This window comes from Artibeus jamaicensis, unplaced genomic scaffold, assembly GCF_021234435.1.
Source record: "Artibeus jamaicensis isolate MK-2021 breed Jamaican fruit bat unplaced genomic scaffold, CSHL_Jam_final contig_469, whole genome shotgun sequence".
Lineage (NCBI taxonomy): Eukaryota > Metazoa > Chordata > Mammalia > Chiroptera > Phyllostomidae > Artibeus > Artibeus jamaicensis.
In genome coordinates, this window is record NW_026521847.1 from 33,091 (window position 1) to 166,604 (window position 133,514).

The 133,514-nt window shown below is 53.0% G+C and overlaps 12 protein-coding genes and 1 pseudogene across 40 annotated transcripts in view; 9 read left to right on the top strand and 4 right to left on the bottom strand.

Moving 5' to 3' along the window:
* Positions 1–5,497: 5,497 nt before the first annotated feature.
* NOTCH4 (notch receptor 4) lies at positions 5,498–28,341 on the top strand. Its single transcript, XM_053667431.1, is given in 41 exon segments — positions 5,498–5,615; positions 6,315–6,321; positions 6,365–6,496; positions 6,660–6,854; positions 6,856–6,911; positions 8,487–8,768; positions 8,771–8,833; positions 8,921–9,043; positions 9,152–9,258; positions 9,260–9,398; positions 9,491–9,670; positions 9,983–10,027; positions 10,030–10,158; positions 11,530–11,643; positions 12,719–12,832; positions 12,915–13,037; positions 13,808–13,967; positions 14,570–14,715; positions 14,996–15,148; positions 15,351–15,468; positions 15,694–15,772; positions 16,107–16,218; positions 16,221–16,247; positions 16,982–17,178; positions 19,077–19,263; positions 19,266–19,325; positions 19,578–19,690; positions 20,711–21,068; positions 21,071–21,230; positions 21,773–22,159; positions 22,229–22,404; positions 22,907–23,138; positions 23,554–23,626; positions 23,713–23,851; positions 24,799–25,094; positions 25,331–25,478; positions 25,970–26,067; positions 26,272–26,447; positions 26,449–26,528; positions 26,531–26,835; positions 26,837–28,341. Coding segments are annotated over 41 exon segments (5,916 nt in total). The 5' UTR covers positions 5,498–5,581; the 3' UTR covers positions 26,930–28,341.
* A 983-nt stretch (positions 28,342–29,324) lies between these two features.
* On the top strand, positions 29,325–31,446 carry GPSM3 (G protein signaling modulator 3). The gene is made up of 4 exons (XM_037151434.2): positions 29,325–29,699; positions 29,903–30,002; positions 30,227–30,426; positions 30,672–31,446. The coding sequence occupies exons 1-4, from the start codon at positions 29,658–29,660 to the stop codon at positions 30,807–30,809; spliced, it is 480 nt and encodes a 159-aa protein (XP_037007329.2). The 5' UTR covers positions 29,325–29,657; the 3' UTR covers positions 30,810–31,446.
* Positions 30,919–37,029, top strand: PBX2 (PBX homeobox 2). 2 transcript variants are annotated; one of them, XM_037151396.2, is made up of 9 exons: positions 30,919–31,002; positions 33,355–33,428; positions 33,651–33,898; positions 33,991–34,181; positions 34,313–34,448; positions 34,557–34,710; positions 35,089–35,177; positions 35,322–35,408; positions 35,532–37,027. In XM_037151396.2, the coding sequence occupies exons 2-9, from the start codon at positions 33,380–33,382 to the stop codon at positions 35,622–35,624; spliced, it is 1,047 nt and encodes a 348-aa protein (XP_037007291.2). In that variant the 5' UTR covers positions 30,919–31,002; positions 33,355–33,379; the 3' UTR covers positions 35,625–37,027. The 2 variants fall into 2 exon arrangements, with proteins under 2 accessions (XP_037007291.2, XP_037007290.2); XM_037151395.2 differs by lacking the exon at positions 30,919–31,002 and adding an exon at positions 32,254–32,489 and having other exon boundaries at positions 35,532–37,029.
* Positions 37,030–37,176: 147 nt separating this feature from the next.
* Positions 37,177–40,431, top strand: AGER (advanced glycosylation end-product specific receptor). Of its 6 annotated transcripts, XM_037151394.2 has the most exons (11): positions 37,177–37,665; positions 37,822–37,928; positions 38,031–38,223; positions 38,402–38,466; positions 38,574–38,661; positions 38,749–38,943; positions 39,039–39,175; positions 39,372–39,513; positions 39,785–39,811; positions 39,933–40,059; positions 40,166–40,431. In XM_037151394.2, exons 1-11 carry the CDS (start codon positions 37,614–37,616, stop codon positions 40,263–40,265), a joined length of 1,233 nt encoding a protein of 410 aa, XP_037007289.2. In that variant the 5' UTR covers positions 37,177–37,613; the 3' UTR covers positions 40,266–40,431. The 6 variants fall into 6 exon arrangements, with proteins under 6 accessions (XP_037007289.2, XP_037007288.2, XP_053523408.1 ...); XM_037151393.2 differs by having other exon boundaries at positions 39,785–40,059; XM_053667433.1 differs by having other exon boundaries at positions 37,177–37,928; positions 38,574–38,943.
* A 160-nt stretch (positions 40,432–40,591) lies between these two features.
* On the bottom strand, positions 40,592–42,868 carry RNF5 (ring finger protein 5). 2 transcript variants are annotated; one of them, XM_037151397.2, is made up of 6 exons: positions 42,708–42,868; positions 41,834–41,852; positions 41,626–41,738; positions 41,471–41,525; positions 41,277–41,394; positions 40,592–41,170 (listed from the first exon to the last, which is right to left on the bottom strand). In XM_037151397.2, exons 1-6 carry the CDS (start codon positions 42,845–42,847, stop codon positions 41,073–41,075), a joined length of 543 nt encoding a protein of 180 aa, XP_037007292.1. In that variant the 5' UTR covers positions 42,848–42,868; the 3' UTR covers positions 40,592–41,072. The 2 variants fall into 2 exon arrangements, with proteins under 2 accessions (XP_037007292.1, XP_037007293.1); XM_037151398.2 differs by lacking the exon at positions 41,834–41,852 and having other exon boundaries at positions 42,708–42,795.
* Positions 42,869–44,199: 1,331 nt separating this feature from the next.
* AGPAT1 (1-acylglycerol-3-phosphate O-acyltransferase 1) lies at positions 44,200–52,330 on the top strand. Of its 7 annotated transcripts, none has more exons than XM_037151424.2 (9): positions 44,200–44,217; positions 48,406–48,488; positions 48,946–49,023; positions 49,135–49,343; positions 49,563–49,696; positions 49,988–50,163; positions 50,321–50,416; positions 50,547–50,619; positions 51,116–52,330. In XM_037151424.2, exons 4-9 carry the CDS (start codon positions 49,144–49,146, stop codon positions 51,298–51,300), a joined length of 864 nt encoding a protein of 287 aa, XP_037007319.1. In that variant the 5' UTR covers positions 44,200–44,217; positions 48,406–48,488; positions 48,946–49,023; positions 49,135–49,143; the 3' UTR covers positions 51,301–52,330. The 7 variants fall into 7 exon arrangements, with proteins under 7 accessions (XP_037007319.1, XP_037007321.1, XP_037007322.1 ...); XM_037151423.2 differs by lacking the exon at positions 44,200–44,217 and adding an exon at positions 44,797–44,814; XM_037151420.2 differs by lacking the exon at positions 44,200–44,217 and adding an exon at positions 45,199–45,493.
* An 87-nt stretch (positions 52,331–52,417) lies between these two features.
* EGFL8 (EGF like domain multiple 8) lies at positions 52,418–55,818 on the bottom strand. Of its 7 annotated transcripts, XM_053667458.1 has the most exons (9): positions 55,253–55,818; positions 54,248–54,379; positions 53,924–54,046; positions 53,710–53,822; positions 53,521–53,616; positions 53,252–53,422; positions 53,089–53,174; positions 52,854–53,007; positions 52,418–52,582 (listed from the first exon to the last, which is right to left on the bottom strand). In XM_053667458.1, exons 1-9 carry the CDS (start codon positions 55,348–55,350, stop codon positions 52,533–52,535), a joined length of 1,023 nt encoding a protein of 340 aa, XP_053523433.1. In that variant the 5' UTR covers positions 55,351–55,818; the 3' UTR covers positions 52,418–52,532. The 7 variants fall into 7 exon arrangements, with proteins under 7 accessions (XP_053523433.1, XP_053523432.1, XP_053523431.1 ...); XM_053667457.1 differs by having other exon boundaries at positions 52,418–53,007; XM_053667456.1 differs by having other exon boundaries at positions 52,854–53,174.
* A 76-nt stretch (positions 55,819–55,894) lies between these two features.
* PPT2 (palmitoyl-protein thioesterase 2) lies at positions 55,895–62,650 on the bottom strand. 4 transcript variants are annotated; one of them, XM_053667466.1, is made up of 9 exons: positions 62,500–62,639; positions 61,488–61,681; positions 61,081–61,234; positions 60,509–60,604; positions 60,313–60,420; positions 59,463–59,546; positions 59,258–59,342; positions 56,843–56,897; positions 55,895–56,666 (listed from the first exon to the last, which is right to left on the bottom strand). In XM_053667466.1, the coding sequence occupies exons 2-9, from the start codon at positions 61,671–61,673 to the stop codon at positions 56,523–56,525; spliced, it is 912 nt and encodes a 303-aa protein (XP_053523441.1). In that variant the 5' UTR covers positions 61,674–61,681; positions 62,500–62,639; the 3' UTR covers positions 55,895–56,522. The 4 variants fall into 4 exon arrangements, with proteins under 4 accessions (XP_053523441.1, XP_053523439.1, XP_053523440.1 ...); XM_053667464.1 differs by lacking the exon at positions 62,500–62,639 and adding an exon at positions 62,010–62,446; XM_053667465.1 differs by lacking the exons at positions 55,895–56,666; positions 56,843–56,897 and adding exons at positions 56,911–58,740; positions 58,852–58,966 and having other exon boundaries at positions 62,500–62,650.
* Positions 62,651–64,492: 1,842 nt separating this feature from the next.
* LOC119053706 (protein S100-A11-like) lies at positions 64,493–64,975 on the bottom strand (annotated as a pseudogene).
* An 832-nt stretch (positions 64,976–65,807) lies between these two features.
* PRRT1 (proline rich transmembrane protein 1) lies at positions 65,808–69,253 on the top strand. Its single transcript, XM_037151501.2, has 4 exons — positions 65,808–66,099; positions 66,979–67,517; positions 68,118–68,303; positions 68,459–69,253. Exons 1-4 carry the CDS (start codon positions 65,871–65,873, stop codon positions 68,633–68,635), a joined length of 1,131 nt encoding a protein of 376 aa, XP_037007396.2. The 5' UTR covers positions 65,808–65,870; the 3' UTR covers positions 68,636–69,253.
* Positions 69,254–81,248: 11,995 nt separating this feature from the next.
* Positions 81,249–82,980, top strand: FKBPL (FKBP prolyl isomerase like). Of its 4 annotated transcripts, none has more exons than XM_037151459.2 (2): positions 81,249–81,345; positions 81,657–82,980. In XM_037151459.2, the coding sequence occupies exon 2, from the start codon at positions 81,734–81,736 to the stop codon at positions 82,772–82,774; it is 1,041 nt and encodes a 346-aa protein (XP_037007354.2). In that variant the 5' UTR covers positions 81,249–81,345; positions 81,657–81,733; the 3' UTR covers positions 82,775–82,980. The 4 variants fall into 4 exon arrangements, with proteins under 4 accessions (XP_037007354.2, XP_037007352.2, XP_037007355.2 ...); XM_037151457.2 differs by lacking the exon at positions 81,249–81,345 and adding an exon at positions 81,365–81,577; XM_037151460.2 differs by lacking the exon at positions 81,249–81,345 and having other exon boundaries at positions 81,365–82,099; positions 82,307–82,976.
* Positions 82,981–83,490: 510 nt separating this feature from the next.
* ATF6B (activating transcription factor 6 beta) lies at positions 83,491–92,078 on the top strand. 4 transcript variants are annotated; one of them, XM_037151454.2, is made up of 18 exons: positions 83,491–83,623; positions 83,979–84,058; positions 84,202–84,280; positions 84,519–84,610; positions 85,090–85,225; positions 87,122–87,207; positions 87,347–87,482; positions 87,574–87,705; positions 87,849–87,982; positions 88,628–88,813; positions 88,895–88,986; positions 89,415–89,594; positions 89,759–89,869; positions 90,028–90,109; positions 90,278–90,348; positions 90,539–90,650; positions 90,791–90,875; positions 91,392–92,078. In XM_037151454.2, exons 1-18 carry the CDS (start codon positions 83,533–83,535, stop codon positions 91,619–91,621), a joined length of 2,115 nt encoding a protein of 704 aa, XP_037007349.2. In that variant the 5' UTR covers positions 83,491–83,532; the 3' UTR covers positions 91,622–92,078. The 4 variants fall into 4 exon arrangements, with proteins under 4 accessions (XP_037007349.2, XP_037007351.2, XP_037007348.2 ...); XM_037151456.2 differs by having other exon boundaries at positions 83,491–83,614; XM_037151452.2 differs by lacking the exon at positions 83,491–83,623 and adding an exon at positions 83,643–83,863.
* A 5,314-nt stretch (positions 92,079–97,392) lies between these two features.
* The window catches only part of TNXB (tenascin XB), a 64,364-nt gene continuing 28,242 nt past the window's right edge, over positions 97,393–133,514 (top strand). The window contains 12 exon segments of the mRNA XM_053667493.1: positions 97,393–97,622; positions 108,093–108,503; positions 108,875–110,620; positions 111,085–111,200; positions 116,089–116,245; positions 116,417–116,680; positions 119,312–119,680; positions 120,756–121,049; positions 122,675–122,965; positions 125,668–126,000; positions 126,304–126,627; positions 128,616–128,924. Coding sequence (XP_053523468.1) covers positions 108,101–108,503; positions 108,875–110,620; positions 111,085–111,200; positions 116,089–116,245; positions 116,417–116,680; positions 119,312–119,680; positions 120,756–121,049; positions 122,675–122,965; positions 125,668–126,000; positions 126,304–126,627; positions 128,616–128,924 — 4,606 coding nt within the window. The 5' untranslated portion in view covers positions 97,393–97,622; positions 108,093–108,100.

The following is a 133,514-nucleotide window of genomic DNA, read 5'->3' on the forward strand; positions in this document are numbered from 1 at the left end:
GTCAACACCGAGGATAAACGGCTGCAGATGAGATTTTTGTGCATTGGCCCTTTAAGAGGCTCTCTGGGTCTCTAGCCATCTCTCCCTGGCAGACATAAACCCTGCTGCTTTTCACAGCTGGATGTTATCTGGGTTCCCTTCTGGCTGTGATGTGTAGGCTGGGGAGCCCAGCTTGCAGTTTAGACCCCACACTTCTCAGGGGGAACATCAGCTGCTGCTCACAGGGACCCAGCCAGCCCTCTCATGCCTCCTCCACTCTCCCTACCAGAACAATACTGGTGTGGTGTTCTATCTGTCCATGATTATAAGGCTTTCTCCAGCTAGTGTTCAGTTGGTTATTCAGCATGGTTTTTCTACAATTTAGCTGTAATTCCAGATTGGTTCTGGGAGGAGGTAAAGGTAGCTTCCACTCACTCTTCTGCCATCTTGGATCTCCTGCATCTGGCTTTCACTAATGTGGGCTAATGTCTGCCATGTTCCTCAGCTACAGAGTGTCTTTGCTGCTATCTGGCTGCCCATTTTTTCTGAAAGGGGACAGAGTTTGTTTTTTGTTTTTGTTTTTGTTTTTTTAGAGAGAGAGAGGGAGAAAAACATCAATGTGTGATTTCCTCTCGAGCGTTCCCTACTGGAAACCTGGCCTGCAACCCAGGCATGTGCCTGATCAGGAATTGAACCAACCCTTTGGTTCACAGGCTGGCACTCAATCCACTGAGCCACAACAGCCTGGACCTGGGGGAAGGGGTGGAGGGAGTCTTTAGCCATGCACAGAGCTGGTTTAATTAATGTTGGCATTGTTTACTGTTGCCCAGGGGCATGTTAAGTGCTGTCTGCTGTTTCGATCTGCAGCTCTCAGCATTCCTGCAACACCTTCACTTTTGGAAGGACATGCTCACTTCTGACAGGGTTTTGGAGTTTGTCCAGACCCAGCTTTGTTACAGGTACAGGATAGTTAAGTCAACGACTAACATAACAATAGAAGAGGGGATGGTGTGGTTGCTGTGCCCAGAGAGATCTGAAAAAAGTTACCTTGACAGTCAAAATAATATTATTATAGATACAAAAGGACAAGACAGGCTCAGTTAAGGAAAAGATGGAGGGTTTTTTTTAATATATTTTATTGATTATGCCATTACAGTTGTTCTATTTCCCCCCTTCATTCCCTTCCACCCTGCACATTCCCTCCCCCGCCATTCTCCCCCTTTAGTTTATGACCGCGTGTCTCAAGTTCTTTAGATTCTGTATTTCCCCTACTATTCTTGCCCTCCCCCCTCTCTATTTTCTACCTACCATCTATGCTACTTATTCTCTGTACCTTCTCCCCCTTCTCCTCCTCCCAATCCCCTGTTGCTAACCCTCCATGTGATCTTCATTTCTATGGTTCACTCCTGATCTAGCTGTCCTCTTAGTTTGCTTTTGTTTTAGGTGTGGTTGTTAATAACTGAGTTTGCTGTCCTTTCACTGTTCATTTTTTTATCTTCTTTTTCTTAGGTAAGTCCCTTTAACATTTTATATAATAAGGGCTTGGTGATGATGAACTCCTTGAATTTGATCTTATCTGAGAAGCACTTTATGTGCCCTTCCATTCTAAATTAAAGTTTTGCTGGATAAAGCAATCTTGGCTGTAGGTTTTTGGATTTCATGACTTGGAATACTTCTTTCCAACCCCTTCTTGCCTGTAAGGTTTCTTTTGAGAAATCCACTGACAGTCTGATGGGAACTCCTTTGTAGGTGACTGTCCCCTTAGCTTTTGCTGCTTCTAGGATTCTCTCCTTCATTTTAATCTTGGCTAATGTAATGATGATGTGCCTTGGTGTGTTCCTTCTTGGGTCCAACTTCTTTGGGACCATGAGCTTCCTGGATTTCCAGGAAGTCTATTTCCTTTGCCAGGTTAGGAAAGTTCTCCTTTATTATTTGTTCAAATAAGTTTTCCACTTGTTGCTGTTCCTCCTCCCCTTCTGGTACCCCTATAATTCAGATGTTGGAATGTTTAAAGAAGTCCTGGAGGTTCCTAAGCCTCTCCTCACTTTTTTGAATTCTTGTTTCTTCATTCTTTTCTGTTTGGTCATTTTTTTCTTCCTTCTGGTCCACTCCCTTGACTTGAGTCCCAGTTTCCTTTCCATCACTATTGATTTCCTGTGCATTTCCCTTCGTTTTACTTAGTGTAGCCTTCATTTTTTTCATCTAATTTGTGACTAAACTCAACCAGTTCTGTGAGCATCCTGATCACAAGTGTTTTGAACTGTGCATCTGAAAGTTTTACTATTTTTTCGTCGCTTAGAGTTATGGGCTCTGGGGTTCTTCTTGAGCTATAATATTTTGCTCTGTTCATGCCTGTTATGTATGAGGAGTGGAGCCTTAGATGTTCATCAGAGCGGGGCCACCCAGGTCGCTGGTTTGTGATGCTATATGTGGGGGTGGGGTAAGAGGCAGACAATGATGGGTGGTCCCCTCTGCTGCTTCCCGCTGCTGGGGCCTGCACAGTCTTTCTCACTGCTCCCTCCTTCACAGGTTTATCTGCGTGCAAATGTGTGACTGCGGTCAGCCCTCAGTGGGTCTGCCGGCTGCTACTCCACACCTGGGATCTGCCCATGGCTGCCTGCGAGTCTGGGTCGTGTGCCCCGGTCTGTCGGGTGGATCTTTCTTGCCCGACCCCGCTCTGCCGCTGGCTCTGCCCCTCCTACTGGTTTGGCTGAATGGTTCGTTGTTGTCAGACTTCTGTATAGTTCAATTTTCTGTGGTTTGGCTGCATTTTTGTTGCTAAAACTTTGTTGTTTTTAAACTTGGTTGTGCGAGAAGGCAGTGTTTCCACCTATGCCTCTATCTTGGCCGAAGTCTGTAAAGACAAAGAGTTTTTTAGGGAAGAGTCTAGCCTAGGAAATGACCATCCCCCAGTGACCTGCTTTTAGTTAGAAAGGTTTTTTTTTAAGATTTTATTTATTTATTTTAGAGAAATGTGGAAGGAAGAGAGAAAGAGAGGGAGTGAAACATCAATGTGTGGTTGCTTCTAGCATACCCCATACTGGGGATATGGTCTGCAACCCAGGCATGTGCCCTGACTGGGAACCAAACCAGCGATGCTTTGGTTCACAGGCCTGCGCTCAATCCACTGAGCTACACCAGCCAGGGCTAGAAAGTTTTAATTTCAGACCATCCTATAAGGTTACTTTAGGTTACTTTAGAGTTTGTGAGGCCATCACAGAGGCCTCTCCTGAGCTTGTCATATTTAGAATGTGTTCCCGTTTCAACCACACCACCTAGCCATGCTGCTGGGGGTTTAGGCTCCAGATCTCAAGGCTTTTCTTTTTTTTTTTTTTCTACTATCAATGGCCTAATAAACCTTTCTTTAAAAAAAAAATTATTGAGTTGAGAGAGACAGAAAGAAAAATGTGCCGAACCCAGGATCAAACCAGCAACCTTGGTGTACCGGGAGGAAAGACTTTTTGGGTCCTGACCAATGTAGCTTTGTTTGTTGGACATCATTCCAAAGGGCGAGGAGTCTCCAGGGGCCCATGCCTGGGTTTCAGGTTTAGTCCCCTGTCAGGGCACATACAAGAAGGCAACCACTTTGCGGTGGCTAGTGTGGCTGGGTGGATTGAGTGCCGGCCTGTGAACCAAAGGGTCACTGGTTTGACTCCCAGTTAGTATACCTGCTTGGGTTGCAGGCCAGGTCTCCAGTAGGGGGCAGTGGAGAGGCAACCACACATTGATGTTTCTCTCCCTCTCTTTCTCCCTCTCTTCCCCTCTCTCTATAAAATAAATAAATAAATTCTTCAAAAAATAAAAAGACTTCCAGCTATGGACATTAACATTTTTTCTTTAACGCCTTTTTGATGTTGATATTTGTACTTTGGTATGTAAAAGAATGTCATCATGAAATTGTGAATTTACATGAAATTCACACCAATGTGTTTACCAATAGAGGGGCATCTTGTGTGCAACTTACTCTAAATGGTTCAGAAGAAAATTCTAATGTGTATTTAGAGAAATAATGATAAAAACAAATGTGGTTAGATGATATAACTGGTGAATCTGAGTGAAAAATATCCTGGAATTATTTTTAGTATTATTTCCCTTTTTCTTTGAGTTTTAAATTATGTAAAATTGAAAAAAAAATTTAGCCCTGGCTGGTGTGGCCCAGTGGATTGAGCATGGGCTGTGAACCAAAGGGTCACCAGTTTGATTCCCAATCAGGGCACATGCCTGGATTGTGGGCCAGGTCCCCAGTAGGGGACATGCAAGAGGCAACCACACACTGATATTTCTCTCCCTCTCTCTTTCCCTTCCCCTCTCTCCTAAAATAAATTAATTAATTAAAGTCAAAAAAAATTTTAATGGTGCTGGCGCCCTGGCCGAGTGGCTCCGTTGGTTGGAACATCATCTTATACACCAAAAGTCTAAGGGTTCACACTCTGGTCAGGGTACATACCTAGGTTGAAGGTTCAATCCCCCAGTTGGGGTATGTACTACAGGCAACCAATCGATGTTTCTCTTTCATGTTGATCTCTCTCTCTCTCTCTCTCTCTCTCAAATCAATAAACATATCCTCAGGTGATGATTTAAAAAAAATTTTTACTAGTTCTGGCAAAGTATATTCCACGCACAGCAAATCTGCTAAGGGCACGCCGGGCTGCAGGAGGGCTCGTCCTCATAGCTGCTGCCACACCTGCAGCCACCCTGACGCTCAGCCCTGGGCCAGCACAGGAAGTCCAGGTGTGGCAACCCCAAAGTCCAGGGTTACTCAGTAAGATAAGTCAGGGCAATGGATTCTCTTTGGTGATTTTTTTTACTCTGATTTTAAAATCAATGACTGGCATTCCTTGCATCACAGGGACCTCTTCAGCAGAAGTAGGGAGGCATGGGGGAAGGAGAACAACCCAAATGCAGTGTTTGCTTTAAATAATACAGACTGCGAAACTGAGTGTAGAAGATGTCATTTATTATTGATGATGGTGTTATATGTTCCCCTCCAAAGGAAGGCCAGGATTTCCCCCAAAACCAGCTGACATCTTGCCCTTTCCCCAAAAGGAGAGAAGCCCCAGCAAGTGCCAAGGTAAAGCCCAGAAGTCCCCTGGGTTTCCTCTGCCAAGCGTAGTTGTAAGTTATACAAAGTTGCAGAATCTCTGAGAAGCCTCTGTAGTGACCTCCAAAAACAAGCATCTTCCCCTGGGAAGAGGACTAGCAGAGCTCCCGTCACCCCACACATCTGTTTCCAGGTCCTGATTGTCCCAAAGCAGAGGCAGCCACCTCACTACTCCCATCTCTAGAAAGGAAAGAGCACATCAACAGAAGGGCTGAGACTGTGTCCAGGGGCCCCGCAGACCGGTACTCCCCTCCCATCACCTGTGCTCCAGCCACTCTGTCCTATTCCTGGGAGCTGTCAGGGATGGAAGGCCCCTCCCTCATCCCCCCTCAAACTTCCTCCCCCTCCTCCATCACTAGGGTGTCCAGGAGGACATTGTGTGGCTCAGGAAACAGCTCAGTTGTGAGACTTGCAGGCAGGCCAAGGAGGAAGAAGAGGGCCTGTGGGAGCAGAGGAGGTGGCTCCTGACTTAGTGAGGGCTCTGTGGGGCCAGGCTCTGGAATGCAGCCCCCTTCACTGCTGCTGCTGCTGCTCTGTGGTGAAGACAAGAAGAGGTAAGGCACAGGGTGGAAGAGGTAGGGGAACCCATCTCCCTTAGGAGGTGACTGGTGCACTGGGGGCAGAGGACACAGCACCCAGAGGTGACACTGGATGGAAGAGAGTCTCACCCCATTGATCAGGACAGCCTCTGCTGCTGTATCTGCACAGACAGAGGCTGTGGGCCTGATGCCAGGGGGCCACTGTGGGGGGTGGACAACAGGGTGCCCACCCTCAGGAAGAACCCAGTCAGCCCTGGAGCTGGGGGCCAGCAGGGGGGGAAAGGAACAGACTGACCACCTGGTAGGGAAAGAGATGCGAGGGGAGTAGGAGATGGAGACACGGAAAGGTCAAGGGCCTATCAAGTCCCATTCCCCGTCCGGCCACCCCCCACCCCACCCCATGCCTCCATGACTCAATGCTGTGCCCTTCCAGGAGGAAATCCTTTCTCTGTCTCAGCCATTGACCTCCAGGAGTCCCCTCAACCCCGCTTCCTGATCCCTGTTGACTTGCTTCTGAGGACAGAGCGTGAGACTGGAGTTGGGAGACCAAAGAAAAGAACAGGAAAGGGGGGTGAGGATTAGTAAGAGGCCTGAGACCTAGGAGGCTAGGACGGGCACCACATGGGGACTAGGAACAGGGGTGTGGAGGCTGGTGGTGGTTAAGAGCGTACACACACCCACACATGTGAGTGCAGGGCTGCTGCAGGCAGTTCCCCTGGAGAACCTGGAGAACAAACAGGTGGAGCGCCATGCTCCCGGTTCCCGCTCCCAGCTCATCCCTGTCTCCATCCCTAGGGCTGCCTTGCAGGAGTTTCTCAGAACCCTGTGCCAATGGAGGAACCTGCCTGAGCCTATCTCAGGGCTGAAACATCTGCCAGTGAGTGTGTCTGGGAGGGCGGAAAGTGGGAGAGAGAGCACGAGAGAAGGGAAGGAGAGGGGGAAGGAGATAAAAGGAAACAAATGAAGGCAAAAGAGGGAGGGAGGTGGGAGAGACGTCGAAAGCATCCGGTGATGTGAGTGTTCCGCTCCCCCCTGCCCAGGTGTGCTCCTGGCTTCCTGGGTGAGACGTGCCAGTTTCCGGACCCCTGCCAGGATGCCCAGCTCTGCCAGAATGGGGGCAGCTGCCAAGCCCTGCTTCCGGCCCTCTCAGGCTCCCCCGATACCCCCTCTTCTGTAACCACCAGCTTCCTCTGCATCTGCCCCTCTGGCTTCACTGGTGAGAGGTGCCAGGCCCAGCTGCCACATCCAGGCGTCAGGACTCCCACAACGCTCCTGCTTGCCTGGATGGACAGGTGAGCACTGATGGGGATGGGGAAGAGGGGAATGGCAGGAGCAGCAAGCTGGGCTGTGGGGTAGAAAATATGACTGAGCCCCATGAGGACAGAGACGGTGAGAATCAACAAGATGATTCTTGGTGACACATTTACCCAAGATTGACATTCACCAGCATAGTTGTACTGATTATTAAAATGATGAAATATTTCCAAACCAGTTGGTAAACAGCTACTGCCATAGCCCCCTTAGGGTACCACAGTGACCCCTTTCCCAGCCCTCTCAAGCTCCCCCCTACCCAGCAGCTAGAGGATTAATACGGTGCAATGGGGAACCTCTGCATTCTGAGTACCTCCGCAGCCTCCAACCCCCAGTGGGTGCCCATCAGATCACTTGGAAAGACCTCTGTGGGGCAGGTGTGATGGGCAGTGAGGTGGGGCGGAAGTGATCTGACCCAAGAAGAGGTATGAGGCAAGAGAGCAGGACGTGTGATGGGAAGGGCATGCTACTCTGAGGAGACGGTCAGGGGCATAAACAGAGCTGAGGGGCCCGGGAGAGAGGAAGGGCCCACAGCCCATATCAGGGTGGAGGGGCTGGACCGGGCAGCAAAAGGCCACGTAGATAAGAAAGTTCCTGAAATGTGGTGGCTCTGTGTGGGGCAGGCTAGAGGCAAGGCTTCTCAAACTTACTGAGGCACAGCAATCACCTGGAATGTCTTAAAAATACCAGGGCACCATCCCAGAGAGTGATTTAGTGGGTCTGGGGTGGGCCTGTGGCACGAAGATGTTTGAGCTGCCCGGGTAGTGCTGAGGAAACTGGGCCTGAGACTGGGGGTGAGAGACCAGCATGTGTGATGAGGACGGTCACTGGCAACTTGCCGGGCCTGTGTGGGAGTCGGGGCTCTGGAGCAGCGCCTCCCCCAGATCCGCGTCAGCTCTGCCACTGACTAGTCATGTGATCCTGCAAGAGATATTTGAGCTCACTTGTCCTCAGTTGTCCCCTGACATGCACACTTCAAATGGCCGTTCCAAGGGGGACCGGGGTGCTCAGGAGATGCTTACTTAGCCCAGCAGCTGCCACATGGCCAGCGTGCCCTGAGAGGTGGCCACCAGGACTGCTGCCCACTCCACTGGTACACACAGCTGTGAGGGGAGTCTCTTATCACTGACAGATCAATACACCCACCTAAAGATCAAGAAATCCGGCCAGAGAGACCAGACGACTGCCCAGAGGCAGACAGCCAGTTGCGGAGCAGCAAGGCTCCAAGCCTCCCGCCTGCAGAGGCCTGCTACTTTCCACACTCCTCCCCCCGCAAGGTCACCCCTGAAGGGACCCTGTGTCCCAGATCTTCCTGGGCAGGGCTGATTGGCAACACCTCACCAACAACTACATGTCCTGTTTTTAGCTTAGAAAATATAGTCACTCCAGATTTAACCCTCCCAAGAAAAAGGCAAAACTGAGGCAAAGGTGCTAGGACAGGGCAGATAGGGTACAGGGGGAATGGGAAGGAAAATTCGAGAATGCAATGAGAGCTGGCTGCTCTCAGGCCGTGGGATGTGTGCAGTGCCGACTGGCCCCGCTGCCCTCTGCCTTAGGTGAGCAGTGCCAGCTTCGGGACTTCTGCTCGGCCAACCCCTGCACGAATGGAGGGGTGTGTCTGACCACCCACCCCCAGATCCAGTGCCACTGCCTACCTGGCTTTGAGGGCCATGCCTGCGAACACAATGTCAACGAGTGTTTTCAGGACCCAGAACCCTGCCCCAAGGGCACCACCTGCCATAACACCCTGGGGTCCTTCCACTGTCTCTGCCCCGCTGGGCAGGAAGATCTACGCTGTGAGCTGTGGCCAGGATGCTGTCCCCCAACAGGCTGTCCCAATGGGGCACCTGCCAGCTGGTTCCGGGGAGAGACTACACCTTCCACCTCTGCCTCTGCCTCCCAGGTGTGTCCTCACAGGGGGCCTCCTGAAGCCCCATCCCTGGGCAGGCGCATTGTCTCCTGCCCTCAGCTGATCCCATGACCCTATCAGGTCTCACAGGCCCGGGCTGTGAGGTGAATCCAGATGACTGTGTCAGGCACCAGTGTCAGAATGGGGGCACTTGCCAGGATGGGATGGGCACCTACACCTGCCTCTGCTCAGAGGCCTGGACTGGTGAGTCGTTTAAGCCAAGTTCATGGCACCAATGGCCCAGACGGTCAGCCCCTGACCTGCCCTCCCACACGGCCCCCAGCTCCAGCTTGTGCCTCTGTCCTCCTGCAGGCTGGGACTGCTCTGAAGATGTGGATGAATGTGAGCCCCAGCATCCGCCTTGCTACAGAAATGGGGATACCTGCCAGAACTCGGCTGGTGGCTTCCACTGTGTTTGTGGAGTGGCTGTTAAGTGGCTGGGGAGGCACAGGCTGCAAGGAGAGCCTGGATGACTGTGCTGCTGCCAACTGTGCCCCAGGATCCACCTGCGTTGACCACGTGGGCTCCTTCTCCTGCTTCTGCCCACCTGGCCGCACAGGTGAGGGGCACAGGGTCCTAGGAGGTGGAGGGAGTAGAGGGCCTATGAGAGAAGCAGAGGAGTAGCTGGGAGCTTCAAATGGCCCCTGAGAGCCTCACCCGGCCCCCAACCTGTGGGCCTCCTGTGTCACATGGAGGACATGTGCCTGAGCCAGCCATGCCACAAGGAAGCCCAGTGCAGCACCGACCCCCTGACAGGTGCCACACTCTGCCTGTGTCAGCCTGGCTACGCAGGGCCCACCTGCCACCAGGACCTGGATGAGTGCCAGATGGGTGAGGCACCCCATAGTGGATCTTCTCTGAGCCCCCAGACAGCATCTGCACAGGACACATTGTTTTCCAAATTAAAAAACATAAATAACTCTTTTTCCCGAATTTGTCCGCATCTGACATCTCCCCACCACATGGTCTTAGCACTGATGCTCAGTCCTTCAGGCCCCATTTAGTTCTTCTCCATCTTAAAGACACAGGCCTCCCCTGATATGGTCTCATCTGCCACACACAGGCCCCTGTGCCCCACAGGCAGGCTGGCCTTGTGGCCATCCCCCACTGGCCCCTGTGGACCCCGCTCTTCTCTCCTCCCAGCGCCACAAGGCTCTGGACCCCGTGAACACGGGGGCTCCTGCCTCAACACCCTGGCTCCTTTGGCTACACGGGCTCCCGCTGCGAGGCCAGTCACAACAAGTGCCTGTCCCAGCCCTGCCACCCGGGCAGCACCTGCCTGGGCCTGCTTGCCACCTTCCACTGCCTCTGCCCACCAGGTGCCAGCTGGGTGGGGGCCCTTAGTAGAAGAGAGAGAGGACTAGTCCTGCACCCACAGGCCATTGCCCCTCCAGAGCGCAGGGAGCCTCAGGCCAGCTGAGGTCAGTTACCTAAGAATGCTTCCCCTCTTCTCCTCACCCGAGATGAGGAGGCTCCTGGCTCCAGGAGAAGGACCACAGATGGCAGCAAGGTTGTGCGCTGCTCACCTCTGGGCGTGAGTGGGAACACTCACTCCATGGTCTTTGTAGAGTATACAGCCTGGTCCACTGTACACAGAGGCCCATCGAGGGAGAGCAGAACAGCAATTGATAGACTTCATGGCAATCCAGAATGTTCTTCCTAACACAGAAATTCTCCTCTGAGAGTTTCTTGGCAGTAAAGCCCTCGAACCGCAATTGCTTGAATTTGGTGCGACAGGAAAGGGATGCTGCAAGGCTGCACCCACCTCCACACCAGGTGCAAAGAGGAAAGTCTCCCCAAGGAGACAATGACAGAGCCAACAGTATCAGGGAGTGGGATGAAACCAGAACAATAATAGAATAACTTACTTTGTGCTAGGTACCACCTGGGCAGCTTACACGCCTTATCTAATTTTTACAATAAGCCTTCGAGGTCAGCATCGTTACTATATGCACTTTATAAATGAAGAAACTGAAGCACAGACAGCTTAAGTGACCTGTCCAAGGTCACCCGGCTTGTAAGTGGCAGAGCCAGGATTCAAACCCAGGGCTCCAATGGTGTTAGCTAGTCCACAACACTGCCTTTCTAAAGCTGTTCCATAATCCAAGGGACAAGGCTGTGGACATCAAGGAGCTTCAGAGGCAGGCTTCCCAGGCAAGAAGAGGGAGGGTGGCTGTGGTCCAGAGGTCAACCCAGCTTTCTGTCAGGATGAGACAGTGGACACCAGGACAAGCCTGAAGAAACAGCACAAATCTGGGAGTGACACAGCCTCCCCAGTGGCCTCCAAATGCCCCTGTTGAGGAGCCTGGTCTCCCCGGCACAGAGGCCTGCCCAAACAGAACAGGAGCGGGCCACCTCCAAGCAGATGCCTACTTGTCTCATTTGTCTCTTGGAGACCTCCAGGCCGATCAGCCTGCCTTCCGTGCACAGAGGAATGGTACATCCTCGCAGCCCCTCCCACAGGTCCCCGCAGGTGCCCTGCTCTTACAGCTTTCTCACCGGAGAGAGCAGAGCCACACAGCAAAGCAGCAGAGCTGTGTGTTCATCTCTGCAGCCTACATGCACACAGCTCCCCGAGAGGGGCTGCCTGATGGGATGTGTGGCAGGGGGGCAGGCTGGTTCTAGAACCCTGGCCTCTTGGGCAGAAGCCTGACTGAGCCTCAGCCCTCACCACCATTCCCTGTCCTCAGGCATAGAAGGGTGGCTCTGTGAGATGGAGACAGATGAGTGTGCCTCGGCTCCTTGCTTGAACCAGACAGACTGCCGTGACCAGCTCAACGGCTTCCAGTGCACATGCCTGCCCGGTGAGTGCAGACTCCACTGCAGCCTGCTCCCCAGGCCTCTGAGCCTCCACAGTCCAGGCCTGAGGCCTCTTGAAGCTCTCCTGAGACTACCAAGGACTCCCCATTTCTCCAGCTATTTTGCTCTCCAAACTCTCCTCTGCTACATCCCCCAAATCCTCCTTCTCTTGCTTACCCACCCACCTTCATCTCTGTACCCACCCACCTTCATCTCTGTGTTGTCAAATCACCCCAAAACCCTCCTTTCCAGGCCTGTCTCAGAGTCCACTATATGCACCTCTGCACATCAGGGTCTCAGGCTGATCTGGGCACCACCCATCAAGTACTCGGGGAGAGGTGCCGGGCCTGCCCTCACTGCATCGGACACCTGTTCTCTGCTATGCTAATCTCTGGTGTTTATAGAATATTTCCTCTGGGCCACACACTTGGCTCTACTTTTTAGGCATTATTTTGTTTACTCCTTTTAATTGTACCCTGAGGTCAATTCCATTATTTGTCATCTACAGGGGAGGAAACTGGAACCCAGAGGGGCTCCATTTATTAAGGGTCCAGTAGCTTCCCAAAGTCACCCAGCTAGAGGGTGGCTGAGCTTCACCTTCCTACATCACCCTCCCATCATCCCCACCTGCCCCAGGAGTCTTCTCCGGGAAGCCCTCCAGGTTCACCTTCCCTGGCCAAGGGAAGGGCCAGGACTGGTATTTATGGTTTTGAGAAAATATACTTTCAGGATTAATAAATATATCCAGTGATGACTTATTTACATGAAAAATAAAGTCCCAAACTATGCTATGTTACATCCTGAAACTCAAATCACTATTTAAAAAGCTCTCAAATTAGTGTTTTCATTGTACAATGACAAATCGCGACAAAGCCCCACACCAAGCCCTTTGACCTGTGTTAATGTCACCTGTGTATGTAGAAAGGGGCTAAGCATCAGTGTAAACTCTTAGTTTCTTCCTCAAATCCATGAAGTCATGTCTGTAAAGCTCAGTCAAACATTTTAAAGAAACTCTGTAATAAATGCAGAGAAAAATGGAGATGCCCTTCACCATCTGTCCCACCCACGCCGCCCCAGCAGGATTCACGGGTTCCGGATGTGAGGAGGATATCAACGAGTGTGGCAGCTCTCCCTGTGCCAACGGTGGGCAGTGCCAGGACCAGCCTGGGTCCTTCCATTGCAAATGTCTTCCAGGTAAACTGGGGCTCAGACACCGGAAGCAGAGTTGGGGCCAGAGGCAGATTTCCCAGACCCTGAGCCTGCTGCTGTGCCACAGGCTTTGAAAGCCCACACTGCCAGGCGGAGGTAGACGAGTGTTTGAGTGGCCCATGCCCCACGGGCACCAGCTGTCTTGATCTCCCAGGAGCCTTCTTTTGCCTCTGCCCCTCTGGCTTCACAGGTCAGCAAGGGAGGTGTTGGCAAAGACTGGTGGGAATAATTGAGTCCTTTTGGGGTGGGGCAGTGGTCATTTGTGTGTGTTTAAAAGTTGGGATGTGAGACTCAAATGACAACAAAACCTCTTATTCAGTGAAAGACTTGCATGACTATACAACCATGGGCTGAGGGTGGAGTTATTGTAGGGCCCAACATGATGGCTAGCGAGCATTCATTAAGTATTGACTATATCAGGCACAGACACAGCATTGAGTAAGAGAGTTGCCTCAGGTGACTTTAAATCTTGAGCAGAAAGACCAGCAAGTCTCTTGTTCATCATGGCCCTGAGAGGTGCTCTAAGAGTGGAATGCACAGGATGCTAGGAGCACAAAGGACCCACTAACCCACACTAGAGATTAGAAGGTTTCATGAGCTGAGTCTTAAAGAATGAGTGAGTTTGTCAAGATAGAAGGCCAGATAGCATGTTTTAGCTGCAGATACCACACATGCAAAGGTGCAGAGGGAGGAAAAGGACATCCCATTTTAGGAGCTATAGGACACTCAGAGCTTATGATGCAATGGGGCTGAGGAGAGAAACACAGAAGTTGTAGGAAGGACCTGTACTGCAGGATCCTGTGTGCCATTCTGAGGAAGTTAGACAGTATCCTGAGGCAATAGGGAAAAACTGAAGGACAAGTTCATGAGCAGTGAGCATGTTGTGTGTAAGAAGTGGCCTCTGACCCCATCAAGGACATGGAGGGACCCTGCTTTCTCTCTGACCTATCTCCCCACCAGGTCAGCTCTGTGAGGTTCTCCTGTGTGCCCCCAACCTCTGCCAGCCCAAGCAAAAATGCCAGCATCAGGAGGACAAGGGCCACTGCCTCTGCCCCCATGGAAGCCCTGGCTGTGCTCCTGCTGAGGACAACTGCAGCTGCCAGCATCGGCATTGCCAGAGGTAACATCTTCCAGACCCTTTGCATTTGCAATGACCTCTAGATCTTCAACTAGGGCAGGAGAAGACAGCCAACAAAGGGCAAGTCTATGGAAAATGACCAATAAGGAATAGCAAGGAGATGGCAAAGTTCTGACTGAGGTCACAGCCAATGGGAGGGCTGGATTGGTGAGTGTTATCCAGTGAGGGGATAGTTCATAACTAATGGGGGAAACAAAGGAATAGAGGGTCAGAGCAGAAAAAGGAGCATTAAATCCCAGGGTCAATTCATCATTCGTTAGACAAACATTTATTGAGCATCTGCTATATGTGGGTACTGTTCCAGGGTCTGGGAGAGCAGCATAGAACAAAGAAGACAAAGTGCTCTCGAGGAGCTTTCATTCTAATAGGAAAAACTAATGGTAAACAGCACAGAAGGAATATATCTCTCTAGTCGGAAAGAGTGAGCACAGGGGAGGCAAAGTGGGGACAATACTAAGAGCAAAAACACTGAAGAAAAGGGCCAGAGTCTCAGGGACAAAAAAAAAAAAAAATGAAGAGGTCATAGGGGTCTGGCCAATGGGAAAGAAAGAAGAGAAAATTCTCCCCTTTCCCTTAATAACCAGATCCCCATGTGTGTGTGACGTGGGTTGGACAGGACCAGAGTGTGAGGCAGAGCTGGGGGGCTGCATCTCCATGCCCCGCACCCACGGGGGAACCTGCCACCCCCAGCCCTCTGGCCACAACTGCACGTGCCCCACAGGCTACACAGGTGAGGTATTCCCTGAACTATATACACCCTGGGCTGGCCACCCTCTAAATAAAGGGTAAGGCCAGTGAAGATAAGTGACAAAGAGCTCTCGGTCTGTCACCACCAAGAAAAACAGAACAAGCTGCAGGGGACACAGGTGATGTGTGGAGATGGTAAGAAAGGAAAAGCTATTGGGTAGAGGACAGTAGAGGTGGGGATGAATGGAAGGGAAAGAAAAGAGGAATGAGAGGAGAGGAGAAAAGGGGGGTTCCCTTTCTCAGTCCTCACCTGCTTCCTTCAGGGCCCACCTGCACCAAAGAGGTAACAGCTTGTCACTCAGGACCGTGTCTCAATGGTGGCTCCTGCAGCCCCAGCCCTGAGGGCTACTCCTGCACCTGCCCTCCAAACCACACTGGGCCCCACTGCCAGACCAACACTGACCACTGTGCCTCCAGTGAGCACCCACCATGTCCTGGGTTGGGCCTCAATATGGGTAGGGTGTGCTTGTGCTGTATTTAAATAAAAAGAAACCGAACACTGAGCTTGTGTTTGATGAGGGTCTGGGGGTGGAGGCTAATGTCCTGTATGTGATATGACTGAGATTAAGGCCACGTTATAGGCAAGAAATGCAACCCCTCACAGCCTCCTCTCTCCAGCGCCACGCCTCAGTGGTGGTACCTGTGTGAAAAGGCTTGGCACCTCCTCCTGCTTCTGTGCCACTGGCTTCCAGGGCCCACGCTGTGAGGGAAGGATCCATCCCAGCTGTGCAGACAGGTGAACAGGGTGGAAATACCCTTGAAGGAAAGAAGGGAAGGAAGTCCCTCAGCCTTTGTCCCCTCCTTCTCCATCTCCTCTGGGGCCCCAGCTGCCTCCCATCCCACATCCCATGTCCTTTACTTGGCTTCCTTTCAGTTTCCCATCTACCCCGTGGTTGCTTTTCCACCATATCACACTCCCTCCCCTTTATTTCCTGCTCCGTGTCCCATCTCTCTTGTCCAGCCCCTGCAGAAACTGGGCTACCTGCCAAGATGGACCCCAGGGTCCCCGCTGCCTCTGCCCCACAGGAAGCAGCTGTCAGGTGAGGGGCACTGAGCCAGGTGTGCAGAGGGGAGGGGCTGCAGAGCTCTGGCGAGAAGGTCTCGGGTACTAAAAGGTGGGCAGCAGGGAAGTTTGGGCAAGGCACCCACAATGAAGAGAGGTTTGGAAGTCTAGGCACTGTGGTCTGTGTGGAAGAGAAGGACTGAAAGGGTGTCTGAGCCCAGCACTGTGCTGGGCTGTGGGTGTCAAAGGAAACCAGGGAGGGGCGTGATTCAGAGGTAAGAAATTTCAAGGAGCTGCACTTGGCAGAGGACCATCTCTGGGCCTGGGAACCTGATGCTCTGTCCTGCCTCATGCTCTCTCCAAACCCTCAGACTCTGATAGACTTATGTGCTCAGAAGCCCTGTCCACGCAATTCCCACTGCCTCCAGACTGGGCCCTCCTTCCAGTGCCTGCGCCTCCAGGGATGGACTGGGCCTCTCTGCAAAGTCCGCTATCCTCCTGTCAGAAGGCTGCCGAGCCAAGGTACCAACCCAAGGACCGACTGGGGAACAGGTGAAGGGAAAAAATGTGCCCTCCTCTATTCCATTGCTAAGGGAATCCACACATTCAGCCAAAACAACCAACTGAGGGTCCCAACAACACAGACCAACCATAGTGACTGATTCTGCAGCTCAACAACACCCAGGGCATCCTCACACAGCTCAGCTCCCAGCACCACCTTCAGTGCAACCCAGGAGACACAAGCCACCTGAGTCAAGACTGCAGTTTCCCACAATCACTAGGGACCTAACTCAGCATGGAGCAACTCGACTCTGTCCTCATTATCATCTCAGCTAGAGTGGACCACATTTAACCCAACTACACGCAACACATTTTGGTGCACCCCACTGATGCGATGTCAAGAACCAACCCCCTTGTGAAAGAATAGCCCTTTGTTCAAATGGTTTGATGTGAGAAAATGTCGGGAAGGAGATTTGTGGGGTTAGGGGTGGATATGGGAATAACAATGAAAACAATGGTGATACAGAACTCATTCTCTGATAAGCCTGAGAAAAGAGACCTCCATCCTGGCAGAATAGACAGGAGGGGAAACTTGATGTTTTAACCTCTTCTATGTCAGGAGGCACTGACTCCTCAGGTCTCCACCACCCTGAGGAATGCTAGTAAGTCCCCATAGGCCTGTCCGCTCATTGTCTGGGACCTGAGCATCCTTCCACTCCACTTAGCTTTATTGGTCCCTGTTTGTCTCTCTCTGCAGGCACTGAAGTCTCTTTCTTGTGCCAGAATGGAGGCCTCTGCATTAACAGTGGCCCCTCCTATTTCTGTCACTGTCCTGCTGGATTCCAAGGCAATATGTGCCAGGACAGGGTGAACCCATGCCAGTCCAGGCCCTGCCAACATGGGGCCACCTGCCTGGCCCCACCCAATGGGTATCTCTGCCAAGTAAGCAGGCCTAGAAGGGAGTGAATGGGTAAAGGCGACAAAGGTGGGCTGGATATGGGAAAAAGTAGTCAGGGGGCGGGGGGCAGTACTATGTCCATTTCACTTTACTTTACCCCACACACCCAGCCAACCACCCAGCCATTGCCATTTTACCTCCTAAATATTTCTCAGCTCGTATCCTCATCCCTTCACCCTTTGTCCACTGCCTTAGACCAGGCCTTTGTTGCATTCCACCTGGACACCTGCATCAGCCTCCCATTGTCCCTGCCTCCACACGTGTCCTCCTGGAGGCCCAGCCTTTACTCTGCTACCAGCGTGCCCTGTTGGAAGTGTTGAGCTGACTGGTCACTCCCCTGCTTAAAACCCTTCAGTGGCTGCCCACATCTTTCACAGGGAAGTCCAGGACTCTGCAAGACCCAGCCCTGCCTGCCTCTCAGGCCTCATGCATCTTCATCCCACTCTCCTAGTCTCTGCTCCAGCAACACGAAACTGCTGCTGGCTTCCCTGCACAACCCACTCTGGCTTCCTGATGGCCCTCCCCACCCCTCTTCCACTGCACGATGCCCAGGAATTGCCTTCCTCGGGATGATGCCCTGAACTTCCCTCCAGGCCGGGTTCAGGTCTCTCCTTGGGTCAAGTCACTGAGCAAGAGAAGCAAAGCTGAGATCCCAGTCTGAGCTGCCTGATTTCTGTATTCAGAACCACAAGTCCGGGTAAAAGGCCCCATGCACTTAACCTAACCTTAACTTTTTTGTGAGCATTTTCACATACACACAAAGCCAGTGTACTGACTAGTAGAAACCCCCTCACATCTGTTACTCAGCTTTACTTCCTCTTTTATGAAACTCCCTCCAGAAGTTTCCAAAACACTCCCCTCACCTGCTTCTTCCAGCCCTCTGGCCACTTTGTTTTGGGGTTTCTTTTTTAACAATTTAGTAGTTTCTTTTTATTGATTGATTTTTAGAGACAGAGAGAAAAGGAGAGAGAGAAACATCGATTTAGTTGGTTCTTGTATGTGCCTTGACCAGAGATCAAACGCGCAACCTTGGTGTATCGGGACGACACTCTAACCAATCAAGTTTCTAGCCAGGGCTCTGGCCACTTCTTTGTGAATGCCTTTTTCTCCACCTTTCTGAAGCCTTCCTGGTATTTCCTTCTTGCATGCTCACCTTCCTCTTGCAGGAATTCAGCACATAGCATAGACGTCATCAATGACTCCACTCCGGCAGAATGAAATGAAACAGTCAGAAAATGGTTACGGGCTTCAGTTATGGAGTCATAGAGTTGCACTGAACCCCAGCTCTGCCACCTACTAGCTGTGTGACTTGTACACATCACTTAATCTTTCAAGGAGTCAGTTTCCACTTCCGTAAAGTGAGAATCAAATAAGATAATCCAGATAGAGGGTTTTTAGGAGGGCTTTATGGGGTTGTGCATATAAATTATGCAAGAAGTACTAGCTGTCTCTTCTAGTTGCCTGGAAACTTCATGGAAGCAGGGATGAGTTCTGGTTTTCATTGTATTCCTACTGCATAAAATGGTGGATGGCACAAAGTAGGCATTCAATAAATGCCTACCAATCAATAAAGCCTGACACAGCCTGGTGGGTGTGAGGGCGGGGAGAGAAGTTGTCCCAAAATTGGAGCTATGTTTAGTGGCAGTATGTCCTAAAGATTGTTTGGGACTGGGGTGGTAGAAGGTTAAGTTGTGTGTTATTGAACAATTGTGTGTCTTGTGGGGTGGATATGGGTGAAGCTAAACGTGGCTGTGGTGGCTGGTGAGTTGAGTGATGCCATGGCGCCAGAAGGTGAGACCTGGGCAGACTGTCTTGCACTGGGTGCCCTGTAGTGCTGGGATGGGCTCTCTTCCTGGTTCCCCAACTGACTCTTTGCCCACAGTGTGCCCCAGGCTACAGTGGACAGAACTGTTCAAAGGAACCTGACGCTTGTCAACCGCAGCCCTGTCACAACCTTGGGACCTGCACCCTGAAACCTGGGGGCTTCCACTGTGTCTGCCCTCCAGGCTTTGTGGGGCTGCACTGTGAGAGGGTTGTGAATGAGTGTGCGGACCAGCGCTGCCACCCCAAAGTGCAGCCTGCCACTCTCTAGCCAATGCCTTCTACTGCCAGTGTCTGCCTGGTTCCACAGGTGAGGTCTAGGATGGGGCTGAGGTGGGATGCAGGCGTCTCTGTGGCACAGCTGAGCTGACCATGAAAACCCACACAATCCCCTCCTTCAAGTCAGCCTAGTCATCTTGTCCAGCCCCACACCCTAGTCCAGAGAATATGCCCCAGGATCCCTTTGCCTATGCAGTTAGTGCTGGGCCATCTCCCAGGAATGAGCTAGAAAGGAGGCAGTGACCAAAGCAGTGTGTGACATCGAATCCCATCCCCACCACAGGCCAGTGGTGTGAAGCGAAGATAGACCCCCGCCAGAGCCAGCCCTGCTCCCATGGACGGTCTTGTGAAGCCACAGCAGGACCACCCCTGGGTTTCACCTGCCACTGCCACAAGGTGAGTGACTGCAAAGCTGCCTTCTCCATTGCCCCCAACGCTGACACCAGGTACGAAAATCTGAGCTCAGATCCTAGAAGGGAGCCTGAGAGCACTGGTGGGAACTATTGGAGAAACCCATCCCTTGTTCACAGAGGTGAGCGCCTCTCGGAAGCAGACGTGAGAGGAGAGTGGGGGGCGAATCAGGTAGTAGCACAAATGGAATTTTCAGAAATCATGGGCATTGCCCAAGGGAAGCCCCCCCCCAGGTCAAGCTGGGTGACCTTGGATAAGTTCTTAGTTATTTTAACTATTTGCGTGTATACATGTATGTGCACACGTACTATGGACCTCAGATGCATACAATTGGGTTAATTGTTTTTAAGATTTTATTTATTTATTTTTTTTAGAGAGAAAGGGAGGGAAGGAGAAAGAGAGGGAGAGAAACATCAATGTGTGGTTGCCTCTCTCCTAGGCCGCAAGCCAGGTCCCCAGTGCCCTGACTGGGAATCGAATACCAGCCAGGGCCAACTGGGTTAATTTTAGTCTTGGTTCATAATACACTAACATCATTGGTTTTTGCATGACCTTTTCTTATTATTTTTACAATATAACACCCATGAATCAAACCCAAGAATTACAAGATTAATAACTTACATGTACTTAGGTCCTCTGTCCTGTTTTCCTACCAGAGAAAGAATAAGTATATAATTTCATTTCTAAAGATTAAGATAAGATTAGTTCAATTAACATTACTCTATTAACTGCTTAGTGTGCCAGGACTTGCCTTGCGACACTACAGTCTACCCAGGTTGTTGCACACAGCCGTGGCTCACCCACTCTCACCACTACGTGACGTCCCTATGTGACAAAAACATGGGACATGGTTTCAGCATCTATAAAGTGATTAACGTGAAGTTCTCTGAGGCCCCTTCCTGATATGACACTCCAGGTCCGTTAGTTATCTTAACCCAAGAGCTTGCTTGGGGCAAGTAGGAAGAATAATGCAAGGTCCTTCCCCAACATCTTTTCTCTCTGTAGGGTTTTGAAGTCCCCACCTACAGCCACAGAGCCCCCTCCTGTGGCCTCCACCACTGCCACCACGGCCTGTGCCTGCCCTTCCCCAGGTCTGGCACCCCACCCCACTGTGCCTGCCTCAGTGGCTACAGGGGCCCTGACTGCCTGCTTCTGCCTGCTCCAGGCTGCGGCCCTCCTTCTCCTTGCCTCCACAATGGCAGCTGCTCAGAGACCTCCAAGCTGGGGGGCCCAAGCTTTCGATGCTCCTGCCCTTCCAGCTCCCCAGGGCCCCGGTGTCAGACCCCCAGAGCAAAAGGATGTGAAGGCAGAGGTGGAGATGGGGCCTGCGATACTGGCTGCAGTGGCCCAGGAGGAAACTGGGATGGGGGGACTGCTCCCTGGGGGTCCTGGACCCCTGGAAGGGCTGCCCCTCCCACTCCTGCTGCTGGCTGCTCTTCCGGGATGGGCAGTGCCACCCCCAGTGTGACTCTGAAGAATGTTTGTTTGATGGCTATGACTGTGAGACTCCTCCTCCAGCCTGCACGTAAGCCTGAAACCCTAGGTTGGGAGGCACCACAAGGGTGGGAGAGACATAGTTGCCTCTGAGTTACAGTGTGACCACAGCCTCAAGCTCCAGGCAGTTTCCACTCATAATGATTGCTAAGAAGGGACAGAAGGCCCTAGACTCCAACCCCAAGGAGGGACAGGGGCCGGGGAAGCATCAATTTAATGTGGGACCAAGAACAGGCACTACCTCTGCCTGGGCTCCTTGCTGAGAGCTCTGGCTTCAAGCCCCTAAGCCCCACTGCTGTAGAGTATCAACCTGCACACCTGACAGAAAAGGGCCTCAGACTCTCCCCCTTCAAGGAGACAGGAGGGCTTCGGAGGGTAGGAAACCAGGGTGTTAGTAGACATCGGGGTGTCTGGGCTACCTACCATCCAGGTCCTGACTAAGCCCCTTTCTCTGGAGCTGCCCCCACTCAGCAACCAGTGCCCTACAGACTGTGGGATATCAAGAATCCTCTCTGGGATGGAGGGAATCAGGTTGCTCTCGGGGTCCTGAGTCCCCCTCTACTCACCCCACAGTCCAGCCTATGACCAGTTCTGCCATGATCACTTCCACAGTGGGCACTGTGAGAAAGGCTGCAACACTCCAGAATGTGGCTGGGATGGGGGCGACTGCAGGCCCCCTGAAGATGGGAATTCCAAGTGGGGGCCCTCCCTGGCCCTGCTGGTGGTGCTTAGCCCCCCAGCCCTGGACCAGCAGCTGCTTTCCCCGGCCCGGGTACTGTCCCTGACTCTGAGGGTGGGGCTCTGGGTAAGGAAGGATAGTGATGGCAGGGACATGGTGTACCCCTACCCTGGGGCCCAGGCTGAACAGGAGCTAGGAGGAATCCCGGACCCCTCTCATCAGGAGACAGGAACTGCTCAAGCACAACCTGTGGGCAAGGAGACAGACTCCCTCAGTACAGGGTAAGTAGGCAAAGGAAAGGGAAACAGGGAGGGACCAGCACAAGGGTCTCTGAGGTGCATTCCCTGCAGGTTTGTGGTGGTGATGGGTGTGGATTTGTCCCACTGTGGCCCTGACCACCCTGCATCCCGCTGTCCGTGGGACCCTGGGTTTCTGCTCCACTTCCTTGCTGCCATGGCTGCTGTGGAGGCCCTGGAGCCCCTACTGCCAGGACCACTGCTGGCTGCCCACCCTTGTGCAGGCACTGGTAGGTGACCTCATCCCTTCTGACTTTGCTTCCAGGCCAGCTTTCATGCCAGCAACCAGCTATGAAGGTCGAATGAAATGGGACCACTGGGTCTCAGGTGCTCCTTGTGAGGACTTACCCTTGTGAACCTCTCTTTCTCTAACTGGGTCTCCTCATGGCCCATTCCTGGTTTTCCTAAGGACTTTAATCCTATCCTCTATCATAGATCTCCTACAAACCTCAGGCTTTGGTCCATCCTCTCTACTAGATGGAGAGCACCCAGGCAATCCTGTATCTGTTCAGAGCTCATGAAAGAATAAGAACTTTTACAACGCACTCACTATGCCATGCTGTGCTCTAAGTGCTTCACAATACTAACTCCTTTCATCCTCCCAACACCACCACTGAGAAGGTGCTATTGATGTTCCTATTTTACAGATGAGGAAACTGAGGCCCAAAGGTCTCACAGTAGTACCCCAACTCACCTACAATGGCCTTTTTTTGACTATGTCTCTCCCACCAGCGCCCCCTGCCAACCAGCTTCCCTGGCCTGTGCTGTGCTCACTGGGAGCTGGGGTGTTTCTCCTGGCCCTCAGGGCTCTTCTTGTCCTCCAGCTCATCCAGCAGCGGCGGCAGCAGCAGCGGCAAGAGCATGGGCCCCTCTGGCTGCCCCCTGGGTTCATTCAAAGGCCTCGGACTCAGCCAGCTCCTCGCCAACACCGGCCCCCACTGGGCAAGGACAGCATCAGTCTCAAGTGAGAAGAGGAAGAACCGGGGCTCTGGGCGGGGGGCAGGGGGGGGTGGGGCCCTTACCTCTGAAGATATAAGAGATGCCATTACAAGCCCTGGCTGGTGTAGCTCAGTGGATTGAGCATGGGCCTGTGAACCAGACAATCGAGGTTCGATTCCCAGTCAGGGCACATACCAGAGTTGCGGGCCGGTTCCCGCAGGCCAGTTCCCAGCAGGGGACACACAAAAGGCAACCATACATTGATGTTTCTCTCCCTCTCTCCTTCTCTTCCCCTCTAAAGATAAATAAGTAAGATCTTTAAAAAAAAAAAAGAGAGAGATGCCATTACAGAAGTTGAAAACAGGAAGGGGAAAGGTGTAACAAGGCTACTGGAAACCTTGTGGACCCTGAAGGCCCTTTACCCACGCACCCTCTTCCAGGGCACTGAGACCGGAGGCAGAAGTTGATGAGGACGGAGTTGTGAAGTACTCGGGCCCTGAGGAAGGAGAGGAAGTGGGCCTGGTGAAAGCACTGAAGCAGATGGAAGGGTTGAAGGGACAAGTCAACCTTCCTTCGCTGATTGTTTTTCTGATTCCAAGGCTGAAGAAACGGCCGCGCCCTTCAAGTGCCAGCTCTGGCATCTGAGTGGTGACTGTCAGGAGCTCCCCCAGGCAGCCATGCTGACTTCTCCCCAGAAATCTGAGATGGACATACCTGATGTGGATACCCATGGACCTAGTATGTGAGCCAACCCAGACCAAAAAAATCCTTTGACCCTTAGAATCAGAAAATCTTTTGATATCAGACCTGGAGAAGCAAATGTTAGAGTTAGTGCCTTAGAATGGTGATTTTCAAAGTGTGGTTCCAGGACAGAAGAATCAGTATCAACAGGGAAATTGTCAGAAATTCTCAGGCCCCAATCAGTGTGGCTTAATTGGTTGGGCGTCATCCCACAAAGTGAAAGGTCGCCAGTTCAATTCCCAGTCACGGTACTTGCCTGGGTTGTAGGTTCGATCCCCCATTGAGGCAAGAGGCAATTGATCAATGTTTCTCTCACATTGATGTTTCTCTCCCTTCCCCTCTCTCTAAAAATAGATTTTAGGGAGAGAGAGAGGGAGAGACACTTCAATCAGTTGCCTCCCACACATGATCCAATGGGGGACCAGGCCACAACCCAGGAATGTGCCCTGACCAGGAATCAAATCAGCGAGCTCTCATTTTGCAGGATGATGCTCAACCAACTCAGCCACACTAGTAAGGTCAATAAATAAAATCTTTTTTTTTTTAAGGGAAAGAAAGAAGGAAGGAAGGGGGAGAGGGAGAAAGAAAGGAAGAAAAAGAGAAAGGGAAAGAAAAAAAATAAGCATTCTCAGGCTCCATACCAGAGCTCCTGATTCAGATATTGGGCATTCTTTGCACAAAGCCCTCCAGGTGAGTCTAATCAGACTCAAGTTTGAGAACCACTGCCCTAGAATGCTAGAGAATTAAGGCCTGCTGATTCCTTTTAGAAATGAGGAAACTGAGGCCCAAAGACTAGAAGTCACTTGACGAAAGCCACGCAAAATCAAGAGCCAGATTTGGGCTTCCTGACACCTCAGGCTATGATTCTCCCTGAGCCCCCATGTTCTCCATCCCCTTTATGTCGTTTTTATTGATGTCTCCCATTCCCTGTCTCCCACCCACAGATGGAGTGTCACCCCTGATGTCAGCAGTCTACTTTGGGGGAGTAGAGTCCAGGACCTTCCAGGGGGCGTGGCCGGGAAGCTCTGAGTCCTGGGACCCTCCATTAGATAAAGGGGTCTGTCCCCAGGCTCATACTGTGGAGACTGGGGAGACCCCTCTGCACCTGGCTGCCCGTTTTTCCCAGCCAGCTGCTGCTCGCCACCTCCTTGAGACTGGAGCTGACCCCAGCCAGACAGACAGAGCAGGGCGCACCCCCCTTCACACTGCTGTGGCTGCTGATGCTCGGGAGGTCTGCCAGGTCAGTGCACACTGGAGTCACTGAACAGAACGGGGAGCCAATTTGGAATCAAAGCTAGGCAAAAACAATCTCTAGGGCTTGGCAAAGAGGAAGGTGATTAAGAGATGGGGACCTGAAAGAGAAACAAGAACAGATAGCTGAATATGGATTGGGAGGTGGTTAAGAGTGTGAGGGGCCTGATCTAGCAGCCCAGGACATACCAGGGGTCACTGGCCCGGTCTGCCCCCCCCCCCCAGCTTCTACTCCACAGCAGAAAGACCACGCTGGATACAAGGACAGAGGATGGAACCCGGGCGCTGATGCTGGCTGCCAGGCTGGCAGTGGAGGACCTGGTTGAAGAACTGATTGCAGCTCAAGCAGATGTACGAGCCGGAGATAAATGGGGTATGTATCTGGGGGCTGATGAGCTATAGAGAAGTTAAGCAGATGGGATGTGAGGTAAAATGTGAAAAAAAGGGAACAGCAGAGGAGCAAATGGAGGCTGGGGGATTCCCTCCCACGCTGTTGTCAGAGTGGTAAATCTGCGTGGATGCTGTGACAGAATGGAGCACGTGTCTTCCCCCATCACCTCAACAATACACACCATCCTAGCCCACTGTAAACTAGGATGGGGAGACATTGTCGGTGAGAAGAGGGAGGGCTCTCCCTGTCCCCACGACCCCAGAACAATGCCCCATTGTCCAGTCCACACACCGGTGACGTCACCAGGGATAATTCTTGCCGGTCGGGTCACCCGGACAACGCTTCCGCATTTGAGGAACCCCGGACCCCACGGAGCCGAATAGGCCGTCCCCCAAGACCAGAATCTTTGGGAAAAGGGAACCCAGGTGTCTGACCCCACATTCAGGGTGACAACCTCCCATGTCGTTCCCCAGGGAAAACTGCTCTGCACTGGGCAGGCGCCGTGAACAATGCCCAAGCCGCCCGCTCCCTTCTCCAAGCCGGAACCGATAAAGACGCCCAGGACGACAAGGTTAGAGCAAGTGGAAGACTCCCTACAGAAAAAAAAAAAGAAGAAGAAGAAGAAGAAAGGGAGGTGCGGAAGAGGTGGAAAGCTCAGAAACTCCCCCAACCAGAGGGGGAAGAGACCAGCTGTCAAGTAGGTGGAGTCCTGAAGGGCCAGTCCTGTGGGTGTGGCCTTCCCTGACCTAGCTCCTGGCCGTTTCCTCCCACGCAGGAGCAGAAGCCACTGTTTCTGGCGGCGCAAGAAGGGGCGGTGGAGGTAGTCCAGCTGCTGCTAGGGCTGGGGGCGACCAGAGAACAGACGAATCAGACTGGACTAGCGCCCGCGGACATCTCCCGCCAGCGCAACCACTGGGATCTGCTGACACTGCTTCAAGGGGCGGGGCGGGCTGAGAGCCTTCGCGCGTGCGCGGACTGGGTCGGGAAGCGTTCCGTCGCGCTAGGATCCGGCTCTGTTGCGCAGCCGGACGCTGCAGTAGGCCCGCGCGGGCGCAGGGCAAGTCTGCAAAACCGGACTTTGTTGGTAGACTTGGCCGCGCATGAGGGCGGGCCCTACTCGCAGTGCCAAAGCCAATCGAAGCGAGAATCCAGAGGAGGTCCGCCCCGTGGCGGGGTGTTTTCCGTAGGCGTGCCTGGGCCGCAGCCTAACCCTGTAGTTGTGCAAGGAAGATCCTGGAGCGAGGGTGTGGCCTCAGTTGACTGGCCCTGGGACTGGGTAGCCCTGAGAGCCTGCGGTCCCTCTTCCAACACTCCCATTCCACCTTGCCTTACTTCGGCCCCGGGATAGGGGATCTCGAGTTGCCTGGGGATGCCCCATCGCACCGAGTAATAACTTTAAATGCAGTAAGGGAAGGTCAAAAGTAGAAGGCTAATAGCAGGGTGGGATTCTAAAAGTGAGTACCCAGGAAGTGACCGTCTCTAAGATCTTCAGATTTTAAAGTTCTCTGAGACCCTAAAGTAGATAGTTGGAAATATAGCGTCCCTCCCAAAATGAGTGTATGCCCACTCACAACTGTCATCTTCCACGTGGAGAAGATGAAACCCCACAAAGGGTTCAGGTGCTGGGATGATGTAGGCCCAGTCCCTCCCCCAGAAAGTAAGAGTGAGGGGCTACAGGAGGGTGGGGTGGAGTGGGCCAAGTACCCTGAACTGGAACCAAGAACTACAGATAAATACGATGTAAATATTCTTTCCTATCTGTCTTTGGTTCCCAAAGGCAGCCTTTATATCACTCCCACTACCTACAAACAGCTGGCAAATATGTATTAAGTACCTGCTATGTGTCAAGCATTGCAGGTGCTAAGTGAGGGGAGTACCAAGGGCCACTCCAGCCAAAGAATCTTTGCATTCTCACTACCCTGCAACAAATCAGGGATGAAGCACCGCTCTTCTGGCCACTGCTATCTCTATTTAAGAACCCCAAGTCTGCCACCGGATAACACTCATGTAGTGTCACCCACTTGTTAAGGGTTGGGGAGTGCAATGGAAAAATATGGGAGTGACTGCATAGCCTTTTCAGAATTTTGTTTCCCAAGGTCTATTTAATTGTGTGTGTGTGTTGTTTATTTTTTCAGTTTTTCTTTTTTAATATATTTTATTGATTATGCCATTACAGTTGTCTCATTCCCCCCCCTTCATTCCCCTCCACCCTGCACACCCCTTCCCCCATTTTAGTTCCTGTCCATGTGTCGTAAGTTCTTTAGCTTCTACATTTCCCACAGTTGCCCTCCCCCTATTTTCTCCCCACTATCTATGCTACTTATTCTCTGTAGCTTCTCCCCCCTTCTCCTCCTCCCACTTCCCTGTTGCTAACCCTCCATGTGATCTCCATTTCTGTGTCTCCACTCCTGATCTAGCTGTCTGCTTAGTTTGCTTCCAAGTTCTATATAGATGGAGACTTTCGGTATAGTTTAAGAACAAGAATAAGATTTGAAGGTCCTATGTTAATTTAGGGTATCTGAAAGCTAGAGTCTGTAGTAGCCCAAGAAGAAGCCACACACTAGACCCTTTGTCTTCCAACAGCATTTAGTTATAGCCGCTTAGGAGACTCCCATGGGCCCAAATTAGCTAGAGGAAATTAGAACATTTCAAACAACCCACATTTCAGCAACGTAGCTACACCTCTTTCATGGTGGTAATGAACCTGAGACGTGAAGGCTTGAAGCATTTTGAAAGCTAATATTGTACAAGCATATATCACTTTTATTGTGCTTCACTTTGCTGTGCTTCACAGACATCTTTTCATTAACATTGAAATCATATTAAAGTCATTGAAAACAAATACCTAGCAACAAAAAGACTGTGACTCACTGAAGGTTCAAGTGATGGTCAGCATTTCTTAGCAATAAAGTATTTTAATTAAGGTGTGTTCATTTTTTTGTTCACTGTTTTTAAGACAATGCCATTGCACACTTAGTACAGTATAGTTGTGAACACACACACACTGGGAAACCAAAACATGTCACTTTATTGTGATAAGCACTTTATTATGGTCTGAAACCAAACCCACAGTACTTTTATGACATGCTTTGTAATAACTACCATTTATTGAGCATTCACTATGCCGAATGCTTTATCACGTTTCACCCTCACATCAACTTATTAGGTCTACTGAATCTCCATTTTACTCTTAGAAACTGAGGCACAGATTTTTTTTATTTGTTTGAGATTGCAAGGCATTAAGTGGCAGAATCAGAGCTCTTCATCACATTCAGTGTTGGAAGCTGCTCAGCTATAAACACCCTACTATGACATGTGTCTGTGTAGAGATCCCAAATGACTGTTGTGCTTCCCCCTTGGTTCCAGCCAGCCTAATCAGTACAGATCGAAGACCAAGCCAATGAGGTGGTCCTCTCTCTTTTTCATTTCTATATCCCTCGTTCAGGACCAGAGAAAATGTTCCCCTGACCCACACCTCACATTTGGTGCCTATCTTGTCTGCTGAACAGACCAAGCACCTAGAGGGCAGGGTTCACTGCACACTCACTGAGTGTTGGACCCAGTGCTAAGGGTATACGTATACCTTTGATGGTCTGACAACCCTGGATCTGACTCCTGCTTCCCACTGGAACCATGCCTGTCCTAGTCCCAATAAGGCTGGGAAGCAGGGAAGACAGAATCCTAAGGGTCCTGTCTCAAGGAGAGATGGGACCTGGGGGTGAGGGTTCTGAGGAGTGAAACCACTTCCTGTGCAGCTAGTTCCTGTGTTGACAGAGCTGAAGGGGAGGAGGGGACAGATCTAAACAGAGGGGGTAGGGCAGCTACTGAGGCCCTGGAGATGAGAAGGCCAAGAGTTCTTGCCCACCTTGAAACCCCTCCACTACTGGGCTGGAGGAGCTTTTCAAAGTCTCTCTGCTCCCCTGGGGAGACAGAGGTTGAGCAAGCGGTTTGGGTGGGAAAAGAGAACTGGAGGAAGTTGACAGGGATGGGCGGGGCCGTGGGGGGGCTGACCAGGAACTCAGCTTCCTGCTTAGTACCCACACATCCAGCCCCCGGCTCACCCCCACCCCTTCAAGCCCCCACTCCCCTCAGGAACTCCGGGTTCCGGCCCTCCTCCAAATCCTTGCTACCCCTCCCCTGTTGGTTTCTCCCCTCCAGGGGATGGAGGCTGACAGACTCCAGGAAGAAGAGGATGGTGAGCAGGTGAGCTAACACCCGGTGGGGAAGGCTGACCCTGGGAGAAAGGGAGGTGAGTGGATCTGAGCAGAGACCTAGTAATGGTGGACTGAAAGGGCTTGGGCACACTGGGACAGTGACAGAGACACAGGGAGAGAAAAAACAGGCCGCTGGCCTTGCCCCCTGCTCACCCCACCCCTGCTTGAGTGCAATGGATGTCTCGGCATCAGGGCCCCCGTCAGGATGAGCACAACTGGCCCCCTGTGAACACCACCACTCGGCCTTGGCGATCTGCTCCTCCATCCCCTCCTCCGGGGACCCGCCTCACAGGTACCCCCACCCACCCAGGGAGATCCCTGACCCTGGTGCCCAGATCTTTCCTGATCCCATTACCAGAGTCCATTCCATAATGGGCCTTTTCCCCCACCTCCTCTGGACTCCCCACTGTATCCCCTTACCTCTGGGCACCAGTCCCTAATCACCTCACTCTGTCTGTCCCAGTGCCCATCCTTACCCCCTGCCAACTTCTCTGAGCCCTCCCCTTCCTCTCTCAGCCCTGGGACGCCGCTCGGCCTCCCTGCTCTCCCTGCAGACTGAGCTCCTTCTGGACCTGGTGGCTGAGGCTCAGTCCCGTCGCCTAGAGGAGCAGAGGGCCACCTTCCAAGCCCCCCACAATCCCCCAAGACTAGCCCCAGCCCCATCCTGGTCTCTTGAAGACAGAGAACAGCTCTACAGCACCATCCTCAGTCACCAGGTGAGATGCTCCCTGCCATACATACACACACGCACCCAGGAGGCGAGACCCAGGTTTCCTGGTCTCTTGGCCCTATTCTCCTAGGAGCCCTTCTTCCCCTCAGGAAGCTGTATCTGCTCCCTCCCCAGGTCCTAGTACCCCTACCCCTATTCCCATCACATGCCTCTCAAATCAGCCCTGGCTCCTTTCAAGGCCTGCTCCTCTTAGAACCTCACCAGCACCTTTCCCTCCTTACACTCCTCCAGAGCCAGCGGATGGAAGCCCAGCGGTCAGAGCCTCCCCTACCGCCAGGGGGGCAGGAGCTCCTGGAATTGCTGCTGAGAGTTCAGGGTGGGGGTAGAATGGAAGAACAAAGGTCCCAGCCCCCCACACACATGTGCTGAGACTTGAGTCCCTACCAGTCCCTGGGCACTCACTCCTGAGGCTCAAAGCTGGGCAGCCCCCTGCATACCCTCAACCCTGCTTGGCAAGGGCACCAGAGACTGGATCCAGCAGAAACCTCAATATTCATCACCCTATTGACACCCCCTGGGAAGTGGAGGGGGTGAAAGTCCTCAAACCCAGGGAATATTCAAGGTAGGATAGTCATTTAACTCTCTCCCTGAGTACATGGGAGCTTGAGGTAGCGAGAGGATCCCAGCCACCAGAGGACACCCCATCACCACCCTGATCTCAGGGAGCGGCTTGGAGTCTTGGTCCCGAGCTGGGGGACACCCTCAGTAGTGGAACCAATAGGCAGGATCTGAGGGCTCAGGCCTCCAATTCCCAAGAAAAGGCCAGTTTCCTAAGGTTGTGACCTGAGGGACAGTTCCACACTCTCCCAAAAAGAAGAAAGGGAGGGCGGCAGCGCAAAGAGGTAGAGACTAGCCTCCCACTCCCAGGACTAGCACCGCCCAGCCCCAGGGCCAGAAGGCCTACAGGCTGTTGAATGGACACAGCCCTGACCACCGTCCTTCTCCACTGCTGCTCCGCGTCGGTCTGATGTTTCGGTAGCATGAATAAACTTAACTCCCCTCTGGACTGAAGACTGCTATCTGGGGCTGCGGACCGAGGGGAGGGTAGGGCAGCGAAGCCTGAGGCTGCCTCTCTCCCCAGTCTGGCCCGAGGCCAGCTCCCTCCTTGGCTGGTTAATTACTGGCTTATTAAGCAGCGGCTGGAGACCTTCCTAATTATCCCCCACCCCCTCTCCTGATTTTAATTAAGTTGAACAGGGAGGGGAGTCATTAGGACAAGAAATATGAACTCAGCTGTCTGGGAACCCAGGCATTCCAGCAGCCGCAGGCCAGATCACCTAGATCCCTAATTCAGAACCCGGGCAGCAGGACCCCCGCCCCCAACACGCCCCGGGCCCAGGCCACAGAAGTCCAGCCCCGGGGCCTTCCCATATTTTTTCTGATGGGTTAGTATCCTCGTCGCATCCCCTCTTCCCTCTCCCTTCCTCCATTCGTTCTCAGTTCCTCCATGTCTCTCTCCGCCCCCAGCTCCTCCCAGTTTCTCCTCTCTTCTCCCCTCCTCTTCCTCCCCGCCTCCCCTCCCCCAGCTCCCTCCCTCGCTTCCCCCCTTCTCCCTCCTCCCTCCTCCCTCCTCCCTCTCTCTTACACACACCCCCGCTTGGGCCTCCTCTCTCTCTCCGGCTCCATTTTCTCCGCCGCCGGGGGCCGGGGTCTCCTGTGGGGTCCCAGCCGGTACCCTAGGTCTCCCTTCAGGGCCGGGGTGAACCCTCAGGGGAGCCGAGAGACGGGGAGACGGGCGGGGGGAGCAGCGGCCCCAGCGAGTTTAGGGGGGAAGTAACGAGGCGGGGGGAGGGGCAGAGAAGGGAGGGGGCCTCAGGCCCCCCCAACTATGGACGAGCGTCTGCTGGGGCCGCCCCCTCCAGGCGGGGGCCGGGGGGGCCTGGGGTTGGTGGGTGGGGAGCCCGGGGGCCCTGGCGAGCCTCCCGGTGGCGGAGACCCCAGTGGGGGTAGCGGGGGGGTCCCGGGAGGCCGAGGGAAGCAAGACATCGGGGACATTCTGCAGCAGATAATGACCATCACCGACCAGAGCCTGGACGAGGCCCAGGCCAAGTGAGTGCCCCCACCCCGGGACCCCACACAGACCCAGCAGAAGCCCCATTCACAAGCTCTGAGTCTTCTGGGAGCGCCCCCTGCCCGCCCAACTCCAGGACCTCTCCAGGATCCTACAGCTCTCTTCTCTCCTTACTCCCGGAAGCCCCGAGATAGCCTCCCTGCTCCCAGGCCCTGAAACCTTAAAGATGGGGATCCAGGTTGTCTTATCCCCCTCCTAACCCTTGACTGAGCCCCCCACACTCCCCTGGAACATCTTCCATCTCCAGAGTCCCCATTTGGCTCCCGGACTAAGAAACGGCTATGCTGTCGTCTTCCCTAACTCTTCACCCAGCCCACCGTCCTCTGCAGACCTGGGGACCTCCACGTCCCTCCCCAGAGTTCCCACCACTCCTCTCTGCCATGGCCCAGCCTCCAAAGGTCCTCACCCATGCTTCGCCCTGCTCAGTCCCAGGATCCTCCGCGCACATCTCTACTGATCACCCTACTTTAGCTTGGCACCCCTAACCCCCTTCTGGCACCTCAAACTCTGACTCCTCCCCAGTCTCCATCACTTCTGAAGTCTACCTAGTCAGCCTCATGTATGCAGTCACCCCCAAAGTCCCCCCTGCGTCGCTCTAAACCATCTCCTACAGCCTCCGGCCTGCCCACAGGGGCCATTAGCCTGCTGCCTCCACCTTCCCTCTGTGGCCTGAAGCCAAGCAGCTTCCCACATCTCCACACTCTCAGAGCTTCTCTCTTCCCAAGAACCCCCAACTCCATTCCGCCCCAGCCTCTTTTTTACCTTGTTCCCAGGCTTCCCACCCTCATGGTCCCCACTTGCCTGTTTCTATAGCACAACTTTTTCTCTCCCGTCCCTCCCAAGGAAACATGCCCTAAACTGCCACCGAATGAAGCCCGCTCTCTTTAGCGTCCTGTGTGAAATCAAGGAGAAAACTGGTATGTGGGTCCTCCTCAGATTCCTCACCTCCTGGGATGGAGCCCTGTTCAGTACAGACACAGGCCAAGAGTCTGACAACTTGGGCCTTGAGGAAAGTGGGGTCAAGGAGGTTGCCAGGGGGGCTGGGAGGGAACCAAAGAAATTTGGGTCTCCAAGTAGCACCTGGAGGGCTAAGAACTGGGTGTGGGGGTCCCTAAGTCCACTCACCCATGTACTACTAGGCCTCAGCATTCGAAGCTCCCAGGAGGAGGAGCCAGTGGACCCCCAGCTGATGCGTCTGGACAATATGCTTCTAGCGGAGGGTGTGGCTGGGCCTGAGAAAGGCGGGGGCTCAGCCGCAGCAGCTGCAGCCGCTGCAGCTTCTGGGGGTGGCATGTCCCCTGACAACTCCATTGAACACTCGGACTATCGCAGCAAACTTGCTCAGATTCGCCATATCTACCATTCGGAGCTGGAGAAGTATGAGCAGGTGAGGAGAGGAGGCTGGAGTGGGTGGAGGGAGATTCCTTGGGGGGGAATTCCCAAGACCAACTCCTCACAGCCCCCTGGCCCCCAATGCAGGCATGTAACGAGTTCACAACCCATGTCATGAACCTGCTGAGGGAGCAGAGCCGCACGCGACCGGTGGCACCCAAGGAAATGGAGCGGATGGTGAGCATCATCCACCGAAAGTTCAGTGCCATCCAGATGCAGCTCAAGCAGAGCACCTGTGAGGCCGTCATGATCCTGCGTTCCCGCTTCCTGGATGCCAGGTGGGGCCCAGGGGCCTGGGCTCCTTCCCTTTCTTCTCCACGACAATGGCGCCCTCTGGAGTTAGGCAACATGGAGGCCCTGCTGGGACAGCCACGTCCCCCTCACCACCACCCTACTCCCTCCTCTGTAGACGAAAACGCCGTAACTTCAGCAAACAGGCCACTGAGGTCCTAAATGAGTATTTCTACTCCCACCTGAGTAACCCATATCCTAGTGAGGAAGCTAAGGAGGAGCTCGCCAAGAAGTGTGGAATCACTGTCTCTCAGGTATTGGGGAGGAGTTCTCTTGCAAAAACCTCTCTGATCCTGTTGACTGAGGACCATACAGAGGGAAAGGTTTCCAACTGACCCTCTTTTCTGCCCAACGTCTCGTAGGTCTCCAACTGGTTTGGCAACAAGCGGATTCGCTATAAGAAAAATATTGGAAAGTTCCAAGAGGAGGCAAATATCTATGCTGTCAAGACTGCCGTGTCAGTCACCCAGGGAGGCCACAGCCGCACCAGCTCCCCAACACCCCCTTCCTCTGCAGGTACACCCTGCTGCCACCCTGGCTGGCTGTTTTGCACACTTCCTGTTTTTGTTCCAATTTCCTATCCAGGCAGCATCATAGAGTGGGGACATCTGGGGTAAGAGACCAAGCTGAAAAGGGGTGAGGATGTCAGGGTGAGGAGGCCACTCCAGCCAAGATACATCTTTACCTTTCTTCTAGCAAGTGGGCAGGGGAGGCGTGGAAGCAGCCTGATCCTTCTGAGTGTTGCAGTGTTGTCATGTGCATTAATTTGTGCACAGTGGCACGCTCCCACAGAGCTAGTTGAGAGGGCTTTTTGGAAACAGAGTTATGGTATGTCTCCTGTCTGCCATCACAGGCTGCTACACATTTCCCTAATTCCCTCTCTGCTCTCCCAAGGCTCTGGAGGCTCTTTCAGTCTCTCAGGATCCGGAGACATGTTTCTGGGGGTGCCGGGACTCAACGGAGATTCGTACTCTACTTCCCAGGTCAGATGGCCCATCTCCCCTTGAGTACAGTTTCCCCAGACTTGGTTTTCCCTCCCTACAGGATACAAGACTTTTTTCTTTTTTTTTTTTCTTTTTTAATTTTGAGGCCTCTCACTGCACCATACGCCCTTTCAATGCCCACAGGTGGAATCACTCCGACACTCAATGGGGCCAGGGGGCTACGGGGATAACCTCGGGGGAGGCCAGATGTACAGCCCTCGGGAAATGAGGGTGAGTGGATCTCTGAAGCCCCCTCTCCACCTCTCACCTGGACAGGAAGGCCTTCCCCCTGGCAATGTCGTCCCCCACACTAGGTTTCAGAGTCCTACCCCAGCTGTCTCTGTCTTTTTCCAGGCAAATGGCGGCTGGCAAGAGGCTGTGACCCCATCCTCAGTGACATCCCCAACAGAGGAACCAGGGAGCGTTCATTCTGACACTTCCAATTGATCCCACCCCTCAGGGCCACAGGGGTGGGGGCTCACGAGGTGACTCAACGAAGGCATCCGGAGACCCCCGACACAGGAGAAGCACAAGGCAGAGAAGGGCAAATGGGGTCGTCCCCTCCCTCACCAGACTCATTGCTGGGGGTGTTGCTTACGTGGCAAGGAGATGGGAATCCCCTAAGGGGAAAATGCAGTCTGTCTCCCCTTTTTCCTTTTTTTCAGTCTTTAATCTCCCCCATTTCTTATACAAACCCACACCCAGAATCCTTTTTTTCAGATCCCTTTCTCTCACACACATATACAACTATTCTCTGGTTTCACCCACTCTCCCTCCCCCACCGCTTATCTGCTCTGGGATCTGTGGACAGTGCCAGCCTTGCCCTACCTACCAGAGGTGCCAAAAACGGGGACACAACTTCTGGACAGAGGACCTGGGCCATGCCCCCTTGCCTCCTACCCCCTGCCCCTCCAGACAGCTTTAATACCTCATAAGCAGCTCATCTTAAACCAATAGAATAGCTCGGTGGACAAGAGTGTCTGACTCAGTTATCTACCTCGGAGGGACTTTCTGCTACTTTAGAGAATTGACTGGGTTTCAGGGTTAAAAATTTTTTTTTCTTTTTTTTTTCTGGAAAGAAGAAACCCTGGGGTCCATTATTGTTTGTTCAGTTTGGGTTTTTTGTTGTTCTGGTTTTCTTAATTTCCATTTTAGTTTGGGGAAGTCGATATTTTTTATAAATATGTTGGTTTTTCTCTGAATTTCTCACTTTCCCATATTAGGGTTGATAGCCAAAGGGGTCATGGTAAGAGAGGGGAACACACAGAACTGCTGAAGAAGCCCACCTGGCTCCAGGCCTATCCATCAGGAAGTACATTTAGCAGGTCACCACACCTGCCCCCCTAAAATCACTTAGGTATTCTCCTTTGCTTGTAAGTCCCAGGTGTTCTTTGCTTGGTGTGGAGGCCGCCTGGGGCGAGTTGTGGCTGGTCTGTCCTCCCTCTTCCCACAACTCGGGCAGGGCTAGATGCAGTGATTCTGAGGAAATGCCACCTTCCCCTGTGGTATGTCTTTAAATCTTTTTTTTTTTTTTTTTTTTTTTAGCTACTATTTGCAGATTGGAGAAGAATGGGGAGGGGATTGTTCTGAAATAAGTATGGGCTGGGGTGCTTGTATCTATCTCCCTCAATTTCCCCAGAAATGAAGTATCTTTTTTTTTTCCTCAGTCCAAAATCGGGAGGGTGGGGAGAGGAGAGAGGTTGCAAAAAGCCAAGTATGGGCGGAAGTAAAATCACTGCCCCGTCTTGGCCCTCAAACATCATCAGGATTTCACAAGACTGTCACCATGAACCCCACCCGTCAAAGATCTGGGCAAGACTGAGGGCAGGTTGGGATTGTGATGGGTGGGGGGGTGGGGGGGAGGCACGGGCATGGGCAGTTCTCTCCTCACTTGTAAACTTGTAGTTTCACAGAAAAAAAATAAATCAGTTTTAAATAAATTTCTTTTTCCCCTGGGTTTAGTTGAGAATTTTTTTCAAAAGTATGAGGAACCCCAGGAAAATGTTTTTCTCTCAGATCCCCCAGCCTTGTGCTCAACACCTAGGCCCCATGGTTCAGCTTTGTCTCCCTTCCATGGGCAACAGCCTGGCCAGAGCCCTGTTGCCTGGCAACCTTGCCTCCTCAGGTGGGGCTCCAGTGGTCCACCAGGTAGTCCTCAGCAGACCAATGGAACAAACTGGGAGTCCTAAAGGCATGAGAGACCCCACTAGGAAGTACACTCTCCACCCCCATGGAGGTGGCAGCGCCCAGGGGTGGGGTGATAATTGTTTCTCCTAGTACCTGAAGGACTCTTGTCCGAGAGTCATGAATTCCTAGCATTCCCTGTGCCAGGACAGGACGGGGAGATGGGGGCAGGGGAGAGGGCACGGCCCCACCTAGGGCTGTGGCCACATCAGTGAGAGGCAGACAGAGCCAGGAGCCTGGACAGGAGGCAGGATGGCAGCGAGGGGAACAGCTGGAGCCTGGGTGCTGGTCCTAAGTCTATGGGGTGAGCCACTCCCCCCCACCTGTGGAAGGCACTGCTGCCCCTTCCCCAGAACTTACCTGGAATCTGGGCGCTGCTCTTCCAGCTCCCCTGCCCACCCTGTGCTAATTCTCAGTCCCATCTGCCTTCTGGCCCCTCCACCTTGGTGCTGTCTCCCAGGGACAGTGGTAGGTGGTCAAAATCTCACAGTCCGGATTGGGAAGCCACTGGTGCTGAACTGTAAGGGTGCTCCCAGGAAACCACCCCAGCAGCTGGAATGGAAACTGGTAAGTGGGGTTCCTGTCGATGCCCCCGCCCCCCACCTCCCTGCCTCAGGAGTCCTTCCCCGAAGAGCCTGCACTGTTTAGGCCCCTCTTCCCTGTTCCCAGAACACAGGCCGGACAGAAGCCTGGAAGGTCCTGTCTCCCCGGGGAGAGCCCTGGGATAGCGTGGCTCGAGTGCTCCCCAACGGCTCCCTCCTCCTGCCGGCCATCGGGATCCAGGATGAGGGGACTTTCCAGTGCCGGGCAATGACCCGGAAAGGAAAGGAGACTAAGTCCAACTACCAAGTCCGAGTCTACCGTAAGAGTTCCAGGACCTTCCCCAAGGCCCACCTCTCATTTAAGGAAAAGCCTACATCCCCGGTCATTGCCACCTTGGCCCTAGTGTATAGACCTGACTTTGGCCGGCCCATTCCCACACCAAGAGGTGTGAGAATCTTCACGGTCCCAGCATCTGATTGGAATTTCCCCTCCTTCAGAGATTCCTGGGAAGCCAGAAATTGTTGATCCTGCCTCTGAACTCAAGGCTGGTGTCCCCAGTAAGGTAGTGGAGGAAACGGGGAGTAGAACCTGATCCTGAGAATGGGAGGGAGCAGGGTGTGTGTGTAGAGTCTCTTATTCTCAAAGATGACGAGGCCGCTCCTTCCCCAGGTGGGGACATGTGTGTCCGAGGGGGGCTACCCTGCAGGGACTCTTAGCTGGCACTTGGATGGTAAACCTCTGATGCCTGATGGCAAAGGTGAGTCTCAAGGTCCCTTCTCCTACTGCTTTTCCGATCCCTCTCTCACACCCTGGCATACCTTGCCCTCTCCTTCCTCCACCACAGGGGTTTTTGTGAAGGAAGAAACCAGGAGACACCCTGAGTCAGGGCTTTTCACACTCCAGTCGGAGCTGATGGTGACCCCGGCCCAGGGAGGAGCGTCCCACCCGACCTTCTCCTGCAGCTTCAGCCCTGGCCTCCCCCAACGACGAGCCCTGCACACGGCCCCCATCCAGCTCAGTGTCTGGGGCGAGCACAGAGGTGGGGAGGGCTCCAAGCTCGGGTGAGTACATTCTGAAAGTATGGCCACTGAGATCACACACAGGTGTAACTCGCAGCCTCATGCTCCTACCCAGCCCCAGAGCCTGCGCCTCTGGACCAAGTCCAGGTGGTGGTGGAGCCAGAAGGTGGAGCAGTAGCTCTCGGTGGTACTGTGACCCTGACCTGTGAAGCTCCCACCCAGCCCCCTCCACAGATCCACTGGATCAAGGATGTGAGTGACCTGGGAAGGGGGGTAGGAGGTAGAGTTAAATAACTGGCAACTAGGGGCCCAGGGAGCTCGTGGAGAGAGAGGGAGGCCAGGAGCTGGGGAGGAACACAGGGTATCTGAGGATGTGGAGACAAAGACAGGAGTGTGGAGTATATAGACAGAGGTTATAAATAGGCTCCTGTTGCCCCTCCCCACCCAGGGCGCACCCCTTCCCCACCCCCCCAGCCCAGTGCTGCTCATCCCGGAGGTGAGGCCTCAGGATCAAGGAACCTATAGCTGTGTGGCCACCCACCCCGGCCACAGGCCCCAGGAAAGCCGTGCCATCAGCATCAGCATCATCGGTGAGACCTCGCCCTACACCCAGGGGCCCTGTGCAGGCTCCAGTTCCCTACCCCATTCTGGCATTGTCCCCAAGAGCCACCCCACCCTACCCTCAGTGCACACACACCCAGGCCTCAGCTGCCCCGACTAAACTCTACCAAGACAGCAGCCCAGCCTCTCCCCTATCCATGCTGAACTGAAAGAAGGGAAGACTTCACTGGGGCTCCCACCAAGCAACCCTCTCCCAACACGCAGCCTTCCTTTCTGACTTGCTCTGACTTTGTCTTACAGAAACAGGCAAGGAGGGGCCAACTGCAGGTAAGGAGTTGTCGGATAAGCTCAGAGGAGCAGCCACACCTCAATATGACTGGAGGGATGGTCAAAAAAAGGAATCATTACTGGTGGGGCTGCGTCCTCCATCCTCCCTATTTCCCTGCAGGCTCTGTGGGAGGGCCTGGGCTGGGAACTCTGGCCCTGGCCCTGGGGATCCTCGGAGGCCTCGGGGCAGCAGCCCTGTTCATTGGGGTCATCATGTGGCAAAGGCGTCAACGCCAAGGAGAGGAGAGGTGAGTAAACCAAACACCTCAGACTTGGGGCTTCCAGGCAGTAAGGAGAGGTGTAGGGGAAGTGCTAGGACCCACGAGCAGAATTTTCCCCAATCTTCCTCCCCAGGAAGGCCCCAGAAAACCAGGAGGAGGAGGAGGAAGAGCGTGCAGAGCTGAATCAGTTGGAGGAGCCTGAGGCAGCTGAGAGCGGTGTCAGAGGGCCCTGAGGAGCCCACAGCCATCCCCATCCTTCAGCTCCCTTTTCTCTTCCCCACACTGCTTTGGCCCCAGACCAGTTCTCCCTTGTATAACCTCTACCCACCTTGCCAAACTTTCTTCCACAACCAAAGCTTCCCATCAATAGTGATAAGTAAACTCCTGACATATCTTGCCCCCTTTGCTCCTGTGTGTGTGATGCCCTCACTCCCTGCACCCGTGAGAGGAGGGGCTCACCCGCGCCCTTCCCCCCACCACATCAAACGTCTACTCAAAGTGCAGAGATGCTCCTGGGTGGGAAGGAAGCAGGGAAGGACAAAGGTGGGCAGAGCCCCCATCAACACATCTCACCTGTTTATTGAATTTGTAATAAAGGAAAAGGAGTAGTGAGGGAAAGGAAGCATTTAAAATCAGAACCCATATTAAACTCTGGGGAGAGAAAAATTAAATTAAACCAACAAGGGGAAAGTGGGGGAAAGTAAGAGGGAGCCTTGCCCACCTTTCAACATTAAATCAAGAAATGTGGAGGGAAGTGAAGGATGAGGGGAGGGGAGAAACCGACCTTCTCTTCAGTCCATCCTCCTCTCCCACAGCTGGAAGATACACTGCTACCGAGTGAGCGTGCGCAGTTCAGAGCAGATGCTTCTCCCAGCCTATGCACAGATAGATGTCACTCCTCCCCACACCCTCCTGAGAGTGGCCATGGTTGGCCTTAGCCAACACAAATGGAGGGAGGGGCCCTGAAGTAAGGCAGGGTCAGCAGGGACCCCAAATACTGATTCTCCTCTGGCTGGAGGTGGGCAGAAAGGAGACACAGCTCAAATACTGAGCAGCCAGAAAAAGAAGAAGATGGCAAGAAACAGGAAGAGGGAGTCCTGCCAGCTGGAGGCTGGGTGCCCCTGTCCCAGATCCACACCTGTGGGAGAAAGGAAAGCAGTGGCAGAAGCATCCACCCCAGAGCCAGGAGGGGGCCTGAGGGGATTCAGGGGGTTCCCTGGTAGAGGCTGAGGGAAGGCTCTTACCTGCACCCCGGCGGAATGGTTCGTGGGTATTGAAGACAGTGGTGAAAAATCCAAAGGGAAAAGCACCGACACCAAATGAGAAGTGAAAGCCCCCAGTGTCGCCAAATGGCTGGAATCCCTAAGGAAATAGATAAAGTCAGAGTGGAGCTAGGCAAGTCTTTAGCAAAGAAGGAACACAATCAGATAAGACTCACCCCTCTGCCTTCTGGAGCTGGTCGCTGGCCCCGGGGACGAGGTGGAGTTTTCAATCTGAGGGAAAGAGGGACATCAACAGGAAATGTTCTCTCCACTTCCAGACCCTACCATCAAAGAGGAAGTCTTTCAGCTTCCCTCAGCACCCTCCTCGCACCTGGGATCCTGGGGCTTCTGACTCCCTCGCCCATAAAGAGGGACAACATTTTCTCTGCTGATCCCAGCTTTACACACTGGGCACTCTTGCCGCTCTGGCCGCGTCTCCAGCCACTGGGGGGAAAATGAAGTGGTTTCCAGTACACTGCAGGGTCTTCCAGCTCCTCAGACCTCCCCCATTTCCCTCTTCAACTCCTCTGAGTACGCACCTGATGAAGACAGGGCCAACTGGATGGGGGGTGGAGGGGGGAGAAAAACGTCAAACTAGCTACAGGAAAGAGAGACACACACAGACCCGACCTTAGAGTCCCATCTCACCACCAATCCCCAGGTATTACCAGCTGTTTCTTTTCATATTTTCTGCCACCTACCATGCCAGCCAATTTGGCCTTCCTGCGTTTCTGATCTACAGCTTCATCTATACCCAAAACGCTCATCCCTCTCCTCTCCCCAAAACAAACTGTGTGTTTGGGGGAGCCTCAAACACACCTCATCCCCTCCTTTCTCCTTTTGACTTAATTTCCAATTCTCTTCAACCACCCCTTTCCAGATCTCCTCTCTCAGTCCCGGCCCTATCCTTGCCCCCACTACTCCCAAACCAAACCCCCCACCTAGCACCCTCGCCCACTACTTTTCCCCTCTTCCAGGCCCAATAAAGTCCCTATTGCCACAACCCCTTAAACTCTCAAGACTGTCCCTCCAAGTGCCCTTGTCCTCAGGGCATACCACACCCTGCCATACCTCACCCGAATGTGATCCCACAATTCCAGGTCTCCCCCATTCAACTAAAGCCTCCCCTATCCTTTTAGTCTAATCTGCTTCCACCCAGATAGCTAAGACCCCTCCCATCTCGGGTAAGGTGGCTAGGGTCTCACCTACACAGGTGCGCGGTGCCCACACTCCCACTCCACTTTCTCCTAACACACAGTACGCTCCGGGTCCTACTCTCTATGCCTCTCCTTGCCACAGGTCTCGCCTGTACAGACGTGACCCTCCCACCCACACGTACCCAAAAAGAAGTTATGTATGATTCCCCCCGCCCCCAGTGAGCTCCACTCCTTTCGCCCCCTTCCCGATTCTCACCAGTACAGATGGCCACACACACTGATCACAGCTTCCTGAGCAGTCTCCAAACATATGTTACATTCGAAGGCCGCGCCCGCCCCGCCCCGCATGCGGTTTGTCCCTTCGGGGCCCCCGTCCTCCTCCTCCGCTGCTGCCATGGCCGGTTCAGTTTCGCCCCCACGTACCCCTTAGTCGCCGCAAACTCAAATATACAAGCCCCAACAAACAAGAAACCGCCTCCTGTTCCCGATCGTTGGGGAGGCTTCAAGGTTTTTCAATCACCATTGGTCTGACTGCCTGCCAATCACACAGAATTCAAAGAAAGGATTGGTAGACGCGGAGGGTGAAAGAGGTTTGCGTGTTCCCTGCCCTTTGCACAATGACTATTGGCTTATACGGTCGCAGTCTCTGTGCAATGCCAAACTGGTAATAACGCCTTACGTCCTGTCGCCGGGCCAGGGAAGGCTTTATTCGTCTCGGTAGCTGTCAGTCATAGCCAAAGGCCAGAAGCAATTGGTTCGAGACTGCATAGACTCGCCCATATAAGCCTCTCTCTTTTCTTTACTTCCGCCTTCAGAGACTGTCCGGATTCCTATTGGACTTTGAAGCTTAGGGCTTCAAAGCAATTGATTGGCTAGAACTCGATGGAAAATGGTGGTTAGGTAAAATGCCAGTATGCAGCGGACGGCGGGAAGGGGTGGGCCAATCCTGTGAGGGTTGAGTGTTCTCTGGCCCATCCCTTCGCCTCTATACTGTCGCCACGGGGACTGTCCTACAATTGGTTGGGTTTGAGGGGTTCTAAGGACTCGGCTCAGCCTCATCCTGTGGCCTCTCTCTCCTGATTGGTTCGTTCCTTTTGCTCCCAATTGGCCGAGATCGGAAAAGACGGCGAAGAGCTCCAAAAAGAAGCCAAGCCCTAAGGTCGCAGGGTCCAAAATGGCTTCGGCCTCCTGTAGAGTGCAAAACTTGGGTCCACTCCTCCCTCTTACTGAAGAAGGGAAAACTGGGATTAGCCCGACGTCTGGACGGTGCTAGCATGGGCTTGCGGCCCTGGTGTTAACCCACCTCCCTCGGCTGGACGACTCAGCCCGCTCCTCTTTAGGTGATTTACAGAGCAGAACTGAAGTAAAGGTCCATCCCTTTTTTCTTTTAAGTGACTCGTAGAACACAATAGACCTCGATTCCATTTTAAACCCCAGTAGCAGAAAAGGCCTAACTCCACCCCTTTTGGGAGTGTGTGCAGAAGGGGAAGGCCCGCCCCTTTTTAAGAGGACCCGCGGTGCTTTGGGGTTAGGCCCGCCCCTTCCTTCTTGAAAGATGTTCTCCTGGATTACTCGGGTCTTCCTCATGGGCTGGACCCGTGGGACTTAGGCAAGCAGCTTCAGAGCTTGGTACTTTCTTACGAGTTTGGGCCTTTGTTCTACAGTCTGTGACCCTCACTGTGGCCCGAGGAGCAGGACTAGATGGCACGCCTCCCAGTCCCAGTGCTCTTTACATCTTCCCCAGGGCGTGTAAACTCAAGGCAAAGGTGTGTCGGGGCGGGGCAGACCTGGGCTGAGGGCAGTTCAGCAAGAACCTGGTAAAAGCAGGGGAGGTGAGGGTTCAGTTCTGTAGAGATTTAGGGGAAAAGTTTTTGAGAAGAGGTGTAGACCAAGGAAGTGAATTATCCTGATAAAGAGATAATGGGAGTATCGGGAGCACGGGCTGGAGACGGAGCTAGGTACATGGCTACAAAATTAAGGAGGCACACTTATCCCAGAGAAATCAAGCATTCTTCCTCACTATTTTCCCAAAGAAAGCAATCCTAATGCCCAACTTCCATTGTAAAAATAGATGCACCCCTATTTTGTGTTGGGGAGAAGGGTTGTCTCAACTTGGGTAAATAAGGAAATTGATAGGAAGGAATTAGAAAAAGTACTAATGTTAAAGAGCATGGAATGACGGGAAGGGAGAGTGCCTGAGAGTATCCTTTCTCTTTAAAGAGGCAGGAGCCATGGGGAGTTGGACTGCTGGGAGATAGTGAGGGGACAAAGGGCAAAGAAACCACACGAGAGGGCTACGGAGTGAGGTGAGATGGAGCCCTGGAGGGACAAAAAGAGGTGAAAGACTCAGTCCTTGGCATACAGTAGGTGCTCGATAAGTATTTGGACTTGAATGGGGGACAGGAAAGAGGGTATTGGAGAATTGTTGGAGGGAATGAACAGCAGATATGGGAGCTAAGGAAAAAGAAGAAACCAAGTGATAAAAGGAGAACTGACGAAGACTGAGAAGAAGAAACAGGCCAATAAAGGAATACAGCACGTAGGGACACACAAGTCACGTTTGCTAAAAGGGAGTTTTGTGGAGGGAAAAAGACGCAGCTGCAGGCAAGACAGGGAGAGCACAGCTCTTTCAGAGCAGAGCTAGGGAGAGAAGACTGGTAGATGTAGGACTTGAGAAGCCTAGGTGCCTGGGAGGCGATTGGCCAAGAAAGCTGCCCGTTACCGCCCCCTACTTCCTGACCCGCCCCGGAAACCATCAGGCGTTGGGGAGGGGGGGTGGATAGCGGCAGCAGCAGCCCCAGCCCTCAGAGACAGCAGGAAGGGAGGGAGGTGGGGAGGCAAGCCCCCACCATTCCTACCGCTATGGGCCTAGACTTCCACTCTCCCCTCCCCTCCATCGGCCGGGGCTAGGATACCCCCAAATCCTATCGTCCCCTTGGCACCGACACCCTGACCGAGGCAGAGACACAGCCACCCATCACCACCGCTGCCGAAGCCTGGCTGGGGAGGGGGCCACCTTCTTAGGCCCCCCTCCCCACTGAGGTGGGGGCAGGAAGGGGGGAGGGGAGGGGAGCGGGGAGAGAGCTTGGGTCTGGGAGGGCGGACTGGGGAGAGGGTTGCTGGGAAAAGGATGAGAGCCGACTAGGGAGAGGGGGCCTGAAAGGGAGAAAGGATGGAAGAGGCAGGGGGAGGAGAGATGGAGACCCAGTGAACTGGGGATGGGGTATGTACAGGGAATCCTAGAGAGAGAATTCCTGCACCTTCCCCAATTCCCTTCCTTGCCCTTTGGCCCCACCTGACTCTTGGGAGTTGTGGCTAGGAGAAGGTGGTTTATTGCCCTTCTTCCCCCAGCAGAATTTCCTTCCTAGGAATGCCCCCAGGCAGGTCTATTTCCATCCAGGCGCAGGGCCTATTGTTTTTCAGTGGCCTTCTGCACTGCTAGACCCTTACTGACACTCATATGCCTTGTGGGGGGCCATGTTTTCTATGTTGAGTCTGTGTACCTTTGACATAATTATTGGCTTGTGTGCAGCTAGGCTGTGCAATGCTGTCCATGGGCTCTGGAGAAATAGCATGTTATTTTCCATGAGAATTGCCCATTCTCATATCTTACGTCCATGTTTCACATCTGTCTTGACATATTCAAGTGTGTGAGTTTTCATGTACATGTTGCACCTATCGTTGATTTCATGTCACTTGCACATGTTATTTGTCTGCATGTTTACTTGAGCATGTAGAGATTATACGGTGTTCTCTTGGGCTCACGTGTTTGTCCACACCCCCACCACATGCAGCAGTCTTGATGTGTGGGACCCATGGCCTGTCTGACTTGCACACGCCCCTTTTGTAAGCTGCATGTTTTTCCAGTCAGGGTTCACTCTGCACATAGGCATGCCCCTTCTCATGATATGCTGATATGCCGTGTCCAGAGCATGTTTGCTTATGGTTACACATACTGTTCATTAATTTTTATTGGCAGTATACCTTGGGAGCCACGTGCTCGTTAACTCATTTGGCGCTCCATTGTGTTTATAAATTCTTAGATATTTCTTCTCCAGGGAGAACATCTAATATTACATATCAGAGAGGGTAATGGGGCCTCCACCTCCCCAAAGAACCTAGCCTTACCTTGCTGATCTCTCTGGCCTGTGTCTCTTCCCGCACGTTCTCTCTCATGGCTGTGTACAGCCTGAGACCATGGAGCTCAGTGCGTGCCGTGGGGTCAGCCCTGCCACGGCACATAACCTATCCCTGAGTCTGCACTGTTGGCACGTATTGGATGGCACCAGCGTCTTTCCCCAGGGCATGTTAACCCCCATTCTGCATGTTTCTCTTGTGCAGACAGTGGTGTGTACCATCTTCATTGTTGTCACTATGCTTTCACTGGCCAGTATCAAATGCATACATTGAGGGTAGGTTACTGTTCGGCTTGATGTGTTCACTGCTTTCTCAGTGACTTTTCTTTTCAGTTAGTAGTCCTCAGGAGGGTAGCTATCCTGTGTTCAGAACCATCATTTCTGTCATTAATTATGCTTGCGTGGGTATGTATACAGCCTTATGATCTGTTCAACAAATGTTAATGAACCCTTTTCTGCCTCCTCCTGTCGTGGGCATTGGGGATAAGACAGAGTCCCTGTTTCCAAGCTGCTTATAGACTAGAGAGGGAAACAAAAATGACACTGAGCAGTTATACACATGGTGTCAACATCAGTGGTTCTCAGACTCCCCTGGAAGCTATGATAAAATACAGACTAATGGGCCCAGCGCTCTGATCCAGGAGCTCTGGTGTGAGGTCCAAGAAATTGCACTTCCACACTTTGAGAACCAGTAATTAAGATAAAAGTGTAATGAAAAAATCAGGCCTGGAGTAGTTCAGGAAGACCTGCAAAATGTGACACTGAGCTAAGTGAGGCAGTGGAAGGAGGTGGAAGAGCATTCCAGCCGAAAGGAACAACACGTTAGTGGCACAGAAGCTGAAAAGACCTGGGTGTGTCTTAGGAACTGAGGTAGACCAGTTTGGGGTAAAGAAGCCTTTGTGGGCATGTGGCTGAAGATGTAAGCAGAAGTTCACTTGTCAAGAAGGGCCTTTAGACAAGACAGGAGTTATGCCCAGATCTGTATTACAGAAAATTCTGTGGTTGCCATGTGGAGGAGGAGTTGGAGGGGAAGAGTTAGGAGCCTGTTGCGAACAGTCCAGCAGAGAAACGCTACTCCACTCCACGCCTGCAGGGCCAGTGGGATAGGCAGCTCCAGAGCCTAGCATCTCAGAACAGACAGACACTCCTACTTCCTGTGTTGCCTGTTGCCTTTGCTCTTAGCAGTGGGCTTACCTTTGAGCACAGGCGTTCTTGTCATTGGAAAGGTGTGTCTTTGGCTTTGGTGTTATTTGCCTGAACAACGTTTTTGTGAATTGTGACCCTGGCCCCAGAAGTGGGCCAGCAAAGTGGAGGAAGAAGGAAGAGACTAGAAGGCAGGTTCTGGGTGCCTGCCCATCTTCTTTCCTCTCCCAGGGCAGGTGGTGTGATATCCCTTTTAATCTCTGCCCTCTTTTTTTCACTTGGCGAGGCCTTACCCTGGACCTGCCAGACCAGACTGCCTCTGGTGTCGCTGGAAGGGAGGGAAGGAGTGGTGGGAGGCAATCCTTGCCTATCTATAAAGGCAGCATTGATAGATGTAGTTACTCCTGGTATGTCCATGGTTTTATCTGGAACAAGGGAAGTTGCCTGGGTGGAGAGGGACTTTTCTAGGTACACATTTCTGATCTTTCATCTGCCACTGAATGTGATTATAAATGTGCGTGTGTGTGTGTGGATCAGTCTGTCTTGCTGTGTATGTGTTTGGTTAGTGACAGAACCTTTATTCTTGCCAGTCAGCCCTTGAGAATGTCTGTGGGTATTTTGTGACTTTCGTGACTTTCACCGTGTCTGCTACGTGTGCACCTCTGTTGCCTACAGGCGGCAGTGTGACTGAGTGGCTAGGGGCACAGGCTGCTTAGGTGGAAACTAGGAGGTGCCTCTGAGGAGCCATTTCCCCTCAGGTAAGTTGTCTAACCTCTCTGGGCCTGTTTCCTATAAAACGTAAATTTTGTGGTTCAATATATTGTAAAAACCAGCCCCGTCTAACACAAAATATAATGCGAGCCACAAATTGTAATATTTGGTAAAAAAATAAGAGGGCGATATTAATTTTAACATATTCTTGAACCCAAAAGTTTGTACTTTCAAAATGTAATTGATATAAAAGGTTTTCTTTCAGAGTTTTTGAGATGTGATGTGTATTTTACATTTCCAGCCCATCTCAGTTAGGACTAGCCACATGGCAGGTTCTCAGTAGCCATATGCGGCTGGGGCTGTTGCATTGGACAGCGCAGGTGTAAACCCTTACATAAGACCCCTACCAGTTGCTAGTGTTAGCTCTCCTTTTTATTGTCCATTTGTTATCATGCATCTGTGACTTGTGGATGTATATGTCTCATGTCTCTTGTGTATCTGCAGATATCTGGAGCCTCAGGGACAGGTGTGGGAGACCAGTCCGGAGCTCCCCACTGCCTCCATCCTAGACAGGCTTCTTGGGTGGGTTTCAGTGGGACCCCTGGTGCCATCCTGTGTCTCCCGCCTTCTGCACCTCAGCTGCCCCGCCTGCTCCAGGAATCAGGCCCACTGCCCCTCACCCTATCTCTGCAGGTGACCAGAATGGAGCTGTGGCCAGGGGCGTGGACAGTGCTGCTGCTGCTTTGCCTGTTGCTACTCTTCCTGCTGCCCACCCTGTGGTTCTGTAGCCCCAGTGCCAAGTACTTCTTCAAGATGGCCTTCTACAATGGCTGGATCCTCTTCCTGGCTGTGCTCGCCATCCCTGTGTGTGCTGTACGAGGACGCAATGTCGAGAACATGAAGTGAGGGCCAGGGTGTTGGATGATGAGGGGACCTAAGGGGTGGGAATGAGCAGTGGGTGGGGAGGGCATGCAGTGTGCAGGAGAGATTGAGAGAGTCCAGGGCCAAGGAAGGGGAGAGGACTGCAAAGACCCAGAGAGAAGGGAGGGTAGAAGGGAGCTGAGGCATGTAGGTGGGTGTTGGTGGATCCTGCTGGAACCGCTTGCCATGACGTCCCATAGGATCTTGCGTCTGATGCTGCTCCACATCAAATACCTGTATGGGATCCGAGTGGAAGTGCGAGGGGCTCACCACTTCCCTCCCTCACAGCCCTACGTTGTTGTCTCCAACCACCAGAGTTCCCTCGACCTGCTTGGTGAGACCCTCTTAGACTACCCCTATTCTATGCCCTGCCATGCCCTAGCCATGCCCTTTCTCCTGGAACCTTCCCCAGAATCTTCTCTCTTGGAGTTGCTCAACTTCCCTTCATCTGGAGCCTGGCCTTCTTCCCTCCATAAGCAGGGTGGTAGACCTGTAGTCACCCTTCTCTCCACTCAGGGCTTCCCTGGCCCTGCCCCGCAGTCTCCCTCTTCCTTTATATGCAGTAGACCTGCATGAGGTGGGCCGCCTCCACCCTGATGCTCACCCCACCCCCACCTCTGCCCAGGAATGATGGAGGTACTTCCCGGCCGATGTGTACCTATTGCCAAGCGGGAGCTACTGTGGGCCGGCTCTGCTGGGCTGGCCTGCTGGCTGGCTGGAGTCATCTTCATCGACCGGAAGCGCACTGGGGATGCCATCAGTGTCATGTCTGAGGTCGCCCAAACCCTGCTCACCCAGGACGTGAGTCACCCCAGGGGCATGGGGACTATGAAGCAGAACAGTTGTAAATAAACTGATAAGCAGCACCAAGGGGCCTCAGAAGTCCCGTTACAACGTCACAACCATTTTGTGACCCCTCCATACGTGAATGTCTTCTTTGACCCTCCTTCCTCCCCAGGTGCGGGTCTGGGTTTTTCCTGAGGGCACAAGAAACCACAATGGCTCCATGCTACCTTTCAAACGTGGTGCCTTCCACCTTGCAGTGCAGGCCCAGGTGACTACTACCTCTCCTTCCGCTGCTCAGCCCCAGCCCCAGCCCCAAACTGTCCTTTCCTCTCTGGCAGAGGCTTGTCCTGGGGGTCTCAGAAGAGAGCCACGGGCTGATTGCTTTACCCCTCTCTCAGGTTCCCATTGTCCCCATCGTCATGTCCTCCTATCAAGACTTCTACTGCAAAAAGGAGCGTCGCTTCACTTCAGGTGAGAGCTCTGAGCAAATCTGGGGGTGAGGGGCAGAAAGGTCATGGCAGATGCTGAGGGATGTCCCTATAAAGTGGGGTCAGTCCGTCAGAGCTGTGAGAGGTCCACAGGATCACCTGCCAATAAATACATAGTAAGCACCCACCGTACCTTGCTAGATAAGTAACACTTAGTCCCTCCAAGAGAGGCCATTACTATACTGCAGGAAAGATAAGGCCTGTGTGCGCAAAGCTGTTAACATTCAGCAGTAAACACTAAACCTAGACAGTGGGTGGGGACTGGAAGCGTCCCATGTCTGGAGTGGGGTTTGAGGAAGGCTTTGTGCAAGAGGGCTTACAAGGAACAGGGCATCTGGCAAACAGAGAGGCAGTTGTCCAGGGTTGGAGGAAGAGCACTAAAAGGTTGAGGGGAGTGGCTTGAGAGCTCAGAAACTGGGCCCACGCTGTGGGCAGAGTCCTGGGCAGACAGGCCCCGACTGTGCTTATCCTCCTTCCAGGGCGATGTCAGGTCCGAGTGCTGCCCCCAGTGCCCACAGAAGGGCTGACACCGGATGATGTCCCAGCTCTGGCTGACAGAGTCCGGCACTCCATGCTCACTGTTTTCCGGGAAATCTCCACTGATGGCAGGGGTGGTGGTGACTATCTGAAGAAGCCTGGAGGGGTGGGCGAGGCCCACCTCTGAGCTCCCCTCCCATCAACCCCACTTTCCTCCACACCTCCCAGCCCAGTGGGTTCTGAAGCAGGGCCAGACCAGACCCTCTTCATTTCCCCTCTCCCTACTCCATGTTCTCTTTGGAAGCTTCAGCTCCTGAAGTGAGTATCTCTGCCCACCCCAGCTCTCCATGGACTCTCTTGCCATGGTGCAGTCTCTACACTGACCCCTACCCACCTCCTGTGCCATCGTGTCTATGAGACAGTTGCCTCCCCTTCATCTCTTCAGTGGCTCAGCCTACCCGTGGATGGGAGCACTCCATGCTGTCCCCATTGGACCGTCTTCCCTTGTCTTCTCTCCCTTTCCACCCCAATTGACCAGTGGACTGGTCCATTCTGTGGGACAATTTTCCACCCCCACGTCCATGGATTCAGTGGATGCAACTGTTTGTGAGGAGGACTCCTCACGCTGTGCCTGGAAGCCGGTGCCTGGAACACTCGTCCCAGACTCCTCCTGGGAATACTCCTCAGCACCTTCCCCTCCCTCCCTGCGGAGCCTCCTTGCAGTGGAGGCTTGACTTTCCTCACTCAGAGGTCTCATCCCTGCCGGGCCCGGGTGCCCAGGAGTGAGCAACCTTCTGGAAGCCAGTTTGGTCTTCACATTTCTGCCTCCCCTGTCCCCATGGTACATCTCTTCTGTGGCCCTGGCCCCACCGGTCCTCCTGCAGCCCTGCTATACCATTCTAACCAGACAGGGGGCAAAGGGCAGGCAGCAAGTACTACACTCGCTGCTCCCTGGAGGGCTGGGGGGGGAAGCACTGAACCCTGGCTGGAGGGATGGCTTTTAATTTATTTCTTTCTTTTGAGGTTTCCCCCTCTGAGCCAGTTTTCATTTCCTGCCTGTGGCATTAGCCGCTCCCTGCCTCCTATCCCAGACCTGTGCCCACAACAGGGAGGGGCTGGAAGCAAAAGGAAAAGGTGGGACTTAGTTTTATGTAATTGGTTTTTATTAATTATCTGGATAACAGCAAGGAACCAGAATAAAGATTGAGAGATCTGGATACACTAGCTGCCTTTTTCGAGTTGAAGCAGCTCTTCCCACCCCCCAGGCAATCTGCCCCAGCTGGAAGACTCCGGGGCACCAAGACCTTGCTCCTAAGAGGCAGATTACCTTATCTACTGCCCCTAGCTGGTGAATCCCGAAGGATGAGAGTGGGTCCAGCTTCTGTATACATTAGGGAGCAAGGGGTTCTGCAGAGATCCTCATCCGTGCCCGTTGAGGACTGGGTCCAGGCTATTGTCCTCACAGGAGCCTGGTTAATGACGAGACAGGCAGACATGTTGGCTGTGGACTGCCTCCAGCTCGGAGGAGGTGTGAGTACTGGGGAGACTGACATTCTCACCCAACAATAAGTGAAACCACCAGGTTGGGGACAGTGTCAGAAGGTGGTGAAATGCAGATATATGGGGGCCGTGTGGGGATAGTGAGTGTTGGGGAAGTGTTTTAGGAAAAAACAATTGGGAAGAGCTGGAGGCAGTTGTTGGGGTATGGGGCTCCCAGCAGAGTGGAGCATGAGGACTCACAGGCACCCAGCCTCTCCTCCAGCAGCAGCACCTGGTCACTGAGAGACTCTATCCGGTCACCCCAGCCCCACAGCTCTGCCACCTGTTCCGGCTGCAGGTCTTGGGGAGGCGTGGGCAGCACCGCTTGGACCCAGGCCCCAGGGCGCCTGGCCCACTGCAAAGGAAGAGATGCCTCAGGGTGTTGAGGATGGACTGCCCCGCCCAACGGGGTTCGGCCCCAGGTATCCAGTCTCACCAGCTCCAGCCTTTCCAGGCGCCCTCGCAGCTCACGGATCTTCTGCTCCAGGGCACACTCAACCTTTTCTGATTTCGCTTCCTGAACTGGGACAAATGAGAACATGACCACTGCCCAGGCCCTGCCACCAGCCCTTTCCGTGGCCCACACTCCCGCTGCTCACCGGCCACAGTAAAGATGCTGGCACTGGTTGGAGATTCCCGAGACCCGCTGGTGCAGGTGCGCCTGTCTGGGCCCAGCACCAGGCCTTGCGGGCAGCCACAGAGGAAGCTGCCTGCGGTGTTTAGACAACGGTGCGAGCAGAGGGTGACGCGAGTTCTACATTCATCCACATCTAGTTAGGGGAAAGAAGAGGGAGCTGAGGAGTTGGGACAGTGCCCTGATAGACAGGGAAGGCCCAGCATCACCAGAGGGGAGGGCGAGCCAACTCACCCACGTGACAGTGCCTCCCACCCCAACCAGGAGTGCACTCGCACTGGTCAGGCCGAATGCAGACGCCTCCGTTCAGGCAGGGCTTAGCGCAGATGGCTGCCGGCACAGGAAGGACCGTTTAGAACACGGCTTCGGGCTTTCTAACCCCGGGGGCCCACCTCCCTGAGGCCCAGGAAGAACCAGCCTCACCTTCATCACAGGTGAGTGCCCCTGGACGACGCTTCTTCCAGCCCTGGCAGCACACGGCATGAGTCTGCCGCACCTCCCGCCTCACCTCCCGCCACGCCACTAGGTAGGTGGTCCTGGAACACAGTGTCTGACTGTAGACCCTTGCATATGGATCCTAGTTGGGGTTCTTGGGGTTCCTCTTGAAAGACTGGAATCCAGACTCTCCGCTCCTCACCTGTACATGCTGCAGACGCGCCCTCCAGCACACAGAGTAAGGTAGGGCTTATACACTGGTTGGCTGTAGGACTCGTTGTAACGCAGTGGGACCACCAGCGTCTGCTTGGAGCAGACTCCCTGACTGCACCCATGTGAGAGAAGGTGGGAGACGTGAGTGGGCCAGGCCTTGGAGAGCCTGGAATCCTAGATCCCTCCAGGCTCACCGAGGCCCAGTCCGACAGCCTCACACCCATTCTAAACTTCTCTGTTTAGCCACCTGTGAAGCCCCAACCCCCAGAAGGTTTCCTTAAGATCTTACCCTGCCCCCGCCCCCTGCTGTCACCTCTCTTTGAGGGATCCACCCTTGGAACCTTCGCCTGACAGCAGCAGGAGGAGGAATGAGAGTCCACCTAAGAGAGTGCACAGCTCAGCCCTTGACCCCATGGTCCTCCTTGGCTCCAGACCGCCCTGCCGGCTACAGGCAAGAAGAGATTAATGACAGCCTTCCCTCCCCTGTTAACTTCTCCAGCTCCAGCCCCTCCAAAGCAGTCTACTGGTGCCTTTTAAGGGTGACAGGACACTCATTTGTACACACTTGCACTAGTCACCAGGATTGCCAACACCCGCAGGCACATTTACCAGCACCCTTCTTTTTTTTTAGCATGCCACGAGCCACGCAGCACCATACGGGCTGCCGCCCCACACGCTCCCTCCTTCTTTCTGCACACACAGCTAACCCTCCCCTAATGACCTTCCAATCTCTAACATGCCCTCTTCCACTCAATCTTTCTACCTTCGAAACCTCAGGTATTCACCACTACACCTCGCATACAAACTTGCACACAAACCCACACACCTGGAAACTCCAGACCTTAAACACATTCCCACTACCCTCACACACCCACAGCATCTCGTACCTCTTACCCAGACAACGCCCCCGACTCACGCTCACCGCAAGGTTCTGAATGACCCCCCTCCCCCACTGACATTCTCTCCCCACCTGCCTTTCCCTCTCTCCCAGAAACTTCAGGCCACCAGCCTCAGCAGCAGCAGCTCAGACTGGTGGGTAGGCTGGGCTGCTGCAGAAGGGCTGGGCTACACAGAGTCCTCCCATTCCTGCCCCCTCCCTCGGGCCTCCACCGTAGCTCCAGCTTGTTCTGCTTAGTGGAGTCCAAGTCCTACTACCTTCACCCCAACCCAGCAAAGGACCCCGTAGAAGTATCTTCCAAACTTAAGGCCCCTTGTTTCTGGAACCCTCCCCAAATCGGCAGAGGCTACTGGCTATGTAACACCACCAGAACCCTTGGCCATTGCCTCCCTTTTAAACCCCGCACAGAGTGAAAGAGACCTGGGGAGCAGGGAGAGGGAGCTAGCAGAGAACAAAGTAGGGTCAGATGACGGGAAAAGAGGCAAAAATGGCTGAGGCAAGAAGGAAGGGGAAGTCATCACTGATAGGCAAGAAGGCCACCCAGGGCACTAAGAGGAAAACTAACCCCATTTTCTGATGACATTTGTTAGGGCCTAGTGGGGGTGGGGCGGGGCACAGTTGAGTCAGCCACCACCCCTACGTCAGAGCAGACAGGGCCTTATTGTATCTACCAAAATTCTTTCTTTCAATGAAGAAGGGACTCATTATCCAGCCCCTCGCTCAGCTCTGGTCTACAAAGGTCAGAAAGGGGCTCAACAAATGCCCACCCTGACCCTTAGCCCCCTCATCTAGGGTGGGGGTAGGAGAGACATTCTATCCATGAAGCTGAAGCATACACCACTGGAGGGAGCCCTGAGCCCAGCCTCCCAGTCTGAGGCTGGGACAGTTAGAGGATTGTCCTGAGCAGGAAAAAAACCCACACAGAATGGACATTGAGAGAGCAGAAACACCAAGAAGGTCCCACCCCAAACCAGGCATTGGGGCGCCCAGGCCTCCAACTCTCCATTCCCATCCTTTTTGGGGAGCCAGGTCCCCCTCACCTGGAAATGAGTCAAGACACACTGAGGAAATGGAACTTTATTTCCATAAATACTCGGTAACACCCATTCAAGAGTAGCTAAAAGAGGGGCTGGGGCCTCAAAGAAATCAGGCTCCCAGAGGGTACCCCAACACTGAACATAGGGACTGGGGGATCCCCAAACCTGAGATGGGCCTTGCAGGCCGCAGATATTCCCCAACACTGACACTTCAAGAATGGAACTGTCCCCATAGGGGAGCCTCAGGACCCACTCTCGTGGGTAGTTCTTCCTGGGCGTGGGAGGGCTGATGGCAAGGGAATGTGGGAGAACAGAAGCTAACGATGTCCTGAGAGGACTGGAAGGGGGCGCCTCTCCAGTGCAGCCAGAGGTGGAGGAGCAGCCACAAGTTAAAAACCTGGTTTCTCACTTCCCAACCTCCGCCTTGGGAGGATGGGAGAGCAGGGAGCAACCCCCGACTGAATACATGAGGTGGGGGAGACCAAGATGTGTCATTCACAGAGTGGAGGAGGGGGTCCTGGGAGCCCCGGCTGGTGGGGGCAGTGTGCGAGCAATGACATGGTCACAGGCACAAAAGAGCCCGACGTCTGCTTTCCAAGGCCACCACTTGGTCTCTGGGCCAGGGAGTCCCTAGAGGACCCCCGAGGGTGTCCTCAGGAGAGCCAAGGTTCAATGCAGATCTCATAAAGGGTGTGGTTGGAGTGCCAGGCTGTGTGGACGATCCCAGCCATTGGACACCTCACTATGGCACCCCGGGCCAAGAGAGTCTTCAACCCAAAAGAATCCCGAAGATAAACCTTTGAGGTGGGTGAAGAGACATGGAAGAAAGACACAGAGAGAGACAAAGTGAGTTCCTGCTCGTGTCTCAGGCCCCCTCCCCACAGGGCGAACCCTTTATTTTAGCTCATGGGTCAGTAGCAGGGAGGGCCACAGACTGAGCTGAGACAGGTATGAAGAAATCCCAGATACTCACCAGTTGTTCTTCCATCTCCAAAACCGTCTCATTTTCATCATAGAAACCAAAGAAGCTATAAAGAGATGGGAGTGGGCCGTTATCAGGAGAGCTGGAGAAAATGAAAATATTTAACCGGACATCATGTACCCTGTGAAGTGACACACTAAGGACACAGCATCACTTCACCGAATTCTCATAAAAAATGTCTAACCTGAATAGAAAATAGCCAACAAACACAAACTGAGGGACGTTCTACAAAATAGCTGGCCTGTACGCTTCAAAAATATCAATGTCCCAGACTAAGACTGAGGAAGTATTCCAGGCTTAAAAAGACATGAAAACTAAATGTAATATATGATCCTGGGTTGGATCTTGCACAGGAATTTCTTCTAAAAAGACAATTGAAAAAATTCGAACAAGGTCTATGGAGTACCATATCAATGTTAATTCCCTGATTTTGATGATATTGCAGACATGTAAAAAATGCCCTGTATGTAGGAAATACACACTGACACACTAAAGTTTTAGGGGTAGAGACATCATGTCTACAACCTACTCTCAAATGGTTCACACACACACACTACACATGGAGACACTGGTGCTAGCACGGGCACAACGTTAACACTGAAGAAGACTAGGTGAAGAGTACACAAGATTGCTTTGTGCTACTCTGGAAACTTCCGAAGTATGAGACTAGTGGGGGAACAGTCAGAACACCTGGACCTGGACGTGCACCAGCCCTGCCACACCCCCACTGTGTACAGCTGGGCGGGCTTCTCCTCTTGGTCCCTTACTTCTCCTCTGTCTCTTTTCTACAAAGGAGACATATAAGAAATGCCTCCTTTGTAGAAAGGAAGTAAAACATTGTGGTTAACAAATAACCTGACTTCACTGCTTACTAATTCTATGAATATAAGCTTTTTGCACCCAAGTTTTCTAAAATGTGAAATGAAGGTAACAGTAATTGCCCATAGGATTGTTTAGAGGATGAAATGAGCTTTATATGAAAAGTACTTGGATCAACGCCTGGGGACAAAAGGTGCTATGTACTGTGAGCTATTATTACCTTCATAGGGTTGTTGTAGATCTGAAATGAAATATAAATAAATCCCATCTCTTACTCTTATTATAAGAGCTATTACCCCTTCACTCCAAACCCAACAATGCTTTCCTGTTTTACTTAGAACAACAAGTCAGGGGTCGTGGCTGCCAGGGGGTGGGGGAGGCAGGACTGAGGAGTTAGTGTTTAATGGGTATGGAATTTCAGTTTGGGAAGAAAAAGAAGTTCTAGAGGTGATGGATGGTGATGATGGTTACACAATAATGTGAATGTACTTAATGCCACTGAACCATACATTCAAAATGGCAACTTTTACGTTGTGTATATTTTAGAAAAAAGTCAAGGGCCTTACTTTGCCTCACAAAGGCTCAACACAATGGCTCCCTGCTACGTCTCTCACCCTCCTCTCCCACTCTCCCCTACTCCCTGCACTCACCGGCCTCCTCCTTCCTCACACCTGCCCCAGGACCATGCAGGTGCTGTTCTCCTTCCCTCAAACTGTTGCACGATGCCTTTCCTCATTTCCTTCCTCGGCTCAAAGGGCAACTCTTCCAGGAGGACTTCTTTGGCCACTATCTAAAACAGGCTCCAGTTATACTGTAAGCCCTTCCCCTGCCTTATTTTATTACTACCCGACATCTACTTTTACATCTATTATCCGTATCGCCCACAAGAATTTACACTACATAACAGCAGGGACTTCTCTTTTTTTGACAGCTACATTCCCCAGGGCCCAGAACTGTGCCATGGCACATAGTGCTCAATGAGTGACTAAGTAGGTCAGGTGACATTTCGTGTCAGTCATGCTGATCTGTAACAGAGGCAGGCACACAGTGCCTTGGAGACCTGGATTTTCCTGAGGAATAATGAGATGGAAAGGATGAGTATGGAGGCAACCACAGTAGTCAGTTAAGTAAAACGGGCGCTAGGAAATGGATTCAAATAGCATGGAACTGTCTACACATACTGTGCCGAAGTTAATGTCCTGGCTCCGATATTGTGCTGCAGTTCCACAGGGTGCAGCCACTGGAGGAACTAGGTGAAGGGTACACAGGACCTCTCCAAAACACCTTCGCCATTTCCTAAGAATTCGTAATTATCTCAAAGTTTATAAGTTTTTACAAAACCAGGGGTGGTAGGGATGGAGAGGAAATAGAATCAGCAAGAGGTAGTGACTTGCTAGATACAGGGGCTGAGGGATGATTTCCAGGTTTTGGTCTTGGCTGAAAGGATATGTGGAAAGTGGGGGCAGGGGTGGTGCATTCACGGAACAGTAGATCTGAACAGTAGATCAGTTTTAGGCATGAGATGAAGATTGGTGGGGGTTAGGGGGTATCCTTAGCCAATCTTCAGGCCACACAGTCCCTTATTACCTGGACTGCCAGGGGGTAATAACTCCATCATCAGGGCCCCCAATCAGCACCATTCGGCCCACACGGAGAAAGTTCTTCCGCCACACTGCGGGTTGGGAAGAAGATAGCCCGAGTTAGCCACAGGGATTAGGCCAGGCTTGAGAGGGGGAACATAGGGGATCACAAAAGCAGAAAATGGAACCCAAGTAGAAGCCCGGGGTCTCACCAGTAGCATTAGGATGGTCTCTTTCCCCATTGATCAGGGCCAGGAAGCTGCTGGCATTGAGGTACAAGTCATCGTGGTGGGGATCTGGGTACAAACAGCATTTAGAAAAACAGAGAAGCAGGGAGAGGAGGCAAGACTAGAGACTGGAAGACCAGTCAGGGGGCTACAGTAATAGACAAGGTGAAGAGTAATGTAATATAGCAGCGATAATAATTGTAAATATGATGTAAACACCTTTATCTAGCACCTACTATAAGCCAGATACTGTTCAAAGTATATTACACTCATCAATGTACTCAATCCTTACAACCACCCTATAAATTACGTACTATATTATCATATTGCAGATGAGGAAAACTGAGTCACAGGAAGGTTAAGTGATGCCCAAAGTCACCCAGCGGGGTCAGACTTCAAACCCAAGTAGTCTGAACCCAGCATCCATGATTTTAAAAAGTACCTTAGGCATTTGCACTATGGCCACTGCTTGTTTCTGTAAATAAAGTTTTATTGGAACACAGGCACACTTATTATTTACATGTGGCATATGGCTGCTTTCATACCAGTGTGCCAGAATTGAGTAGTGGCGACCATATGGCCTGCAAAACTGAAAACCTTTATTATCAGGCTCTTCATAGAAAAAGTTGGCTGACCACCGCACCAGACTATACTTTGTGAAATACTAGGTGATACACATAAGGCATTTTGAACAGTGCCTGTTCACAAAGTAAGTGCTCAATAAATATCAGTTATCACCATTATTATTGCTATTGGTTACGGTAGAGGGAGGGCAGCAGGCTCTACCCTCCAGGGTACGCCTCCATGGAGGTCCAGTTTAGCATCCCCTACTCACCATGCCAGTAGTTGCATATGGAGAATTCCTGCCCCCAGGGGCTATAGCAAATCCTGTAGAGGTTAGACCTCATGGAGGTAGGAAATAGCCACTTCAAGTAGTCAGTGTCTGACAAGAAAATGGCAGTGTCAAATAGCCCCAAACATTTGTGCCCCCAAACTCAGGGTCCTCTATAAAGCCCACAGTACCCACTTACCTCCATACTGTCCCATCTGTGGAGAGGACAGAGAGATGAAAGAATCCACATTGTGTTCCTCCATCACAGAGAGCAGTGCCCGGCACACCAGGCCCCCTGTAGGCAGACCGAAGCGGGTATGGATTTAGGGACAGCAAGGCCAACGGTCTCCCCACTCTGCCTCTCCCCCCGCCACAATGCACATAAGGAAGACTGAGGTCCAGAGGATACAGACATGCCCTGTGGCAAAAAGGCTCCACATCACGTAAACGAGAGTTGGAATTAGATTCTGGGTTTTCTGACTCTAACTCTAGGGTGCTTTTTACTGCCCCACTCACTATCTCTTAAGTCCAAGAAACTTAGGTCCATGGGTAATGGGGAAAGAAGTGGGCGACAGAGCAGGCAGCCTCCCACTCAGGACACACAGAGATGAGACCCAGGTGCTAAGGGAAGTCAGAAAAGGAAGGTTCAGGCACCAGGGTCCCCGCTAGAGCCATGTGGTTCAGGAAAGGGGATGAACATTAGGAAGTGTCCCTCAGATAAGGATGAAGCTAAAGACAGTTCTTAGCACTGGGGTGGGGAGGGGCACCTACCCTGCGAGTAGCAGATGAGATGCACCCCTTGAGGGGCCTTTGCCATGATGGGGGCCACAGCCTCTCGGAATCCTTGCACCTGTTCCCACAGGGGCCGCAAACTCTCTCTTCCATCGAAGAGATCCAGCACTGTCACCACAGTCCCGGGGTGTGTCTGTGGGAAGCGGTCAGTGCTGCAACTGGGAATGAACTATGAAGCCCCTCCACAAAACTCCCTGGCCGCGTCTACATGCCTACTGTGCCCTGCTAGAACTGGGGATCTCGTTCCCCACCCAACACTCCTGACACCAGCACCAGCTCCCAAGGTACTGGGCAGGCTCAGAAGGGCGGCTTTCAGTTCCGCATTCTCCCTCCCCAAACACTATAGATTTGTCCAACACCCCACAACCACGCGTCCCCTGCCAGACCTCGTTGATGTATTCCAGCAGGTGGCGGAAGCTGTACGAGCTGTCAAAGAGCCCGTGCACCACGATGACCGGCTTGTAGGAAGCACGATGGGGCGCGGGGACCGCAGGGAGCGACAGCAGCGCCAGGAAGGACAACAAGCACAGGATCCCCACAGCAGGGAGCCCTGGCCCCCCGAGCCCCAGCATGCTGTCGCCTGAGAGGGGGTGATGAGAGTTTGTGAGAGATGACAACGCCTCCTCTCCTCGGAACAGACAACAGGCAATCAAGCCTCTGCCGCCTGTGCCCACCCAGGTCCTTGTCAGAAAATAGCCAACTTTTTACACCAATCCTCTCCCCACAAACATACCCCTACCATGGAGACTCAACAACCCCTCACGACACCCCGCCCCCAACCCCGCAGGGACTGAGTCCCTAGGCCTAAGATCTTCCTAAAGCATCATCCGGGCTGCGCACCATCCAGGGTTTTGCAGGAAACCTCCCTGAGCAGTGGCACGGGTCCCCAGAAGGGTACAAACTCCCACCTGGCCTGGTTCCGAGAGCCTCCCTCCACCCGCTGTTTACTCCTGCCCAGCCTGGAACTCCGGGTGGGGGGTGGGGCCCGCGGAGAGCGGCGTGCGCACGGGAGTGACGGACAGGACGGGGGCGGCGGCGCGGGGTCGAGCGCAGCCGTCACGTCCGGGGCTTTCCCTGACAACCGCGCCGGCGTCCCCCGCAAAGCAGGCCCGGACTGGAGGGGCGATGGAGCTTTCCATTTCGCTCTAGGAGCAGGGAAGGAATAGGCGGACCGATCCATTCAGACAGTTAAGGAGAGGAAGAAGCAGAAAGAGGTTCTGGGAACAGAGAGTAGGCCTTCGCCCCAGTGCCCAGTTCTTGGGTCCGGCTCCGCAGCGGAACAAGACTTTTAATTTCCCCCGGGTGGCGCTGGGGGACAGTATCGGGAAAGGCAGTCCTCCGCACTTGGTTGTCGCCTGCCAACCCCACCCCCGCCAGTAGGCCCTAGGTAGCTCTTACAACTCTTGATTCTGAAGTGCGTGTTGTGCCCTTGTCTGCAGAGAAGCGGAGAGTCCTCCTGGCCCCTTGAGCAAAAAGAGCGGTCTGGCCCAGTTTCTCCTGCCCTACTCTCCTCAGCTCCCCATAAAGGATCCACCCCCAAGGGGCGGAGGGCCCCTGAGGCAGCCGTGACTCAACCTTGCTAGCTTGGTTTCGACCACACTTTCAACCACGGCGACCCCCCACAGTCTGGCCCTCAGCTGGGAGCTCCCGTGGGCGGCTCCCCGGCCAGACCCTCCCACCCAGCCCAGACTTCCCAAACTCCAGATAGCCCCACCTCTCCACCTGTAACCCTGATCCAATACCCATGAAGAATTTAGTGAAGAAATAAAAGGTACTCGCTATAGCCAAGCTGCTAAATTACTAAAGTTTAGGTAGGTTGAGGTATAAAGAAATGATTCTATTCTTTAACATAAACTTTGTAATTCTATACTTCTGTGTCAATGTCTGTGTATGTGTGTGTGTGTATATATATCTATATCAGACTTCAAGATAACTTTCTGACCACCAACTGAAGGACTAAGGAAGGACTATTCAGATATCCAAACCACCTGACATCCAGTACCCAGACCGTGGGTCAGCTAGAGGAGTACCAATCCAGAGGCTAAGAACACAAAACTGGTTCTTCTGAAGAATGTACTTTTTGCTATAAAAACTCTCAGCTTTTCTTTCTTCTTGGAAACACTGAGTATAGCTTACTGTGTTTTCATTTTGCAAACCCAAAGACCCTTAAATAAACCTTTTAATAAATCTAAGTCATTTATTTTTAGCAAAGCCTCCAGATTCAGTGAGCTCATTGGACACCAGGTGCCTTAGCTGGAGCTTTTACTTAGCATTTGAAGACTTTTCCCTCGAGAAAAGGACTTCCCAGTTTGTCTGAACCCCTCTCTTTTTTCACAGGGTCTTTACAGGTCTTAAGTCTCTCCCAATAAAACTACCTTAAGCCCTGGCTGGTGTAGCTTAATTGATTGAGTGCTGGCCCACAAACTGAAATGAAAGGTTGCTGGTTCGATTCCCAGTCAAGCCACATGTGTGGGTTGCACGCCAGGCCCCCCAAGTGGGCACTTGCCAGAGGCAATCGATCAATGTATCTCTCACATGTTGGATGTTTCCCTCCTTTCACCTCTCTCTAAAAATAAATATAATCTTTTTTAAAGCCCCAAGTTGTGTAGAATGAAGATGAGGTGGTGGTAGACGGTTAGGGGCTCACACATACACCATAGAAACCAGAATAAGAAGCCATGATCTAAATTCCTGCAGCCTGGTACTGGCCCAGGTAAGGGTCTCTGTACAGGTAGCTCTGTAATCTCCTTCTAGACACGGAGGGAAAGAACACAGCCTCGAAGAGTGACTGCCTCAGGTGAGAACTGGGAAGTACTGATCTAAAGGGGGGGGGGGTCACAATAATGCCCTGGCTGTGTCCTTGCAAAAAGCCCAACCCCTGTAAGTCTAGGTAGATTGCCTACCTTCTCCATTCCTCCCCATCTATTCACTCCAAGATGTGATACACTAATAAAAAGATTACAATCAGCCCTGGCTGGTGTGGCTGAGTGGATTGAGCACTGGCCTGCAAATGAAAAGATTGCTGGTTCGATCCCCAGTCAGGGCACATACCTGGGTTGCAGGCACATGCCTGGGTTGTGGGTGTGGGGGAGGGGTGGCAACCACACGTTGCTGTTTCCCTCCCTTTCCTCTAAAAATAAATAAATAAATATTTTTGGAAAAGACTGCAATTACACCGTGCCCCCAGGTTGACTTAGGAGGTGGCTTTGTGTCTTGGGGGTGAGAGAGGTGGGGACATTTATTTTATTTTTTTAATTTCATTTATTCGATTTTTAGACAGGAAAGGGAAGAAAGATAAACATCAATTTGCTGTTCCACTTACTCATGCATTTGTTTGTTCTTTGTGTGTGTTTAAAAATATGTTTTATTACTACCAGCAGGAGGGACAAGCATGGATGGGGCTGTGGATACACTGGGCTCAGGGTATGTGTGGGCGGTGAGGAGGTGATGACTGGGAAGCAGGAAGGGAAGGGGTAGGTCTGGAAGCCAGCTCCAAGGGCTCCTCAGGTGCACTTCTGGGAACGGCTAAAAGATTCATAGCAAGCTACTTCCGGGTCATCAATAAGATTAAGAAATTCTTGGAAATTTAGGTTCCCATCACTGTTCACATCCAATTTCTTCATCACGTGGTCAAGGACACAGGGTTCCTTCTGGTTCTTTGTGAAGGCAGCCAGTTCTGTATTCATGAGGGTTAGGAACTCTGTCTTGGAAAGTATGGAGCTGTTACTGTCCTGTCCAACGTACCTCCGGAAAACAGCAGAGACTCGATGCACTGCTCGGTCTCCGTAGGGCTGGACATTTTTGCCGTGTCAGAGTACAGCGAGGTGCAGAGGCTGTGAGCAGAGAGCAGCACAGCAACCTCTGGGTGGCGGTGGCAGCGGGTGGGCTGTTTGTTGATGCTTGATGTGCCCTGACCGGGAATTAAACTTGCAACATTGACATATCAGGATGGCGCTCTAATCAACTGATCTACCCAGCCAGGGTGGAGTGGGGGGGGGGGATTTAAGAAATGAATCTGGACACGGATGGGCCCAGGAACTCTAAGGAGCCCAATAAACAAAGGGGAAAAGGGGGTCAAATACATAATCCCAAATTGAGCTTCCGGAAATGAGCCGTTGATTTATCCCCTCCCTCTCCCAGGGCACTTCAGCTCATCACCCAGGTGGAAGAAAGTGTCTCCATCCCTAACCTTCCTCTTAGTTCTTTCCTCTGCCCCATCCCACGCACCCTTACTCTGAGCTATCAGAGATCCCACTTTGGCCTGGTAAAGTGCCTCCCACTTTACCTCCCCACTGACCTCAGGCCAGGGTGGCAGGTTGAGGCCATACCCCAGGAACTTTCCAGGCAATTGCAGGTCTCAACTCTGCACACAGTTCTCTCTCATACACAGTTATCTCTCCTAAAGTAGGTAAACTAGGGTCAAGAATTTGGGAGAAGATTCTGGGAATTCAAAAGGTACTCCGAGGGACGTTGAAGAGGGGAGACCTGACTGACATGAACCGGGTCTTCAGGGAACTGGGGGCTTGAGTCCACTAAGCACCTGCTCAGTTCCTCCTTACAACCGAATCACTACAGCCAGGCTTGGAGGGGAAGACTCTAGAGAGTTCTCTCCCTCCTCTTCTTTAGTCCCACCCCCCTCCCCTTGCCTGGTCTTGCTTGCCTCCCTGTTTCCATGACAACTCCGAGGGAGCCCAAACTTGGGAGTGGGGGCTCGAGCGCTGGGGTGAGAGGAGAGATGCAGGGTGAGAGGAGAGGAGACGAGTAGGGGTATGTCTGAAGCTCTCCCCAACTCCCGCCCCGGTCCCTTTAAGCTCCCCCCCACTTCCAGCTCTCCCTCCTTTCCACCCCCCACCCCCGCCGCTGTCTTCTCTCCATCTCTTGCGCTGCTGCTGGCTGCGCAATCTGTGCACCCAGACTCCGACGCCAGTTGGGGACCCAGACTCCAGCTGCAGGGACCCTGCCCCAGTGAGACTACAAGCATGTCATCGGAAAAGTCAGGTAAAAATCCACAACAAAACCTCCTACCCTCTTTAAGGTCTCCTGACTCTCCCCACAGCCTCGGCTCCAACCCTTTCCCTTACTCCTCCCTAGCGGGTGGTTTGGTTTCAATCCCCCTCTATCCGGCTCTTAACCACCCCCCAAATCCCCCTTGCTATATCACTTCCTTCTCTTCATTTCCTTCTCCCAGTTTCAGCCTCTGCCTCCTGCCAACAACATGGACAGCAGGGGGGAGGTTGAGGTAGTGAGGGAAGTACAGAATGCCTTGGCATCAGCCAGGTAGTGCAAGGATAGCATCACTGGGAGTGATAGACAGGTGACACTGGCTGGCATAAAGACAGCTGGGGATTGTCAGTGGGGTAAAATGCAGTTGACCCTGCTTTCTCAGCCCTGAAAGAAGTCCTGAGATTGCCAGAAAGGCTAGGGCACCCCCTCACCACTGAAGGAATGGCAGAGTGGAACATGTCATCCTACATGTGCTTACACAATTGTTGAATTGAGCACATGTTATACAGTGTTGTATGTCTACCCATGCACACACACGGGACTAGCTCAGAGAGGCAAAGCCATATGCCAAGGAGTACCGGAGACTGGGTCTGTGGCTGAAAGCTGTGTGCACCCTGCTGTGAAGAGCGGAAAGGAGCAGTGGAAGTTGCGACCTCAAAAGTAGATTGAAAGACAGAAGGGGGGCACAGATGGCCTAGATACAACCCCTGCCCTGTCCTGTTCCCCAAATGAGAGATGGCTTCTCACCCATCTCCTCTGTCTCTCCCATTATCTTTCTCCTTCCTCAACCCTGTCCGTCTCCCCCTACCCCTCCTTATCTCATCTCTGTCTTCTCTCTCCCTGTACCCTCACCTCTCTGCCCACTGCCCCCAGGCCTCCCCGACTCAGTCCCTCACACCTCTCCGCCGCCCTACAATGCTCCCCAGCCGCCGGCCGAACCCCCCGTCCCGCCCCCACAGGCAGCCCCCTCCTCGCACCACCACCACCACCACCACCACTACCAGTCTGGCACCGCCACCCTCCCGCGCTTAGGGGCTGGCGGCCTGGCTTCTTCCGGGGCCACTGCTCAGCGTGGCCCCTCCTCCTCTGCCACTCTGCCACGACCCCCACACCACGCCCCGCCCGGGCCGGCCTCCGGGGCACCCCCACCCGGCTGTGCTACCTTGCCCCGCATGCCCCCCGACCCTTACCTGCAGGAGACTCGCTTCGAGGGCCCACTGCCCCCACCGCCGCCCGCCGCCGCGGCTCCGCCCCCGCCGGCGCCCTCTCATACTGCCCAAGCCCCCGGCTTCGTGGTGCCCACGCACACCGGGACGGTAGGCACCCTGCCGCTGGGCGGCTACGTGGCCCCCGGCTACCCCTTACAGCTGCAGCCTTGCACTGCTTATGTGCCAGTCTACCCAGTGGGCACGGTGAGTACCGGGCGGACAGGGGCCTGGGAGGAGGAGGAGGACGGCACGCTGGGGCAAGACCAGGAACTGGGGACACCTTGGGGGCTCGTGTGGTAGAGAAACAGGGTCAGGGGACCTGGTGGCCTTCGGGGGGTAAGACCTCCGTGGAGGAGGGACTAGGGTAAGGCCTGGGAGTGGGGCATGGAGGGTGTCCAGCAGTTAGTCGGGGTCAGAGCTCGTGGCCTGAAAGAGGGAACAGAACAGATGAGGGAGAAGAAACCAGGGACTGAGTAGGGGAGGCCCGGTAGGTACCAGAGAGAAGAAACAGGGTCTGAAGTGAGGCCTGGGCAGCACTGGTGGGGCCACACCTTGGGGGAGGGAGTGTGGAGACCTCCAGGATACAGGGTTAATGACCGCAAGGAAGGAAGGAAGGAGAGGGACCAAGGTGGAATTAGGTATTCTGGAAGGCTAATGGATGATCAAGTCTTTTGAGAAGCAGCACGCAAGAGCTGTGCTTTAAAAACTGCTCTTCCAAAAGCAGAATATTGTGGGGGACCCTCAGAGAGGGTCCGTCCGAGTGAGACTCTCCCCACCCTTCCCCCACAAACCTTCCTTCCACAGCCCTATGCAGGCGGGACCCCGGCGGGAACGGGAGTAGCCTCCACGCTCCCCCCGCCACCCCAGGGCCCCGGGCTGGCCCTGCTGGAGCCACGGCGCCCGCCGCACGACTACATGCCCATCGCAGTGCTGACCACCATCTGCTGCTTCTGGCCTACAGGCATCATCGCCATCTTCAAGGCAGTGCAGGTGTGTGTGTGTAGGGTGGGAGACCGGGTGTTTGGGGAGGAGGCTCACTCGATGTTTTTCTTACTCCCAGGGAGTGCAGGACGTTCCGGGGAGCATCGTAGTGAGAGGCCGAGGCATAGTTCTCTCATCCGCTCTCCCCCGCCTCTCCCCCGCAGGTGCGCACGGCCTTGGCCCGCGGAGACATGGTGTCGGCCGAGATCGCTTCGCGCGAAGCCCGGAATTTCTCCTTCATCTCCCTGGCGGTGGGCATCGCAGCCATGGTGCTCTGTACCATCCTCACCGTAGTCATCATCATTGCCGCGCAGCACCATGAGAACTACTGGGATCCGTAGAGACGCCCTCGGCCCCGCCCCGCCCTGCGCCCCGCGACCTCCCGAGCGCGTCCTGCAGTCTGGCCGCGGACCCAGTGGGCGCCCCGCACACCCGCCCCAGGGGCTACGGGACTTCGGCACGTCCCGAACTCGGACTCCACAGAACCTCTAGCCTCTCCGGCACGCTCCGAATCCAGTTCCTCAGGAACCCCGCCAAAGCCCACACCCCCAGAGACGCCGCGTCCCCGATCTCAGCCAAACGCCGGCCCCCAGCCGCTCCAGACCCCCCGCCCGCCCTCCCTCCTAAGCGCAGCGCCCCTAGCGGAGCTCCCTGAGTGTTTGCTCCGCCGCCTGCAGGCCCCTCCTCCTCCCGTGTAGGCCCCGCCCCCGCTCTGACAATGCCCCGCCTCCCGGCTCCCACTGCTTCCTTCTCTTCTGGCAAGTGATTCCGTGCGGTGATTGGCCCCAGACTGAGTCCCTAGACAGACTCTTCTGCTTCTACTGGCGCTAGGACCCAGCCCCGGGGTAGGCACGATCCCCAGGCTAACTCCGGGTTTTTGTTTCTTTTTTTTCTAGTACAGTTTTCGCATCGCCCTCCCCGATCTCCGCCGATTTTCTTGCTAATTCCAGAGCCTCTCATTTTGGTTTGTTTTGATTTGATTTGGAATGAGATTTGGGAGGTTCCTAGTTTAGGGCCCTGCTCCCTGAGATGAAGATTACATCCCAGTTCTCTGTAAATACTCCCTTCCACCTCTCCCAACCCCTGAGTAGCCAGCCAGGCAGAAGGGACCTCAGGGTACGCACCTTCCAATGTCTGGAGGGAGCCAGCCCGTTCCCCACTTCCCTGGGCATTCCCCCAGTTTATTCTGATCTGTGAGTGAGAGAGAGAGAGAGAGAGAGAGTGTGTGTGTGTGTGTGAATTTCTGAAAGACAATATTAAAGAGTCTAAGTCGATTTACTAACCGCAATTCCGAAGACTGAAGCTTTGCAAAGACCCTGCTCTTTTGGCTCCCCTTTTCCACCTCCCCTCATTTCTCCTTGGGGTCTGGTGGGGGAAGAAAACTGACAAACGAACAGAGGCCGATTTCCAGAACCCCAGAGAAACACACAAGTGCAGGGAGAAGGGTTCCTTGGGATACGACCTGGGAAGATCTTGCGTTCCATTCCCGGTGGGGATTTCCCCAACACACCCTTTCCACTCTCTAACACACTGGGCTTACGTCTTGGAGAGGGAGAAGATACAATGAGATCCAAGGACTTCAGGAAGAAAAGGGCAGGGCATTCTGAAGAAGTTGGTCAAAGATAGGCTAGCAGGGGCAGAGAAAAGTGCCAGCTACCCACAGTGGTTCCTGCCTAGGGGATGGAAGGTGACAAACAACTTGAATCAGAACCCTAAGTAGTTTGTTGCACCAGTTTAGGGAAGGCAGAGGAAAAAGAGCTGTGAGAGCTTGTCTCAGTCTATGCCAGCTGCTATAACAAAAGTAGCACCGACTGGGTGGCTTATAAACAACAGTAATTTATTTCTCAGAGTTCTGAAGGCTGGAGGTCTGCGTTCAGGGTGCCAGCACAATCAGGTATGGGAGGGCCCTCTTCTGGGTTGCAGACTCTCATCATCTCTTCACATGGCAGAAGGGGTGAGGGAACCCTGTGTGGTCTGTTCCATAAGAGCACTAATCCCATTCATGAGGGATCACCCTCAGGACCAAATCACCTCCCAAAGGTACCACCTCCTAATACCATCTCTACACATTAGGATTTTAACGTATGAATTTTGGAGGGAACACATTCAGACTATAGCAGAGCCCCAAGGAGGAGGTCTCTGAAATCCTCTTAAATCCCGTTGGGTCTTATTGCCCTCTCCTACCCTGAGGGCCTGTCAAGGGGCCTCTTGGGGAGGGGAGGAGGGCACAAGCAGTGGACTTGGAATCTTCAGTTGTACACCTGCAGGACCTGGTCCTGTCCTGACTCCATGCATTCAGACAATATGCAGATACCGTGCAGGATGGTGGCAAGACATCTGCCAAGACAGCAGAGGAGAACACTGGCTTCATGGAGTTAATAAACTAGAAATAGGAGACATGGGAGGAAGATGGGATGAGGTGTGGAAATCATAGGCTCTCCATTAATTTTTTATCTTCACCCAAGGACATTTTTTTCATTCTTTTTAGAGAGAGAGGGAGGGAGAGAGAGAAACATCGATGTGAGAAAGAAGCATTGAAGCATCGATTGGTTGCTTCCTATGAGCATCTGGACTGAGAATGGAATGTGCCAGCACAAGGATCGAACCCACAACCTAAGTATGTGCCCTGACCGGAACCTGGAACCCTATCATTGCCGCATAGTGCTCCAACCAAATGAGCCACCCTGGCCAGGGTGTGGGGTCATGGGTTCTCCTTTATACATTTCAGGTTGAATGTGCCTTTCTCACCAAACTTCTTCTTTTTTATATATATATTTTTTTTTATTTGTTTATTTTTAGAGACAGGGGGAAAGAGAGGGAGAGAAACACCAATGTCTGACAAATACATCTGTTGGTTGCCTCTCACATGCCCTGGACTGGGAACTGAAACAGTGACCTTTTGGTTTGCAGGCCAGCACTGAATCCACTGAGCCACACCAGCAGGGCCTCACCAAACTTCTTGAAAAAAGAATTCCCTGGCTGGTGTGGCTCAGTGGATTGAGCATGGGCCTGTGAACCAAAGAGTCACTGGCTCGATTCCCAGTCAGGGCACATGCCTGGGCTGCAGGCGAGGTCCTCAGTATGGGGTATGCAAGAGGCAACCACACATTGATGTTTCTCTCCCTCTCTTTTTCCTTCCCTTCTCCTCTCTCTAAAAATAAATAAATAAAATATATTTTTTAAATCTATACTTTAAAAAATATATCAATAGTTAGCTTTAAAAAAAAAAGAAAAAAGAATTCATGTTTGCAACCTCTACTTCCTTACTGCCTACTCATTTTCCTCTCTTAAATAAGGGAGTATTATTGTCACAGACATTTCTGTGTCTGTCTTTTTTTCACACCCACTGTTTCTTAACTCTTTGAAATATGCTTCTACTCCCTGCTCAGATAGTACCCAATGACCAGCCCTGGCTGGTGTGGCTCAGTGGAATTGAGTGCCGGCCTGCAAGCCAAAGGGTCACCGGTTCAATTCCCAGTCAGGGCACATGCCTAGGTTGCAGGCCAGTTCCCAGTGTGGGACGCCCAAGAGGCAACCATACATTGATGTTTCTCTCCCTCTCTCCTTCCCTTCTCCTCTAAAGATAAATAAATAAAATATTTTTAAATAAATAAATAAAATATTTTTTAAAAAGAAAAAGAAAATAGTACCCAGTGACCAGAAGTGACCAGGAGCCAAAATCAATGGCATTTTTCTGAACCCTTCCATATTTGTCCCTTGACCTTGGATTCTTCACTCCCCCAGGGTCCGACACATGCCATCTCTTTCCCCTTTATTTTCATATACACCTCTAATCATCTTCTCCCCCTCATCCTTGTTTTTTCTCCTCTCTTCTCCTAAGAGCTTACTCTGGATTTTTTCCTTCTTTGGGAACATCCCTTGAAAATCCCATCCACCCCAACTTCAGACATTATTTCTAATGTTTCTCTGCTATAGACTGATGTTTGTGTTACCCCAAAATTCATATGTTGAAACTTGATCTCCACTGTGACAGTGGAGCCCGGGGAGTGTGCTGAGGTCATGAGGATGGACTGTCATAAGTGGGATTACTACCCTTATTAAAGAGACTTCAGGGAGCTCCCTTGCCCCTTCCCCCCATGTAAGGGCATAGTTAGAAGACAGCCATCTATGAACCAGAAGTGGCTGTCAGCAGACACTGAATCTGTTGGTCCCTTGATCTTGGACTTCCCAGCCACCAGAACTCTGAGAAATAAATGTCTGTTGTTTATAAGCTACCCAGTTTGCGGCATTTTGTTACAGCAGCCTGAGTTTACTAAGACATTACCCAACCTATATATGTATATGCAGGCATTCTTCCAGGGCCTGTGGAGCACCCACCTGGACCATGGACCAAACTCAGCATATTCCAAACCAAACCGACGAAATGCTACTGAAAACCTGCTTCCCTGTCTCTATTAATGGCACCATTTTCCCAGCACCCTTATCTGAAAACCTGATGCCTTCTCCAACTCCCTCCTACCTTTACTTTTGGTCTGCTGACAAGCTTAGCCAATTCTATCATCACAATATCTTTTGAACCTATAACTTTTCCCCAGCCCTTACTGGAAAAATGATCTCACGCAGGATTATTGCAACAGCTGCCCTAACAGGTCTCCCTACTTCCTACATCTACCTACTCCAAGTCCCCCTTCACACTGCTATCAGGTTATTCTCCCTACACACACTTAAATAACCCCAATGTTCAAAGGGCCTGCAAACTTCCCTACTGCTTACTCAATTATTTACAACATTTTAATTTGGTGCTCAACACCTTCCATAACTTAAAATTCAGCTTTCTCTCTTCAACCTAATCTCCAACCAAACTGAATTACTCGTCATTTCCACCTCCAGGTCTTTACCCAGCCATCTTCAAATCTTAGACCTCTTTCTCCCACCTCTGCCTGTTATAAACCAAATCATTTTCTGCTTACCATGTGTTTCAGACCACATCTAAGCCTTTGTTCAGGATGTTCTTTCACATTTCACATCTGCTGCTCCACTTGGCTAAAATTTACCTATTCTTCAAGGCATGGATCAGTTCAGCCTCTCACCTCCAGCAAGAAGGAATCTCTCTCTCTTACAGGTTAGACTAAGCAGTGGGTTTCTCAACAGGGCTGCAGCATTCCTTGAAGCAATGGTTCTCAGCCCTGCTTACACATTAGATTTATCTGGGGAGCATTTAAAAATCCCAAAGCCCTGTTTGCATCTAGACCAATTAAACCAGAATCTCTGCAGGTGGTACTCAGGCATCAATATTTTTAAAGACATCCCTAGGTGATTCCCATGAGCAGCCAAGGCTGGGAATCGATGGGGAGGGGAGAGGCCAAAAAGTGTGGCTTCAAGCAGAGTAACTTTCTGTAGAAGACAGGTGCCAGGTCTAAAACCTACTCATTATTGACGTTATCTGTATTTCCTCCCATCTCTTCTCATCTGAGATCATGATGTACTCACCTTACATATCTTGTGAATACAGGAGCCAAAAGTGGTTTATTACTGGTTTTCAAATTCTTTCAGATAAAACCTCTTTGGACTCAATTAAAATGAAAGGAATTGGGCAGAGAAAAAAAGTAATTGCAAATTATTTCTCCCAGATCTCTTCGCCTCACTCCGAATCTTCTTCTCTTGGGAAGCTCGTCCCAGTTTGAGTCTCCTCCCAGCTTACCTCAGTTCCCTCCCAACGTGTTGCCCTTGGCTCATGTCCTCTGTCAACAAAGATTCTGTCCTCCAGGAGAGGCTCTGACCCTGTAACTTCTTGGAGCTCTGATTCTCCATGACTCCATTCGGGGTCACCTGTTCTTCTTTGTTCATGAAGATTCAGTACCTCCAATGATGTTTCTCTCCTCTCCCCAGCCATTCACTCCCTGGGGAAAATCTTTGACTCAGTTGTTACCAATAACTGCCACACTGTGAAAATCTCTTCAGTCATTTCATGCCACCCCGTCATCTGCCCAGAACCCCCATCCCAAAATTCTTCAGCCCCACCCAGACCTCCCATCCACTGACTCTCTCACTCTTCTCTGATGTTTGATCCCCTCGATTTCTCACTTCCCTCCTCACCCAGTGTAGGACACCAGGTTTGATGTTATAATCACCTCTCAGCCCTTGCCCCCCTCTCTCCAACTCATTTTATTCCTGGTTAAATCCAACTCTGCCTGCTCCACATTCAAATGCTCCACACCCCACAACTAAACACATCTGGAGAAAAACAGTCATATTCATTGGTCTCCACACCCCACAACTAAACACATCTGGAGAAAAACAGTCATATTCATTGGTCTCACTTCCTGTGGGCCTTCAGTGTGGCCTGCCAGCCCACATTTCTGCGGTTGGTTCACATTCCCCAAATCTGAGACCACAATTTCACAAGATGACAACCTTTCTTTTTATTTCAGTGAGAAAATAGAAACTTTGAGGATTTCCTCATGGTCTCATTCCTAAATTTACCAGTCCATCGTGTCTCTGCCATGTTCACTGCCATCCCCTCATTACTGCCGAGAAGCCAGCCTGCTCACAGCTTCACCTGTCCATGCACTGCGATCCAGCCCCTTCTCACCTGCTCAGAAACAGACTCTTGAATGACTCCCTATCTCTCCCGCATAATCTGTTTTCCCCTCTTTGCTAAAACATTTCCATCATCATACAAACATACTATAATAATAAAGTTGTCTTTGAGAAGAAGTAAGAAAACCTCACTTGCTGCTTGCCTAGCAGTGAAAGCACAACATTCAGAAGAATGGTTATCCTTGGTGGGAGGGGACACACAGGGAGGGAGCTTCAACGACAGCGGGAAGACTTTCTTTCTTAAGCTGCATTGTGTTCATTTACTTTGTGATACATATGTGCCAAGACTGAGAAATCCTGGACTAGACCCATTAGTAACGTTTACACAGCTGATCACTCCTTCCTCCCTGAAATGCTTTTCTTCACTTTAAATACTCTTTCTGGATTCAACTAAAGAAAGCTTTTCTGAGTTCCTTATTGCTGCTCCTTCTTGTCTCCACTTCTGGCTTCTATTCTCTTCCAGACTCCCAAATGTTAGAGGGCCTCAGAACTCTGCCGTTGGCCTCTCCTCTACCCTAATCAAGCTCCCATGATTAACCCTTTAACTGGATTTTCTGCTTCCATTTTTGACTGATATAGTCCTCCCTCCATGCAGAAACCAGAGTGATCTTTCAATTACCAGATGATATCATTCACCTCGCTCAAACCCTCTGATGTTTTTCTCAATCACACTTAGAACAAAATCCAAACCCTTATCCTGGCCTGCGAGGCCTATCTAGTCTCATTTCTCCCCACCTCGAAGACTTAATCCCCTCCTACTCTTTCCCTTCCTTTCTCTGCTTAACCCACTCTGGTTCCCTTACTGTTTTTCTAGCTACTGTGAGGTTGGCATAAAAATCCAATTTCTTCCTGCCTTAGGGCCTTGGCGCTCCTGTGTTCTCTCTGGACACATTCCTTCAGATACGTGTGTGCGCATGCTCCGCTTACATCGTTTATGTCCGTACCAGTATCACCTCCACAAGGAGGCTTTCCTCATCACTCGATTAAGAATAGCATTGTGCACATGTGGGAGCATTTTCTAACCATTCCTTTACCCTGCTTCATTGTGTTTATAGCACGGTGTATTATTATTTTTATGTAATTATTTATCAAATACCACCTGATTATACAGAATTGCCATTGTATTTCCTGCTGGATTTTTAAAAAAGATTTTATTTATTTTTAGACAGGGGAAGGGAGGGAGAAAGAGAAGGAGAGAAACATCAATGTGTGGTTGCCTTTCTCATGCCCCCAACAGGGGACCTGGCCTGCATCCGAGGTGCATGCCCTGACTGGGAATTGAACTGGTGACCCTTTGGTTCCCAGGCCGGCACTCAACCTATAGAGCCACACCAGCCAGGGCTCCTGATGGATTTTTATAGCCTATTATCTTCATTTGAATATAAGCTACAAGAGATGCAGAGGTTTTTCCCACTGCCTTATTCCCGGGAGCCAGCACAGTGTTTGGCCCAGGGGCAGTCACCCATGAAATTCTGCTGAATGATTGCATAGGGAGCACCTGGAGTTGTGCGAGGAGAAAATGAAATTCTATAAATCAGACTTAGCACAAGGCCTGCTACTGTGGTCATAATGTGGTGAGGGCTCGGTAAAAAGCAGCTCTCGTCATTGAACATTTCGCTGTGGGAAAGGCTGCCTCATCCTGCCCAAAAGCCCAGAGTAGAAGGGAAGCAGAAGCCAAATGCTTGGGGGAGCAAACAGGAAGACGGTTTTGACATAAATCCCAGAACGAAGAACCACAGAATGGGGATTTATTTAGCCTTTGGAAAACTAGAATTTTTTGTACGTATGCTGCTGCTAAATGGCAGAAAGCAAGTGCAGCATATGGTCCCATGTGGTGAGTGTGGAACACAGTGGGATGTGAGGGTGTCGAAACTTCCAACGGGCTCAATGCCTGGTGACAGGGCAGCACGAACAGGTATGGGAGTACTCTGAGAGAGCTGAGATTGACAAGCTGGAGATGAGTAATACTGGGAGTAAAGGGACAGTCCTTTCCTAATTTCTCCTGCCTTGTACTGCTTTCTCCACCTGCAGTAAATCCCTTCAATCTCAGCATGTCAAAATTACGGCCCTCCGCTGAGGCTCAACTCTCTGGACCACTTTTCAGATAACCCCCTATTAGACATAACTTCCCTACCACTTGCCACTTTTGCCCTTGCATCTGGAGCTTTGGTTAAATAACTCTTTACTCTTATTAGACTACTGATGGTTAACTCTGTCTTTTAAAAAAATTTTTTTAGATTTATTTATTTACTTTTAGAGAAAGGGGAGGGAAGGGAGAAAGACAGGGAGAGCAATGTCAATATGCAAGAGATACACAGGTGGGTTGCCTTCCACATGCCCCCAACTGGGGACCTAGCCCACAACCCAGGCATTGTACCCTGACTGGGAATTGAACTGGCAACGTTTTGGTTTGCAGGCTGGCTGTCAGTGCACTGAGCCACACCGGTCAGGGCTAACTAACTCTGTCTTTATCTCCATGTTTCATTGATGAATTCTGAGTATTCAGCAAGGATTATAGAATGAATAAGAAAAGAACCTTATTTCACCCATTTAGAGGGTAGGTATCCTATCCTCTGTGTGGAAAAACCACCAGCTCCTGGACCTCATCTTGGATTCTGCCATCAGGTTGGATCTTTAATGAGGACAAAACAATGTTCTTATGGGATAGGGCAAAGAAGTAGCAGAATATGGCCAGATCCTCTGACTCACCTTGGAAGAAGGGGACTCAGAAACAAGGAAGGAAAGGAGTGGCTCCAGGTGGGATGTAAAACAATTATTTATTTATAGGTAACTCTTCAGAAACTTGTCAGATATGGGGTTTTCCCCTCACACCCATCTTCAGCAAGGCATTCAGTGCCCCCTGGGAAGAGGGAATCATTGTTCCAGAATGGGGTTCATCTTCCTTAATCTCAGCTGAAAGAATCAGTGACGCCCCCCCGCAGGTCCTTCCATTCTCCCACATGTATTTTTTACTTTTTTAAAGTTCTTAGTTTATTAATCCTCTCATGAAAAATCTGCACAATCACCACAGATGGTTACTGAAGAACATTTACTCCTGTTGTCCAGTCTCCACTTTTTGCAGAGCCAGCACTGGCCTCTGCAGCCCCTCTTTCTTTACCCTAGTCTTACGTTCCTTTTCCTGTTTTCTTGAGGTCTTTTTCCTCTCATACAGGCCATACCTTGTATGTCTATGGGTTCATTTCTCTTTGTGTGATCCCAGGAATCATGCCAAAGCCAGTTGTCTTGCCAACACCAAAATGGGTTCTGAATGCAAATACAAAGATGACACCTGATGTGGTCTTACATGTCTTGGCTAGTTTTGCCTGGATTTCTGCCTTAGGTACTGTTGCCTTCCCAGAGTGAAGGACATCAATGGCCATTTGTTTCCACTGAAGAGGCGTACTGGTCATGGACTTCTGGATCCGGACAGTTCCTGTGTTTTTCCTGATGGCAGCTGATCTTTAAGCAGCCAGGAAGGAAAAAAATAGGCTTTAACTTTCTTAACCCAGAGTTTCCCATAATCTCACTCCCTTTCCAGAGATTCCTATGTGCTCCTCCCTACCATCCTTCTCACCTGAAGCTGGGAAACTGTCTTAGGCACAAGGTAAGTGTATGGATGTCCCAGTTGCATCCACACACTTTGATGCTGGTGATGCTGGTTCCTGTGCCCCCAAAGGAAAAAGAGGGAGCAGAGGACACTCCTAGTGATAGGGTGGGATGGAACTCAGTCACTTGGGGAAGAAGACTCCTTTTCATCTCTTCCCCTCAAGTCTGCCCTTCCATCTCATTCTCAAATCTTTAGGGGAAAAGAGAGAGGAGAGAGACATCGCTACTTCCTCACTCCCCAGTCCAAACCTCTGTCCCAACAGGTAAGCAATTTTTTATTTGTCATCTTCTTTTTGTGTCTTCTTCAGATCCCAGGTTCTCCAGCCAGGCCTGGGGATATCATCCTCCTGGCTTGTTTCCCTCGTACTTTCTAATTCCTTGGAGACTGTTCTCAGAGAGCTGAGCCCCACTGTCATGAGACTCAAGGGGTAGGGAGTTGGGAAAGAGCAAGCAGTGTGTCAGTCGACATTCATGCAGTGACATTGTGGCTCTTCACATGTTCACTCCTTCCTAGTCCTGTGTTTCTCAGGCTGAGACCTGGGGGAATCTACATACCCTTGGATTTCTCTTTGGGGACTTCTGAGTCCTCTTTTAAAACTTGAGTTTTGTGTTTTCATTTTGATGGGTCATCTTTTAAAAAATAAAAATATTCATTCTGGATGATTTGGATTACTTTTTTTTTTTTTTGGAGTTTCAGCACCTATGTTTGCATTGGGTTTTATAGTCATTATGGTGATAAGAGATCACCCCAAGAGCCAAAGTTGACCAGTTAATGCAGTGTTTCTCAATGTATGGTCTATAGATGTGTTCTCAGAGCTTCACTTCTAATTCATTCTTTAGATGCCAGCAAAAATATCTCATCCTCAAGGGATATTCCCTTATCCCTCACTCACTGCCATAGCACCTCACACTTCTTCATGGCACTGCAATTGCTTATTCTCCTGTGCCAGACTGGAAGTTCCATGAGAGCAGGAACTGTCTGTCTCACTCCCCTATGTATCCCCAGTACCTAGCATGTTGCCTGGAAAACATAGCAGGTGCTTGACAAATACTCATTGAATGAATGAATGAGTAGATGAGACACAAAAGACAAGTTCCCTGCCCTGCAGCCTGTTCCAAAGGAAACACACACACACACACACACACACACACACACACACACACATTGCAAAACAATACATTCGTAGCAGAATATAGTTCCTTTAAACTGAAAGAAGCTGATCTTTGAAGGGTCATTGGAGTGGCCATCTTAGCTAGGGCACATATAATACAAATTAGCAATTTTTGTCCGGGGATTAGGGTGCAATCAAACCTTTTGTGACTCATTCTAGATCTCCTGCCTTTCCCAGAAACCCCTGAAATGGAAAGAGGAAGAAACAGGGAGAAAAGACAGCTTAATTTTTGATGGGAGCCCAGGGATTCCAAGAATCAGAATATTTACCCATAGGAGGAAGGAGGTGTCAATGTACTGAGGTGACTCTGGCCCAGAACCCAGAAATAAAACTTGAAAAAAAGGCCTAGGTTAGTGAGTCTCAACACAAAACAGGGAGTGGACTGTTTTGACACACCATCTGTGGATTATGAAACTATCTTCCATCCTGGCTGTCCTGACATGGCCCTTGTAGTCTGGGGCACAATCTAGGGTGTTAAAGACCAAAATAAAGGAGCCAAAGTGAGGTTTGGAGAGTGAGATTCTCCTTTCCCAAAGAGCTGTGGTGGCCCAGGCTGTGCAGTGTGCCGGAGAAGCAAAGCTGAACCACAAAGGAATTTACGTCTTCTATTAGGAGGAGGCCCAGTTCTCCACTGATAATACCAAGTGGAGCAGGTTATACCAGTTATGTGTGCAAAATATAGGATGCATTGAAGGGGCACAAAGCAAGGCGTGAAGGGAATGGGGTGAGGTTATTCTATAAAATCATGCAATTCAAAGTGTGGTCCACGGAGCAGCAGCAGCAGAATCCAAAAGCTTGTATTAAAAGTGCAGAATCACAGGGTTCATCCAACTTTCTAAATCGCGACTGCAATTTAAGTTCCCCACGTGATGTATAGTCAAATCGAAATTTGAGAACTAAGATTTCTTGAGGAAAAGGAGCTCGGCACTGGTTGATGTGGCTCAGTGGATTGAGCCCCGCCCTGCCTGTAAACCAAAAGATCACTGGTACGATTCCCAGTCTAGTGAACATGCCTGGGTTGCGGGTCAGGTCCCTATTGGAGGGCGCGCGAGGGGCAACCACACGTAGATGATTCCCTCTCTTTCTCCCCCATCTCTAAAAACAAATAAATAAAATGTTAAAAAAGAAGAAGAAGAGCTTGAAGTCCATGATGAATATGAATGAAACAGTCAGAAGGCTCAGGCGATCCCCTAAGGAAACAGGGCCAGATGAGAAAACAGCCTGAAACTTTATCTTGGAGCACCCTGGACTGAATGGGCCAAGGAGCAGACGGCGGCCTCTGACTGGAAGCTCCAAACAAAAAGATGAAGTCAACAGCAAAGGGCCTGAAGTAGCCAGAAAAAAGGACGACTGGGCGGCTGTCGCTGTCGTCCACCACCAGCTCCATCATTCGCTACTCTCCGCATTTGCCCCAGTCTCGCTTCCCAGCACTCGGTCAGACTCAATAACGTAGTGAGCCGCGCTCGTCTAGCTCGGTTCGACTGGGACTAGTTCGGTTGCTAAGGCCTGGAGCTTTCCGCTTGATTGGGGGAAGTGATGTCACGCCCAAAAGGCGGGCTAACCAGACGTTTCCGGCCTCCGGATTGGCTGCCAGGGACTGGAGTGGGTTCACCGCCTCTAGGGCACCAGAATTAACTGTTAGCGTCCCTACCCCTTGGCCTCTGTTCCGGCAGTCCTCACCGCCTGCGGCAGGACTCCGAGGGCAGCACGCAGTGAGCGCTTTGCCTCGGAAGGATAGACAACCCGAGTGGTTCGGCCATCGCCACCCGGCTAGAGTTTTCGGCAGCCCAGAACTTTTTGGACTCGATCAGTGTCCGTACTTGGGGCAGCTCCCCGAACCGCAGGGAATTGTGGAATTTATAGTTCTGGATTCGTCTGGGTGGAACCCAGGCTCCCACAGGATTTTTGGAGGAAAAATAAATAAATGAGGACCTTGAGGACCGGGTTGGATCCAGAAAGACGGGAAAGGAATCTAAATAGGAATCCTGACAATTAGCGTTGTTTTGATTTTTTTTTCCCCCAGGTGCCGATCTGAACCTAGTCCATCATCCCTTTCCGACCCAAACTGATTACCCACGAGGGAAGGGGCCAAGCAGCAAAATGGAGACGCCACCAGTCAACCCAATGGGAGAGAAAGACGCCTTTCAACAATGGGGAAAGAATCCCAAGAACCACCTTGATTCAACTATTCAAATTAGGCAGCAGGCCCAAGAGCCTCCTACTGAAGTTCTTGAGCTGAGAATGAGCCCAGATCCAGCCAGCAAAATTCTAGAGAATCCTCAAGGGGCTGAAAAACTGGCTGTTGGTCTTGAAGAAAACTCTGTTAAATCTCATGGATCAGCTAGTGAGATGCCAGAGCCCCTCCAATCTTCTGATCTCTGGTACTGTCCGGATGGGAGTTTTGTCAAGAAGATTATAATCCGTGGCCATGGCTTGGACAAACCCAAGCTGGGCTCCCGCTGCCGGGTACTGGCTTTTGGGTTTCCTTTTGGGTCAGGGTTGCCAGAGGGCTGGACAGAGCTAACTATGGGGTTAGGCCCGTGGAGGGAGGAAACCTGGGGAGACCTCATAGAGAAATGCTTGGAGTCCATGTGTCAAGGTGAGGAGGCAGAACTTCAACTCCCTGGGCACTCTGGACCTCCTGTCAGGCTCACACTGGCTTCCTTCACTCAGGGCCAGGACTCCTGGGAGCTGGAGGCCAGCGAGAAGGAGACCCTGGCCAGGCAAGAACATGCAAGGGGCACAGAATTATTTCGAGCTGGGAACCCTGAAGGGGCTGCGCGATGTTATGGACGGGCTCTTCGGCTGCTGCTTACTTTACCCCCACCTGGCTCTCCAGAACGAACAGTCCTTCATGCCAATCTGGCTGCCTGTCAGTTGTTGCTAGGGCAGCCCCATTTGGCAGCCCAGAGCTGTAACCGGGTGCTCGAGCGGGAACCTGAGCATTTAAAGGCCTTGTACCGCAGGGGAGTTGCCCAGGCTGCCCTTGGGAACCTGGAAAAAGCAACTGCTGACCTCAAGAAGGTGCTGGTAGTAGATCCAAAAAACCGGGCAGCCCGGGAGGAGCTGGGAAAGGTGATCTTTCAGGGGAAGAAACAGGATGCAGGGCTGGCACAGGGTCTCCGCAAGATGTTTGGCTGATTAAAAGTTAAACCTTGCCCTGGCCGGATGTTTCAGTTTGTCGGTTCGTCGTCCTGTATGCCAACACTTTGAGGATTCGATCTTGGGTCCAGGGGCATTCTGGAGGCAACTGATCGACGTTTGACCCTCATATCAATGCCCTCTCTCTCTCTCCCTCTCTTTTCCTCTCTCTCTCTCAAATCAATAAACATATCCTCAGGTGAGGACTTAAAAAAAAAGGTTAAACCTTAAAAGAGACAGGAATCAGAATTGTGGTCTGTGCAGTGAGAATTGGGAGGGAGGGGCCCAGAGGATTTCAGATGTATCTCATCCCCGGCATTTGCCTTCCTGGGGGAGGTAGCAGCGCGATCGCTTTCCTTTTTTACCATTAAAAAGGCATGGGCTACATATGTTTTGTTTTAAGGGGCTTAGCCATTTCTGGTGATGAATAGGACTGACGGGAAGATGCCAGACCTTTAAATCCTGTGAACTACATGTCCTGGAAGCTTTCACGCTGGGTCCGGCTTTGCACACACTTAAGAGCTACGGCCGGTGCAGTGTCCCTCCTCGTTCACCGCCTCTTCCTCTCGTGCTCCCATTGGTTCAGCCTGTAGAGCCGCCTCTTCTATTGCGGCATATGTTCAGCATCCAGGTCTCTTACTGGTCATAAGAGCTTTCGGGACGCCCTACTTTTTGAAAAGTCAACGGGATTAGTTGTTGACGGGAAGAGGTGGGCCTTGGAAACTGTCTCCGGGTTGGTTGGGGGGCGGGGGGAAAAGATGGCGGAGCTAATGCTCCTCAGTGAAATTGCAGACCCGACGCGATTTTTCACCGACAACTTGCTGAGCCCAGAGGACTGGGGTGTGTGGGGTGAGGCCTCGGGGATGGGAGAGGGCTATCTCATACTGTGCCCCTGAGGAAGAGGAGGCCCAAAGAGGAAGTCTGGGCAAATGCAGACTCCACCTTCCCAAGGAGGGCAGCAGGGGTGCCCGTTGTCCTTAAGGGGGTGCAGGAGTTGGGGGAGACTTCCGCTCCCCGCGGAAACGTCGAGCTGTCTGGGATCGGTCGGGAAAGGAGGAGCTGGAGTTGTTCGGCTGTATCACTTTTCAAGTGAGCGGGCGGTGGGTCTGGCCGCAAGGTTTCAGTGAAGGGTGGAGCGAGGGCTGTGGTGGATCCCTAGGCTGGGCCACTAGACAGCACCCCGGACATTCCGCATCTCTTGCAGACTGCACCCTGTACACTGGCCTAGATGAGGTGGATGAGGAGCAGACGCAGCTTTTCCGTTGCCCAGAGAAGGATGTCCCGGTACTGCTCCCCCAGTAGCATTGTCTCTTACCCTCCGTGGGTGGGAGTGGTCCTAGAACCCGGACTCATTCCCAGGCCTGAGCTCGACTGGAAGCACTCCTCCTTCCTCACAGCCCTGCCATCTAATGTCCTCCTTTATTCAGTTTGGCAGCAGCATACTGGACGTGGGGATGGATGTCAGCCCCCCTGAACCCCCGTGGGACCCCCTGCCTATCTTCCCAGGTAGTACCGTTTGTGATTCCCTCATCCTTCCAGAAACCCTCATCTTCCCCGTTTCCCAGAAACTGTACGGTCCCGTGTCCTCACATTTCCCCTGCAGGAGTGCTTTTTAACACTTTCCTTATATGTGTCTCTCTTGCCTTGTCCTAGTGAGGAGGTCCACACCCAAAGTCCTTGGGCACTTTTTGGACCCTTCTCAGATTCTGCTTCCTGCTTATTTTCTAACCTGCTTTTCCTTTAGATCTACAGGTGAAGTCTGAGCCATCTTCTCCCCGCTCTAACTCCTCTCTCAGCTCCGAATCATCCAGTCACTCTACAGAGCCCTCCAGCCAGGTCAGAAAACCATCTCCCTACTTCTATTCTCTGTGGGGAGAACTCTGCGCCATTCCCTTTACCTATAGCTGCTGTGGATTAATTTGTACGTTGGGTAGGGGAGCTCCTTTCCTGCCTTTGTCATTTCTTTGACATTCTCATTTGCTACATCTCCACTCTGGTTTCTAGAAATGAAAATAGATTCTTTTTAGTATATGGAGATATGTGGCAGCTGTGGTGGGGCTGGGAATTCTGGAACTGTTCCTGCCCAGGATGTCCACTCTACAGCAGTGTTTGAAATCATGAGACATCATCAACCCTCCCAGGAATAAAGCAGGAGGAGAGGACCAGTGGGGAGATTCTGAGTACCATTCAAACCAGAATGTCAGATAATTGGTGTTTGTAATCTGTAAAGCCTCTGTTCTTGCTCTTACTCTCAATACCTCTCTTGTTTTCTTTTCTTCTTTCTACCTTCACACTGCACCCCTACTCTCACCCAGACCCCTGGTGTAGGCGAGGTGCTGGTTGTGAAGATAGAGTCCTTGGCACCCCCACTCTGCCTCCTGGGAGATGATCCGCCACCCCTGATCGAAACCGTCCAGATCAATGTGGGCCCCACCTCTGATGATCCCTCAGGTATTAACAGTCTGCCCCCACCCCCAGACTTTACCAGGTAGAATGTGTGTGTGTGTGTGTGTGTGTGTGTGTGTGTGTGTGTGTGTGTGGTGGGTGGGGGCAGGACTGGGAGGATACGGTGGGGAGGGGAAATGGCAGATAACTAGGAGAGAGGCCAGGAGTGGGAGAGAGGATTTTAGGAAACCACAGCAAGGGCAGCACTAAAGAGATGGGTCTTTCTTTATCTTTTTCCTGGTATCCTGTTGTGCGATTTAATTTCCTCTTGCTTTGCATTTTTTTAAAGATTTTGGACAGTTCAGGGCACATTAGTCATTCTTTCACTACAACATTTTATTACTAAAATTTTTTTAAACACAGAAAACTTGGAGCACTATATACTCAACTCCTAGATTCTACAATTAACATTATCTGTGCTATTTTTTTATGTGTTGTCAAGTTTATGTACTCTTAATGTCTTTATTCAGTAAACATATAATGAGCACTTACTCTGTGCCAGGTACTGGACAGAGTGCTGGGGATGCAAAAATGAAAAAGATGTGACCAATACACTGACTTTAGAATCCTGTGGTGTGGTGGGGGGAGAAACAAGTACCAGTCAATCCAGGTGTGGTGCTGGGATAGAGAGCGTCATAGGGTGCTACAAAAGCTCATAAGAGGGGGCATCTCACCAGATTGGGCTGTGCTGCTGGGCTGAGGAAGGGTTTCCTGAGTTGAGTTTTGAAGGACACATAGAAATTAGCCAGAATGAGAATGTGGGGCCTGGCATGTGTGTATGACGAACCCGCATCTCTTCTGAGTGGGCATGAGCAGGGAGTGGGGTTTGGCAAGTTGCTCAGAGGCCAGGTGAGAACCCTGCTGAAGGACTGTTAGCTTCTATCCTGTGGGCAGTTGGGAGCCTTTGAAGAATCAAGCAGGAGAGCAATATGATTAGGAAGGTAACTCTAATGGCAGAGTGGAGAATGGATTGCAACGAAATCCTGGAGGCAGGAGGAGGAGGACCAAGCAAAAGGCTCATGTGGTTAATCAAGTAAGATACTTAGGTGCCAAGAGGAAGGTAGAAAGAATGAAGTAGAATGGATGAGTTGCAGTGACCTCCTGAACATTGTGCAGGAGTCAAAGAGAATGCCTGGGTTTCTGGCTGGGGCAGCCGTCCAGTGGGGGACGGTACTGTTCACTGGATTGTGACCACAAGAGCAGGAGCCCTCTGATGAGCGAGCACAATGAACTCAGTGTTCGACAGGCTGATTTTTTTATTTCAAAGTGCCTTCAGGGTCTCCGGGTGCTGCTTCTCCAACCAGAAGCAAGAGGACAAGGGAGCCCGGTTAGGTAGTCCATTCATGTTTTTCTCCTGGGCCTCATAGGGCAGGGAAGGATGAAGATTGGATTTGTAGGAACAAGCAGGTCATATCCAGCACATTATTAAAAACTATAATAAAGCCCTGGCTGGTGTGGCTCAGTGCGCTGAATGCCAGCGTGCTTACCAAAGGGTCTCCAGTTCGATTCCCAGTCAGGGCCCATGCCTGAGTTGTGGACCAGGTCCCTAGTAGGGGGTGCGCTAGAGCCAACCACACATTGATGTTTCTCTCCTCTCTTTCTCCCTTCTCCTCTCTAAAAAAAGAACAAATAAAATCTTTTTAAAAAATTAAAAGTTACAATGAGGACAAACAAAATAAGGATTGAAAAGCCTTTGTAGCAAAAAGATTGTTGACGACTGTCATCAGGTAGTCATCATGCATATTGGTGTCAGAGTCTCTCCTCTGACTTGTACATTTTGAGGACTTGCACTTGTCACTTTGCTAGACATGAGGCACAAGACATAGGCCTTGCTTTTGAAGAGTCCCTGAGGGTTATAACAGGGTTATAACAAGCTGTTTTTCTCATCCTGCCACCCACCAGATGTCCACACCAAGACAGAACCTGTCTCCCCATCTTCTTCCGTCAACTCTGAGGCTTCCTCGTTCTCAGCAGACTCCCCCAACCAGGCGAGTATCGGTGTCCCATCCTCCCTCCAGGCGTCACAGTGAGTTTCTACTCACTCTCAGAGGTAGGAGAGCTGCTTTAGTTCTTTTTTCTTAACACTTCCAACTCACAAATTTTCTGGAATTCCCTCGACCCCCATAGGCTTTTATAGGAGAGGAAGTACTAGAAGTGAAGACAGAGCCCCCAGCCCCTCAAGGGTGCCTCCTGAGGGATATCCCAGGCCCCCCACTTGGAGCTGTTCAGATCAGAGTGGGTCCATCCTCCGATGGCTCCTCAGGTAATGGGGCCTCTTTACCCTGGAGTTCCTGGCAAAAGGTCTACGGTACTTACATTCTACCCCTCCCTCCCTTCCTTTCACCTTCCATCAGGCAAAGCCCTGCCTGCCCGGAAGCCACCACTGCAGCCTAAACCAGTGGTGATAACCACTGTCCCAGTGCCACCCAACGCCGTACCACCCAGCACCACTGTCCTTTTGCAGCCTCTTGTCCAGCCCCCTCCAGGTACTAAAGGAAAGTAGGAGGTGGGCTGGATTGACCTTCTAAGGGAGCTCAGGGCCACTGAGGCCCTTGGGTACTTAGTGTGGACACAGGACCCTACGTGACTTACAGCTGTCTGACCTCTTTCTCCTGTTCCCGTGCCCCAGTGTCCCCAGTTGTCCTTATTCAAGGTGCTATTCAAGTCCAGCCTGAGGGGCCAGCCCCCACTGCTCCACGGCCTGAGAGGAAGAGCATTGTTCCAGCTCCTATGCCTGGGAATTCCTGCCCACCTGAGGTGGATGTACGTACTGGGGAGTGGGGCTAGTAATGGGAATGGAAGAGGAAACTCTGTTGTGGGAGATAACTGTGGTGTGAGGAGAGAGCAGAAGGTGAGGAAGCAGACCCTTAAGGTGACCCCAACAGTCAGAGTAGGCCCCTGTTCATGCATGAGTGTCAACTTTATGTAGTTTTATGATCCTTAGGTTTGTTGTCAGACTGCAGATGGAGAAGCAGGGGTGGTCTCCGTAAGTCAAAGGCAGGGGAGTCATTCTGTGTTACGGTTGTGACAGCAGTTGGAAGAGGGAAGCTGCTTCCTCTGGGGAAAACCCATTAGCAAGGTTAAACCTAGGGCCCTAAAAAGGAGAATTGAGAAGAGGGGAAACCACCCAGCAAGGAGAGGAACTGGAGTCTCGCTAGGAGCCACGATGGAGGAAGTTCTTCCTACAGCCTAACTTCTCTGTGCTCAGAGGTATAGTGGCAGGGGGTGGTTGAGAGGGGTCCCTCTCTCCGAAGTGTTTTAGTAGAGAGGAGAACCGCCCCCCTCCCCTCTTGGGAACTGTAAGGTCAAGAAGGCAGGAGAGTGGCCCCCACAGGTTTTGGGCAATCGGCCCCTGGAGTTGGGGGAGCAGTTCCCCTCCCCTCCCCATCTTTTATTCTGGGTGTCTAGGCAAAGCTGCTGAAGCGGCAGCAGCGAATGATCAAGAACCGGGAGTCAGCTTGCCAGTCCCGGAGGAAGAAGAAGGAGTACCTGCAGGGGCTGGAGTCTCGGTTGCAGGCTGTGCTTGCTGACAACCAGCAGCTGCGCCGGGAGAACGCTGCCCTTCGGCGGCAGCTGGAGATCCTGTGGGCTGAGGTGAGACATGTGTCCTTGGGAGACGCAGTGGAAACTCCTCGGGGAGCCCTCACCCACCCTCCCTTCTCTTCTGTGCCTTAGAACAGCGAACTCAAGTTAGGGTCTGGAAACAGGAAGGTGGTCTGCGTCATGGTCTTCCTTCTCTTCATTGCTTTCAACTTCGGGCCTGTCAGGTGAGAGCCTCCTTGCTCCCCAGAACCTTCAGGTGGAGCTCACCCTCAGCTACTTGATTCCTCCTTTGGTGCCCTCTCCTTCATCCCACTCACACACACAGAGCTGTGGGGTCCCTGGCACAGGGGTGTGTCCGGCAGTCCCTTGTTCTGTCACTAATCTCACACGTGGTAGGTCCCGAGGTAAGTGGTGCTGATAATGTTGATAAAAACAGACTTAAGTGCTTCCCGAGATGTAGCCTCTAGGTTAAACGTGCTCCTTTTCTCTCGTTTCCTGGCCCTATGAGGCGGGCACTATTCTCATTCCCTTCTGGCTGTCGAAGAGTCAGTCTTATGCAGTAGGTGGGCTGTGTGCGGAGCCCTTGTCCTTGACCAGCACCTCAGTGAAGCTGGAATTCTCCCTTGTGCTCTGCCCTGCCCTGCCCCCACAGCATCAGTGAGCCTCCTTCCGCTCCTGTCTCACCTTGGATGAGCGGGGAGGAGCATCAACCCCGGAGACACTTGCTGGAGTTCTCAGCACAGTTGCCCATTCATGGAGTGGAACCGCTCCAGAGCTCCTCCCAGGGCCGAGAGGAGCCCCAGCCCAGCCGGGAGGGCCAGCCTAGCTTCAGGTGAGGAGAGGGCCCTCTCTCTTTCAGGGGTACTATATGTGTTCTCCCCCAAGTTTATCTTTCCTTTTTGAGGGGAGCCACAGTTGCTTTTTGCCATTATGGGCTTCTCTGTTGGTGGCGTGCTGGGCAGCTGCAATCACTGTCTCTTCCGTGCCTCACTCCAGGAATCTGACAGCCTTCCCCAGGGGGGGCACCAAGGAGCTGCTGCTGAGAGACCTGGACCAGCTCTTCCTCTCCTCAGATTGCCGGCACTTCAACCGAACTGAGTCCCTGAGGTGCGGGGGACCCACTGCTGGGGCACCTTCCTGACCGTTCATTCTGTCCTTGTGTTCTGGAACACCAGCTCTCCTTCCTACTCTGCTCCCTCCTGTTTCGGCAAGGAAAGTGGGAGCCTCGCACTGGTGCAGAGCTGTGCCCTCCTGTGCTTCTGCAGGCTCGCCGATGAGCTGAGCGGCTGGGTGCAGCGCCACCAGAGAGGCCGGCGGAAGATGCCCCGGGGGGCCCAGGAGAGACAGGTAGACAAGGGCATGGTGTCCTGGGGTTTCAAGGGGTATGTCCTCCTGGGGGCTTGAGGAAGTGGCAGGGTGGGTGTCAGGTGGCTTCAGCTTCCAGGGGCCGTCTTGCCGTCTCTCTTTCCCTTCTCCCTTCACCCTCTTCAAATCCTTAGACACTTCTCCTTCTAGAAGTCTCAGCGACGGAAGAATTTGTCTCCAGTTAAGGCCGTCCCCACCCAACCCCCCGGGCTCCTGGAAAGGTGAGTCTAGGGGATGTACTTCCTTATTAAGTGAAGTTCCACTCAGAAAAGCCATATCCCCAGGAGCTGGCCAGTGCTCATCACCACTGCCACTAGGGATTGGGGGTCTCTTGTCTTCTCTCTCAGCTTCCCAATGGCAGTGGGGTACTGGGCTTAGTTTCTTCCAAATCCTGCTTTGTCACCTGCCTAGGGATTCTGTGGGCCAACTGCAGCTATATCGCCGTCCAGACCGTTCACAGCCAGAGTTCCTGGATGCCATTGACCGACGGGAAGACACGTTTTATGTTGTCTCCTTCAGGCGGGTAAGCCCCTCCTCCCTGCCCGTCGCCACCATCCTGGGGGTCCCAGCAATGCGTGTCTAGGACGAGGGGGGGAGGAGAGCCAGGCAGCCCGTTGGCATCTTTTCCTCCACCCTCCCGGCCTGGCCCTTCTTGTTTCCCAGGACCACCTGCTGCTCCCAGCCATCAGCCACAATAAGACCTCTCGGCCCAAGATGTCCCTGGTGATGCCTGCCATGGCCCCCAATGGTAATTCTTTTCTTGCCGGGGTGGGGCAGGGTCCTGAAATTGAGGAAGGGGCGGGCGTTCCATTAGGGATACCCAGCATGAGGAGCTGAGGGGGGTGTGGAGGGGAGTGAGGCGATCCAGAGAAATGCTAGATTCTTAGGTGAGAGGACACAGGAAATGGGTGTGGAGCAGAACAAAATGCAGGAGACTGATGGGAAGAAGGCGATGTGTGGGTCCGCCCTTGGCGAAAGTGCTTGAGTAGGTGCTGGGCTGAAGTGGGCGGGCTAGGAATCTGCCAGACTCTGACCTCCTTTTTTCTCTTGATGTCCTCTCCTCTGTGACCTCACACTTAATCGATGTCATTCTTTTCTTTTCCTTTCCCTCTCCCTGCACCAACTCCATCGCTGCTCTCTCATTAACTCCTGCTATGCACCTGCCTGGTCCCCATCCTTTCTTCCCTGTCCACTTCTGCTTTTGTGACCTCCTCCTCTCTGTTTGCCTCCATCCTCTCCTCTTCCTTAACTCCCTTTCTCACAGAGACCCTGTCAGGCCAGGGGGCCCTTGGGGACTATGAGGAGATGATGCAGATCGAGTGTGAGGTCATGGACACCAGGGTGATTCACATCAAGACCTCCACGGTGCCCCCCTCGCTCCGAAAACAGCCGTCCTCGACCCCAGGCAATGCCACAGGTGGCCCCTTGCCAGCTTCCGCAGCCGGCCAGCCCCACCGGGCCACCCAGCAGCCCTTCTACCTCAGTCACCCCTGACCTCTGCCTCTCACACTGACTCAGCGCTGGGGGTGGGAGAGGTTGTCACTAAGTGGGACTGTTTCTCATCTCCCTGATCCCTGTACTTGGGCAGTTGACAATGGAAAGACAGGCTGTGGGCGCTGAGCACGTATTTGGAGGTGAAGGGGTTCACCTCTCTGCTCACTCCTTTTTGGAATATAGGGCTCTTCTCATTTCTCCGAACCCCCGGCCCCTGCTTCTCTGATCGAGGTTATTGAGGGAGGGAGGGTAAGGTGTCGGCCGCGTAGGCTCTTGAGTCTTCTGTTTCTCTGTTTGGGATGTGGAGGTGGGAATGTAGTCCCTAGGCAGGGTGAGGGCCATTTTTATGTTTTGGAACTCATTTCCAGGCATAAAGGAAGGGTGATGAGGAAAATCAGATTTATGTATGTGCATATCTTTTTTTAATTATTAAATAAACAACTTGGAGGGAGTTAAAGGAATGGTGGCTGCCTTCCTGGCTCGTGGCGAGGCACCTGGGGGCAAGCGGCTTCTCCAGGGCCAGTGTATCAGAGAGTGAAGCCCTGGAGGGAGACAGCTGGCTCGGGCGGGGTGGGTGTGGGATTACAGACCTCATGTCATCCCCTTGCCCTGCAACACTGGGGTATGTCTGTGGGAGGGGTTGGGGAGGGGAGGGGTGTCCCGTGGTGTGGCAGCAGGGAGGATACAGCTCCCTGGAATGTGTCTGAGTAAACAGGAAGGACAGCGGCCCCACGCCCTTTGGGGTGAGCAGCCTCCCTGGGTCCCCTGCACTCTAGCAGGTTCTCCCTCCCTCGCTGCACTTTCCAGGACAAACAGTTGAGTGAGCTGGGGCCCCGGGGCTGTGCGCCAGAAAGGAGGAGCCGAAATGGAGAAGTGGTAGTGTTCCGTGGGGACGGGATTGGATGTTGAACATCTTTTTAGCCTTGAACTGGAGAAGACTGAGGCTTTAGGGTCCAGTTGAAAGAAAAGGACAAGAGCAGATCTGGCAGAAATGGCTGTGCTTTCTGATTAGCAGGAAGGGGAGCAGGACAAAGAGTGAGAGACCAAATCTCACTCAACCTGTGGGGATCCCCACCAGCGGCTCCTGTCCAGCAGTGCCTCTGACTCCCTCAGGAGTGCCCTGGGTCAGCTAGAGGGTGTGGGCTGGGCCTGGGCTCAACGCCCGGATGACTGGACAGGAGCCACCTGGGCCACAAGCCCAGGCCTGGAGGGGAAAGAACTTCACGTGTCCAGTCAGGCTCCCCCCTCTCCATTGCTGTGTTTGGGGTGAAAACAGAGTAACTGTGGCAACCTAGAGGGCAGCCCGGGCTCCTCAGCCAGCACCTCCTGTCCCAGGGTCCCTTAAGCCTTATCCAGCCCTATTCTTAGTAGATGTTCTTGCTGTGTGACTCTAAGCCTTAGTTTCCGCATCTGTTTAATGGGATGTCTCGACCCGCTTTTCATTTTTGATGTGAGGGAGAAAGATACTGTTCAGTGTCTGGTTTGTAGCAGACACACTTTTCTTGCCTCTGCTCCTTGCTTCATTTGCATTGTCCTTTTCTCCTCTGGTCTTTTCCCGGAGTCCATCATTGTTTCATCGTCCCATTGCTCTTCCTCTTTCCTGACCCCAGCTCAGGAAAGTACTTGAAATGCTGCCATCTCAGACCGGGGGCTCTGGGGTGGGGCATGTGGCTCTTCTGGCTGAGTGGCAAGGGACAGCTGTACTTTGCTATGAATTGGGAGACCCTTGGTGGAGAGAGTGTGTGGTAAGAAGGATAAGAGGCGAAGAGGGTGGGTATGCCTTGGGGGTGAGGCAGAGCCGTCTCTGGGCCTATGAGGACCTCCAGCCACAGCCCTCATCCAAGGCTCACCTCAGCCTGCCAGCCGCCGTCACTCCTGTACCTCCTGTGGGCCCCTCCTGTCACAGGCCCACCTCGTCTTTCTGGCCTGCCGCTTTCCTTCCTCAGGACCTTGCCTTTTGTTCTGATCACCCCTGACCCATTGTCTCCTCCTCCTCACCCCTGACCCATTGTCTCCTCTACTCTTTTCTCTAGATTTCTTTCCCGCCTTTCTTTGTCCTCTCCCCCCACCCCCACAGATCATCACCTCCTTTTGACCCATTATTCTTTGTTCGTCTTTTTGTTTCTTGCTTTATGTTTTTCCTTCCTCCCCTTTTGCTTCATTCTCTTCTCTCTCTTTTCTGGGTCTCCTCACCTCCTGCTGAGCCTGTGCTACCTCCTCCCTTTGCCCGTCCCCCTGCCCCCATTTCCCTTTCCACTGCTTTGTCCACATTCCTTGTCCCTGTCCGTGACTTCCTCTCTTCTCCCGCTTCAGTCTTTCCCCCCTCACTTCCCGCTCCAGCCCTCTGTGCTCTCCAGCTGCGGGGGCCAGCATTTGAGAGCCTAATGTTTGCCTCATCGTTGCGCTATGGCTTCTGGATACAGCACATCTGGATTCCGGGGCCCAGATGTGGGGTTGCCACAGCGACCTCAGTCCCTCTGGTAAATATGGGCGCCTGCCCGCCCCAGAGCAGAGAACAAAACAATTGTGTGACTTTCTTTTGTCATGAGATAGAAATGTCCTTCCTCCTCCCTTCTCCCCACACCCATGTCTGCAGGCAAAGGAAGTTCTGAGGGTCCAAATCTTTCTCCCTGTGGCTCTTGGCTCCATTCAGCCCGAGTCTCTTAGTTCTTTCCCATCTTCATCTCAGTCAGTTTTTTCTCCCCATGTTCCCTTTCCTCTCCATCTCCCAGCCCCAAATCTCAGTGAAATGTTGACCCCCCTGTCTCATACTTGGCAGTTTCTTCTCACTGAATCGATATACTAACAATACAGAAAGACGTTTTAAAAATCCAGATCGTCCGCCCTTCCTTCTCAGACAAGTCCTTCCAGGACCCCCTTTATCTGCGTGTGCCTCCAAGTCTTCAGTCATCCCAGGGTTCCTCTTCGGGGAGGGAGCCACAGGCTTTGGGATCGGAGAGCCTGGGTCCAGGCCTGCCTGCGCCACCACTAGCCAGGTCCCTGGGAAGTCGCTGTCTCTGAGCCTTCGTTTAACCAGGTGCCCACACTGCAGGGAGCCGCCTCCTTTGTAGGAGGCTCCTGGACAAATGCTCTCTGTCTTCGCCCTCTGGGACTGCTTCCTTGGGTCACAGCTCCTGGTCAGTCTTCCTTCCCTCCTCATTTTTCAGGTCCTTGCCCTTAATTTGCCCTTACTTTTTGTCTTTTTTCCCTTCTCCCTGTCTTTCCCTTTCCTTCCTGTCTGTGTCTTCTGTCCCTTATCCTCTTGAGGTCAGGACAGGAACTTGGAGGTTCGTCCAAGGATGGAAGCTCCGAGCTGAAGACACACCTGGACTGAGGGTGCAGAGCACAGCCAGAGCATGTGGACAGTTCTTGACAGCACCCCCTTTCTAAGCCTGTCGTCCGGAACCCCTCAGAGGACACAACCCTGTTCTGACCACTGGGCATCCCTGCCCCCACACCCGGGGTTCCCTACCAGGCACTCCCCATCTTTCTTTCCCAGTCCTTTCCCAATTCAGTGGTTTGTTTTTGTTTGTTTATTTTTTTAATAAGAGAAAGTGTATTAGAAAGTTACAGAGGTAGAAGTGAGCCGGCTGTGTGGGCTCAGGAAACAAAGAAGCAGAAGAAGGGCACTGGGAACTTAGGAGAAAGGCAGAGGCTGTGTGCCAGGAGGGAAGGCAAGAGGGGTGGGGAAGGCTCAGGCGGCCCCCTGGGGCAGGGGGTGGGGGGCGGGGAGAGCATGCCTGAGGATTCTGAATTGAGGAGCACTTACCAGGCCCCTGCCCTGTGCAGGAAGACCTGGTGCTTTCCCTATGAGATGCAACCGTTTGAGACATGAATTCCTGGGGAGACAAGCCTGAAATTCAGGGGCCTTGAAATTTTTATCCCCCTGGGTTTCAAATCCAGGGGAATCAAATTTTACGCAGCGATTATCTCAGAGCCTGGAATTATGTCTGTCAAGCTTCCAGTGGCTTTCTCAAATGCCTCGTAAGCTTGTGCATGCCTAGAATCCTGCACTCCTCTCTGAGATGGCCGGCATCCCATCTGTGCTCAACAGTGGACTTCCAGGACACCCCAGGACCATCCTTCTAGCTCCTGCTCCTCTCCAGGGTCTCTTGGCCTTTCTCTGGGCAACTATACTTATGGTGGCCATACTTCCCAAATAATAAAACCAAAATATGCAGCACAGAACCAAAAACATGGGTAGGACCATGGGACAGAATTACTGAGATCGGGGTATTGGAGAGAACCGTCCTCTGTGCAGCTGCCTCTCCCTGTTGTGCTGCTTCGAACCTCACCCTGGCTCTGCTTTCCCCTACGCGGCCCAGAGATCTCCGGGAAGCTGTGGGGGCTTCGGGCCAAGGCAGCGGAAGGAAGCTGCGCCCAGCTCCATCCAAGATTCTGACTTCGTTTTCCCCATCAAAGCCAGGAAAAAAACCCAAAACACCAAGACACCCTTGTGAGAGCCCATCCGAGCCTGTCCCCAGCCCCAGGGAGTTCACCGGTCACCCGTTCGAGCTCAGTGTGCCCTGACCCAGGAACACCACACACCTGTAACCAGGCTATGGACAGCTGTGCCCCAACCCCAGTGGCAGAATCAGGCACACACAGGCTCCTGTGTGTCCCTTTCACTTGTGATTTTGGCAGTGTGCTCAGCAGTGAGCTGTGTAACGGGGCAGGAGAACTCTTCTCACTGAAACCTGGTGTGGCGTTTCCCTCAGCCTGGCTCTCCTGCGTCAAGTCTCCGCTGTAGCCCCTCATCAGGGCAACGAGCACGTGGGAAAAGGAGGCCAGAGAGACAGCCAGGGGCCCGATGTGTGTCTGATGCCCACCCTCTAGTATTGGTCTTCGAATCTCTGCCTGACATCCAAGTACCCTTCTCCAGCCCCCAACTCACCCTATCTTGCTTTTCCTTCCCTGTAGCCGCCAGACATTGGACCCTTCTGCTTTTTCCTCATACCTGCCTCTGGCTCTCCATAAACCTTCCTTCTAACTTTCAGGCTTCTCTTCCCTGTCTTTCCTGAACCCCAACTGCCTTAGGAAATCTTGTACGTCCTGGTGTTCAGCCAGTGCCCAAGCCTCATCTGCCATTAGTCTAGAAATTTGTTGAAGTGGAGAGTAAAAGGGGAGGGGCAGTGATCTGATCGGAGAAGAGGTGGATTGAGCAAGGCAGGCAGGAAAGGCAGCGCAGGGCAGGGGAGCACAGAAGGGAGACCACCTTCCACCAGGCAGGATGCAGGTGGGAACAATGGGCAGGGTGGGGACAAGTAGTCCCTGAGAAGGCTCCACGCTGGGGAGGGAAGTTTCCTCCTGCCCCATGTCCCCAGGAGAGAATTGGTGCGGGACAGGAGCGGTGCTAGCACCACACAGATGGGGAGCAGTGTGGCAGCTGGGCAGAGATGGGGGGGTGCAGGGAAGGAAGAGAGGGGCTGTCTGTGGGGAAGGTCATTGGTAGGAGAGAGCAGGAGCAATAGGTGGAGAAATGGGTGGGGCGGGTGGGAGAGCACAAGCGTGGGGAGGATGTCAACTTAGGCAAAAATTAGGCTGGGGAAGAAAAGTAAGAATGGGATGGGGAAGAGATGAAGGAGGTAGGAACAGGGATGGAGGGGGCAAGATGAGGGTGTTGGACTCCGTGATCCCAGACAGAGGGGTTCAGTGGTGAGTCGGGAGGAGAGGAGGGGCATGTGATGACTTTGGAGGGCCTGGAGGGGTGGGAGGACCTGCTGTATCTCCGCTCCCCTCCCTGACCTCATAACTGGTCCTCCCCTTCTCCTCCCCCTGCTCGCTACAGCCTCCCTCCTCCTCACTGTTGGCTGCCTAGATAGACGGGCTGTGGCTCAGTGAGCCCCACTGCAGGGAACAAGCAAGGGACACCCAGGAGCTCAGGGCAGCCAAGGGGAGCCAGGCTGCCAAAGGGGAGCCCACCCTGCCCTGCCCTGAGGGCCCACCTCCTGAGGCTGGGGACAGAACAGGTGCATAGGCACTGCAGCTGCTCGTTGCCCAGGTAAGGAACAGAGTTCTGGGGAGACCAAGGGAAGAGTCGGGCGACATGGGGCTCTCTCCTATCTCTACACCCCAGGCAAAGTTTGGCACAGTCACTCTCGAGGGACCCTCCCCCCCCAGCAGGGACTTTCTGTTGGTTCAGTGGAAATAGGACTGTGCACTGGGGGCTGCACTCCCTGGGGAGGGAACACCTGCGAGGAAGGTTAGCGCCCGGGTGGAGGGGTGGACCGGATCGAGTGGTAGCATCTGGGCGAAGGTGGTTATCGGTTAAATACGGTCTGGGCCCCAGAGGTGCTGGAGGAAAGCAGAGGCTGGCTAAGCTGGTGGAACCCCAAGTGCTCTGCCTAGAGCAGCCGAGCCAGACAGAGCTCAGGAAGGTGCCAGAGAAAGCTTCTTTGGTTATCCAGATGGCGACTGCCAGGTGATAGCACCTGGGTGGCAGGGCCTGGGAGGGAGGGCAGGGCTGGGGGTCTTGAGCCTTTAGGAAATGCTAGAATGGAGCAGAGTCGGGATTCCCAGGTCTGAGACGGGCAGAGAGCCTGCAGAGAGGATCCTAAAACTTGTTTTTGGCCGAGAACTCTGCACCCATGACTCATGGTTCAGCTGGGCTGGGATGACTGAGAGATGCCTCTAGGGGCACGATCCCCTTCCAGGCTCCCCTGCGTCTGTCTCTCTGAACCTCCCTCCCCCCATACACGTGACACACCCCGGGTGGGGCGGGCGGGCCCCTTATCTTGCCTGGAAAGAATTTCATGGCTTGGAAACAACTGGAAATGAACTGAGGAATTACTGGGAAGCGACTCGGAAACACCAAACACCGCAGCTGCTGTCTGTCCTTTTTCAGTCTCTGCCCACTGCCCAGATCCCCAGCCTCTTCCCCTCCTCCCCAGTCCAGCCTCCAAATTCCTGGGGACCTAGCACCTCAATTCCTCAAACTTCCTTGCCCTTGAGTCCTGGTCACTCAGTGCAGGACCAAACCTGCTTTCCTGTCTCTCACAGTCCCTGCTCTGGGGGTTGGGGGTGGTTTGGAAATCCTGTCTCTTAATGTTTCCATTTGCTGGCCAATTAGCTCCCCAGAATATGGGACATCGGATCCCCCAACATGGCCCTGCCTGGCACCTTTTTGCCAGCTGGTTCCAACTCGATATTTGAATCCCCTTCATCTCCCTCCTATCCCTCACGTTCCTGGAATCCTTCTACCTCCACCCCTCATGTGGCATGAGTGGGAAAGGGAGGTACGGGGGCATCTCTCATGGAACATCCTTCATGGAAGCCAGCCTCTCCCCACCTCTGGGGAGCTACAGTCCCTGGTGAGTGGAGTGTCAGAGTTGGCCACAACGTGAATACCCTGCACACTGAGTCACGGCTTAGGAACATGCCCCAACCCCTGCCAGCCCTCCAGCCGTAGGGAGGATACCAAGAGGGAGAAGCCACGTCCCCCTCCCCAGCAGTGCAATTGGGGCATGAAGGTGGAAACACAATGGACACTAAATACTCCTTGCTTTTCTAGTGCTGAGAGAAGAGGAGAACTCCCAGGAGCCGGAAGTAGGGACTGGAGGGTGGTGGTGATAGGGCAGGAGAGGTTGGGAAGGAGGCTCTGGAGGTGTGGCCGGTGGGGGCTGCTCCTGTGAGGAGGAGACCAGCCTCTCTGCTTTCCAACTACAGGGAAAGACATGAGATCCATTTGCGGGGAGGGTACCCGACAACTCCCAAAGGCCTCCAGAGGAGCGGGCCCCTGGTAGCCTTGTTCCCCCTCAAGAAGGGCCTCCCGTTTGGTTCTCCTCAATCCAGCTCAGTTCTTTGACTCACACAGCTACCTTCTGAGCCAAGGAGAAATCAGTGCTCTGAGCATGGAGGACCATGAAGGGCAGATTGCATGTGTGTGCAAAGATGCAGGCTATTTTTGTATTTGTGGATGAGTACACAAGTGCATGTATATTGTGTGCCTGCACCCACCCTGTGATTTTCATGGCCTTAGACACAGGGTGACAGGATTTTTTTTTTAAGATTTTATTTATTCTCAGAGAGATGGGAAGGGAGGGAGAAAGAGAAACATCAATGTGTGGTTGCCTCTCATGTGGCCCCCACTGGGGACCTGGCCCGCAACCCAGGCATGTGCCCTGATTGGGAATTGAACTGGGGACCCTGTGGCTCGCAGCCCGCACTCAATCCACTGAGCTACACCAGCCAGGGTGACAAGATTTGATGGTAGGTACTCGCCTCCTACCAAGGCTACACCCAAGCTGAGAGACAGGATGCAGGGCCCAAGGAAGGGCAGCTCTCTGCGTGCCAGGCCTCTGCCTGGGCTTTCTCGGGCAGCGTGCTCTCAGTGCGCAAATGTTCCGTCTGTTGCCCGGCTCCCTTTCATCTTTTGTGGGCTGGTGGCCCTGTGAGGTGGCCAGTGGTCTCATTGCTTTATTTCATTCCTGTAACACTCCTTTTCCTCAGACCTAGAGGAGAAGTTTAAGAGCAGGAAGCCGGTAGATGTGTGCGTGTGGGAGAAGGGTGCAGGCACTGCGCACCGCCCTCCTCTCCAGTCAGCGTTTCCACCCCTCCCCCTGCCCTTGTTTCTCCAGCCTCTCAGGTCTAGAAGAGCCACAGTCCACACCTCTCTTTAACCCTTGTCCTGAGTGGAACTTGGGCCACCCCCTGCACACTCCCATTTTCCAGGGCCCTCTCCTGGCTCACCCTGAGCAACCACCGTCTTGCCTCCAAACCTTTCCCTGTGCTCCTCAGTGCTCGCCTCAGTGAATTCCACAAACAGACACAATTGGGTAGCCAACACCTTGATCCAGGCATAAGACATTCTTTTTGTTTTTTAAAGATTTTATTTATTTTGAGAAAGAGAGGAAGGAGAAAGAGAGGGAGAGAAACATGAATCAGTTACCTGCTCTGACTGGACCCAGCGAACCTGCAGCCCAGCCATGTGCCCTGACTGGAAATAGACTCGAGCTTCTGCTTTGTAGAACAATGCCCATCGAACTGAGCCACTCAGGTCAAGACAAAATAGGACATTCTTAGCACCCCAGAATTTCCCCACCATGCCCCAGAGACTTGTAATTTGTACTTCTCACTTGTAACACTGCAGTTTAGTGTTGTCGCTCCTCAAACTTCACATAAATAGAATTTTTCAGCATGTTCTCATTTGTGTCTGACTGCGTGTTGTCAGTCCTATATTAATGAGCTCCATCTATGTGGATGCATACAGCTGTGGTAGTCTCATTGCTTCATTTCATTCCACTGTGCGAATAATCCACTTTATGTAATCCAGTCCACTGATGTGAGACATTCGGGTAGTTCCCAGTTTGAGGCCATTATGAGTAGTACTGTTATGGTCAGTGTTTCCTTGGAGTGGAATTGCTGGGTCATAGCATTTGCATATAGTGTCTGTAGAGTCTGCCAAACAGTTTTCCAAAGTGTTTGTACCGTCTGGGTCTTCCAGGATCCGCACCTGGCTGGCACTCTCCCCCAGCTGCTGTTCCTAACCATCTTCCAGTCCCAGACACCCCGGGTCCTAACCCTGACCTTGGTTTTATCCTTTGTTTCAGCTCTGAAGGTAGTCTTGGGCTTAAATTGAACTTTTCATTCAATCATATAGTCAGTAAATATTTATTGAGCACAGATGCAGCCAAGAAATAAACACAGGTGCCATGCTGCCACCACGGACTTTACAGGCAAGTGGGCAAGACAGAGTGTGGATAAGATAGTAATGACATCTCACAAGTAAATCTATGATTACAAAATGTTACAAATGCTGCAAATGAGGGTTGCATGGTTCTGTGATGTCACATGGTAGTGGGACCTGACCTGGGCAGGAAAGCTTCCTGAGGAAGAAATGCAGGGCTGAGCCCTGAAGGTTGACAAGGCCAAGAGAGAAGGGAGGAGTGGGCCACATGGAGGGAACTGCATATAAGAAGGTCTGGGCTTGGGAGGAGGATGAGGAACTTTCAGAAGACCAGTGGGACTGGAATAGAGAGGGAGGGGAGTGTTGTGGTAGATGAGGTGGGAAGCGTCAGCAGGCCAGACGATGCAGGGCTGTCTGTCAGTGTTGGGAGAAAATTCAGAAGGGACACATTGCAGAGTCTTATTCGGGGGAGGGACATCCTAGTTGCCTTTTCAGAATTGTAAGGGGCAAGAGTGGGAGCAGAGGGACCAGCCAGGAGGCAACTTCAGTTGTCAAGCAAAAGGTGGATGGGATGCTGGACTATAACATTGGTAAGAGGGAGAGAAATAAGCAAACTGAAGAGACGTTCACAAGAAAACATGGGTAAATATGATGAAATATGATGATGTTGAATGGGCTGTTAGGTTTCTGGCTTATAAAACTGGATGAATGATGGGCCACGAGCTCAGTGGAAAACACTGAGAGTGGATGGGGTTCAGGAAGGGCCATCATGAGTTCCATTTCAGACATCCTGAATTTGGGGTGCTCCAGAGGAGATGCCAAGTAGGCAGTTGGATATATTGCTTGGAGTTAAGAGGAGATGATTTGTGCTAGTTTATACATTAGAGTGTACATAGGAAATTAAAGCCATGGGTCTGGAGGAAGGTATCTAGGTGGGTGACTAGAGCAGTAGGTCTCAACTCTGGCTGCACATACAATCACCTGGGGAGCTTTTAAAAAGCACTGAGTAAAATCCAGTGCTTCGGTCATTCTCGCCACATGTCAAGTGTTCAAGCCACGTATTTCTCCTGGCTACTGTATTGATAGCACAAATAGAGAATGTTCTTTTTTAATATATGTTATTGATTATGCTATTGCAGTTGCCTTAACTTCCCCCCTTTCCCCCCCTCCACCCAGCACCCTCCACTCGCTCAGGCAATCCCCACACCATTGTTCATGTCCATGGGTCAAGCATATAAGTTCTTTGGTTACTCCATTTTCTTTTTTTTAAAAGATTTTTAAAATTTATTTTTAGAGAGAGGGGAAGGGAAGGAAAAAGAGAGGAAGAGAAACATCAGTGTATAGTTGCCTCTCACACACCCCCATCCAGGGACCTGGCCCACAACACAGGCATGTGCCCTGACTGGGAATCAAACCAGCGACCCTTTGATTCCCAGGCTGGTGCTCAATTCACTGAGCCATACCAGCCAGGCCTCTATTTGTAATTCTTAATCCTCTCACCCCTTCACCCTTCCCCCCACACCTTTTCCCCTCTCTGGCAACCATCAAAAAGTTCTCTGTATATCTACAATTCTGTCTCTGTTCTTGTTTGCTTAGTTTATTTTTTAGATTCAATTGTTGATAGATATGCATTTATTGTTCAGTTTTGATCTTCTTTTTTCTTAAATGAGTCCCTTTAATAGTTCATACAATAATGGCTTGGTGATGGTGAACTTCTTTCATTTTTTCCTTGTCTTGGGAGCTCTTTATCTCCCCTTCGATTCTAAATGATAGCTTTGCTGGGTAAAACAATCTTGGCTGTAGGCCCTTGCTTTTCATGAATTTGAGTATTTCTTGCCAATCCCTTCTGGCCTGCAAAGTTTCATTTGAGAAATCAGCTAATGGTCTTAGGGGAATTCCCCTGTAGGTAACTAACAGCTTTTTCTCTTGCTACTTTTAAGATTCTCTCTTTATGTTTAATCTTTGACAATTTAATTATGATGTGTCTTGCAGTGGGCCTCTTTGCATCCATCTTGTTTGGGACTCTGTGCTTCCTGGACTTGCATGTCTATTTCTTTCACTAAATTAGGAAAGCTTTCTTTCATTATTTTTTCAAATAGATTTCCAACTTCTTGCTCTTTCTCTTCTCCTGGTACCCCTATGATGCAAATGTTCAAGTGCTTGAAGTTTTTCTAGAGGCTGCTTACTCTATCCTCTTTTTTTTGCATTTTTCTTCTTCTCGTGCCGATTGCTTGTTTTTTGCTTCCTTTTGTTACAAATCATTGATTCTTGCCTTCATCCACTCTACTGTTGTTTCCCTGTATATTGTTCTTTATTTCAATTAGTATATCCTTCATTTCTGAGTGGATCTATTTTATGCTTTTGAGGTCCTCACTAAGTTCCTTGAGCATCTTTGTAACCAGTGTTTTGAACTCTGCATCTGATAGATTGCTTACCTCCATTTTGTTTAGGTCTTTTTCTGGAGTTTTGATCTGTTCTTTCATTTGGGCCATGTTTCTTTGTCTCCTCATTTTGGCAGTCTCCCTGTGTCTGTTTCTGTGTATTAGGTAGAGCTGCTATGACTCCCTGTCTTGGTAAGTGTGGCCTAATGTAGTAGGTGTCCTATAGGACCCAGAGGCACAACATGCCCTATCACCCAAGCTGGGTACTTGAGGTGTACCCTTTATGTGGGCTGGGTACACCTTCCCCTTGCAGTTGACCCTTGTTTGCTGTTGTCAGGACAATGGGAGGGATTTACCCAGGCCATTCAGCTGCACGGACTGGCTGTGACCACTCACCGCCAACATCCACCTTCCATGGAGGATCAGCTGTGTAGAGGCATGGTAGTGGTGCTCCTGCTTGGTCTGTAGCTGTCCACTGGGTACATGGGGCAGGCTCTGGGGTTCCTGAATGATGAAGGCCAAGATCAGCCCTAGCCTGTGTTCTGCCCAGGGCTACCCTGCATGAGCTGTGACGCAATCTGAGAAGGCTGCTACTTGGTGAAGCCAAGCTGTTAATCTAGGTTGGCTGCTGCTAGTCCTGGGCCTGGGACCACTTAGCAAGAGGTACAGAGGTTAGGGGCTTACTGAGGCTAGCTGTTGCTTGTTTGATAGGGTTTAGGAAGTTATGAAGCATGGGTCAAGACCAGCCATTCATATGGAAAAATCATGGTTAACAGTGTGGGTGGGATGGAGCCTCAGGGGATCTCCAGGGTGGAATAAACAGTATTGGCCAGGTTGGTGGAGTCTCAGATACGGCACTCACCTGTCTGCCACCCTGTGTCTCCGTGGGGAGAAGGGCTCAGAAGAGGGACAATGGCCTCGGCCTGTGTCTCTGTCTGGGAGAAGGCTGTGCCCCAGCTTCCACCTTAATGCCAGATACTTCTGTTTCTCCCTGTGCGCCAGTGCTGTCTTTCAAGCTGCTTGCTGTACCAGTGCTGGAACTCACAGGGAGAGAGTCTGAGTAAGTTGGTGTGTACATTCTTTGAGGGGAACTGCTTGGGACTCTAGAAGTTTCTTCCAACTCAATCCCTGCTAGTTTTTGCAGCCAGATGTTATGGGGACTTTTCTTCCTGCACTGGAACCCTGGGCTGAGGGGCCTCGTGTGAGGCTGGGACTTCTCACTCCTGAAATATTCTTCCCCAATTTTTATCCACCACAGGTGGATGTGGGACCAGACTAATCTGCATTTCTGCCCCTCCTGCAAATCTGGACAGATGTGGTTTCTCTAATTCTGTCGGTGTCAGACTTCCATTCAATTTGATTTCTGATGGTTCTGATCGATATTTTAGTTGTAATTTTGATATGGTTGTGCGAGGAGGTGAGCCATGTTTACCTATGCTGTCATCCTGACCAGAAGTCCAGGAGTAGAGAATGTTTTAAAATGGAAAATGTGGTCAACAGTGTGTAGTGATTTTGACAGATATCAAGTAAGATAAAGAAAAATATCTCCTAGATTGTGACACTGAGGTAGATCATGGGGAGACCTTGGAGAGGGCTGTGTGGTGGGCTGAAGGAGGTGTAGAAGCCAGATGAGGGTGGGTTTGAGGCATTTGTGGGGTAAGGGGGAAATAGAAACATCTAAGTACAGTTAATTCTTTTGACAACTGTGGCCATGAAGTAGAGGATAGAGATATGTGGTGGCTGGAGGGAATATGAGGTTGGGGAAGGCGTTTTGTTTTATTTTGAGGTATAACTTTCATACTGTGACATGCACAAATTTTAAGTGTGTAGCCCAATTTTTGAATAGGTATACATCTGTTTACCACCCAGATCAATGTGCAGAACATTTCCAGAAATCCCCCTTGTAACTCCTCCCAGTCATTATCATCCTTGAAAGTAATCCCACCGTATCTTCTAAAACCAATGATTTTCTTTTAGAACCTGATATAAATAGCATCATTCAAAATGGTTGTGTGTATGTGGTTTCTTTTGTGCAGCATTGTGTGAATGAAAACTGTTCACGCTGTCCGGTGTGGCCAGAGGGTATTTCATTGCTGTACAGTATTCCGTTGTATGACAGTGCCTCAATTTATGTCTCCATTTTACTGTTTATGGATGCTTGAGTTCTTTCCAGTTTTGACTGGTATGAATAAATCTCATGAACATTTCCATACATCTTTTGGAGGATATGCAGTCATTTCTATTGGATATTTACCAAGAAGTAGAATTGCCAGGTTACGGGCTATGTGCTTTAGTTAGTAGATACTGCCAGTTTTCCAAATGCAGGGGTGTCAAACTCATTTTCACGGGGGCCACATCAGCCTCACAGCTGCCTTCAAAGGGCCAAATGTAATTTTAGAACTGTATAAATGTAACTACTCCTTAACAGCTAAGCAAGAGCTCGCCAGGTAGAAACAAGGTGCCGACAGAGGAAGCAAGGTGGAGGGTGGGATTCAGCCCTCGGGCCTTGTGTTTGCCGCCTGTGCTCTAATGTGTGCTGGTTTTGTCAATAGATGAGAGTTCCAGTAGCTTCACGTGCTTGCCAATATTGAGCAATGGCAGTTCCTTTCATTGTAGCCACTCTGGTGGGTATTTGATGACATCTCATTGTGGTTTTAATTTTCATTTCACTGATTACTAGTGATGCTATTCACCTTTTTGTGTTTCTTGGGGCCCTTTGGATACTGAACTTTGGAGATACAGGATATCTTTTTATTTTTTATTTTTTATTTATCTTTAGAGGGGAAGGGAAGGAGAGAGGGAGAGAATGTCAATGTATGGTTGCCTCTCATGGGTCCCCTGCAGGGAACTGGCCTGCAACCCAGACATGTGCCCTGACTGGTAATTGAACCGCAATCCTCTGGTTTGCAGGCCCACGCTCAATCCACTGAGCTACACCAACCAGGGCAGGATATCTTATCTGGAGTACCTGTTTAAGTCTTTTGCCAATTTAAAAAACTAGGTTGCCTGCCTTTTACTTGTCTTTGTTTTGAAGTTCTTTATTTTAGACTTTAAACTCTTTTCTCTATTTTTTTCTGACATATTGCACACAGTCGAGCCTTGAGCAGGGTGGAGCGGAGCTGTGTGGGTCAGTTGGAAAGAATCTGTATGTCAGAGGGACCTGCGCAGTTCACTCAGCCCCGCTGTGTTCCGGGTCAGCTGCATTTTCTCACAGAAGCTGCATTTCTGTGGCTTTCCTTCTTATTTTCTTAATGATGTCTTTTGATGACCAGAAGAAGTTATCAGTTTCAGTGGGGTCCAATGTATCAGTCTCTTTTTTTATGGTTAAATTTTGTGTGGTTAGGTGTTAAGGAAATCTCTGCTTACTCTGAGGTCATAAAGATATTCTATATTTTCTTCTGTAAGATATTCTTAAAGTTATTGGTTTATCTTTCAGAGTTAGGTCCATCAGATTTATTCAAATTAATTTCTGTGTGTGGACGTAAGGTAGAGAGATAGGTGGCTTTTCCATACGCATTTTCAGTTGACCAAGCACCACTTACCAAAGAGACCATTTGTTCCCTCTTACTGTAGTTAGCACTTTGTCATACGTGTGGGTCTGTTTCTGAACCCTGTTCTGTTGTGTCTCCCAGTGCCTTTATAATAAGTTTTGATACTTGGTAATGTAAGTCCTGAGGAAAAGGGCTTTTTGAAAACTGGGAGCTCATATAATAGCCAATGGGAAGGATCTAGTTGAGCAAAGTGAGTGATGAATAAGAGAGGGGACACTCTGCACCTGGAGGCTGCTGAGAAGCTAGTAGGAGCTGGGATGCAGGTGCTCATGGAAGGCTTGGCCTTGGATACTCACCCACGGATCATCCAACATGAATGTGTTAGTCGGCTCCTTGTGTGCCAGGCCCAGGCACATAGTCGGGCACTTCCATGGAATTCCCATTCTAGTAGCAGGAGAGAGAGAACAACCAAGTGTCCTCACAGATAACTCAGGCAGCTGCGAATGCCATGAAAAACTAAGTGGGATACTATGGTAGAGAGTAAGGGGAGACTGCTCCAGCTGGGCAGCAAGGAAGGCCTCTAGGTGTCAATGACGTATGAGTTAAGATCTGAACAGGAAGGAGCCCATCTTTAAGAGCTGAGTGAAGAGCATCCCAGACAGAGGAAATATATAGCACAAGGTCCTTAAGCTAATAATGCAAGTCTGTGGTGTCCGTGGAACACACAAAGGACCCGTGTGGGTGGAACAGTAAAAAGAGATGGGGAGCAGGATAACAAGTAACATTAGAAAGTGAGTGGGACAGCAAATCTCTCCAGGGGGGGATTCCTTAGGGTTGAGTTAAATGTGGATTTTTACACACATGTTGAGTTGGGTTGAGTTGTGGGTGGTGGGACTGTTGTTAATGTGTGTGTTGGGGGGGGCATCTTGTCTTACCTGTGAAACTGCTCTCACACTTACCCTCTCTCCTTGCAGCCTCCTGAATGATGCCAGCCCGACACTCCCTAACCTCCAGTCTGGCTCTCCTGCTGCTGCTGGGCACAGTCAGAGCAGGGCCTTTCTCTTCACGCTCCAATATTACACTCCGTGCCCCACGACCCCCTCCTAAGCCAGGGGGCCGCACAGCAGAGCCAAGAGGGGCAAACCTCACTTCTCAGCTTTATGAGCACACTGTAGAAGGAGGGGAAAAACAGGTGGTGTTCACCCACCGTATTAACCTGCCCCCTTCAACTAGCTGTGGCTGTCCCCCGGGCACTGAGCCCCCTGTCCCTGCTTCAGAGGTGCAGGCCTTGAGGGTCCGCCTAGAGATCCTGGAGGAGCTGGTGAAGGGGCTCAAGGAACAGTGCACAGGGGGATGTTGTCCTGCTGCTGCCCAGGCTGGCACAGGTAAGCAAGTGACCACGGGGCGGGGTGGGGGGGACACAGAAAAAGAGGCAAGTGGAGCAGGTGAGTGGGCATCCCTAGTCTATAAAGGACCTGGGTATGAATTAGAAAAAGGTAACCCTTCCTCACCCTTGGGGGTGGTCAGTACAAACTTGGAGAGGGGAGAAACCTGGCAAGATGTCAGCTCCCTCCCCTTCTCCCTAGCATATGCTGGGGTTCTGGGAGACCACACATATTGACTAGGAGCAGCTGGAAGCTAAGATACCCTTATGAAATGAGGTTGATGCTCATGAAGGGGACAACTCAAGGGAGCACTATATGGACTCAGACTCTCCCCCAGAGAGACTGAGGCCCTCCTCCTGCTCTTGTTACAGGTCAGACGGACGTTCGTAGTCTCTGCAGTCTCCACGGCGTATTTGACTTGAGCCGCTGTGCCTGCTCCTGCGAGCCAGGCTGGGGTGGGCCCTCCTGCTCAGACCCTACAGACGCTGGGGTGTCCCCCTCCTCTCCACCCTCTGCTCCCGGGTCCTGCCCAGATGACTGCAACGATCAGGGGCGCTGTGTCCGCGGTCGCTGCGTGTGCTTCCCTGGCTACACTGGCCCCAGCTGTGGCTGGCCCTCCTGCCCCGGGGACTGCCACGGCCATGGGCGCTGTGTGCAGGGCGTGTGCGTGTGCCGGTTGGGTTTCTCTGGTGACGACTGCAGCCTGCGCTCCTGCCCTCGAGGCTGCAGCCAGAGGGGGCGCTGCGAAAATGGGCGCTGCGTGTGTAACCCCGGCTACACAGGCGAGGACTGTGCGGTAAAGAGCTGCCCCCGAGGCTGCAGCCAGAAGGGGCGCTGTGAGGAAGGGCGCTGCGTCTGTGATCCTGGCTACACTGGAGAAGACTGTAGCTCACGGACCTGCGCTTGGAACTGTGGCGAAGGTGGACGCTGCGTGGATGGCCGCTGCTTGTGCTGGCCTGGGTACGCGGGTGAGGACTGCAGCACACGGACTTGCCCGCGCAACTGCCGGGGCCGCGGGCGTTGCGAGGACGGAGAATGCATCTGCGACACCGGCTACAGTGGGGACGATTGCGGAGTCCGGAGCTGCCCCAGTGACTGCAACCAAAGGGGCCACTGCGAGGACGGCCGTTGCATGTGTTGGCCGGGGTACACGGGGCCTGACTGCAGTGGGCGTGCCTGCCCGCGCGACTGTCGGGGCCGCGGGCGCTGCGAGAATGGTGTGTGTGTGTGCAACACAGGCTACAGTGGTGAGGATTGCGGTGTGCGCAGCTGTCCTGGAGACTGTCGTGGCCGGGGTCGTTGTGAGAGTGGCCGCTGTGTCTGTTGGCCCGGGTACATAGGCCGGGACTGTGGAACACGCGCCTGCCCTGGCGACTGCCGAGGGCGCGGGCGTTGCGTGGACGGTCGTTGCGTGTGCAACCCAGGCTTCACAGGCGAGGACTGCGGCAGCCGTCGGTGTCCCGGGGACTGTCGTGGTCGCGGCCACTGCGAGGATGGTGTGTGCACATGCGACACAGGCTACGAGGGAGAGGACTGCAGCTTACTCAGCTGCCCAGGAGGTTGCCGAGGCCATGGCCAGTGCTTAGATGGACGTTGCATATGTGATGACGACTACTCAGGCGATGACTGCGGCGTGAGGCGGTGCCCGGCTGACTGCAGCCAGCGGGGCGTGTGCCAGGACGGTGTGTGCAACTGTTGGGAGGGCTACGCGGGAGAGGACTGCAGCCTCCGTACCTGCCCCTCCAACTGCCACCAGCGTGGCCACTGTGATGATGGGCGCTGTGTGTGCTACGCAGGCTACACGGGCCCCTCCTGCTCCACCCGCACCTGCCCGGCCAACTGCCAGGGCCGTGGGCACTGTGTGCAGGGATCGTGCGTGTGCCATGCAGGCTACAGCGGTGAGGACTGTGGACAGGAAGAGCCTCCTGCCAGCGCCTGCCCTGAGGGCTGCGGACCCCGGGAACTGTGCCGCGCAGGCCAATGTGTATGCGTTGAGGGCTTCCGAGGCCCGGACTGCGCCATCCAGACATGCCCCAAGGACTGCCGTGGCCGAGGAGAGTGTCATGAGGGCAGATGCATCTGCCAAGAGGGCTATGCAGGGGAGGACTGTGGAGAAGGTGAGCAGGCAAGCCTTCCCCAGTATACTGTCAGGGAGTGGGAATCTGAGCCAGTGGGAAGGCCCCACCCTGAGGCCTTGGAGCCCAGGGAGTTGGAGGAAGAGTAGAAGGAGGTTATATATGGGGGGAGTGGGGGAGTCACAGGAGCCAAGGAGCCAGTGTCCACCAGGGGCAGCAGAACCATGGGGCCATACCTGCAGGCAGGACCTGCTTCTAGATATCTTATGAGCAGGTTGAGGGCCACTTGGTTGCTTTTAGGGAGATTCTGTGTTCCTGCACGAAGGGGAAGCTGAAGGAAACCTGAGGCCTGATCAGACCTTTGCCAGCTTTGCCCCACCCCCAGAGAGCAGTGGGAACTGGGATTTACCGCTTCGTGTGCCCCCGAATAGGGGGCCTGTGATGATGGGGGTCAGGTGGGGCTGCCTTGGGCTAACCAGCTTCCCATATCCCATTCTCCTGGGCAGAGGTGCCAGCCATTGAGGGCATGAGGATGCACCTCCTGGAGGAGACGACGGTTCGGACAGAGTGGACCAGGGCTCCTGGCCCTGTGGATGCCTATGAAATTCAGTTCACCCCCACGGTGAGAGGCACACTCCAGGAGGGGACGAGAGGGTAGGACCAGGGTAGGGGCTGCACACCTCATGCAGGACATTCCAGGTAATTCGTGATTGAGTCCAGATATCTGGGTTCCTGAAGCCGCTGTAAAGTCTTTCTTGTCCTGCCCTACACAGGGTGCCGAGGGCCTTTGCAGCAGCTCCTGCTGGAACACCTCTGCTGACAGCGAGCTCAGCACTGTCTGAGGCTGTCCAGTCCTTTGGTGGTCATCATTGTCAGGCAGTTCTTTCTGTTACTGTTGAGTCCACATCTGGCCCACTCTAACATCCATCCAGCAGCCCTAGCTGGGCCTTCACCAGCAGTCAGAGTTGCTTGCCCTGCATCCTTCACCACAGCCTTTCAGGGATTTGGAAAGCCATCAGGTCACCCTTCATTCTCATGGGCAAAACCCATTGGTTCCTCCCCACCTTTTCCCTAGGACTTTGTTCTTGAATTCTTCACTTCTAGAGTTCTCTCTTCTAGTGCCTCCTGCTTTGTTCATTTGTCTCCAAAACATGAGTGCAGAGAGGAGGGGCCTCTGATGGATTCTGGAGACACTGCACTTTTCTCAGAGTTGACATATATTAACTTGCAGCCACACAGTCAGCTGTTTTGATCATATTTGTTTTTTGGTTTTAATTTCTATTTATTTATTTATTTATTTATTTATTTATTTATTTATTTTTAGAGAGATGGGAAGGGAAGGAGAAAGAGAAGGGGAGAAACATCAATGTGTGGCCTCTGGTGCACCCCCTACTGGGGACCTGGCTCACAACCCAGACATGTGCCCTGACTGGGAACCAAACCAGCAACTCCCTGGTTTGCAGGCTGGCACTCAATTCACTGAGCAACACCAGCCATGGCTGCTTATATTTGTTTTTTTAAATAACTTTTTATTGTAAAACTTATGTAGGCTTAGTGTGGGAACTTCAAAAAATATAGATAAGTAAGGAAAAAAGAAAGAAGAAGGAATGAACTATATACACTTTTTTTAGCCTAAATATAGGGCTTTGTAGTTGGCTCTGTTTCATGTAGTCTTTTCTGATTCGGGCCAAGCTGTCTAGGCTGGTGCAATAATTTTTAATCTGTGAAATGGTTCTTCTGCCTCCATGTCATCACTGCACTGCAAAGCATCCTTTCTCTGTCTCCTTCCAACATACACTTAAAATACTGGACGGGGGTACCCGAAGGACAAAGCCCTGTAGCCTCCCATCAGAGACCTCCCTTTGTGCAATACGAGCTTTTATGATGTGCTTGGTCTCCTAACTCCAAATCATCTCACATTTCTACTGTCCAATTCATGTTTTCCTGAATCATCCCACAACTGTCATAGCAGGTAGGCTATGTCACCCTCATCTCTGCCCAGCCAGAACTCTGGGAAAATAAATAACTCCCAGGGCGAAACCCTAGGAAGCCTCTGGGATGGAAGGAGCAGCTCGGAGAGGTTGTCATCCCCACCCCCAGTGCCTGGCTGTTCTTCTCATACCCCAGAGCCTGGGCCGTGCCATTTTCTGTCTCTCCTCACCCCCTGAGAGAAGCAGAGGTAGAAATCCCTACTTTGTTTTACAGCTAGGATATCTTGGATTTTTTTTCTTTCATTTAAAAAAAATTTTTACACCATGACCGGTGTGACTCAGTTTGTGGGGCCTTGTTCCACAAGGTGAAGAGTTGCCGGTTCAATTCCTGGTCAGGGCACATGCCTGGATCGTGGGTTCAGTCCCCTGTCAGGGCGTGTGCAAGAGGCAGCCGATTGATTTTTCTCTCCCTCTATTTTGCTCCCTCTCTTTCTCTCCCTTACCCTCTCTCTAAAAATAAATAAAATCTTACATTTTTTTTCCACTTGGCATAAGAACAATTTAATCACAAGACAAGAATTTGGCAACTAGACAAAAAATAAATAATTTTTGGCTGCTTCACACTAAACTAAGCACTGTTAACATTTTAAAGTGTTTCTTCCACTCTCTTCTCTGTGTGTATTATTTACATAGTTCTAATCTTGAGAGGGTGGGACTTTTAGAAGGAATTTTCCAAAGAAATTTGAGGGAAAGTGGAATTAAAATAAACACTTGAAATGGAAGGAGCATGCAGGGCAGCACCGCCTCCCGTTCTCAGTAGCACAAGCTCGCCCTTGGGTGTTCTCAAGAGGCAGGGCTGCCCAGTCGAAGTCTGAGGCTTCCTCCCTCACCACGGGGCTGGGCAGCGTCGAGCTGGCCTGAATGTGGCTTGGCCAGGCTGTCAGCTCATGTGCTCTGCTCTGGGTATGGGCCTCTGTCATATTCTGGGTTCTCTCTGAGCCCAGGTGTGAAAAATTCTCCTGTAAAGTTGGTCCCTAAACATTCCTCTTGGACTCCCCATCAGCCTGTGCTACTGGCCCTCAGACTATACTTGCTACACTTTTAAAAAAAAATATTTATTTTATTTTTAGAGGGTAAGGGAGGGAGAGAAACATGAATGAGTGGTTGCTTTTCGTGCACCCCCTACTGGGGACCTGGCGCACAACCCAGGCATGTGCCCTAACTAGGAATCAAACCAACACTGTGCTCAGTCCACGGAGCCACACCAGCCAGGGCTACTTGCTACACCTTCTGTAGCTGGCCCCTGAAATTGTGCCTCTTGCCTTGGTCAGTGCCCTCTGTCCAGCCCTATTGGCACAGAATATATTCAGTAGCTGGCAACTGCCATCTTCCTAGAAGTCTGTCTATACCTCATCCTGAAACACATCTCTCTCAAAGCCCAGACTCTGCTACTCCTGGGCAAGGGACACACCTGGCCACTGGAGTGATTTTCAGAACACCGGAAAGAAACATTCTCTCTGCATACGTGGCCTTGTTACTATGACTTAGTGGTTCTCAAAATGTGTTCCGTGGATCTGCAGCATTACATCACTTGGGAGCCTGTTAATCATGCAAATTATTGGATTCCTTCCCCAGATCTACTATCAGAAGCTCTGGGGGTAGAGCCCAGTAACCTGTGTGGCAACAAGCCCTCAAGGTGATTCTAATGCACCCTAAGCCTGAGGACCACCAACTTAAGGAATGTTGCTATTTTGCAAAATGTTGGCTTCTCTATGAATGTAAGAGAAAGCACGAGGAAACAGCAAAAGGTTCAGATATTCCTTGTCTGGCTGTATTCTGCAGCCTGGAAACCAAGGCTACGCCAAGTTTTCATTGAGACACAAGATCTTGCAGCCTCAGAAAAGTTTGTCTTTGAGTCTAGTCTGAAGAGAGGGATGAGGGTGCAGTAAGCTCCAATGACCAGCCAAGGTGGAGTCCACCACGAGAGCCACAAGGTTGATTTCGAGAATAGAGTTAGAAATTAACCAAAGACAATCAGTGAAGCAGCCAAGCTTTTACTAAGGGGCCAAGAGTCATCTGCCAGCATCTGGCTAGAGAGCCTGCCTCAAACCAGCCAGATGCGGGGACAGTGGGATTGTCATGGAACTGTTCCAAAGTAGATCTCAGGAGGGACTTAAGGCCTGTCTGAAAGGTTCATGTAGGTGATCCGAGAGGGTGGGAGACGATGGGAGAAGGAAGCCTTAGGATGGGCTTACCTCGCTGAAAGGACCAGACGTCATCAGAGAGCATGCGTGTGTGGGGCGGGGGGGAATAAAGGGTGAAAGGGTTAAGCCATGGGAGGGATGAGGATTTCATAGGTCTTGAGTTGAGGTCAACCAAGGCCTATTAGACTAGGGTGTCCTAGGGCAGGGTGAGCAGAAGGATGAGGGTCCTATGTGCCCAGGATACTTTTTCAGCCAAGAAAACTCTGACAAAGCTTTATTCATCCTCAACCCAGAAATCCATTATGTGGTCTCTCATCTGCTTTTGTGCTTTGGTGTTTACTTGTTCCCCCACCAGGTCTGGGTTTAGGAGAAACCTAAAATGTCCAGTTCTCCTTGGCTGGACGGGGGTGTCCCTAATGCGGCCACCGCAGCACAGCGGAGCATGCTCGTTGGCCAGGCGGCCCAGTGAGCATGGGGCTGGGGCTGCTCACAGGAGTCAGTGCCTTCTGTCCTGGTGGCTGCACTCCAGAGAGGCCCTGCCTGGAGCTGGGGCCAGCAGCTTTCCCGTGGGGCCACCACAGATAGTCCTCACACCTCCAACGCACACTTGGAGGAGGGTTGTTTTCTCACGTACTATACTGAGATTTGGGTGGGGTCTGATAAAATTTAAGACACAGCCACACCATTAGCTACTATATAGCATGAGCCGTCTGAGGACAGGGACCGTAGCTTTTATTTTTGTGTCTCAATGCCCAGCACGATGCCAGATACAAAACTGGGAAACGTATTTGTGGAGCTCTGAACAGATGGGCCTTGTTTTTGAGGGGCCTACAACTCTGCTGAAGAGACAAGAAAAATGCCTGAAGGGAAATGTCATGACAGGGTGACACCCACATCAGACAGCAGGGCAGATGTCTGTGGGGAGGATCGGGCTGGGGCAGATGCCTTAAGGAGGAAATGAGACTTGAAAGGGCATCCCTCATTTCCTATATCTGTCCTGACAGGCCTGAGCTTGGGAGAAGCCTTGTCCCGCCAGGAAGCCAAGGTTGCAGGAAAAGCCAGATTCCTGGGTGTCGGGTAGGATTCTGGCAGATAGCTGATGACCAGGCTAAAAGGTGGTGCCCAAGAGAGGGAACTCCAAGGTCACACTGCCTTGGATTCAATGAGGTCATACACATAAACTGCCTTAAACAGTAGCTGGCATAGAAAGAGTGTTCTGGACGTGTTTGCTGCTAACCACCCATGCTCCCCAGCTGCACAGGGCCACCCTCTGCACAGTCCCAGGCTGACACCGCTTGGAGCCAGAGCCGGGGGCACTGAGCGGCAGGGGCAGAATGCCAGCCCTAACCTACCCAGTGCTCTCTCTCTCTTGCAGACAGATGGAGCAAGCCCCCCATTCACTGCACGGGTGCCAAACTCTGCTTCAGCCTATGACCAGAGAGGACTGGCCCCCGGTCAAGAGTACCAGGTCACCGTCCGTGCCCTTCGAGGGACTAACTGGGGCCCTCCTGTCTCCAAGACCATCACCACCAGTGAGAGCAGGGGCTGTGGGGTGGGTCCTAAGTGGAGATCTGGATATTAGAGAGGTGGCCAGGAATCTGCCCTCCAGGAGGGCAGAAGGGAGGGTTTGGGTGGGGCAAGGAAAGCTGGTGACTGAAAAAACCAAACTCCCACCTGATCCCTCCTTTCTCTAACCTGGCCAGTGATTGACGGCCCCCAGGACCTCCGAGTGGTGGCCGTAACTCCAACCACATTGGAGCTCAGCTGGCTGCGCCCCCAGGCCGAGGTGGACCGATTTGTGGTGTCCTATGTCACTGCTGGCAACGAGAGGGTGAGGCTGGAAGTGCCAGCTGAGGCAGACGGGACACTGCTGACTGACCTGATGCCGGGTGTGGAATACGTGGTGACCGTCACGGCAGAGCAGGGCCGGGCAGTAAGCTACCCAGCTTCTGTGAGGGCTAACACAGGTATGCTGGCCAGGGGTTGGGGAAGGGCCTGGTTTCTGAGTGCAGGAGCCCATTCCACGGGGGCCCACATGGGATCCACAGGCTCCTCCGAATGCACTTAGCAGGGTGTGGGGCAGTCCCAAAGCACCTGCTGGGGGTCTTGCTCTGTACCAAAGGCACCAGGGAGACAGCTCTCAGGCACTCAAGTCCTGTAGGAAGCCTATGGGCTGGAGTATGGGAGGAGCTGCCCCTGAAGAGAGTAGTGAATAAGAGATGCTCGTAGATGGGGAACAGCCCTCATGCTCGGCCAGTGGTCAGATCTTGTAGGGACTGGAATTAGGCAGACCAGACTCCAGCACTCCTGTCGACTTTAGGACTGGGATTTGGGGAATTAGATCTCATGGCAGTAATTTTCCACTAACCTCAAGGTCTCTTGACAGATGCCTGGATCTTTACTTTTCCTCTGACAGAGGGACCCCTCACTTTGCTGTAGCTCACAAGTCTCTCTTCACACTCCCCTTTCTCTCCTTCAGACACAGGGCCCAGCCCGCTGGCTTCCCTTTTCTTTCTAGGTTACCAACAATGCCGCGCTTGGAGGGCGAGGGGTGAGGGGCTTCTGGGACAATGACTCCTTTTTCTGGGTTCTCTTTCCAGGTGGGGGTGGGGTAGAGGGACCAGGCCTCTGGCTCTGGAGGGAGGGACGGATGGAGGGAGGCAATGCCTGGGAGGAGCTCAGCCCCGGTGGGGGCGGCTGCCACTGATCGGCTCTCTCCGTCCCCTTTTTGCCCCCCTACTCCAGCGCCAGGCCACTACAGTTACCCGGAGGTGCGCCCCCCAGCCCCGCCCCCCAAACCCCGGCCCCGGCCGGCTCCGCGGCCCCCTAGGCCCGCTCGGCTCCCCCGGCCGGCAGAGGAGGGGCCGCAGGAGCCTGGGCCCGGGCCCGGCCTGCCCCCGCCCCCTCAGCGGCCTTGGGCCAACCTGACGGCGGAGCTGGGCCGCTTCCGCGGCACGGTGCGGGACCTGGAGCGCCACCTGCGGGCTCACGGCTACCCACTGAGGGCCAACCAGACCTACTCGTCCGTGGCGCGCCACATCCACGAATACCTGCAGCGGCGTCGGGCGGCCCCGGCCCCGGCCCCCAGCAGCTCCCCCGCACCCCCTCCCCGTCAGCCCCACCCCACCGTCAGCCCCGACTCTGGCACGTGGAAGCGGGACTCCAACCGGGGCATCTATGGCCTCTTACCCGAAGGCGCCGATGGGATGGTTGTGCCCCGACACCCCAAGCCCGAAGTGCTGGGCAGTTCCGCCAATGGCTCCCTCCTCGTGTCCCTCGATGGGCTCCGCGGCCATTTCGAGCGAGTGGTGCTGCGCTGGCAGCCCCAGCCGCCTGCAGACGCCCCGCGCGGGGAGCTGACCGTGCCCGGCACCACGCGCGCCGTCACCCTGCCCGACCTCAGGCCGGCCACCACCTATCACGTGGAGGTCCACGGGGTGCGGGCGGGGCAGACCTCCAAGTCCTACGCCTTCATCACCACCACAGGTAGTGTGGGCGGGGGCTCGGAACCACCCCTCCCCTGCCCAGGCTCACCTACCTGTGGAGTCTGCATCCCTCAGTTCCTCCCACTGCTCGCTGCTCAGACTGTCACCCCGTCACACCCTTCTGCCTTCAAGTCCTACCTGGTCCTGACTCCAAGGGTCCCCATAGCAAAGCACAGCCCTCCCGTGTCCCTAGAAGCACCTCCACCTCCAGGGTTCTGACAGCTACAAGGCCCAGGAGAACTAGTCTTTGGGGTCCCTTGGTTTCCACTTGGGTTCTCAAGGCACTTCTGCTGGGGTGGCTGTTCTGGGCCATAGAAGGGGTGCTTGGTGGGCAGGGAGGGCCTGCAAACTCACTGGAAGGGCTGGGTAGGGTAGGGTGGAGTAGGACTGACCGAGGTTCCCAGCTCTGACTCCCTGGGGTACGGGTGGCTGGGGATTGTGGTCAGTGGTTTCTGCTTTCCATGATTTGGCCTTGACCTCAAAGGGACACAGTGGGACTGCTTGGGGAGCCTTGAAGCCATCAGCAGCATGTGTGTATGAGAGAGGGGAATCCACTGCTCCCTGAGCCACTTTTCAGACCTCCTGGCTCACTTCATGCCCATCTCTCCCACAGCAGCGGCGTGGCGGTCAGGGAAGGGGTGTGTTCTGTGGTGACCACAGGGAGGGTTGTGGACCTCTTCTTCACTCATAGGGCCCAGATGCCACCTGAGCTGGACGCTAACACCCCTCCTCTCACTACCTGTTCTCCTTCGGCACCCTCCTTCCCTAACACCACTTTCTCCCCCTTTATTCCAGGCTTCTCACTGCAGCACTAATGGAAGCCACGACCACCACCCAGTGGGGGGGGGGGGCTGCCTGTGGGGAGGGACTGGGAAGTCTGTGGGGCCGAGGTCGTAGGAGTCTTGTGGGGGGAGGGATGGCAGGCTTTATTTCTCTCATTATCTGCAGGCCTGTCTGTTCAGGTGAGGTGCACAGAGGTACTTGGAGGGCCAGGCTGACATTTGGGAGGACAAGGCGGCCCAGGGAATGTGTGCAGGGCAGAGCCTGTGGGCTGGGGTTCCTTCCAGGTTCTCACACTGGACTCCCCTGTTTTTCTCGCCCTACCATTCTCAGGATCCTCCCCCTCGGGCCTCTTGGGAGCCACCGATGAGCCTCCCCCTTCGGGCCCCTCAACAACTCAAGGGGTGCAGGCCCCTGCCCTGCAGCAGCGCCCCCAGGAGCTGGGGGAGCTGAGGGTACTAGGCAAAGACAAAACCGGGCACCTCCACGTAGCCTGGACAGCCCAACCCGATGCCTTCGCCCACTTCCAGCTGCGACTCTGGGTGCCTGATGCTCCAGGGGCACATGAAGAACTGCTGCCAGGGGACGTCCGCCAGGCACTGGTGCCCTCACCCCCTCCTGGAGCCCCCTACGTGCTGTCACTTCACGGGGTTCCCCCTGAGGGCAAGCCCTCCGCCCCTCTCATCTATCAAGGCATTATGGGTACATCCTGGCTTTTGCCCAGACCAGGGCCCTGAGGTTGGGGGAGGGGCTGGGCCATCCACACTTCACAAGTGGGATGCTGGTAGAAGGGCAGGGCTGTGTTTGGGTCCAAATGGTGGGAGAAAACAAGGAGAGAAAAGGAGCTGAGGGTTCATAGGCAAGAGGGATGGGGGTGGAGTCCAAGAATGGTGACAGGGTGGGCCAGGAAGGGGAGTAGCTCCCTGGAAAAAAGACAAGAGAAGTCAGAGTGGACAGAGTCTCTCCTCCCTGCGCCCCGTGTCCCGCACCTCCACATCCTGCTCACCCCTCTGCCCCGCCCCACCCCATGCATCTCAGGGCGGGTGTGGGGAGGCCTCCGGCCTGACGGTGCTCACCCTCCTCCCCTCCCCTTCCCCACAGCCCCTGCCACCCCCTCACTGGGCAGGCTGGGAGGGTGGCCATGCTCCCACGTGCAGAGCCTGGCCTGCCAGGGACAGAGCCCCATGACTCCATCAGCCGCTGTCTTCTGGGGGTAGAGGTTCCTTGGGGTGGGGGGCACCCCAGCCAGCAGGACTTCAGAGATGGGTGAGGTTTTCAGAGCCAGTGAAGGACAGGGCCTGGGACACTGGCTCTCATGTTCCCTCTTCATCCCTGTTTATGGCACCAGGAAAGCTGATTCTCCCTACAACTCCAGGGCAGGCTCACAACTGAGAGAGAGGGAGACAAGGAAGAGAAAAGTTCAGGTGGACTGAGGAGTCTTCACACTGCTCTACAGCAGCAGTGGGGAGTTTTAAAACTCCCAGGAAGAACCATGGGGCACCTGAAACTTCCCCATGAACCTTGGTGTGGAGGGGGACTGGGACTTTTGTGAGGGGTGCATAGGGGCCAAAGCTCTGCCTCCAGAACAGAAGTTGTGGGGGAAATCCCCCTTCCCAGGAAGGCTGGCCACAGAGGGCTCAGGGGCCGGGAGATGGAGTCTGGGGGGGGGGAGCTGTGCAGGCTAGAGGAAGCCAGTGAGCCGAGGGGAGGAAAGGAGACAAGGACAAGGCCTTGGCTGACTGCCTGCGTTGCTTTTACCCCCCTACCCCTATTCCAGACAGGGACGGGGAGAAGCCTGGGAAGCCCTTGGCCCCACCACAGCTGGGTGAGCTGACAGTGACAGACGTGACCTCCAGCTCCCTGCTCCTGCACTGGACTGTCCCTGAGGGCGAGTTCGACTCCTTCATGATCCAGTACAAAGACAGGGATGGGCCCCACATGGTGCCTGCGGAGGGGCCCCAGCGCTCGGCCCTCATCACCAACCTGGACATGGGCCGCAAGTACAAATTTGTCCTGTATGGGTTTGTGGGCAAGAAGAGGCATGGCCCCTTGGTGGCTGAAGTCAAGATCTGTAAGTGAAAGCGTCATACCCGTCACCTGCCCCTGCCCTCTGCATGATCCTTAAGGAGGTCTTTGTAGTGCTTTGGGAACTCCGGGAGGGCTTCCTGGAGGCAGGGACCCCTGAGATGAATCCTGAAGGGAAAACAGTGGTGGGTCAGGCAGAGGATGAGGGGGGCAGCACAGACAGACCCATGGAGAGCAGGGCAGGAGTGAGTGTAATTCTGTAGGAGCGTCCATGTCTGTTTCTTCCTGCTAGACAGCAGGGGGCCTGGACAGCTGACGGGATGGTCTCATGAGTCTGACAGGAGCTTGGACCTCATTTGAGGGCACTGGGGGAAGCCTCTGAGGGATTTTAAGTGGGAAGAGACATGATTCTCTATATATCTTACAAATTACACCAAGGCTACTGTGGAGGCTAGCCAGAGAAGTGAGTTAAGTTTGGGATGGTGGCAGTGAGTCCGGATGTGGGGGGCGAAGGAGAGCGATGGGCCCGGGCACCCCACATTTCTAAATCAAACGGTCCTGTCCCAGCCGAGGTGAGGAACAGTGCAGCAAGATACTTAGTCAGCACCTTTTGAGCATTTGCTAAGGTCAAACGTGTTCCAGATGTTCCAGGTGTGTCATCACACCCAACCCTTGCAGCAGCCCTGGGAGGCGTGCCCGTGCAATAGATGCAGAGGGTCAAGGCACAGAGAGGTCACAAGCAGAAAGTGATGGGCCCTGAGGTCATACTGCTGCCTCCAAGGTGTGCAGAGCAGAGGGGAGGCCCGGACAGGGCGGGGTGTCACCGGTGCCAGCAGACAGGAGTGTGGGCGAGCCTGTGGGGACACTGGGGATGGCCAACACCCAGGGCACTTGCAGAGGAAGAAGGGCCCGCAGGATAGCGTGAGGGGTACTTACAAAGAGGGGCAGAGTCCCAGAGAGTGCCGTCCTGAATGCCAAAAAGAAGGACGTGGTCAGGCAGGTCAGATTCTGTGAGAGTGATTCAACACTACACAGTGTCCACAGGACTCAGCAATGTGAGCTCCCCACTGCCCTGGTGAGAGCTGCTGTGGAAGGTGATGGACTTGAGGCCGTGGCGACAACCAGTGTAGACATCTCTCTGGAATCTGGACTGGGAATAGAGCAGAGAGGGAGGTCGGTGGGGTGGAGGGAGATACAGCGGAGTGGAGCAGGGCGGGAGAGGAGGATTCGGGGCCCAGGGCACAGGTGTGGGAGGCTGTCCCGCACCAGTTCACTCTAAGTATGGGGCTCCCCTCTCTCAGAGGAGAAACAGCTAGTAGTTAAGCCTGAAGCAATGCAGGTTGCTTTGGAACAATTCCCTCGTCACCATGGAGATGTGGAAAGGGCTGGCTTGGCTCCCTTGTCTCTGAGGCCCCTCCTCAGGCTGGGCATAGCGTAAGTAAGGACCACACCAGTCTACACATTTAGAGGAAGGTGCCCTGCCTGTAGGTGGGCGCAGCCCATCGCCAGGGTATGCAGCCAAGTATCACTCTTGGCAAGCAAAGTACTGGCTGGAAACTCTGTCTTAGTGCTCCTTCTGTGTACCTTTGTGCAGTAGACAACCTGCACGACCTCCCGCAGCACCCCCGCATGGGAGGTGGCTATACCTGTATCCCTTTCCTTCCTTCCTAGTGCCTCAGAGTGATCCCAGCCTAGTGACACCACCGCGTCTGGGAACCCTGTGGGTAACAGATCCCACCCCAGACTCACTGCACCTCTCCTGGACGGTCCCTGAAGGCCAGTTCGACTCCTTCGTGGTCCAATACAGGGACAGGGATGGACGGACCCAGGTGGTGCCCGTGGAAGGACCTGAGCGCTCGGTCACTGTCTCTCCACTGGACCCTGACCACAAGTACAGGTTCACTTTGTTTGGCATCGCCAACAGGAAGCGCCATGGCCCCCTCACGGCTGATGGCAGCACTGGTGAGTGGCCACCACCTAAGCCCCCATGTGAACCCCTCCCAGTCTTCCACACACGTCCTCAGCCAGGAACCAGCTGGGCTTCCCAGTGAGAAGGCTGACTCTAGATCCTCGTCCTGCTCCCAGACTGAGGGCAGCCAGCCCTACCTCGAGCTGCTGGGTCCTGTCCAACCCATTCAGCTGCTTCCCAAAGGCCCAGAGGTGTGTCACACCCTGGCGGTGCCAGACATCCCAGGAGTTCAGTACTCATACCAACCCAGTGTGACTCTCCAGGTGTGACAGCCCGTCCACACCCCGAGCCCCAGTCCCAGGCTGCCAGTCCAGGCCTGTCCGGATCCTCTTATTTACAGCTCCAGAGAAGAGAGAGGAGCCCCACCACCCACAGCCCCCTGAGCAGCCACTACTGGGGGAACTGACAGCAACATTTGTGACCCCAGACTCCCTGCACCTGTCCTGGACAGTGGCCCGGGGCAACCTTGACTCCTTTGTAATCCAGTACCAGGATGCACAGGGGCAGCCCCAGGCAGTGTCTGTCAAGAGAGACGAGAACACAGTCACTGTCCCCGGCCTGGAATCTGACTGGAAGTATAAAGTGAACCTCTACGGCCTTCATGGCCGGCAGGGTGTGGGGCCTGTGTCTACGGTGGTCAGGGCCACAGGGCCGCCCTTCTCTGACAGCCCCCAGTCCTCTGAGTGGGACCTGGGCTCCCATGCACCTCCTTGCACCTTCTTTTCCTTGGCTTCAGTTCTGCCAAAGCCTCTACCCTCGTTTTCCCCACGTCCCGGGACTTCTCTCCCAGCCGTCAGCCCCAGCCTTTGTCACGGGCCTGCTTCTCCATCTCCAAGAACAGCCCTAATTCTCGCAGTTGGAGCACCTGCAGCCACCCTTCCACCCCAGCTGTCCTGCACCTGTCCTGCCTGCATTGTCCTCGGCCACTATGTTCTTTCCCCATGGTCTGTGCTGGGCTTCACCTTCCATGACCTGGCTCCCGTCACAGTCATTTCTGAGCTTCAGAGCACCGTGTTCCCCTAGCCCTGTCCAGCATGGAGAGGATTCCTGAGCCCCCTGACTCCCCGACTCCCAGCCAGCTTGGAGCAGGGAAGAGCGCTCACTTCCAGCACCCTCCGGATGTCCCACCTTTCCAGCCTCCCCAACCAGCCCCGTCTCCGTGGCTGTGGAACTGCATGGTTGGGAGCATGGCTCCAGAGCCAACGGCCTAGATTTTTATTCCAGCTCTCCCATGTGTGACCACGTGTGTCTCAACTTTCTCATCTGTCAAGTGGGGGCAATAACGGTAACTGCTTCGCTCTGTTGTGAGAGTGCACACGGCACTCAGCACGGCACCCAGCACATTGACACCGCCCTGTGAGTGCCAGCTCCCTGACTCCCTTGCTTCCCAGTGTCCTTTTTCCCTCTTCACATCCTTCCCACCTTCCTCATCCTCAGCTGGTTATCATTCTTGCCTACTCCCTCCTCGGTCTCCTTCCCCTCAGTAGCTCCCCATGGGCCTGGGAGTGGGTCACCGAAGGCCTGGCTGACCTTGTCCAGTCTCCCCAGGCTGTGGGGCCACAGCACGGATCCAACTGCAGAGAATGTGGGTCCAGGAAGTGCAGGGCCTTCCCCGGCCCTGCTCCCACACCCAAACTGAAGCAGGGCCCACCCCACTCCACTTTTGCCTGAAACCCTGACTTAGTGACTCATCCTTGAGGTTTATAGTGGGGTGAACATGGGAAGCCCTGGAGGGGGCAGGGAGGCAAAGGCTGAAAGAGAGGTGCAGGTGGGAAGGGGGGACACTGCCCTTCACCACCGGAGGTCAGCACTGGCAGTGAACATAGTGGACAGCACCCAAGAGGTCCAATCTTCCCATCTCAGCTCCTTCCTCAGACATAAGGGGGGACCCCAGTCCACAGAGCCCCCTAGTACAGTTGGCTAGCACGGCATGGTAGACACGAGGCTCCACTCAGCCCTGGCTTCCATGACCACCCCTCAGTGGCTAACACAGACGCCACACAAACCATAAGCTTGAGGAGTATATTTGCTGAATATAACTGATTACAATATGTACCGTCACCAGCAGAGCAAGTCACCCTTTCACCCTGTATCCTAATCCATTTCTCAGGCCGTCAGGAGGCTGTGGAGGAGGCCCTGAGCCCCACAGATTCCAGCACAGATGCCCCAAAGCCTCATGAGGAGCCCCTCCTGGGGAAGCTGACAGTGCACCCAGCAGACTGTGTGCATTTCTCATTGGCTACACAACCCGCATTAATCACCACCTCGATGGTTATTTGATGCTTTGTGGCAAAAGTGCCACAGCAAACCCGATCGCCTCCTGTGGGCCTCTGTGTCCCTCGACGTACGTCGCCGTCATGAACAAGCCCACCACGCATTCCTGTGACACAGCTTTTTCCTGCTTTGTGATCATTTCCTTTGGCTGCCTGCCTGGAAATGAGATTATTGGGTCAAAGCACATGAGCATTATTTTGGCGGCTCACGTGTCCAAACTGCCTTCTGCAGGTTTATGCCACCAGGCGGGCACATGACAGGGGTTTGGGAGCCTGTCCCAGCTCCCTGCACCAAGGACACTATGCCAGTGACAAGGGCTACAGCTTGAACAGTATTTCAGTGGGATGGATTTGTCGACACCATAGACATCACCATAAAAGTAACTCCCCACTTAAGCCTCTCCCCCAATCTCTTTACTTAGCTCCCCAGCTGGATGAGGATGAGACCCCCAGCGTCACAGAACCCAGCACGGAGGCACCAGCGACCCCCAAGGAGCCCTTCCTCGGGCAGCTGACAGTGACAGGATCCTCCCCGGACTCCCTGCGCCTGTCCTGGACCATCCGCGGGGGCCAGTTCGACCACTTCCTGGTCCAGTACAAGAACGGGGATGGGCAGCCCAAGGCAGTGCGGGTGCCAGGACACGAGGACGGGGTCACCATCTCTGGCCTGGAGCCAGACCACAAGTACAAGATGAACCTGTATGGCTTCCACAATGGCCAGCGCCAGGGCCCCATCTCTGCCATTGGGGTGACGGGTGAGTGGACAGTGGGCGCCCTGGAGCGGGAGCCTGCAGGGGGATCACACTGCACAATGGGTGGGTGGGGTGCAGGGGGCCCCTCTGCTGAAGGCTGAGCCATGGTGCCCTCAGGGCCTCCCCTGGGCTCCCTGAGGGTCTGGGCATGTTTGTGAGGTTGGGCTGAGCAGGACCCCCCAGCCCCCAGCAGAGGAGGGACTTCTCTGCAGTGAGCTCAGGGTCCAGTGGTGACCCCAGCTTGGGAGAAGACTGAGGACATCTCCACGGACCCTGCCTCACCCTCCCTGTGTCTGTCCTTCTCAGCTGCTGAGGAAGAGACCCCCAGCCCCACAGAAGCCAGCACAGAGGCCCCGGAGCCCCCCCAGGAGCCCCTGCTGGGGGAGCTGACAGTGACAGACTCCTCCCCAGACTCGCTGAGCCTCTCCTGGACCCTCCTCCAGGGCCACTTCGACTCCTTCACCATCCAGTACAAGGACAGGGATGGGCGGCCCCAGGTGGTGCGTGTTGGGGGTGAGGAGAGCGAGGTCACCGTGCGGGGCCTGGAGCCGGGGCGCAAGTACAAGATGCACCTGTATGGGCTGCACAGGGGACAGCGTGTGGGCCCCGTGTCCACTGTGGGCCTGACAGGTGAGCGGGGGCTGAAGGGCCTCCAGGGTTGGGCTCAGGAAAGGTCTCAGCAGTGGAGCCTCCAGAGTCCCCTCCAGTGCAGATAGTCAAGTGCCGTCCCCTGACCCCTGCACTGCCTGTTGGACAGACGAGGACCGTGACGGTCCGGGGGCAGGATTGTCAGGAAAGTGCCTGGCCGTCTGAGAGGCCCCTGGGTACTGAGCCCTCCAAGGCAATAACACCCTGGCCCACTGCAGCTCTCTGCCTTGCCTGGGAACTCTGGAAAGAACTCAGTTGGGGGGGCTGGGACACATATCACCTGCTTCTTCCAGATACCAACTCCTGCCCAGTCAGCTCGCCCTTTTCTCCATCTCCGCCTGCCCTCTCCATAGAATGCTTCCCTATTACCAAGTCTATTGACATAGTTCACCCGTTTACGAGAAAAGTCACCCGTTTCAGTATACGACTGAATCGATTTTTAGTATATTTATAGAGTGTGCATGCTCCACCACTCTCTTGTTCTTGAACTTTTCTTCCACCCCAAGAAGAGTCCTCGTGTGTAGACCCTTCTGACTCCCATCCCTGGGCCACCCTGATCTGTGCTCTGTGCCTAGCCCTGCCCTGTCCAAGCCAACCGCACAGACGGGACCACGCAGCTCATGCTCCCTTGTGCCTGGCTCCTTCGCCGAGCGTGCTTTGAGGTCCACGCATGTGGTAGCATCAAGCGGTACTTTATTTCTTTGTACAGCCAGATAGTATTCCTTATAGGGTAGACCACTGAAGTGTTTTTGCATTCATCTCAGACAGGGTACTTCATCACTAAATATTTATAGTCCTCTCTTTTAAAAAGGCTATTTAAAAATAACCACATGATAATTACTGTTCCTCAAGAATGAACAGTCATTCCTTAATGCCCTCAAGTAAGCAGGGAGTGCTACAGTTTTCTGATGGCTTCATAATTGTTGTTTTCCAATTTGTTGCTGCAATTGGGTCTAAAGAAAGAGGGTAGGTTGTAACTGGGAGGACTGGGACTTTAAATAGGTAGTGGGGGCAAGGTCCCACCGGGGAGCAGCATTTGAAAGGACTTAAAGGAAGCATGGGTGTGAGCCATGCAGACATCTGGGGAAAGAGCACGAGGGCGGAGGAAGAGGCAAAGGCTCTAAGGCAGGAGGCTGGCCAGGTAGACACACTGCAAGGAGGCCACAGAAAGACTTTGATGGTCATAACCGGAAGTGGATTTTAGGTTAGTGGCAGAGCTGAAGAAGCCAGGAGAAGCTGGGGTCTCAGCAACTCTTCTAGTAACAGGAAAGCTTCTGTCTGCATCTTTTCCCAGCCCCCGAAGTAGAACAGGGAGCCAGCCCTACTTTGAAGCCGAGCCTGGGGGAGCTGACTGTGACGGATGCCACCCAGGACTCCCTGCGCCTGTCCTGGACCATCCCCGAGGGCCAGTTCGACCACTTCCTGGTCCAGTACAAGAACGGGGATGGGCAGCCCAAGGCAGTGCGGGTGCCAGGACACGAGGACGGGGTCACCATCTCTGGCCTGGAGCCAGACCACAAGTACAAGATGAACCTGTATGGCTTCCACAATGGCCAGCGCCAGGGCCCCATCTCTGCCATTGGGGTGACGGGTGAGTGGACAGTGGGCGCCTGCAGGGGGATCACACTGCACAATGGGTGGATGGGGTGCAGGGGGCCCCTCTGCTGGAGGCTGAGCCATGGTGCCCTGGGGGCCTCCCCTGGGCTCCCTGAGGACCAGCAGGTCCCCTGGGCAGAGGAAGGCCTGTGTGAGCTGTGCTGGTGGCTGCCCTGCTTGCCCAGAGCTGACCCTGAGGGTCTGGGCATGTTTGTGAGGTTGGGCTAAGCAGGACCTCCCAGCCCCCAGGAGGGACTTCTCTGCAGTGAGCTCAGGGTCCAGTGGTGACCCCAGCTTGGGAGAAGACTGAGGACATCTCCACGGACCCTGCCTCACCCTCCCTGTGTCTGTCCTTCTCAGCTGCTGAGGAAGAGACCCCCAGCCCCACAGAAGCCAGCACAGAGGCCCCAGCGCCCCCGAGGAGCCCCTGCTGGGGGAGCTGACAGTGACAGACTCCTCCCCAGACTCGCTGAGCCTCTCCTGGACCCTCCCCCAGGGCCACTTCGACTCCTTCACCATCCAGTACAAGGACAGGGATGGGCGGCCCCAGGTGGTGCGTGTTGGGGCTGAGGAGAGCGAGGTCACCGTGCGGGGCCTGGAGCCGGGGCGCAAGTACAAGATGCACCTGTATGGGCTGCACGGGGGACAGCGTGTGGGCCCCGTGTCCACTGTGGGCCTGACAGGTGAGTGGGGACAGGGCAGGCTGGGTGGTTCGGGCCAGCCCTGGAAAGCTTTCCCCTTATTACCATCTTTGTGAAAACATCAATATGCCCACTTGCACGTCATCTTTTGCACATCAGTGTCCTGAGGGTCTTGGAAAAAGCAGATTCTTTCAGCAGATTGGGCTGGGGCCAGAGATTCTGCATCCCTAAGGTCCTCCGGGATGCTGCTGCTGCTGCTCTGAGGACCACACTTGGGTAGCGTCTCCTCACAGCCAGAGGTCAACTCTTTTTTAGAATCTGTGGCAGGGAATCGTACTGGTGTCCCTAGTGTGTCCTAGAGACGCAGCGTCTGTGGCATGACTGTAACGGAGGACGGGAGGTGCTCCGAAAGCAGCATCTTTTCTGCAGTGCCCCAGCCTCATGTTTCGGACATTCCCAGACCTCTGACTGAAATGGGCCAGCTCGGATGGGGGCATCCTGAGCCAAGTCTGTGGGAGTTCACAGGGCTCACTCAGCCTTGAACTTGACTGAGAGACAAGGTCTCATACTAAGAGGCTCATGGTCAGGGAAAACAGGATGTGAACCAGCAAATCAGACAAAAGGAGGACATGGATATGACAGAAAGTCCCAGGGCACTGAAACCTAAGCCAGCCTGTCCACAGTCACGTACGGGATGGCTGATAACCTGAGGTCAGGCAGGTGTTAGTGAGGTGATAGTGTGATAGGCTGACTAGTGTGTCAGATGAACAATGTCGCAGCTGGTGCAAAGGCCTGGGAACTTGGAACACCCAGGCACACGAGAGCGTTTTGGATGCAGTGCTCTGGGTAGGGGGTAGTCTTGAGATGGGGGTGGAAAGATAAGGGCAGCTCTGGAAGCAGGGACCCCTCTGGGGGTTCAGAGGGTTGTGCATAGTTTTTTTTTTTAAGATTTTATTTATTTATTTATCTTTAGAGGGGAAGGAGAGAGGGAGGGAAACATCAATGTATGGTTGCCTTTTGTGCATCCCCTGCTGGGAACTGGCCTGCAGGGAACTGGTCTGCAACCCCAGAAATATGCCCTGACTGGGAATCGAACCACGATCCTCTGGTTCGCAGGCCTGTGTGTGCATAGTTTTAAGTAGGACCGATTCCACCAGCTGTGCACTCAAAGTCTCGTTCTGGTCCCCTGTGCAGAGGGGACGGGAGGGAGGCCGAGATACCAGGTGAGAGGTGAGGGTGGCCCTAACCAGGAAGGTTTGGCTGCAGGTGTGGAGAGTGAGGAGATGCGGCAGGAACTTTAGAAAGAGAGGGACACTGAGTCAGTGGCGGCTGAGGACAGGGACAGAACCAGGAAGACTGCTGGTTTCCTGTGGGGAGCAGCTCTTGAGCTGTTCAGGGGCAAAGCCATGAGCCAAAGGGAGTGATATGCCAATGAGACCCCAGTGCAGGAAGCCCAGGGCACGGTGGCCACACGGACCTGTGTTCCGAGGAGAGGCAGGTGCGGGAGGAGGGGGAGAGGTCACGGGTGTGGTGGGTGGTAGGCGAGGTGAGGGAGGAGGGGGTGACAGTGAGGAAGGAGACGTCAAGGGACCAGAAGGAGTCAGAGCGAGAGCCAATGTGGACAGCAAGAGTCTGTTCCTTGTTCTCTTATTTTTGCAGTAGAGCCCTGATAGGCTGAACTGAGGACTGAGGAGACCTCACCTGTCCCCCATGTCTCTGTCCAGCTCGCCCAGCTCCAGATTACGCAGCTGGGACCACCCAAGTTCTGCCCACCATGACCCCTGAGCCTCGCATCAAGCCGCGCCTGGGGGAGCTGACTGTGACGGATGCCACCCAGGACTCCCTGCGCCTGTCCTGGACCATCCCCGAGGGCCAGTTCGACCACTTCCTGGTCCAGTACAAGAACGGGGATGGGCAGCCCAAGGCAGTGCGGGTGCCAGGACACGAGGACGGGGTCACCATCTCTGGCCTGGAGCCAGACCACAAGTACAAGATGAACCTGTATGGCTTCCACAATGGCCAGCGCCAGGGCCCCATCTCTGCCATTGGGGTGACGGGTGAGTGGACAGTGGGCGCCCCGGAGAGGGAGCTTGCAGGGGGATCACACTGCACAATGGGTGGGTGGGGTGCAGGGGGCCCCTCTGCTGGAGGCTGAGCCATGGTGCCCTGGGGGCCTCCCCTGGGCTCCCTGAGGACCAGCGGGTCCCCTGGGCAGAGGGAAGGCCTGTGTGAGCTGTGCTGGTGGCTGCCCTGCTTGCCCAGAGCTGACCCTGAGGGTCTGGGCATGTTTGTGAGGTTGGGCTGAGCAGGACCCCCCAGCCCCCAGCAGAGGAGGGACTTCTCTGCAGTGAGCTCAGGGTCCAGTGGTGACCCCAGCTTGGGAGAAGACTGAGGACATCTCCACAGACCCTGCCTCACCCTCCCTGTGTCTGTCCTTCTCAGCTGCTAAGGAAGAGACCCCCAGCCCCACAGAAGCCAGCACAGAGGCCCCAGCGCCCCCCGAGGAGCCCCTGCTGGGGGAGCTGACAGTGACAGACTCCTCCCCAGACTCGCTGAGCCTCTCCTGGACCCTCCCCCAGGGCCGCTTCGACTCCTTCACCATCCAGTACAAGGACAGGGATGGGCGGCCCCAGGTGGTGCGTGTTGGGGGTGAGGAGAGCGAGGTCACCGTGCGGGGCCTGGAGCCGGGACGCAAGTACAAGATGCACCTGTATGGGCTGCACGGGGGACAGCGTGTGGGCCCCGTGTCCACTGTGGGCCTGACAGGTGAGTGAGGGGGAGGCCAAGTTTATTCCTCCCACCGGGGCCTTAGCCACACTGTGGCCATTGCTGACTTGCTGCTGGGAACCTCATGACCCACCTGCTTGGGAAAGACCTAGAAAGAGCTGTTCCAGGGTATGGACTACAGCCAGCTGCACAACCTTGAACTAGTCTTAAACTTTCTGTGCCTTTGTTTTCTCACCTGTCAAATGGGGATCAGAATGCCCATCTAATAGAACTGGTGTGAGGGCTCAGTGACAAGAGGCACTAAAAAGGCTTGACCCAGAGCGAGCCACCGTTCGTGCCCACTGCTGAGTGTTACGGTCACGCTCCTCGGGCTGTCTGCTTCCGCGTCCCAGTAGATCGGAGTGTGCATGAGACGCGGCTCCTTCCTCAGCGCAGCTGGAAGCTCTCTTCACTCCCCTGGTGGATGCCTCTATGGCAAGGAAGAGCACCCCTGCCACCCCTGTCTCAGGCCCAGGCACATGCCATCTCGGCCGTCGTGAATGACCCAGCTTGGGTACCTCCTCTCCAGAGCCTCAGCACAGTGGCGTGGGTCGTAGGTGACCTCTGGGACCCTCCAGCAACCAGCCCAGCTTTCTAGAGCAAGGGGGAATCTCTTTCCCCCTCAGCTCACTGAAAGAACGACACATTTTTGGAAAACAACTTTTACTATTAAGGGAAAGAGTACAAACTTGAAAGGAGAGGAACAGATAGGTTTCCAGAGCAAGGTTTCTGTATTTCCACAAAGCCCAACCTCACTGTGACTTGGTTGGCTGTTTCCAGAACTGTCCACTCCTGATTTCTTTTCTTACTTTAGTCAGCACTGAGAGTAGGAAGAGGGTAGAGATACCCTGAGTCCTGCATGTCACAGGGTGGAGGCTTGTGCCAGGCCCAGAACATGAGGCTGAGGTTTCTCCAGGGGTTACCCTCACTCCATCTGTCTGTCCTGGGCAGCCACGAGGGGCTCATGGTCAGGGCTCTACGAAGCCGTTCGCTGGTCCCTGGGTAAAGGATGGGTTGTGTTGAGCATGGACTGTGCAGTGAGGAGAGTCAGGTTCTGGAATCTGAGGAGCTGAGTTCCATTCTGGCTGCTGCCCTTTCCTGACTGTGAGGTCCAGCAGCCCAGTCATTATCAGAGGAGGCCACCGTGCTGACCGGGGCCATGCCGGTCAGGAGAAGAAATGTGTGCAGCTAATGAGAAATATTTCTAAGTTGAAAAAAGGTTATGCCAAATGCAACCTTGGGACTGCCATACCCATGGGCAGGTATAATCCCAGCTTCCCAGTTAAGCCAAACCACCGCCAATAAAGCTTGATGATAAGGGACGGTTTCTCTATCTCAGGGAAAGAAGTACAGAGAGGGCAGAAATGAGCAGGAAGTGGATCCTGCAGGAACTAGCAGAGACAGAAGGCAAATGACACGAAGTCCAGTGCCCAGCCTGGCACCTGCGCCTCCTCGCTGCTCAGCAGTGGCCACTCCCGTCCCTTTAGCTGCCTCTGTCCCCTGCCCTCTCCTCTCAGACTCATCTCTGTCTTCCTGAGACCTCATCAGCAGCTCACTCATGAGGCAGTGTTTTTAAAATATATTTTATTGATTATGCCATTATAGTTGTCCCATTTCCCCCCTTCATTCACCTCCACCCTGCACACCCCTCCCCCCACATTCCCCCTCTTTAGTTCATGTCCATGTGTCATAAGTTCTTTAGCTTCTACATTTCCCACACTACTCTTGCCCTCCCCCTATCTATTTTCTACCTATCGTCTATGCTACTTATTCTCTGTACCTTCTCCCCCCTTCCCCTCCTCCCACTCCCCAGTTGCTAACCCTCCATGTGATCTTCATTTCTATGGTTCTGCTCCTGATCTGGCT

Excerpts from the sequence above, each read along its gene's own strand:
- ATF6B (XM_037151452.2), top strand. The coding sequence starts at position 83,704 with ATGCAGACTCCACCTTCCCAAGGAGGGCAGCAGGGGTGCCCGTTGTCC. Across the intron at positions 84,281-84,518 it reads CCCCCTGCCTATCTTCCCAG|ATCTACAGGTGAAGTCTGAG; the intron begins GTAGTACCGTTT and ends CTTTTCCTTTAG. Across the intron at positions 90,651-90,790 it reads ATGTTGTCTCCTTCAGGCGG|GACCACCTGCTGCTCCCAGC; the intron begins GTAAGCCCCTCC and ends CTTGTTTCCCAG.
- PPT2 (XM_053667465.1), bottom strand. The coding sequence starts at position 61,673 with ATGCTGGGGCTCGGGGGGCCAGGGCTCCCTGCTGTGGGGATCCTGTGC. Across the intron at positions 59,547-60,312 it reads CATATGCAACTACTGGCATG|ATCCCCACCACGATGACTTG; the intron begins GTGAGTAGGGGA and ends GTTTGTACCCAG. Across the intron at positions 59,343-59,462 it reads AGACCATCCTAATGCTACTG|TGTGGCGGAAGAACTTTCTC; the intron begins GTGAGACCCCGG and ends CCCAACCCGCAG.
- PBX2 (XM_037151395.2), top strand. The coding sequence starts at position 32,269 with ATGGACGAGCGTCTGCTGGGGCCGCCCCCTCCAGGCGGGGGCCGGGGG. Across the intron at positions 33,899-33,990 it reads AGCTGGAGAAGTATGAGCAG|GCATGTAACGAGTTCACAAC; the intron begins GTGAGGAGAGGA and ends CCCCCAATGCAG. Across the intron at positions 34,711-35,088 it reads AACACCCCCTTCCTCTGCAG|GCTCTGGAGGCTCTTTCAGT; the intron begins GTACACCCTGCT and ends TGCTCTCCCAAG.
- AGER (XM_053667432.1), top strand. The coding sequence starts at position 37,614 with ATGGCAGCGAGGGGAACAGCTGGAGCCTGGGTGCTGGTCCTAAGTCTA. Across the intron at positions 38,467-38,573 it reads AGGCTGGTGTCCCCAGTAAG|GTGGGGACATGTGTGTCCGA; the intron begins GTAGTGGAGGAA and ends CTCCTTCCCCAG. Across the intron at positions 39,514-39,784 it reads CATCAGCATCAGCATCATCG|AAACAGGCAAGGAGGGGCCA; the intron begins GTGAGACCTCGC and ends TTTGTCTTACAG.
- PRRT1 (XM_037151501.2), top strand. The coding sequence starts at position 65,871 with ATGTCTGAAGCTCTCCCCAACTCCCGCCCCGGTCCCTTTAAGCTCCCC. Across the intron at positions 66,100-66,978 it reads CATGTCATCGGAAAAGTCAG|GCCTCCCCGACTCAGTCCCT; the intron begins GTAAAAATCCAC and ends CACTGCCCCCAG. Across the intron at positions 68,304-68,458 it reads CCATCTTCAAGGCAGTGCAG|GTGCGCACGGCCTTGGCCCG; the intron begins GTGTGTGTGTGT and ends TCTCCCCCGCAG.
- EGFL8 (XM_053667455.1), bottom strand. The coding sequence starts at position 55,350 with ATGACTTCCCCTTCCTTCTTGCCTCAGCCATTTTTGCCTCTTTTCCCG. Across the intron at positions 53,823-53,923 it reads CGCGTCTGCAGCATGTACAG|GACCACCTACCTAGTGGCGT; the intron begins GTGAGGAGCGGA and ends ACTGTGTTCCAG. Across the intron at positions 53,423-53,520 it reads TGGGAGGCACTGTCACGTGG|ATGTGGATGAATGTAGAACT; the intron begins GTGAGTTGGCTC and ends TCCCCTAACTAG.
- RNF5 (XM_037151397.2), bottom strand. The coding sequence starts at position 42,847 with ATGGCAGCAGCGGAGGAGGAGGACGGGGGCCCCGAAGGGACAAACCGC. Across the intron at positions 41,526-41,625 it reads CAGAAGCCCCAGGATCCCAG|ATTGAAAACTCCACCTCGTC; the intron begins GTGCGAGGAGGG and ends TCTTTCCCTCAG. Across the intron at positions 41,395-41,470 it reads CAGCTCCAGAAGGCAGAGGG|GGATTCCAGCCATTTGGCGA; the intron begins GTGAGTCTTATC and ends CTATTTCCTTAG.
- FKBPL (XM_037151459.2), top strand. The coding sequence starts at position 81,734 with ATGGAGACGCCACCAGTCAACCCAATGGGAGAGAAAGACGCCTTTCAA.
- GPSM3 (XM_037151434.2), top strand. The coding sequence starts at position 29,658 with ATGGAGGCTGACAGACTCCAGGAAGAAGAGGATGGTGAGCAG. Across the intron at positions 29,700-29,902 it reads AAGAAGAGGATGGTGAGCAG|GGCCCCCGTCAGGATGAGCA; the intron begins GTGAGCTAACAC and ends TCTCGGCATCAG. Across the intron at positions 30,427-30,671 it reads GCACCATCCTCAGTCACCAG|AGCCAGCGGATGGAAGCCCA; the intron begins GTGAGATGCTCC and ends ACACTCCTCCAG.
- AGPAT1 (XM_037151424.2), top strand. The coding sequence starts at position 49,144 with ATGGAGCTGTGGCCAGGGGCGTGGACAGTGCTGCTGCTGCTTTGCCTG. Across the intron at positions 49,344-49,562 it reads CGCAATGTCGAGAACATGAA|GATCTTGCGTCTGATGCTGC; the intron begins GTGAGGGCCAGG and ends GACGTCCCATAG. Across the intron at positions 49,697-49,987 it reads GAGTTCCCTCGACCTGCTTG|GAATGATGGAGGTACTTCCC; the intron begins GTGAGACCCTCT and ends ACCTCTGCCCAG.